The sequence below is a fragment of the Coffea arabica genome, chromosome 2e (genome assembly GCF_036785885.1).
Source record: "Coffea arabica cultivar ET-39 chromosome 2e, Coffea Arabica ET-39 HiFi, whole genome shotgun sequence".
Classification (NCBI taxonomy): Eukaryota; Viridiplantae; Streptophyta; class Magnoliopsida; order Gentianales; family Rubiaceae; genus Coffea; species Coffea arabica.
The window spans coordinates 34,929,557-35,073,735 of record NC_092313.1 but is presented as its reverse complement, the minus strand read 5'-3'; the positions used below and the strand labels follow the sequence as shown (position 1 = coordinate 35,073,735).

At 34.7% G+C, this 144,179-nt stretch overlaps 4 protein-coding genes, 2 long non-coding RNA genes and 3 other non-coding genes across 35 annotated transcripts; 3 read left to right on the top strand and 6 right to left on the bottom strand.

The window, feature by feature from the left end:
• The first annotated feature begins 17,407 nt into the window (after positions 1 to 17,407).
• On the top strand, positions 17,408 to 20,506 carry LOC140037002 (cytochrome P450 87A3-like). The gene is made up of 9 exons (XM_072080459.1): positions 17,408 to 17,632; positions 17,935 to 18,259; positions 18,368 to 18,517; positions 18,700 to 18,957; positions 19,153 to 19,242; positions 19,339 to 19,423; positions 19,667 to 19,773; positions 19,897 to 20,024; positions 20,198 to 20,506. The coding sequence occupies exons 1-9, from the start codon at positions 17,436 to 17,438 to the stop codon at positions 20,289 to 20,291; spliced, it is 1,434 nt and encodes a 477-aa protein (XP_071936560.1). The 5' UTR covers positions 17,408 to 17,435; the 3' UTR covers positions 20,292 to 20,506.
• A 27,504-nt stretch (positions 20,507 to 48,010) lies between these two features.
• On the top strand, positions 48,011 to 48,469 carry LOC140036249 (uncharacterized). The gene has a single exon (XM_072077588.1). The coding sequence runs from the start codon at positions 48,011 to 48,013 to the stop codon at positions 48,467 to 48,469; it is 459 nt and encodes a 152-aa protein (XP_071933689.1).
• Positions 48,470 to 53,235: 4,766 nt separating this feature from the next.
• LOC113729171 (uncharacterized) lies at positions 53,236 to 59,056 on the bottom strand. Of its 22 annotated transcripts, XR_011840780.1 has the most exons (9): positions 58,505 to 59,056; positions 57,853 to 58,401; positions 57,527 to 57,749; positions 57,400 to 57,450; positions 57,201 to 57,234; positions 56,453 to 56,509; positions 55,839 to 55,901; positions 54,808 to 54,871; positions 53,236 to 53,572 (listed from the first exon to the last, which is right to left on the bottom strand). It is a non-coding gene; the product is annotated as an uncharacterized lncRNA (long non-coding RNA). The 22 variants fall into 22 exon arrangements; XR_011840761.1 differs by having other exon boundaries at positions 57,400 to 57,749; XR_011840777.1 differs by having other exon boundaries at positions 57,201 to 57,450.
• Positions 59,057 to 61,948: 2,892 nt separating this feature from the next.
• On the top strand, positions 61,949 to 65,007 carry LOC113732476 (cytochrome P450 87A3-like). The gene is made up of 9 exons (XM_027258253.2): positions 61,949 to 62,222; positions 62,506 to 62,830; positions 62,940 to 63,089; positions 63,272 to 63,520; positions 63,695 to 63,784; positions 63,881 to 63,959; positions 64,218 to 64,324; positions 64,450 to 64,577; positions 64,715 to 65,007. The coding sequence occupies exons 1-9, from the start codon at positions 62,026 to 62,028 to the stop codon at positions 64,806 to 64,808; spliced, it is 1,419 nt and encodes a 472-aa protein (XP_027114054.1). The 5' UTR covers positions 61,949 to 62,025; the 3' UTR covers positions 64,809 to 65,007.
• A 5,405-nt stretch (positions 65,008 to 70,412) lies between these two features.
• Positions 70,413 to 75,679, bottom strand: LOC113732474 (zinc finger BED domain-containing protein RICESLEEPER 1). Of its 4 annotated transcripts, none has more exons than XM_027258250.2 (5): positions 75,312 to 75,679; positions 71,740 to 73,923; positions 71,589 to 71,647; positions 71,435 to 71,468; positions 70,413 to 70,660 (listed from the first exon to the last, which is right to left on the bottom strand). In XM_027258250.2, exon 2 carries the CDS (start codon positions 73,909 to 73,911, stop codon positions 72,577 to 72,579), a length of 1,335 nt encoding a protein of 444 aa, XP_027114051.1. In that variant the 5' UTR covers positions 73,912 to 73,923; positions 75,312 to 75,679; the 3' UTR covers positions 70,413 to 70,660; positions 71,435 to 71,468; positions 71,589 to 71,647; positions 71,740 to 72,576. The 4 variants fall into 4 exon arrangements, with proteins under 4 accessions (XP_027114051.1, XP_027114052.1, XP_027114050.2 ...); XM_027258251.2 differs by having other exon boundaries at positions 71,399 to 71,465; positions 75,312 to 75,665; XM_027258249.2 differs by lacking the exon at positions 75,312 to 75,679 and having other exon boundaries at positions 70,432 to 70,660; positions 71,399 to 71,468; positions 71,740 to 72,350.
• Positions 74,109 to 74,243, bottom strand: LOC113733549 (small nucleolar RNA snoR74). Its single transcript, XR_003459060.1, has one exon. It is a non-coding gene; the product is annotated as a small nucleolar RNA snoR74 (small nucleolar RNA).
• On the bottom strand, positions 74,552 to 74,644 carry LOC113733568 (small nucleolar RNA SNORD24). Its single transcript, XR_003459073.1, has one exon. It is a non-coding gene; the product is annotated as a small nucleolar RNA SNORD24 (small nucleolar RNA).
• LOC113733541 (small nucleolar RNA R12) lies at positions 74,827 to 74,911 on the bottom strand. Its single transcript, XR_003459052.1, has one exon. It is a non-coding gene; the product is annotated as a small nucleolar RNA R12 (small nucleolar RNA).
• Positions 75,680 to 112,936: 37,257 nt separating the features above from the next.
• Positions 112,937 to 114,648, bottom strand: LOC113732473 (uncharacterized). Of its 3 annotated transcripts, none has more exons than XR_003458763.2 (4): positions 114,467 to 114,648; positions 114,208 to 114,306; positions 113,618 to 113,721; positions 112,937 to 113,505 (listed from the first exon to the last, which is right to left on the bottom strand). It is a non-coding gene; the product is annotated as an uncharacterized lncRNA (long non-coding RNA). The 3 variants fall into 3 exon arrangements; XR_011840758.1 differs by having other exon boundaries at positions 112,937 to 113,483; XR_011840759.1 differs by lacking the exon at positions 114,208 to 114,306.
• Positions 114,649 to 144,179: the final 29,531 nt, after the last annotated feature.

The following is a 144,179-nucleotide window of genomic DNA, read 5'->3' as shown; positions in this document are numbered from 1 at the left end:
GACATTATCAAGGATGTGCCTACCCGGGACAAAAGCAGATTGGGCAGGACTAATGCAGTTTGGAATGACTCTTTTTAGCCTGTTTGCTAACACCTTTGCAATAACTCTATAGACAACATTACACAAAGATATAGGTCTATACTGGGACAGGTTAATGGGAGCTTCTACCTTTGGAATCAAGGTCACTATTGTTTCATTCAAAGCTTTTAAAAGATGTCCCCTAGCAAGAAAACTTTGAATAGCCATCACAATATCATTTTTACAAGTATTCCAGTATCTTTGAAAGAACAAAGGGGACATACCATCCGGACCTGGGGCTTTATCCGGGTGCATAGAAAATAAAGCAGCCTTCACTTCCTTTTCATCCACTGGTTTAATCAGTTTTGCATTCATCTCCAATGTGACTGTACAAGGGACACCTTCAGTGACTGCTTCAAAGGCATGCGGTTGAGAGGATGTGTAAACTGCCTTATAAAAATTACATATTTCCTCCTCTATCTCCTGTTCCGTCTCACACCATTTCCCATCTTCCTTTTGCAGACATGAAAGTCTATTCCTTTGCCTCCTAGTTTTTACCCGTGCATGGAAAAAAGCTGTATTTTTATCCCCCTCTCTCAGCCACCTGCACCTTGCCTTTTGTGCCCAGTATGTCTCCTCTTGTTTGTACGCCTGACTCAGCTGCAATTTCAACTCAGCAATCTGCCCATTCTTCTCCTCATAATTTCCTGCCTTTGCTTCCAGGATCATTTTCTTCAACTCCTTTATCTTTTTTCCAAAATTTGTCTTATTTTTCTTATCCCATTGTACTAGACTTCTTTTGCAGTTCTTTATCTTCCTGGTCAGACTGAACATCTTGGAGCCTTGTTGTGGTTCTTCCCATGCTCTATCAATTTCTCCCTGGATTTGGTGATTTTGAGCCCAGCGTTTATCGAAATAGAACCTTCTCCCTTGTTGGCTTTTTTTTGGTATAGTGTCAATCATAAGCAAACTGTGGTCAGAGGCCTCATTTTGAATATGAACACACTTTACTGATTCAAAATGCATAGCCCAGTTCTGATTTGCTAATGCACGATCTAGCCGTTCTCTTATCTCCTTTCCCTCCCAATGAGAGACCCATGTCCAAGGCTTTCCTTCATAACCTATATCCACTAAATCATTTCGATTCACTAACCCCCTAAAATCAGTGAAGCTCCACTCTGGTCTTTGTCTTCCCCCCCATTTCTCCCCATTTGTCAAGATATCATTAAAATCTCCCGCCATGATCCACCTCTCCCCCCACTGATTCATTTTTCCTTCTAACTCCCTCCATTGGCTTCGTCTCTGTCTATCATCCGTACTAGCATATACTCCAATAAAGGCCCATTCACATCTTGCCTCCATATCCATCATGCGAGCAGTGATGTAAAAACTAGAGACCTCCACTTCTATCATTTTAATCCAGTGTTTCCAAAATAAAGCCAGACCTCCAGCCTTCCCTACCGAATCTACAACAGCACTGTCGTCAAAATTCAACCTCTTTTTTACCTTTTCCATAAACTTTTTTTGGTTTTTTGTTTCACTCAAAAATAAAACTCCTGGAGAGTGAAGGTGTATTACCTCCTTAATTGTTGAAGATGTCTATTGTAATTGTTGAAGATGTTATAATAGTTGCAGTTTGAGCTTCGACTAATTGTTTTTCTTCACCAAAATCAAGCCAAGAAACAATACAAGTATAATTATGCAGTAAGTATTGCTCCTTCCATCTTATAAGGTAAAACAATACTTGAAGAATTGCAATTTTTATTAATAGTGGATAGAATTTGAAACTTCATTTGTAGTTTCTGGCTCGTAAAGAATTGTGGGGCCATGATATTTGTTTAATCCTAGGTTTGTTGAAAATCTTAGATATTTGAAAGTTTTACCAAATCTTAGATTGTTGTTGTGGTCTTAATTACTTGATAACTGCTACATACTACAACAACTTATGTTTTTTGAGCTACAATTCATAAGAGAAAATATCTACTCTTTTGTTATTTTCTATCTCATAGACTGGCAGAAAAAAAAAAGTGTTTGTAGAGTAATACTCTCTCAGTTGTACAGACTAATGAGAGTAACAGCATGTGTGGTTAGACTGTTATATCCTGGGAGTGACAAGCCGAAGATTCTACGACACCGAAATTGATTCTTTTGCAGAGGCTTGCATCATTTTAAAGAGAGCGAAATATCCATACCTCAACCCATTACATTTGTGCATTATTATATTATTATTTTGACTATTTTATTATAGTTAATTTTATTATTGTTATTATTATTATTATTATTATTATAACCATTGTTAATTTTTCTATTTGACATTTGTATAATTGTTCCAGCGGAGCAACAATTTTAAAGTGATTCAGAACAAGATGGAGTTCAACTTACAAGTCACTTGACTTGAATAGCCTACCTATGGACGAAAAATGAGAAGATCTCAACTAATGAAACATGTTAACAATAAAAGAATGCTTATGAAGAAAAAGGGAAGTTGTTGAATTCCATTACTAGTATTATAATGACTTTTATAGTTTCTATGAAACTTCTTGTCCTAATACCAAAAGTCTTGCAAGGCTTAATAGGAAAATATGGCACTAGAGAAGTAGATCCGAAAGAGTTCAAATTGCTGAACAATTACAACTTGTTGCTGCACTAGACAAGTTGCTGCCATGCATTTTGAAAGAAATTTTTAAAGGTGCCTTCTTAACAAGTAAAAGTAAACTTCCAATGGGTATGATTAATTGGGTCATTTACTCTAATCGCAATAGATATATACTCCATTGCATGTTATAAAGTTGTGAAAAATAGTGGGGTTTCATAGTAATTTCTATGCTAATATGCAAAGAACTTGATCTTTGAATGTGATGTGTGTTTAGTTGTGTATCATTAATGCACTAAAATAGTGGGGGTTTTTTTCCTTTGCTAAAAATTAATGCAAAGAATCTGATATATTATTGAAGATTCTCAATAATATGGATTTTTATTGTGAATAACGAAAAAAAAGAATGTGTAGAATTTCATGTGGTACCATGTTATTTTTGCAACTTGTGAGTATGAATTTTAAAGTTGCAATTAAGTGCAATGTTAAATGACATTGAGTATAATGGTTTTGGATTTCTAAATTCTTTCTTTGAATTTGTGCAAATGGATATACACTCGAAAGTGTGAATATAATGTGAATACACTTGAAGTAAGTATTTCATATTCTTGCAGGAAGAAGTTCTATGGAAATTCCATTGAGATAGCAAAAATGGTTCCAAGTAGGTCTATGGAATTTACTGCTTGAAGATTGGAATTGGCCCTGTTTGAAGAGTAGAATCGTCAAATTTTCATCTTCCAACTTCTATTCCAATTCCAACACCTTTGTAGATGATCTCAGGTTCTTTGTTCTTTGGACTAGAATATCTGTGTGAGCCCTAATGCAACGCATGAGGATGCCCAGACTTTGGTTAATTTACAACTTTAGCAAATATGTAATCAAGCAATTGGATACTGATATGCAGATAAAATTCTCAATTAAATAACTTTTATTGCTTAAATAAACTTTTTAAAGCTATTATAATTCAATACACCGAATTCCTTTGTATAATGCTTGCGATGTGCAGGATCATATACAAGAATGGTCATACTTAGACTAAACATACTCCTAACAACGGTGAACTTTATTACTCCAACGCCATTGTTTCCGCGACCAGGAACAAGATTAAGCAAGCATGTGCTATGCACTGACCCTTCCCACCGTTCGTATGCTGCAATGGAGTTGATCTCGTCTATAAATCTGTTCAAAGCACCTTCATACCTGCTGTTAATCACCATTAGCACATGAGTAACATTTGAAAATTTTGCAAATGAAGTAAAATTTTGTTTAGAAAATCTCTCATATTCTCGCTGTATCAGACCAGAAAGTTGAAGCTAAGTGAGCCTCAACCAAGTACAGTGCATTGGAAAAGAAGTCAAAATTCTGACTCAGTAAAGATTAACTTATGTATCTTTGTGGAATAAAGATTAATGAATAAGAAGAAAGACTAATATCTTTCAGGTGTAAAACTCAAAAGACACTAAATAATCATAAACTTAAGCACAGTCTTTTAAAATGGCAAAGAAAAATATGTACAACAATCAAAATTTTCTCGTAATAAAAAATGACAAAAGAACTAATAAATTAAACTCCTAGATATAAGGTGAACAAGGTTTTTTCTTCTAAACCCTTGCCTATTGCCCAAAAACTTCAGATTACATGTGAATGTTTACACAATCTCGACAATTGCATTGGGGGGCAAATAGGGAGATTATACGGTTATCTAAAAGTATTGGAACCCATAAAAGTACATCATGTGGACATGGCTCTGAGTTTCTTCGGCTCTGGTACCACAGACCTAGATGTTACGCAAATAAATTACTATAAAAATAAAAATTGCCAATTTGGCAATACTACATAGATGCATCCTAGAACCAAAAAGTAAATGAAGACCGTACGTCAGATAAAGTGAGAAGATAAGGAGAATGATGATGATTTTGGAGCCCAGTTGAATTCACATTGATATATGAACATCCCAACCCAACCAATTTGATCCTCAAAGTGCTCAATACTAGAGCTAGAAGGAGTGCAAGACACGCTGATAAGAGTGAGAATGGCTAGGGAACTTCAAGAGTATGTATCAACTCTTCAAAAGGGGTATGGCAGTTGGGCATTCTGTACCTTTTAGATATACATTTGTAGGGACAAACTGATTTGGCAACATCCCCTGTAGCAAATCATACCCAAAATGAAGTTAGATCTATCATGTCCAATAATGGAGCAGATAATTGAGAAATGGACTTCTAAGAAAATTAGAGCTCATTGCATTACATCACCTCATACACAGATAAAAAAAATGCATGACTGTTAGGGTGAATGTTTATATTTAACTTTTGGTGAAAACCATCACCTATCAAAATCTATATGGCGATTATTAAGAAATAAATTAACAGAAAAATTGCGGAAGCATACCTTGATTTATGTTGACAAACTAGTGCTTGAATCCCTGAAGATATTGGGGAGACCTTCCAGGTCAACACATATTTGCCAATCCTTGAGAGAGTTCTTTAATTTCTCTTTGGTATCTTTCCTGACAATGGGATATCAGGAAAGAGTTATTTTGTCTGCACTAGAAAATACGACAATAAGAATACTTGTGATCTCGTAAATGCACCAAAACTATACCTGCTTTAAACAAATAGAACAGGCAATTTGATGAAAACAGCCCCGACATCCAATAACAATTGCAGGATAACCACTTGACAAAAAAACACTACTCATAGGGCAACTCTCCCTTTTATATTGTTAGATAATTGCAGGATAACCACTTGACCAAAAATACCATTCATAGGGCAACTCTCTCTTTTGTATTATATATATAATTATATTATTTTTTTTTTAAATTTAGAGTACTTTAGTTTTTTAATGTAAGAAACAATCTAATTAATGTTACATGTTTGACTAAAATAATAAAAAAAAAATAGCACACCATATTGCTTTTCAGTTTAGAGTCATTAGGAAAAATGAATGTGTTATAAAAGTTTATAATAATTATATATATTAAATACGAATATGTTAGTAAAATAAGAAATTAATTCTTTTAAAAAGGAAGTAAGTTAACCATCTAACTCACATACAGGGCGGAAATAATTTTATGTTTATAGAATGGAAAAATAACAATAAAGATAAGGGCATAAAAAAATTTGTAATAATTATATACATTTAATTTGGATATATAGACTAATATTTTTTTTTTTATAATTGTGCGTCTTAAATAGTAGAAGGATTATAAACCATTTTTAATTCCAAATCTTGACACGTTAGCCAATTTTCGTTACCTGTGATGACAATGTTGGACTTCAATTTTTTTTTCAGTTCAATTTTTGGGAATCATGCAATTAGAAGTTTCTTGTCAACATGGTAGACAACTACTCCACCCAATGCAATGAGTAATAAATTGCATAGAAAGAGAGGCACACACAGAGCTTTTATTTACCGCCTCACAAAGTAAACCACCAACGGGAAATAACCAAAATAGTCAATTGACAAAAATAGCCTCCACATCCAACAATAATTGCAGCATAATCGCTTGACCAAAAAGTACTATTCATAACCCAACTCTCCCCTTTTATATTGTTAGATATTATCTTTTATAAAGAGAAAATAAGTTCATGGCTTAGCACGCACATATAAATAGAATGAAAACTATAATAATAAAAATAAGGGCACTAAAAATTTTCTAATAAAGAAAATAAATAGAAGATTAAAAGAAAGAATCCGTGTATACTTAATCCAGTTGAAGAAGATAAAAGACCGAAGCAACTCCGTTTAGGAGTTTCAAGTGGGAACAGGTGCGACTTAGGAGGAAAAGTAGGAGCTTTGTGCGGCTCACTTGGAGAAACCAAACACACACCTGAAGGACAAATACAAAAGCCAACAAAGTTGTCCATAATTACCGAATAACTGCTTGACCAAAGATCAATTTCCAGCATAGCCATTGCCATCCAATTCCAAAAGACCAAAACGCCCCTCGAAGTCACAAAAATAACAGCATAACCGCTTGACCAAAATGTCACTATTCATTTGCCAACTCCCGCTTTTATTATATTACTAGTGGGATGGCCTGCACGATGCGCAGGAGAGCTAATATTTCCCGTGTTAAGTTGCACAATTTTTAGTTATTGTGTATTTGTTGTAGTGTAGAGAATTATATGATTAATATAAATTATGTGGTGTGGGTTAAGTGATTATAAAGGTGGGAAAAAGTATAGTTGAAATTACAAAGCGAAGGAAGTGTTGTTACATTTATGGAATTCACTCCACAAGATAGTTACATTGTGACAGCCCCACCTTCCCCTAAGGCGAACCAAAGAGGTTAGCGGACCGCCTGCCCAGCTCTCGCCAGGACTAACGAGCAGTTTAGAGCAATCTAATACGTTCCGGAACTTACAAACGCGCGTAAACAAGTCAAAATCCCAAAATAAAAAAAAATGAAATCGGAGCCGGCCATGAATAGTAACCGACCCGTCAGAACCCAACCAAATATCAAGCAAACATTCACATCTTGACATTTAGCATTTACAATCCAAAGTGGCATACAAAAGTATTCAAAAGTGGATACATGTATGGTTTGCCAAATCAAAAGAGAAACGGACCCAAAAGTACATTTAGGGTTTCAATCAAAGAGCTATACAAAAGATATATCCATCTAGCTCAATTCGGCAACCAACTATCAAATCCAGTCCAAAAGTATTTATTTTTCCTGTAAGGAAAACAAAAGGAATAGGGTGAGTTTACGCCCAGTGAGATAATACCACTCAAGCAGCAAAGTTTACATAAGCATAAAGCTTTTCATTCCAATTCATCAAAAGTAAGCAAAGTCACACATAAAAAGTGGTGATAAAAGGATACGGGCGGCTCTCAAGAGCCCTTTTCCTCGTTTGCATTCTTGATCGAACCTCATTGACTCTCCGTCAATGTTTCAAAGTAACCAACCGTAGACTCCACTTTACTTCCATTCCTTCCACCCAACATACCCCTACCGAGCCCGAACTCCAAACACTTGCAATGTGGTATTACTCGAGTATACCGGAATCGAGAGTCTCTCATACTACAAGATTCCATATAACAGTCCCCAAGGTTCATTAATTGGCACGACCAAGCCCTCGCCGGCTCGATTCAATCAACTACCAATGGGGTTGAGCTCAATGGTAACAATCATGGTCGTTGGATACTCGTCCAAACGATACCAAGTCAAGTACTTTCATTTCATGTAACATTCCAATAACATGATAAACAATGATATAAGGCATATAAGTGAGAGTGATCAAGTACACCCTCACTTAAATCAATATCGAAGGTGCAGTAAACATTCAACACATCCAGTTCAAATATCAAAGCCATAGAGTAACACACAAGTGAGTAGTACACTCACCAAACTTGAAAATGATATTTCATGCACCTCCGTCAAAGGAGCGTCGTGAACCACCGTCACGCCCTAAAATATGCAAACAAGTACAATGAGACTCGATAACGAGTCATAAACCAATGCCAAATATTACCAAAATAGGGTTCCATAAGCATACATAAGTATTAGAGGAAACCAGAAAAATCCGGAAATGGAGTTAAGCGCTAACCCAAAAAAAATAGTTTTTGATATCATTTTGCGGTTTTGGCACCAAAGGCACTACGATTATCGGATGAAGGTTCGGATGAAGGTGCAAGATACACCGTTTCGAAGCTAAGAGATAGGGCTACAATGTTGCAGAAGGTCACTCAGCCCAGTTTCGAGTGTAACCAGGTCAAAAATGCAATATACTACACTAGAACCGCAAAAACAGGTTCACAAATCGCATTCTGGTGCAAACATCATAAATCAGGCTTACCTAAGTCCAAATCCAGTAATTCCAAAGCCATCCGAAAGCTAAGAAACAGGGATACAATTCATCAGAAGACCTCAACAACCAATTCCGAAGTATTCTCAACCAAAATAACCAATTACAGACGCAACTATCAAATTCGGGTAAAACCAGGGCAGCAAGGGTAATTCCATCTTTTCTCAAGGTACACTACTCCGATTGACCTGAAATTTTACAAGCATCTCTACAATATCATTCCCTATAACTTTCATGTTTTAACCCAAAGCCAATTCGGCCTCTAACTATGAGCTACAGTGCCAGACAGAATGAAGAACAATGAAACCCTAACTTTCCAATTTTCTTTTCAAAACAGAAATTGCTTGCAATTAACCACTTTTTCCACCTTCTATCTTCCTTAAATATCATTTCCAATCATCATACATGACCACATAATCATATTCATATGAAAACAGAAAAATCACCAATAATTATAAAACTTCACCAATTCAACCAAAAATCAAGATATAATCCATAAAATTGCATCTTATACCACCACCAATCATGAATTAAACATCGTTAGATGAAGGAGAGGGGTCCTTCACTACTCACCTTAGCAATACAAGAGAGAGAGCAATTAATCACCTTAGCCTTCCAAACAACTCCACTAAACACCTCACAATCACTCACTTAAGGTTTTCTATGGAACAAAAACAAGAATAGATGGTTGAGTTAGTGGATTTGAGCAAGAGGGAATCAAGAAGTTGAAGAGGTTTTCTTTCTTTTTTCCTTGAGGTTGGCCGGCCACAAGAGCTTGGAAATGAAGCAAATTTTGGTAAGTTTTTAGTTTATTTAGTCAAATGGTAAAACATGGAATAGTAGTCAAAAGGTCAACCCAATAGCCAAGTGACACTTGTCACTTTATTTAATGCATCTCTATCTTTTTGTTTCCTCTCACACCAATCCAAATAGCAACCTCTAATTATCTCTTAACACCCGGTAAATTAAATCCAGTATCCAAAACTTAACCTAACTGGCCGAATTTTTCCGAACTTTTCGTCCTAGTGGGTCCCACGTCCGGTATACGCTCTTAATTTCTTAAAAACTATGCGATACTAGAAAAATCATTTAAAAACTATATCTGCTCCTTAAAAGTATCTAGAAATTTTTCTAATCACGAAAATGCAGAAAACAAGCCATTGAATTTAATAAAACCTAGAAAATGGAAAAAAAAATACGGATTCTCACATACATGCATAGTTGGACTGATAGTTACATGAAAGTAGAACAAAAAGATGGTTACAAAGTGCAGGAAGTGCAGTTACATGGATGGAAGTCAGTCCATAAGATATTACATGCATAGTTGGGTTGATAGTTACATGATAGTGGAACAAAAGTGCATCCGGAATTGATGTCATTAGAGTAGCAATGTTAAATAATTGCGTTGAGTTTGTGAACAATGTTATTCAGTGGATTTCATTGGACTATGTTTATTAGAGTAACAATGTTAAATAACTGCGTTGAGTTTGTGAACATTTTAATTGTATTTAGATTATATTGGATACACTTGAAAAAGTTCATCGTCAAATATCTGAAGTGCATATTTGTTCAATCCTAAGTGAGTAAATACGATAGTATAATCTACTTTAATTAAATGAAAATTTGTCAACTTTTTCCATCCATTTGTTAAATAATTTTCCTCAACTTTTATGTCCCAAGTCTTTTGTTGACAATAGAGCACAATTATGCTATCTTTATTTGGTAGAATATGGAAGGCATCATCTGGATGTAATTCCTGTCATAAAAAGATGTGAAATTTTTGTAAGAATATTGATACACTGATATGCTAAATATTTTGTGTAATATGAAAATTACCAAGTAGTCTATATCATATGGTTGTATTGTCACATAGAATTGAAACTTTGTTAGTAGTCCTTCTATTGGGCAGAATGTTCCTGCAGTTTTTTTGGATAACAATTAGGTTGATAAATTGTGTTTAATTAGAGAGTAATAATTTTGTACCATACCGTATTCGTTTGGCCATAGTCTTGGGCTGGTAAAATGTTCCATTCATAGAAAGTTGAGCAACGATTTGGAGCAAATATCTGCACTCGAAAGGCCATTACACCTACGTGAAAGAATTGGATCATGAAATTTTCTTGTATTTGGTGATCGCATAGAAATTCTTTCCAGCTAGAATTTGCGGGACTTTCATGTAATCTAATAAACCAAAATTTGTTTCCATTTTTTAGTATTGCTGTTCTTCGCATATGGCATCCTATATGCGGCAAAAATTTGGCTGGTATGACCTGAAAATTAGTAGCAAAAGTAAGAAAAAATTAAAGTGGATTTTGATTTGCAATATATTTTGTTGAAAATATTGATCTTACCATATGCTCTGTTTCTTCTCTACTAAAGTACATCAAAAAGTTTTTGATTGGTGATGTTGTATGGTAGGCAAAAATAAGTGAATAATATTTAGTGATTTAGTTGTTGATAGAATTTATATAGATGGGGTTTATAATAGTGGCAATTTGTGTATCTGACTCGTCGCTTATTTGCACAAAGAATTTTGGATACCGTTGCAGTAAAAATCTAGTTGGATATACTGACAAAAAATGTTGAGCTCAGCACTTGAGTAATTTGCCGGATATCTTACTGCCATTTTCATTGGTACAACATGTAGCAGTAGTAAAAGATGCATATAAAAGATCCAAAAGACCAAAGCGCCCCTCAAAATCACAAAAATCACGGCATAACCGCTTGACCAAAAAGCTACTGTTCATTCTCCAACTCTCTCTTTTATATATTTAGATATTATATATTCTATATAGATTAAGCAGACTTTCTAGAGACGTCCTTGCAATCATTTTCAACAAATTTAGAAATGTTTAATATAAAAGTCTTCTTTCGTCAGCTTTCCTAAACAGATGCCTAAGACTAGTCGTTGGAAAGGTGTGACAAACCTGCCAATCCCTTCCTGCCATGTTGCTGTCTTCCTTCAAATCATATAATACAAATGTGAACATCACGTAGTGGTGCTGCGTGTACCTTTGGCAGTTTACTCCAAAGTTGCTTTGATAAGATTTACGAATGCACGGGCCTACTTTTTTATTTTCCTTATCTTTATAAAAGCAATCATAATTAATAGATAGCTGTGTTTGAATATAAAATTATTTGAAATATTATTTGATTTGCGTTATGAATACGTTTTTTAATTATTTTTTTATATTTTAAATTATTTATATATTTATATATATACTTCATTCATCTCAATTATTTAGTCATATTCGGAGAATCCAATATTTTAAAAATAGTAGTTTAATTGTGATGTTTATAGACAAATTAAAATTTTAAATCTATATCAATATATATTGCAGAGTGGGTTTTTAGGAGAGACCCTTTCAATCGTTTCCAAATTTTTCATTCTTTTTTATAGATTTTTGTATTTATTTTAATATATAAAAAGTAGTGGGTTATAACCAACCCTATCACCAGACAAATTTAAAATTTAAAACTTTCCCACTATCTATTTCATAAACCGTTTATAGTTTGTTATTTATACTTTAAATCCTTTTTACTCCTTAATTAAAGACAAATGCTCATTTGTATGCTATTTTAATACAATTTTATATTTTTATAATTAAGAAATATTTATCACTAAACTAATCCTATAACCATCCCTACAAATGAGCTTTACAAATTACAATCATGTTTCAAAAAAATCATAAATGTGCAACTAAATGTAACGTTATAACCAACTCTATCACCAGTCAAATTTAAAATTTAAAACTTTCCCACTATCTACTTCACAAATGTGCAACTAAATGCAAAGTTGAGGGGGTAAAGTGCAACTAAATGTAAAGTTAAGGGGCTTACTATATTAAACCCTAAAAAAAATCGCAAGAACGGAACCATTGATTTTTTTCCCTTTAGGATGGCTGGACATCCATGTGCAGTGACCAAAAAATTTTCCCTCTCTTAATGAACGTAAGATGGCCAATTTATTTATTTTTTCAAAATGAACAGGGTTGTTTCAGATCCTAAAAAAAAAAAAGAAACAAACCCAAGTTCCTCCATTGTTATGATTTTTTCACAATTATTCTAAGAAATTTGTTGAATTGAGTTTTTTAGGGCAAAGAATGAGATGTGTGACCAGTCCTTTTTTTTTTAATTTGCATGACCAGCCTATTGTTGACAAAAGTTTAAATTTTTTAAAAAGTATACAAAAATTAGGGGAGATAATATTAGGAGTTTATAGTAAATTTACCATACTTCTGGTGTGGTTTTTGCCTGTCCAATACCATGAAAGAATATAATAAGCCATTATCAATTATTAAACGCTAAGTAGAATTCGGAAGCATACAATATGATCAAGAAACAGCAGAACCAATTAGGACTAGATTTTGATTCAAAAAAATTAGGACTAGATGCCACTGGCACGTTGCCGTAACTTGCAATGCTCCACATTTCCCCCACGTTTCCCACTCCAGTTAAGAGTTCTCTAATTTAAAAAATGTTTATCTTTTAACTAATCCTATAACCGCTTCTAAAAATCCTATAATCATGCTCACGTTTTCTCTACATTTCCCCCACTTTTCCACTCCAATTAAGAGTCCTCCAATTTAAGAATTCCACTCCAATTAAAAGTTCTCCAAAACATAGTATCCTCATTCAACTTTCTTGCGTGCTCACTCCAATTAGGAGATCTTTCTTGCGTTTTCCCCAAGAACTTATTACCTCCTTCAACTTTTTTATGGTATTCATCTTAGCCTTTAACCTAATACCACTATGGAACATGCCCGCCTACAAACGTTTCAACGTCAGCTAAATTTTAAACTCGCAAGATAACAAAGGAGAAAACATTTGTTTAGAAAACGAAACGTACATGTTTTATAGGCTATGCAAAAATTGTGGACAACTATGTGAAGGTCATTGTTCAAAAACAGTATGTATGCATTGTAATGACGTGGTCGACACTGTTGTTAGGTAATTAATTTCGTGTATCTTTAATTTCAACATATTTTTTGTATTGTATATAACATTTTATTTGTGAAACAGATATAATGTTAACATACAAATCAGAGATTCCAGTGGTAACATGTATCTTAATCTACAAGACAGACATGCACGATTCGTATTTGGTTGTGATGATTCTTATCTCAGAGAATTACAAAGGAAGGTAGAATTTTTTTATATATATTTATTTTTTATAATGCTATTTATATGCTATGTAAAAAAATACGTTAATTTTGAATTTCGTGCGTACTTAATTCTCAAGAAAATGGTGATAGATTGTTCAACCAACGAATCAATTCATGCAAAGATCGTGCATTTTCATTTGTAGTACGCACTCCACAAAATTCAACAGAATTAATTAAATCACCAATTTTGGCTTTCGTACTAAAAGTTGATTTGTGTGAAGAGTGTTCGCATCTTCATGCAAGATTATCAAATCGAATGCATAATATTTGTAAGTATTTCATTTTAACAACATTCAATTACATTCATTTTTATTCATATATCATTCATTTTCTAATATAAATTTCTATTATTTTTTCAGGATCCATCTTCTGAAAAAAGGCAGTTCTTGAATAATACACATTCTATCATATTTCAAACTATTGTTAGATAGATGTTATATTTTAATTATATTGGCACAATTTTTTAACTTTTTTTTATTCACCCTTTTATTTTCATTTTTTTCAATAATGTCAGCACCATGCATAGCACGAGTATTCATACTAGTTTGAATAGTAACATGTATGTGATTAAAGAGAAAACTTATATTAAAAAGAAAGATTAAAATATGATAAATATTTGGAAATATTTTAAAATGATTGAACGGAAGGAGTATAAATTATATTACAAAAGCGATGCCATATTATATCATATGATTGATTGTCTTAATCACGAAACGATACTTAAAAGAAATGTTGTTTTCGTAATTTGTGAGCCTTGATTAGAACAACTAAAGCGGCAAAATTTTAGTGCGGTAAATTATGACTATCCCCAGCGTCGTGTCCATGAAAATCAAATTATGAGGTGTGGCCCAAGAGAATTTTTTTATTCTTTTATTTGTTGATATCAACTTGCCGGAATCCCGTACACGAGATTGCTTTGGAATTTGTGGGGAAAGAGAGAAGAAAAAACAATAATGTCAGTTTCGGGAGCAGCACATGCGTTGAAGCTACGTGTCGTGCTAAAATGGCACCAGATTCACGTTCCTCCGATGGGAAGGCCCATACCATTCTTACCATATACAATTCAATGATAAAGAGGGTCAGGCCATAGAAAAATCCGCTCCGTCCCATTGATATCGCCATACTTTCTTTGTTGGATTGTTGCAAATTATTTGTGATTTATATAAATTAGATGATATATTTCTATTTAATTTCTCCATTTACTCATTTACTCCTGAGACACTCCTAAAAGTTCAATGCATGAATCTTTTTATGAGTTCACGTACTGGGAGTGTTTGGATACCAAAATTATTTCAAATAATATTTTACTTGCATCACAAACACATTTCCAAATTATCTTTTTATATTTTCAACTACTTTTTATCTCACATACATCACATCACAAAAAGTGTTACAGTAATTATTCTAAATAATACACTATCCAAAATTTTAGGTGAACTTTATTACTCCAACGCCATTGTTTCCGGGACCAGGAACAAGATTAAGCAAGCATGTGCTATGCACTGACCCTTCCCACCGTTCGTATGCTGCAATGGAGTTGATCTCGTCTATAAATCTGTTCAAAGCACCTTCATACCTGCTGTTAATCACCATTAGCACATGAGTAACATTTGAAAATTTTGCAAATGAAGTAAAATTTTGTTTAGAAAATCTCTCATACTCTAGATGCATCAGACCAGAAAGTTGAAGCTAAGTGAGGCTCAACCAAGTACAGTTCATTGGAAAAGAAGTCAAAATTCTGACTCAGTTCATAGGTGCTAAAAGCACTTTAAATTGTTGTTTTTGTGGCTAAATTTACCAATTTTATATTCAAATTTACTACTTTACCTTCTTACTTTTCAAGTTTCTGAGACTTGAAAACTTCAATGACCACCAGGGCATTAAAAAGTATTATAGCATTAAAATATATGACAATATACAGGGTAGAGATTTGTAATAATAGAAATCTTATTTGAATAAATAAATATTTTACTTTGACTCTATAGATGCACACGCCCCCCCTACTTTTAAACTGAACACACTTTGAGATTTGCTTCTAGAATGCAACAGCAAAAGGATAATTTTGTTTATTTTTCATTCTTGTGACACGTAATGTGAAGAACGTCTCATGCAAAATTGTTTTATTCCATTCTTGTATGTTTAGGTACCTTGAAAAAATTATTTTATTCGTGCATGTACCTTGACACGTATTTCAACCGCTTGTTCCTAACTTTAATGTCAATTCAACTTTTTGTTACTACCACAAGTCAATAAGAAACAACAACAGGAAGAGTCAGCGACGGAAGAATTTTAAGAATAGTATTTATTATACACAAAAAAATACTTTTCAGAGGAAGAAAATATCTAGCTGCAGGTCTCCTCTGCAACTCTGTAGTCAAACTCCTCTTTCACTCCGACAACGACGTCGGGGCACGGCTGTTTGTTTAAAATCCAATAGGCATTACCCCCCGATTCTGACATTCAACTAATTAAATATTTTTTGTCAAAATAAAAAAAATAAATTATTAAAAAGATATATATAAATTATTAAAATCCAACCGGCATTATCCTCCCCTGAGATTTCTGACAATTTTACTGAGTTCTCCTGAACTTTAAAAAATTACACATATCTTCCTTTTCATTTAAAATGGCAATTTTATCCTTAAATATTTTAATAAAATTCTTTTATTTGGTATGCTTATACTTAGAATGAGTTTTAAAATTATTTTTTCATTCTTTCTATAGAACTACCACTATTGCATCTAGGTTTCAATTATAACCAAATGTCGAACTAATGATTTTTTTTGACAAGTTAATTTTATTTGTAATCCAATGTTTTTACTGATCTTTGTTTTCTATTTTTTTAGTATTAAAATTAACAATAAATCAAAAAGAAATGGCCCAAAAGCACTACTAAATTATGATAATCCCACTACTCCAAAAAATTTATAGATTCTAAATGAATTATTTCAACATTTTCTTTTCTATCTTATAAATCTAAATTCATAATAAAATACTATAAAAAATATCATATTATAGTAGTAAAATTATTATTATAGTCGTTTATCAAATAGCAGATATAGACATGAAAAATTTGGCATTTTTCCTTATAATTATACTAAATAATCTTATAATTATATAGAAAAATAAATTAAGACTCATTCCACAAGGACATTTTGGGTATTCATTTAAAAAATTGTCCAAATTAATATTATTTTAAGATTTTGTTACTAAAACTATCAAATCAAAGGAGGTAAGTGTAATTTTTTAAGCCTTATAAGAGCTCAGTGAATTTGTCAGAAACCTCAGAGCAGGTTTTCGAAATTATCCCAAAGAACAATTTGGCAAACTCGAAAATTGGGTTAATTCCACATACCTCCCGCATGGTTTCCAATAATTGCACAAAACTTCCCTTAAGTTTTAGAAATTACAACTACAAGTGTCGAACAAAAAGTTGTAGATAAGATTTATTTATCAAGGTAATGACTCAATTAGGCTACAAGTGAGGATGCAATGTCAAGTTCCGGACGAGCTTTGAGGGTCGCTAAGGCACTCTGTATCCTCAGTGAGATTTAAAATCGTTATTACCAAAAATAGTGGCAGAGCTTTCCTAATATCACAATCTTTCTTCGTCGCAAGTGGCTTGAATCTGTAGCCGGCGGTGTACAAGATAGACTTTTTCTTGGGCCTCTCTAGCCGTCGTGACCAAGCGCTATTGGTCTTTACATTGACTGTCCACCGGAGCCCATTTTGCCTTTTGCCTATTTAAGCAGCTCCAACTTCCAAGATTCCTTCATAGCAAACAACATCAATTGTAGCTCCTCTCTTCTCATTTTTCCCCTACATTTCCATCACTAACCAAGGACCATGTTGTTTGCTTGTGCTATTATTGCTCTCATTATTGTGCTTTTCAGCCACTGGGTATATCGGTGGAGAAACCCCAAGTGTAACGGGGTATTACCACCAGGTTCGATGGGATTACCAATTATAGGAGAAACAATTGAGTACTTCACCCCTTATGCATCCGATGATATTCCACCTTTCGTACAAAAAAGAGCGGCTAGGTATGTCTAACCTTTTTTTTTTTTTTTTGCCTCCTATTTCTCTTCGCACCCTTCTCATTTCCTACTATCCGATACAGAATTTGAATCTTAAACTAGACTGTGGATAAAAGTCTAACACCCTCTCCTAATCATTAGGCCAACCTCAATACTCCAGTGGTTATCTAACCACTTCTTAACCAGCTAACACACACACACATATATATATATTTTAATAATATGACAGCAGTAATAGTTAAGAATATTTTATCTTAACTAGCTTTTCATTGTTTCCTTTTTTTTTTTTTCTCTTTGGGAAATTTCAGGTACGGGCCAATTTTTCGCACGAGTATAGTTGGGCAGCCAATCGTTGTATCAACTGATGCTGACGTCAACTACCGCGTCTTCCAGCAAGAAGGTAATGCTTTCCAAATTTGGTATACTGAGAGTCTCTTCCAGATAATTGGGAAACAAAGTGTCGTTGCCCATCATGGAGGCTTCCACAAGTACCTCAAGAGCTTAACGTTCAAGTTTGTTAGCCCCGAAGCCTTAAGAGAGAAGCTAATATATGAAATGGATGAGAGCACTCAAGAATCTCTAAGATCTTGGAGTAAACTTGGAAAATTAGATGGTAAAGATGGAACTGCAGAGGTAAATTCATTAGCATCCTACTATTTGATTATATTAATCAGGACGAATTCGGACTATACGTACAGAGCATTGCTGAAAAGTAGTAATTAACAATCTCATTTTCTCCAGCTGGTATTTAAATATGCTGCCAAGAAGATGCTTGGCTATGAAGAAAGCAAGGATCAGCAAAAATTGAGAGACAGTTATAAGGCATTCATGGATGGCTTGATCTCATTTCCTCTCAACATCCCTGGAACACCATTCCATGCTTGCTTACAAGTAATCAATTGTTGTTGTTGTTCGTCATTTGGAATTCTTTTTATATTCAAAGATCGATGTTCATTATACCTCAAAAAAAAGATATTCATTATAAATATATGACTAAGTAAAATATATATGCTTTCATATATGCTGTATCAGATTGAACGAACGATATGATTTTTATGATTTTCATTTTCCAGGGACGTAAGAAAGCAATGAAGGTCATCCACGACATCTTTGAGAAGAAGCGCTCAGGCATTAATGGCGCTACGAATGACTATGACTTTGCGGACCATTTACTCGAGGAAATAAAGAAAGAAGACACTTTTTTGAATGAAGAAATTGCGAGGGACCTGGTATTTTTGTTTCTATTTGCTGCCCATGAAACGACTTCAACAGCTTTGACTGTGGCCTTGAGGTATCTAGATGGCCATCCACGTGCTATGGCTGAACTAAAGGTCCGTGACTTTCCGAAGCAATTTCTCCCGTTGTCATCTGTATTTACCCTTTAATTCTCCAATTCTTGTGCAAGTTCAATACTTAAATGATTAATATTCTATATATACTGACAGTATACATTGTTATGATTGGATGTTTACACTAACAAAATATGTAAGATTACTTCATACTTAAACAGTCAATCGTTTTTGTAGAGAGAGCATGAAAATATTCTTAAAATCCGAGAAACAGAAGGTTCTGCTGTTTCATGGAAAGAGTACAAGTCTATGACTTTCACGCACATGGTACATTTCAATTAACTAGACATTTCATTGTATCTATCATTTGAATCATATAGTGAGCTAGGCCATTTACATCTTAAGTTTTGTTGTCTACTGTAGGTTATAAATGAAACAGTTAGGCTTAGGCTTGCAAATATTGCCCCTGGGATTTTGCGCAAAGTTGTCAAGGAAGTTGAAGTAAAAGGTATACTTCAATCTGTCACTTGGCATCTTCTTGAAAATCATTTGTCACACTTTCTTTATTTGGACCGATGATGCCTTTCTCCTGCAGGAAAAAGAAAAAAGAAAAAATCTCTTTAGTAACTACATGGGTTGGGCATTTTTTCATGGGAGTAAATATACAGAAAATAAATTATATGTTTCCTTTGTTCTTCTTTTCCTCCATTATAACTTACAGTTCCGACTAATAAGTGCGAATGATTTGCAGGTTATACAATTCCTGCTGGCTGGACGATAATGGTTTGTCCACCATCTGTTCATTTGGATCCTAATCTATATGAAAACCCCCTTGAATTTAATCCATGGCGATGGGAGGTAATTTGATCATCGACAAATTTGAGTAATTTACGCACGAGAAAGATAAACTTACAGAACAAAAGTTAAACAAAATCATGTAAAAATAATTCAGGTTTTTTCTGCTGTTTTTCCAATCAAAAGGGCAAAGAATTACATGCGGGATCAAAAAGTTTCATGGCATTTGCTGGTGGTACGAGGCTTTGTGTTGGTGCTGACTATGCAAAGGTGCAGATGTCAATTTTTCTGCATTACTTGGTCACAAAATACACGTAAGGATTTCCAAATCACAATTCCCACCATCTTCGCTTAAATGCATATAGAAGAAGCTAATTCCTATATAGTATAAATTGATGTCCACTTAACTTCTTCGGTTTTTTAATATGCATGATTGCAAGAAGAAAGTGATAACTGATCAAAAAACTTGTCTAATTTGAATTTTCAGCTGGAGAGTTACCAACGGAGCAGAGAGAATCCGGACACCTACTGGTATTCGTTTCCCCAAGGGATTGAATATTGAGATTTCAGAGAACAAATAGATTTTAAGCCGGGCATGCACGAATAAAGCTTGTACTTTCAGAAGTGTATTTATGATGCAGTAATTTACTGTCATATTGTAATTTTACCTTCCAGCTGAGTTTCACTACATTGTAAAATTGCAAGTGTCCTAATAAACAACATTTTAAGTGGTGTCTTTCTTGACACTACTGTAATTGTTGAAGATGTTATAATAGTTGCAGTTTGAGCTTCACAACTTGCATTTTGGACTCCTCTGAATGAGTGTAAGAGTCTTTTATAGGAATAGCATCTGTGAAAGTATAGAAGTGAAGTTAAGTTTAAGTAATCGATTAGAAGTTGAACATATGTGCTTTACAGCTGAAAATAAAATATGGTTAATTCATAACTCGCTTGTGGCTAAAAGATCTCCCATAGTTTATGGAAATAATTTCATGTTTTTATGGAAGTAACACAAAATTTTCTAGATTATGTACATAAGGTGTTGGAATATTTTAATAAAATTGTTAAATTCTCAATTAGATGTGTAAGTTATAAGGAGAATAAATTGGTGAATATTTTTGAAATTTATTGGTGTTTGAATGATTTTTAACTAAAGATTTATTATATAAAATTATGGCTTTTCAATTACAATAAATTTTGTAACCTACAATTCAAATTAGAATGTGTCTTGAATAGCCAATAATTTTCAGCATCTACTTAGCAAATTATTAGTTTAGGTTATGTTTGACTAATTTTTCTTGATCTATAAATATGCGTTGTTGAGATAGAAAAAGATGCTACAACAACTTATTGTATTATAAGAGAAAATATGTTTTTTGAGCTACAACAATTATGTTTTTTGAGCTACAATTCATAAGAGAAAATATCTACTCTTTTGTTATTTTCTATCTCATAGATTGGCAAAAAGAAACAAGTGTTTGTAGAGTTATACTCTCTCAGTTGTACAGACTATTGAGAGTAACAGCATGTGTGGTTAGACTGTTGTATCCTGGGAGTGACAAGCAGAAGATTCTACGACACCGAAATTGATTCTTTTGCAGAGGCTTGAATCATCTTAAAGAAAGCGAAATATCCATACCTCAACCCATTACATTTGTGCATTATTATATTATTATTTTGACTATTGTATTATAGTTAATTTTATTATTGTTATTATTATTATTATTATTATAACCATTGTTAATTTTTCTATTTGACATTTGTATAATTGTTCTAGCGGAGCAACAGTTTTAAAGTGATTCAGAACAAGATGGAGTTCAACTTACAAGTCACTTGACTTGAGTAGCCTACCTATGGACGAAAAATGAGAAGATCTCAACTAATGAAACATGTTAACAATAAAAGAATGCTTATGAAGAAAAAGGGAAGTTGTTGAATTCCATAATGTGAGAACCCGTAATTTTCATTTTCTAGGTTTTAGAATTTTCATGGCTTGTTTTCTGCATTTTCGTGCTTAGAAAATTTTCTAGGTCATTTTAAGGAGCAGATATAAGTTTTAGATGCTTTTTCTAGTATCGAATAGGTTTTGAGAAAGTAAGAGCGTATACCGGACGTGGGACCCACTAGTGCGAAAAGTTCGGAAAAATTCGGCCAACTAGGTTAAGTTTTGAATACTGGAATTAATTTATCGGGTGTTAAGAGATAAGTAGAGGTTGCAATTTGGATTGATATGAGAGAGAAAAGTTAGGTAAATATTAATAAAAGGTGACAAGTGTCACCATGTGATTGGGCTTACCTTAAGACTTTCTTACCATTGACTTAAATAACCAAAAATGACCCAAAAATCTTCAAGAAGAGCCGGCCCTCTCAAGCTTTCTTTCTCTCTCTCTTACTCCAAGCATAAGGAAGAAAACACTTCAATCTTGTTCCAAATCATCACAACCAACCATCCAACCTTGATTTTGCTCCATAAAACACCTTCAAGTAGTGTTTGTGAGTTGTTGTGTGAAGTTATTTGGCAAGTTAAGGTGGTCCATAGCTCTCTCTCTCTTGTTTTAAAGGTAAGTTGTGAAGAACCACCCCCCCTCCTTTAATTGATGCTTAAATCATGCTTAGTGGTAGTAAGAGATGCAATATTATTGATTAATTCTTGATTTGTGGTTGAAATGATGGAATTTTATTATTTTTGGGGATTTTTCTGTTTTAATATAAGCATGATTGTGTGGCTATCTATGATGATTGGAAATGGTCTATAATGACTTAAGGAGGTGGGAAAAGTGATTAATTGCAACCAATTTCTGTTTGGAAGAAAATTGAAAAAACTAGGGTTCTTAAGGGAGCATTCTGTCCGAATTTTTAGGTCCTAGATAGAGGCCGAATTGGCCTTATCTCAAAACATGAAAGTTGTAGGGAATGACATTTTAGAGGTGCCTACAAAATTTCAGGTCAATCGGAGTTGTGTAGAATGAGATAAGTCGAAATTACTATTGCTGTTCTGGTTTTACCCGAAATTGAGAACTGCGCCTGTAATTAGTTGTTTTGGCTGGAATTGCTTCCGAATTGGTTGTTGAGGCCTTCTGATTAAATTTATCCCTGTTTCTTAGATTTCAGCTGGTTTTGGAATTTCTGGATTTGGACTTAGAGAGCCTGAGTTATGATGTTTCCGCAAGAATGCGTTTTGGTGAATCTGTTTTACGTTGTTGATGTAGTATCTTGCATTTTTGACCTGTTTGCACTCAAAACTGGGTGAGTGACCTTCTGTGATGTTGTAGCCCTGTCTTTTAGCTTCGAGATGGTGGGTCTTGCACCCTCATCCGATAAACGTAGTGAAATTTGTGCCATTACCGTAAAATGAGGACAAAAACTGTTTTTTTTTCAGGGCCAAAGCTAGTTACATTTCCGAAAATTCTGGTTTCCTTTAATGTTTGTAAATGTTTATGGAACCCTATTGGGGTCATGTTTGGCCTTGGTTTATGACTCGTTATCGAGTCTCATTGTATTTGTTTGCATGTTTTTAGGGCGTGACGGTGGTGCACAACGTTCTTTTGACGGAAGTGCATGAAACCACATTTGCTAGCGTGGTGAGTGTACTACTCACTTGGGGAAAATAAGTATCCACTGCCCCATATCGATGAGCTATTTGATCAGTTGCAAGGAGCGGTGGTCTTCTCGAAACTGGACCTCCGCCAAGGGTACTACCAGTTACTAATCAGGAAGGAGGATATTCCGAAGACTGCCTTCAACTCGAGATATGGGCATTACGAGTTCGCAGTGATGCCCTTTGGACTAACCAATGCTCCTGCCGCCTTCATGGACCTAATGCATAGGGTTTTTAAGCCCTACCTGGATCGCTTTGTAGTGGTCTTCATCGATGACATCCTGGTCTATTCCAAGACCCGTGAAGAGCATGAGCAACACTTGAAAACTGTCTTGCAAACCCTGAGAGACCATCAACTGTACGCCAAGTTCAGCAAGTGCGAATTTTAGCTGGAGAAAATTGCTTTTCTGGGGCACGTAATTTCTCAAGAGGGTATTTCAGTCGACCCGGCGAAAGTAGAGGCTGTGACTAATTGGAAGAGGTCAGAAACTCCCACAGAGGTCCGCAGCTTTCTAGGACTGGCTGGATATTACCGGCGTTTTATCAAGGACTTCTCCAAACTAGTCGGTCCTCTAACCGATCTGACGAAGAAACATGGTCGATTCATATGGAACGCCCGAAGTGAGACAAGTTTTCAAGAATTAAAGAAAAGATTGACCATGGCTCCAGTTCTAGTCTTACCCAATGGGGTGGACGGATATGCTGTGTACACTGATGCATCACGAGAAGGCCTGGGTTGTGTATTAATGTAAAACCGAAATGTGATCTCTTTTGCCTCAAGGAAGTTAAAACCTCACGAGCAGAACTACCCGACCCACGATCTGGAGCTAGCTGCCGTTGTTTTCGCTCTTAAAAAGTGGAGACACTACCTATATGGGGTAACTTTCGAAGTTTTCTCCGACTACAAAAGCTTGAGGTATCTTTTTTCACAGAAAGAACTGAACATGAGACAGCGACGGTGGATGGAATTTCTGGAGGATTACGACTGTACCATCAACTACCATCCGGGAAAAGCAAATGTGGTGGCCGATGCCCTGAGTCGCAAAGCTCAGGTCGCGAGTCTAATGATCAAAGAGTGGGAATTGTTAGACTCCGTGTGTGAATGGAAACCCTGCCCTGGGAGCCATAAGGTGCTTTTTGGCAATATTAAAGTGACTTCCACTCTTTTGGAGAGAATTAAAGAAGCTCAAAAGGAGGATCAGATGGTACTAAAGTGGGGAGAGAAAGTAGAAAAAGGGGAAACCACTGATTTCACTTTTGGTCCTGAGGGTATTTTAAAATACCGAAATCGAATAGTGGTGCCGAAGGATGAATCGTTGAAAACGGAGATTCTGGAGGAAGCCCATCGATCTAAGTATACAATCCATCCGGGTAGTAGCAAGATGTATCAAGACCTGAAAGGAACCTATTGGTGGGACAATATGAAGAAGGAAATTGCTCTGTACGTGCAAAAATGTCTCATTTGCCAACAAGTGAAAGCAGAGCATCAAAAACCATCGGGCTTATTACAACCCCTTGAGATACCTGAATGGAAGTGGGAGAACATCACCATGGACTTCGTTTCAGGATTGCCACGAACGCAGCGAGGACACGATGCCGTTTGGGTGATCGTCGACCGGTTAACCAAATCGGCTCATTTCTTACCGGTGAACATGAAGTATTCCATGGACAAGTTGGCCCAACTGTACATGGACGAGATTGTAAGGCTACATGGCGTTCCAGTCAGTATCGTCTCCGATCGAGATCCACGGTTCGTATCTCGGTTTTGGCAAAAGTTCCAGGAGACTCTAGGGACGAAACTCAACTTGAGCACGACCTATCACCCTCAGACGGATGGACAATCCGAACGAACCATTCAAACTCTCGAGAACATGCTACGAACTTGCATCCTGGATTTTGGGGGCAACTGGGGTCAACACATGACCTTGGTAGAGTTTGCATACAACAATAGCTACCACTCGTCGATTCAAATGGCTCCATATGAAGCACTATATGGACGAAAATGCCGATCACCAATTTACTGGGATGAAGTTGGCGAGAGAAAAGCATTAGATCCAACCACGATTCCATGGATGGAAGAAGCTCGAGATAAAGTCAAGTTGATACGGCAACGACTTCAAACAGTTCAAAGCCGACAAAAGAGCTACGCCGACAACCGGAGAAAAGACTTGGAATTCGAAGTGGGAGACCATGTTTTCCTCAAGGTTACACCGTTACGGAGTGTCACAGCGGGCAAAGGAAAGAAGCTCCAACCGAGGTTCGTTGGACCTTACAAGATTCTCCAAAGAATAGGAGCGGTAACGTATCGATTAGAGCTGCCGTCCAGTCTCTCTCGAATTCACGACGTTTTCCACGTCTCGATGCTCAAGAAGTACTATCCTGACCCCTCCCATGTTTTACAACCAGAGGAGATCGACGTAGACGAATCGCTTGCTTACGAAGAAAAACCTGTCCAAGTGCTTGATCGGAAAGTCAAAGAGCTAAGAAACAAGCAGATTCCATTGGTGAAGATACTGTGGAGAAACCATGGGGTAGAGGAAGCTACCTGGGAAGTGGAAGAAGAAATGCGGACGAAATACCCTAACCTTTTCGTGAGTTAAGGTGAGAAATTTCGTCACTCAAAACTGGGTTGAGTGACCTTCTGTGATGTTGTAACCCTGTCTTTTAGCTTCGAGATGGTGGGTCTTACACCCTCATCTGATAAACGTAGTGAAATTTGTGCCATTACCGCAAAATGAGGACAAAAACTGTTTTTTTTTCAGGGCCAAAGCTAGTTACATTTCCGAAAATTCTGGTTTCCTTTAATGTTTGTATATGTTTATGGAACCCTATTGGGGTCATGTTTGGCCTTGGTTTATGACTCGTTATCGAGTCTCATTGTATTTGTTTGCATGTTTTTAGGGCGTGACGGTGGTGCACAACGTTCTTTTGACGGAAGTGCATGAAACCACATTTGCTAGCGTGGTGAGTGTACTACTCACTTGGGGGTTAATATATGGCTTTGCTACTTGAACTTGGTGCTTTGAATGTTAATTGCTTGAAGTGAAAGTGTACTTTATCACTCTCACTTATTGTTTCGCATGTTATTGGAAAGTTATTGGAATGTTATATGAAATGTTATATGAAATGAAATACATGGCTTGGTGTCGTTTGGACGAGTCTCCAACGACTACAAATGTTATCAATGAACTCAACCCCATTGGTAATTGATTGAATCGAGCCGGCGAGGGCTTGGTCGTGCCAATTAATGTGCCTTGGGGCAATGTTATATGGAATCTTGTAGTATGATAGACTCTTGATTCCGGTTTACTCGAGTAATACCACAATGCATGTGTTTGGATTGCGGGCCCGGTTGGGGAATGTTAGGTGGAATGGAATGGAGGTAAAAGTGGAGTCTACGGTTGGTTATTGTTGAAAATTGACGGAGAGTCAATGGCGTTTGATCAAGAAATGCAAACGAGAAAAAGGGCTCCTGAGAGCCACCCGTATCCTTTTATCCTCATTATTGATGTGTGGCTTTGTTTATCTTTGGTAAATTGGACTGTTAAGCTTGATGCATCTGTGAACTTGGTTGCTTGAGTTGTATTCTCACTGGGCAATTAGCTCACCCCGTTCCTTTTGTTTTCCTTACAGGAATATGACTTTTTTTGGAATATATCTTGATAGATGGTTGCCGAATGAACAAGATGAATGTCTCTTTTGTATTGTACATGAAATGGGACCCTAAATGTATCATTAGGGCCGTTTTCACTTTTGATTTGGCAAACCACATGTGTAGTGACTTTTGTATCACTTTTAAATGCCATTTTGGCTTGTAAATGCTTAATGTTATATTGTATATGTATTTCGATGTTTGGTTGGGTTCGGACGGGTCGGTTACTATTCATGGCCGACTCCGAATTTCATTTTTTTTTATTTTGGGTTATTTTGCCCTTTTGCCTTGTTTACGCGCGTTATAAGTTCCGGAACGAAATAGATCGCTCTATACTGCACCGTTAGTCCTGGCGAGAGCTGGGCAGGCAATCCGCTAACCTCTTTGGTTCGCCTTAGGGGAAGGTGGGGCTGTCACACATAACTAGTATTATAATGACTTTTATAGTTTCTATGAAACTTCTTGTCCTAATACCAAAAGTCTTGGAAGGCTTAATAGCAAAATATGGCACTAGAGAAGTAGATCCGAAAGAGTTCAAATTGCTGAACAATTACAACTTGTTGCTGCACTAGACAAGTTGCTACCATGCACTTTGAAAGAAATTTTTAAAGGTGCCTTCTTAACAAGTAAAAGTAAACTTCCAATGGGTATGATTAATTGGATCATTTACTCTAATCGCAATAGATATATACTCCATTGCATGTTATAAAGTTGTCACAAATAGTGGGGTTTCATAGTAATTTCTATGCTAATATGCAAAGAACTTGATCTTTGAATGTGATGTGTGTTTAGTTGTGTATCATTAATGCACTAAAATAGTGGGGGTTTTTTTCCTTTGCTAAAAATTAATGCAAAGAATCTGATATATTATTGAAGATTCTCAATAATATGGATTTTTATTGTGAATAACGAAAAAAAAGAATGTGTAGAATTTCATGTGGCACCATGTTATTTTTGCAACTTGTGAGCATGAATTTTAAAGTTGCAGTTAAGTGCAATGTTAAATGATATTGAGTATAATGGTTTTGGATTTCTTAATTCTTTCTTTGAATTTGTGCAAATGGATATACACTCGAAAGTGTGAATATAATGTGAATACACTTGAAGTAAGTATTTCATATTCTTGCAGAAAGAAGTTCTATGGAAATTCCATTGAGATAGCAAAAATGGTTCCAAGTAGGTCTATGGAATTTACTGCTTGAAGGTTGGAATTGGCCCCGTTTGAAGAGTAGAATCGTCAAATTCAGTCTGTCAATATTCCATCAGAGTGAAGCTATCACTTTGCATGGTGCAGTTAATGAAGCCAACATGGATCTAGTAAGGAAAAAAAACCTCAGAAGTTTTTCACAAACCAAGAGGAGATGTTATAATAATTTGCTGCAGCTCAATGACTCAACTAAACAGCAAAGGGAGACACCAGAGCTAATAACTGAAATGTTGGATCAATTTCATGAAGTCTTTGAATATCCCAAATAGTTACCGACTTCTAAAGAGCTGGATCACCGAATTCCTCTTAAACTTGGATCACAACATTTTAAGATGAAGAAACCCTATAGATATCCTCATTCACATAAGGATGAAATTGAGAAGCAAGTAGCTGAAATGTTGCAGGCAGAACTTATTAAACATAGTTGTAGCCCATATGCTTCACCAGTGCTACTGGTAAAGAAGAAAGACAATATTTGGCACTTTTGTGTGGACTATAGACACTTAAATGACATAACTTTCAAGGACAGATATCCAATTCCCAACATTGATAAATTGTTGGGTGAGTTGCATAGAGCAAAGTGCTTCACCAAAATTGATCTGAGATTAAGATGTCATCAGATCAGAGTCAAAGTAGTGGATACTTACAAAACTACTTTTCAAACACACCAAGGACCCTGTGAATTTCTTGTCATACCCTTTGGCCTAACAAATGCTTCTGCTACTTTCCAAGCTCTTATGAACCAGGTATTTGGCTCTTTTCGGAGGAAATTTGTATTTGTATTTTTCTATGATATCTTGGTGTATAGGCCTACACTACCAGGTCATGTTGAACATCTAAGACAAGTATTGATTGTTCTTAAAGAAAACAGCTTGTTTGCTAAATTTTCTAAGTACTCTTTTGCACAAAGGAGAGTGGAATATTTAGGGCATGGAATTTCTAATCAAGGGGTCACTATGGACAGCAGTAAAGTGGAATGCATAATGACATGGCGAACACCAAAAACTGCTAAAAAACTAAGGAAATTTTTGGGATTAACAAGATATCATCGGTGTTTTATCAAAGGATCTGGCACTATATATAAATCACTGACTTCCTTATTGCAGAAGGATACATTTACTTAGGGTACAGAGTCACGAGAATCATTTGATTTGCTCAAGTTGGCAATCAATCAATCTCTAGTATTGAGATTACCAGATTTTAATATTCCTTTCATAGTAGAAACAGATGCTTCGGGAATTGGGATGGGGGCAGTGTTATTGCAAGAAGGCCATCCAATAGCATTCATTGGTAGAGCAGTTTCCACCTAATTCTTGGGTCTGTTTGTGTATGAAAAAGAATTGATGGCATTAGTTCTAGAAATCACTAAGTGAAGACACTATTTGGTTGGTAGTCATTTTATTATCAGGACTGATCACCAGCCCTTGAAATATTTGTTGGAACAAAGGTTGACTACTATTGCCCAATATAAGTGGTTGACTAAGCTACTAGGTTTATATTATGAAATCTAGTATAAAAAAGGGTGCAGAAAACATTATAGCAGATGTGCTATCCGGGAGAGAATCTGGCATGATAGTTGGGAAGGAACATGCTCAATCTCTTATGGCTTCGACCGCTATGAAACCATTATGGATAGAGGAAATGCATGCTAGTAATGAGGGTGATGAACAAAGCCAAGAATTGCTAAGATAACTAGCATTAATATCGTCACATCAGGATGATTAGTATCAACTAGTGCAAGGCCTACTTAAATGCAAAAACAGACTATATGTTAGGAGTGGCAATAATGTGAGACAGAGGTTGATGAAGGCATTATATGAGTCTTCTATTGGAGGTCACTCAGGACAGAGGGCATGTCTGCAAAGGATTAAAGGATTGTTTTACTGGCCTTAAATGAAATAAGATATCATTCAGTTTATACAACACTGTGATGCTTGTCAAAGAAATAAGGTTGAGCATCTTCCACATCCAGGATTATTGCAGCCCCTTCCCAATCCTACTCAGGCTTTGTCTCTCATCATTATGAATTTTGTGGAAGGGTTTCATATTTCTCAAGGGTTTGACATGGTATTAGTAGTAGTTGATAGATTGACCAAATTTGGCCATTTCATTCCATTAACCCATCCATTCTCAGCTCTGCAGGTGGCTTACTTGTTTCTAGAGAATATTTGCAAACTACATGGGCTTCCAGAGTCTATTATTACTAACAGATAAAGTTTTCACTAGTAAGTTTTGACAAGAGATGTTTAGACTAGTGGGAATTGAATTGCATTATAGTTCATCCTACCATACACAAATGGATAGACACAGTGAAAGACTAAATCAATGCTCAGAGTCATTTTTAAGGTGCATGATAAGAGATATGCCTAATCAGTAAGTGGCATAATTTAGCAAAATGGTGGTACAATTCCTCTTATCACACAAGCTTGAAATTGTCACCTTTTGAAGCATTATATGGTTATGAGCCTTCACCTCTGCCTCTGGGACCTCACTTTGACACATTCACTCCTGTTACCAATTCATTTGTATAAGACAGAGTATTCATGTTGCAAACCATTAAGGAACATCTAACTAAGGCTCAAAATAGGATGAAGGTCTTTGCTAACAAAAATTGGACTGAAAGACAATTTGAGGTGGGTGATTGGGGCATTCCTCAAACTCAAATTGTATACACAAAATCATAATTTCCACCAACAAAGTTATTAATACCACCACAATCTTGTTCTGTTTAGTTTATACTAACAACTACATCAGTTTTAGTACAACCACAATCTTCAACTAAATTGTCTACTCCATAATTGTTCTTAACAAACTCAACTATTTGATTTTCTTCTTCAAATAATTCATCAACTCTCACACAATTAAAAATTTCTAACTCATCAGGATCTTTGGTCACATCAGTAATTTCACTAATGATTCACTTTATTTCTCGATCACATGTGAAATTTCTGTTCGAACCAAAAATTTTTCATCTTCAAGTGCACCCTGATTAGAATTTGCCAAAACTATTCAAGCCTCCCTTGCCATCTTTACATGTATGACTTTTTTGAATACATGCAAGTAGACTTCGGTATTGAAACAATTCTTTGCGATCCAACTTTATATTTCTCTCCAATTCTTGAGAAAACCCCATTTGGACAATATCTCAAAACTCTAATAGCTTGAGAAAATGTCTTCATCATCATACTCCAAGTTTCAAATTCATTTTTACCATTGAAGTTAAAAACAATACAATATTATAAATAATACAAATCCATATTTCAAATTTTTTAATCTCTACTCAGTTAGGACCAATTTAGTGTCTTAATTTTCAACAACAAATCTTCTATTTTTGTGTCCTAATTTCGTAAACAAGTCCCAAGATCAAAATCCAAAGCTTTGATGCCACTTGTTGACACAAGAAATTACACCAACGAAAGCAATTTTAGCATATATAAAAATATGCAGAAAAAGAAGGAAAATAAACATGCAAACAAATACTCAATGATTTTATTATCTCAAAACTCAACAATTACAATATTAAGTCATAACCTCTCACTTATGACAACTCACTAAGTACAATTCTTAGGGACTTTTCCACTTATCCAACAACTCAACAAGCTCTCAAGGTTTTTTGCAACTCATTTTTCAAAACTCGACTCAATTCTTTAAGAAACAGTGTACTAGACTAATACATGTATATATGGAGTAGTCTGTTTCCTAATAGCTAAAACAATCTCAAAACTAAATACATAATCCAGTAGATGCTTGGACTAAGACTTGGATTGGTTGAGCGGTTTTGGAATCGCCAGAGCACTACGGGAAACTAAGAGCTAATAAACATTAGAAGGAAAATATGAAAAAATTTTGACTAGTACTATACTTGCTAATTGGAAACCTATAATGGATAAGGAATCTACCAAATTAACTTTAATCACAGACTTGGACATAAACTAAAAGCCAACCGTATACTAATTGGACTTGACAAGCGTGGGGTGTACATACAATCGTACGTTCAATCTACAATCAAGTTTTATATTTATAAAATTTTAAATATTTCACACGTGATTTTTCGCAAGTATATGAGTCAAAATTGAGTATAGGGTATTAAGACTCGAATCTGCAAGGAAAAATAGATAATTACTGTACTACTAAAACTCTTTTATTATTTAGATGATTAACAAATTGAAAGAAATAAAACTACGCTAAAATCCACAAGAAAATAACAAATGAAAGCTCTTTAGGTTATGATATCCCTAACTATTCATACAAGTATAAATTTCGGATCATTGGGCACTACTACCTCAGCTAACCATGCCATAATATCCTAATGCATATAAAACCTACTCTCGTAGTGAATCAACTATACGTATAACTATTCCATACCTACTCTCATGATTATGAAACTATTTATAAATTCATGAAGTTCTATGAAATTACATGGAACAAAAAATCACCAAAACTACAAAAATGCACTTCTACTCTTGTGAGTGTACTCGCTAGGTTTATTACTTTTATAAATTAGTGTTAAATTTCAATTCTCATTGCAAATATAACTCCTCAAAATTATCACAATTAAAGGCTAATGTTATGACCCAAGGAGGAGTTGACCATCTAAGCAAATAGGGTGATGATCAATAAGTTGTTATACTACTTGTCAACTCAAAAATTAGTTAAGAGTGAGTTAGTTAGAAACACTTAAAATACGAGTTAATTAGATTCTAACTGGATCAATTGATTGTATAAATAAAGGATGACCTATGTAGTGAAGGGAAGAATTGAGTTGTGAAAAGTCTCCCTCTTCCTAAATAATACGATTCTCTCCTCTTTCCTCTGCATTTTCTGATTCTATTCTCTGAAACTCCTCTTTCTTTTCTATATTCTCTCCTTTCTCCCTATTTTCTGGAACCAAATCATTAAAATTGGTATCACAGCTTCCAATCCTCGGATGGAAGCTTTTGGGACCCAGCAATTGCAAGATCTTTCTTCATCTCTATTTCTTTCTTCCTTTCCCCTCTCTCTGTTCTATCTCTGGTCCTTACTGATTCTTTCTTCTCTCTCCTATTCAATTCTTCCTCCTAATCCTCCTAATTCTTTCTCCGATTCCTTCTGTGAAATTCTTCAACTGACACCATTAATCCACCAATATTATTGAATTGATTTCTAGATTATGGACTTGTCAAATTTTATCAATGGATGATAACATCATCTGTCAACTCTTGGAAGATCAAATCTAGAAGGGTTATCTGAATATGGATGAATTGGAGGTACAAATTGAATTACAAGCTCAAAGATTCCAAGATCAGTTGGATGTAGAAGGAAATAAAGGCTATCACGAATTGGATGTGTCAATGTACAAATGCAAATGTACTTTCAACGTTATGCTTTGGATACTCAGTCATAAACAGGGGTTCACACTAGAAGAGCATCAAAGGATTATTGGAAGAATGGGATAGCCTCCTTCATCCAATCAAGATAGGAAAATAGTTGAAGAATCTAATAGGCATTGAAGGGGCTTTCGAGAATCAAAATCTTAAAGAATCGGAGGAATCAAATTCCAAGGAGCTCTATCTTTCAACATCTACCCCAATCAAGAAGTGGACTGATGTACATTCGGCAACGGTAGAAACAGAAAAGTTTGAAGTCCTTTATGGTGAAATGGAAGAACATTTGGAAGGTGACTATGGTTTTGCAATTAAAGAACACCACCTATTTGGTAAAAGTTCAAAGCTTTCTTCTTCAGCCATTTTAGTTCAAGGGGAGTTGGAACGTTCAACGTTGAGCAATGAAAGAGAATTAGAATTCAAAAACCAACTTCTTGAAACTGAGATCAATAATTTCAATCAGAGGTTGATTGAGGAACAAGTTGGTGTGATTTCTTTCCAACAATTTTCCATAACTGACTTGGTTATGTCTTCTAAGGGAAATTCTAGAAAAGCTAGAAAATGTGATGAACCATATCTAGCTTGTCAAGTAACTGATAGTCAGATTTTGGTAAATGATGAAATGTCTGTATAAGAGAATGGTGACTATGGTGGGCTCCAAGCCTTGGAGATGGTTCATGGGAAAATAAATGGGACAATGTTCTGTGATGATTTGTTTAGTCAAGTCTTCTCTGAATTAAAACATGGAAGAAATTTTATGCCACAAGTGTTTAACTTTGATTCTTTGATGGCATGTAATGATATGGTTGTACTCGAAGAACAGTTTATTCAAGTTACCCCCAAGAAAGCCAGAGATGCAAAGAAGTCTTGGTCCATAATAGTATCTGGTTTTGAAGGTGGCACTAATGTTGAAGAAGACAGCAAGTTCCCACACAAAATTTTATCAAGCAACGTTCTCCAAGCTGTGATTTGGGAGATGGATACAGTAATTCTTCATAAGCCTTTAGGGAAATCTGGAAGAAAAAATAGTTCTGATGACGTATTTGCTACAAGTTTCATTCTTGAATTAATTGATTCCAGTGCAAGATATGGTTGTGAAAAGGAACTCCAAGAGCAATTTCTTGACTCCAAGAACGTGAACTATGGGGTTAAATTTGGTGAAGGTTAGGGTGAAAGATTTAGTCACCATGGGTTGTAGAAGGAGGTACAAGAGATCAAGGGCCTTCAAGAAAATCATTCAAGTGGAGATAAAGGAATTGACATCCACCAAAAGTTAGTATATGCATTTGTTTCATGGCTAGACAAGAACATGGTAGGTGGTTTCTTGATGGTATAGGATACACCCATTAAAAAGCTGATTTCGAAAAGTTTGAGAGGAAGATTGGGTGAACAAAATTTGTAGGATGATTTGAGTTGTCACATATTTGTGTTCAGGGTGAAAAATAGCAACTTACAAGTCATTCAAGTGCTGATTGCACTGCATAATTCTGCCTTAGAGTTGCCAAGTATTTGACTAAACAGTTGCATGGTGACATGGGTGAAGTTTATGGGCTGAAAATGATCTGGACAGTTAATACTATTCCAATTGGAAAATTCCAGCACTATAAAACTTGCAAATCATATTTTCCGTGGGACCCTGGCAGTATTAAAGTAACACAGAGAGTGAACATTGATATCATTATACATCAAGTATCACCACAGATTGCAATTGCAGTAATAGTTGCACCTGAATTTCAAGCTGGAAGTTTTCTTTATAGCCACTATTGGGTTGTAGCAGCTATTCTTTCTACAGCCATGGTTAACCATACATCTAAAAGAACAATTAAACATTGGTATTAAGTAAGGATGAAGCGTTGCACATGCTGCTTCAGCTCTCCCAAGTTTCTCTATTTTTAAATGGATGTTGCAAGGAGCAAAGTGCTGTTAGCTAGGATGGAATTGCTGAAGCTCAATCCTATGGACTAGGATTGTTTGAGGGGGGAGTATTGTTATGACCCAAGGAGGAGCTAACCATCTGAGCAAATAGGGTGATGATCAAGAAGTTGTTATACTACTTGCCAACTCAAAAGTTAGTTAAGAGTGAGTTAGTTAGAGACACTTAAAATACGAGTTAATCAGATTCTAGCTGGATCAATTGATTGTATACATAAAGGATGAACTATATAGTGAAGGGAAGAATTGAGTTGTGAAAAGTCTCCCTCTTCCTGAATAATACGATTCTCTTCTCTTTCCTCTGCATTTTCTGATTCTGCTCTCTCAAACTCCTCTTTCTTTTCTATATTCTCTCCTTTCTCCCTATTTTCTGGAACCAGATCAGTACAGCCAATTAATCATAATTATAATAACGAAAGTGCTAAATAACTCAATCAATATAATAGCATCAATTAGCCAAGTAATCAACACATAGTACTCATAGATAGTTCAACCAAAATATAAGGCATGTAATTTTAGAAACACATATTGAAGATAAAATCTAAACTTGTATGATAACTAAACTTGGAATCAATACAAAAGATAAACAATTGGAAAGATAGAGTAACACTTGTCACATGAGCTCTCTCCTTGGCTTCTTTATCCTTCAACTTCATCTTTATCTAGCTAATACACAAGAAACCATAAACTAACCTAAACTATCCTACACTACCTTAATTAAGAAAATGTAGGAACTATATCTTTGTGGTGTATTTTTCACACTCTCCAAGCTCTTCTTGATTCTTGCTCAAAATGGTGTATTTGTAGAGAAAAAGGACTCCAAAAGATCACTCTAGAGCTTCCTTTTCAGCAGAAAAATTATCCCTTGATGTACCATGAAAAGGTCAGAAATAACTGAGCAATTCGAGCAAGTTAAACCATCATTTCTGACCACAATCCAGCCTAGAATTCAGCTAGGGATTGGTTTCTGTTCATGGGTTGGATTGCTCCCTTATTTTTCCTCGAAAAATTTGCATGCTGCCATGAATCCGTCCCACAATCTAGCCTTATATCCGGCCATATATTTATATCAAAATATCTTTATGATGAAAGAAAAATTAGCTCTTATGGAACCATAAAAGTTATAGTTCTTTGAGTTATATTTCCAATGGCTTAAGAATCGGGTCATTTGGAGATCTGGGTGCTGAGTTATGCTCAAAAAAGTGAAAATTGGTCAGTAGAGCATTGCACAAGTGCTACAGTAATTTGGACTTTTGACTATGAAAACGTGAGAACTAGATTTTGATGTCTTCATAAGAATTGTAGTCCTTTCTCTTATCTTTAAAATAATTCAAGAATCATCTCAATACAAGCTTTCTAGCTCAAGTTATAGTCAAAGTACCGAAATGTGTCATTGCTGCCAATGCTTTTCATCTTGTTTCTTGATTGCATTTCACCTTTTGATCCTTTCATGTCACATGATGTCTACTTCAAATCATCAACAATCATCCAAATATCTTTTCATGTCATTCTAATTGATAATTGAATTATTAAAACCTAAGAAAACATGAAATTTTCACACTTAAGTTCATTGAAATGCAAGTTTTCTCACTTAACCACAAAATGCAAAATTCTACTAGAATCGTTGCTATTTAGTTCCTATAATGATTAAAACACACTAAAAACTAAGTAATAAAACACACTTAAAAGATGTAAAATATATACACTTATCAAGGCCAATATTAAACTAAAAGAACTTGGTTTAATTTCCTTCAATTATTGAGTCACTATCTCTATTTTCACGTTTCAAGACACTAATCCATACAACAATTTCTGTGATCTGTGGCATTATAATTTGCGTTTCGCAGAATTTTGTACAAGTTGACCTCTAGTTTAAATTAGTAGGATTTTGATATAAACCAAGTGCAGTTAGATGTAGATCAGGCGTAGTTAGGTGTATGTTGATTTGTTATTGTTTGTAATAAATCAAAAATAGTTTGGTATAAGTTGATTATTATCATTTAGTGTAAGTTGAGGATAAATTGTTAATTTACATTAACTTATGCGAAATGGAACTTGTGAGCCCTGTTTCCCAAATTTCGCTCCTTTTTCACATCTCTTTGCCACCATTCACTTTCATATTTTCTTTGTGCTGGGGTCGTATCTCTGCCGAACAAAGGGACTAAATAATCCTATAGCTCTTGTTATAATTGATAACCGGATAAAGAACAGGGAAGAAGCTACCCTTGGTATTCTTAGAGGAAATCTTAAATACCAAAAACTAATTTTTAGCCGAAGTTTTGTCCGTCAAAAATCAGATTTAAGGTATGGAAGCGTGTTGGACCCTTTTCTTTTGTTAATATGAATTGTTAGTTCATTATTATTAGTCAATTCTTCAATATCATCATCCACTTATTTCCTAAGATGATGGACATTTAATGAAGTAAAATGATGGACATCCACTAATCCTGTATCAAAGAAGTAAAATAATGGACATTTAACAAGAAATGAACCAAGTAATCCCAACAACATTCCCAACTACTAGGCCATTTTTATATGGGATCATGCTACAGGGATGATAGGTCACCTCACGAAATACTAAAATAATGATAGTTATAGCAGTTGTCTAACTTACCCACATTTAGCAACAATTTTGGTTCTTTAGCATCTTTTCTGATTTCGTTAAAATAATGATTATAAATTATGTTTAAGTTTTTAAACTAAAACGGTAAGTTTGTGCATTAAACTAGTAACTTAAATCATTCATCAAATTTACCATTTTATGTGCGAAACTTACCATTTTTTTAAACAAAAACTTATTATTACTTGAATTAGATTTACTAATTATAATTGCTGTAACTTTCTTAAGTAAAATGGTAAGTTTGTGAAATAGTATAGTAAGTTTGAACAATTCACCAAATTTACTATTTTATTAATAAGACTTACTATTTTTTGACAAAAACTTACAATCATTTGACATAAACTTGCAACAAAGTTTGTTAATAAAGTAGTAAGTTTGAACAATTCGCCAAATTTACCATTTTATTAATAGAAGTTACCATTTTTGACAAAAACTTATTATAATTTGAATTAAACTTACTGATCCCAACTATGATAAGTTTCTCGAGTAAAATGGTTAGTTTGTGCAATAGAGCAGCAACTTTGAACACTTTGCCAAATTTATCATTTTATTAGTAAAAGTTACCATCTTTCGACAAAAATTTACTATAATTTGAATTAAACTTGCCGATCCCAACTATGGTAAGTTTCTTGAGTAAAATGATAAGTTTGTCCAATAAAGTAGTAAGTTTGTTCCATTCACCAAATTTGCCATTTTATTAGTGAAACATACCTTTTTTGGACCAAACTTACAATTATTTGAATTAAATTTACTGATTCTAACTTTCGATAACTTTGTACAGTAAAATAGTAACTTTGGATCATCCAAAATTTATCATTTTGTGTGGAAATAAAATAAACTTTATCTGTTTTATTACTAAAACTTATCATTTATCTACATATACTTACTGCTGGTGATAAATGCACACACGATGTGTATGAAATAAAAAAATCATAACATTTATTGTGAATGAATTTCATATAATAATTTTTATTGTTAAAGTAAATTCTAATTTTTAAATTGTTTTCACAAAATGATTGTTATATTGGTAGTTATTGCTTAGAAGTGGTTATGTTGAAAAAATATGCTTAAATAATTAAATTGATGCTCATAGGTAGTGTTCTCAACAATATATATCTGGGTAGTTAAATTTTTTGTAAGGGCAAAAATGAAAGTACACAAAGTGGTAACAAAATATTTATACCAAACCCTTTCCGTCCTCTCCCTTTATATACAGTATAAATGATTGATTATAAGTAAACTTAATATTATGTCCATGAATTTTTAAAAAAATGTGGAAAATTTTGTTCAAAGTCACAAAAAAAAAAAAAGACCGATCATCATAAATAGCACTTGTAGTTGTATGAAAGATTAATCTCTATCATAGTATTCAGGACTACATAAAAATTAAAAAAAAATCGTTAATAAAATATTTCTCCTTGTTAGCGCCTCATTTACAGAGAAAACATATCCTATCAATAAAAACTCATAACTATTTCAACTAATTTAGTGTCATTATTCTAAACAACCACGTTGATGCATTTGCTAGAGAAACTCATCTAGCAATTGTTTGCACCTAATATTCCATAAACTTCACTGTTATTAAATTCGTCTCAATGCTTATTGTCGTAGAACATTATTTTTATATTTTCTTATTTTAGTAGAACTTAGTGCTTTAAAAGATGAACCTTATCATCGCTGTAACAAAAATTGATTGATTCTCATTTTCAACTAGAGGGATCTAAATCTAGATCTTATTACTTGGAAACCGACTGTGCAATCAAGTTCCTTTATCTTTAGCAAATCAAAATTTGCCATTTAGAATTCATCAAATTGATTCATCGCATTTTTTAACAGCTAAGTTGGCAGTTTTTTTCCAATTTCATTCTTGGCCATGGAAAAACGAGCAAGAATACATCAAATTGCTCGTTTTCGCCATTTGATTGAATAGATTAGATCGTTAACAAATAGGCTATATATTTGAAATTTCTTATTTTGGCCATTTGATTAAATATATTAGGATAATGACAGATTGATTATAAATTTTGAATAATCTAAAACCAAATGGACTAAAAAGAATAAGGAACACCCTCATACTTGAGATATTTTCCAGATAAGTTAGGAACACACCAAAAAAAAAAAGAAGAGAAAAAAAAACTTACAATCCAATGCATCATTGCATCATTGTAAAGAAATTCTAAACAAATATTGCAATCTGGTATCCCCAATAAAAATTGAGTATTGTATTTGTGTACTTTATCAATTAAGCTAGCGCTACTAAGATTCATCTGTAAATATCTATCCCAAAAAATGACATAAACTACGACAAAAGAAAGAAATTTTGTCAAGGAAACTAAGTGGTCAATGGCTTTTCAGCAGCAATGAAACAAGGAAATCCAAGTAAGCATCAACCTTGAGTCAAGAAGATCTTCAGGAGCCGATACACCAATGCATGTTTAGCATCCTTCTCTAACTGTGCCACAGCAGGCTTACATAGTAGTCACACTAGCAAGAACACGCATAAAAGAATCATTATCCATATAGGAAGAGTGAAATATTATCAAAAACATAATAACATAAGCAACTTCCAGATGCACCAGTACCAGTCTTTGAAAACAAGATGTCACAAAGTAAATTAGGTCCCTGGTTTCATAAAATACATACAGCTTTTCACCACCTACAAGATCGACATATAGCTATATTCCAAGAAGACATACCATCTCACAAGTTCGTCTATCTATCAACTATTCAAATAAATATGGAAGCAGAAGTACAACTACTACAATCCAAGAACAAAATCTAACTTGATTGATGAGTTGTAGGTTTCTTCACATTCTAAGGTACAAATGACTCCACAACGTTATGACACATCACACAAATAAGTTCCAATATACCATACTGATAATGAAGTACAAAAGCATACATGTCACACTTTAGCTCAAAATTATAGCAAAGAAAAAATTAATGTAACATTTGGAGATGAATAATCATGCTCCATAAAGTCAGATTCAACCAAGCCTTGAGGCTCCTCACAACCGTTTTATATGCAATTCAAAGAGACAGACAAGCGATACTTGAAACATGCCAGGTGCCTTCAGAAAATCAACTATAGCACGGACTGCTTCTTCCTTTGCTTCATTCATAGCACATGCATCTTCATCGCAAAATGTTGCGAGATATCTAGTGAGAAACTTGAAACAATCTATTGCAGAGCTGGAAATCCACAAATGGACAAATAAGGCAAAGTAACGACATACTTTGAACAAAAGATGTCATAGCAATTAGAATAAGTACAAAAGATTAATTGACAACCTAAAACATCTTGATCTTCTACAGAGGAGTACATAGAAAAACTCATCCATTAGTTTGAACAAAAGATGTCATAGCAATTAGAATAAGTACAAAAGATTAATTCACAACCTAAAACATCTTGATCTTCTACATAGGAGTACATAGAAAAACTCATCCATTAGTAAGGATAATGAGCCCCCAGGGCTAGAACTGGTGGTAGTAGCCTAGTTTAGGTGAGTACCACCGCAAAGGTTCGAATCTTAGGTGCAACGATCGGTGACGTTGGGCAGTCTCTCCCGACCCGCAGAGGAATAGTTGGGTCATACGGTAATCAGTCCATGGACATCAAATACCTCTGTGTTGAAAAAAAAAAAATTGTAAGGATAATTGAAAAGAAAAACAAAACAAAAAGACATATGCACCATGTCACGTAAACACATGAAACAAGCTTATACAGCAGTCATGTGAGTAATAGATCAGAAGGGTCTTACGATTAAAGCTAGAGCGACTTGTTAGAGCTCATGATACCTCAAAAGAAAAGTGCCAAAGATGCTTAACAGACACAAGTGTCTTGCAAGGAAAGGTTCGCAAAAGTGACCAAAAAAAGCAAACAATAGAATAGAAAAAAGAAATGAAATTACACTGCTAGGTATAAACTTATAACACTATCTATGACTAAACGCATAATACATCTGAAAACATACAATTCCTTCACATCAGCTTTAAGCAAGACAGAGTATAGGAGGAAGGAAATCAAAAAAGGGCAAAGAAAGATGATACTGGACTTAGTTGGCTAATTTACGGCTTGAAGGTTGGAATTGGCCCTGTTTGAATAGTAGAATCGTCAAATTCTCCTCTGCCAACTTCTCATCCAATTCCAGCACCTTTGTAGATGATCTCAGATTCTTTGTTCTTTGGACTAGAATACTTGTGTGAGCCCTAATGCAACGCATGAGCAAGCCCAGACATTGGTTAATTTACAACTTTAGCAAATATGTAATCAAGCAATTGGCTACTGATATGCAGATAAAATTCTTAATTAAACAACTTTTATTACTTAAATAAACTTTTTAAAGCTATTTTAATTCAATACACCGAATTAATAGGCCATATCAACATAAGAAAATACTCTATTGAACTAAATACACCAAATTCATACTAGCATCATTGTCTTGCAGGGCATAAAAGAAGTATTAGGCTGCAAATTCTTGAGCCACAAAATTTTGATCAGATTTCCACAGGGCCAAAGAGTTTCACTCTCAGCAACAAAGTCAAACCTTCATTCCTTTGTATAATGCTCGCGATCTGCTGGATCTTATACAAGAATGGTCATACTCAAACTAAACATACTTCTGACAATGGTGAACTTTATTACTCCAACGCCCTTGTTTCCGGGACCAGGAACAAGATTAAGCAAGCATGTGCTATGCACTGACCCTTCCCACCGTTCATATGCTGCAACGGAGTTGATCTCGTCTATAAACCTGTTCAAAGCACCTTCATACCTGCTGTTAATCACCATTAGCACATGGGTAACCTTGAAAATTTTGCAAATGAAGTAAAATTTGGTTTAGAAAATCTCTCATATTCTCGCTGCATCAGACCAGAAGTTGAAGCTAAGTGAGCCTCAGCCAAGTACAGTTCATTGGAAAAGAAGTCAAAATTCTGACTCAGTGAAATGGATCAAAGATTAACTTATGTATCTTTGTGGAATAAAAATTAATGAATAAGAAGAAAGACTAATATCTTTCAGGTGTAAAACTCATAAGATACTAAATAATCATAAACCTAAGCAGAGTCTTTTAAAATGGCAAAGAAAAATATGTACAGCAATTAAAATTGTCTCGTAATCAAAGATGACAAAAGAACTAATAAATTAAACTCCTACATATAAGGTTCCAAGGTGAACAAGTTTTTTTCTTCTAAACCCTTGCCTACTGCCCAAAAACTTCAAATTACATGTGAATGTTTACACAATCTCAACAATTGCGTTGGGAGGCAAATAGGGAAGATTATACGACTATCTAAAAGTATTGGGACCCATAAAAATATCATGTGGACATGGCTCTGAGTTTCTTCGGCTCTGGTGCCACAGACCTAGATGTTACTGTTATGGCCTGGATTCAATGCAGCTATTAAACAAACTACCAGAAAGAGTCAGCAGGGAAGGTAGCAAGGGAAATGGGGGCACATGGGGAAATCACGTGGACAAGCATGGTCCTAACAAAATGAAGAATTGGGTGGGAAAGTTGGTTAGCTGCTAGTAATCTGTTACTTGAGTTAGAAGCTAAGATTTGTATAAGAACTCCATCTGCAATTGGAGGAATTATCAGATTGATTGTTACAAAATTCTTCTCTCAATAATGTCTCAGATTCCCTCCTTGTCTTTTCTCTTTTCTCCCTCTGAGTTCTTCCTCATTTCTTCCTCTTTTTCCCTTCTTCTACCTTACCTCTACTGATATAGTTCAGATTCCTCGATTTCAATCTACAACAGTGGTATCAGAGCTTGCGGTCCTTGGATTGCAAGTTCACTCCACAGTCCAGCATAGCAGAAGGTACTCGCATGAAAAGCTTTGAGGAGCAGCTCAAGAAACAAGATGCCAGAATTCAAGCGATCCTCGACTCCATGGTAGCAGACAAGCAAGTCATGGAGGAAAAGCTGGAAGTTAATCAAAGGGAGATGCGGTCCTTACTGGAAGCCAATAGCGCAGAGCTAAAAATTTTTGTAAGTAATCAGATCAGCTCGATTTTGAGAAGTTTGCAAGGTGACAAGGGAATACTGGGAAATCCTAACGGCTCTGCAGAAAGGACTCCTAACAATCGAAATGCTGGAATTCCGAATACTAGATATGGTGAATTTGGCAGTTCCTCCAGAGGAGAGGGACAACACTGGCCCATGGGGGTCCCTAGGTTAGATTTTCCTAGATTTGATGGCCACAATCCCAAGGAGTGGGTCAGGAAGTGTGAGAAATTCTTCCAACTTTTTCGCACTCCTGAGGATCATCAGATGGATCTTGTGGAACTGCACTTGGAAGGGAAGGCAGATCTCTGGTATCAGAATTTCAAAAAAGATAAAGGAATAGTCCAATGGAAGGATTTTGGATCAGAAGTGTGTAGGAGATTCAGCACTATGGGCGAGGCTGATGCAGTGGAAGAGTTCAGCAAACTCAATCAGACCTCCTCTATTTTGGCTTATCAGGAGAAGTTTGAGGAATTGAGGTCTATTGTAATGATCCAGATGCCAGAACTGACTGAATCCTACTACATTGCTAGTTTCCTAAGTGGATTGAAGGGGAAAATTAAATCTGCCGTGAAGATGCACAGGCCAGACAGTCTACAATCTGTCTTTGAGATGGCCAGATGGCAGGAACACCACTTAGAGCTGGTCCACAAGTCCAGTAGGCCTATACTTAAGAACACCTTGCACTCAACCTCATTTGGTCTTAACAAAGGGGGGAATGGAGCTCAGGATTCGGGAGTAAGACAAGCTGGAACATCACTAACAGATCTCAGCAGGAAGTCCAATTCACAGCAGGTTTTCAAGAAAATCTCCCCCACTGAATTCCAGTACAGGAAGGATCACAACCTATGTTTCAGGTGTGGGAAAAGATTTAGTCCAGGACATAATTGTAAAAGTAAGGGGATCCACATGATGATAGTAGGAGAGGAGGAAAAAGGCGAGGAAAATCACACAGCAGAAGAGGAGGAAGTTATTGAATACATGGGGGTCCAGCAGGAACATGATGTGATGCTAACCTTGCATGCAATGTCAGGGGAATTATCCTCAAGCATCATCAAAATGCAAGGGGAGTATAAGAACCATCACTTGACAATCCTGTTAGATGGGGGAAGTACTAATTGCTTTATCAAAAGGACTGTGGCTCAGCAATACCCAGAAACTGTACAGAACCACAGGCCCTTCAAGGTCACGATAGCTGATGGCAAGGAGTTGACATGTGACCAGTGGATTCCAGGGATGCAGTGGAACATGCAGGGCCACAGATTTGCACATGATGTATTTGTATTGGACCTGGAGCCTTATGATCTGATCCTTGGAGTCGATTGGATGAAGTCTTACAGTCCCATTACTTTTGATATCAAGAAGTTGAACCTGTCTTTTGAAAAAGGAGGGGAGCAAGTGGTGCTAAAAGGAGACTCCAACAATGCAAACGTGAGGATGCAGCAGGGTCCCTCAGCTCACAAGTGTGTCAGAAATAAGATCAGGAAGGCATTGCAGCAATCCTGTATGGTGAAGATTCACAACTCACAGGTAATTTCTGAACCAGATTCTCTTACTGAGTTGTTGGCCAAGTATGATGATGTCTTTGCTGAACCAAACACCCTCCTCCCAAACAGATGCCATGATCACCAAATCCCTCTTAAACCAGGTGCCCAACCTTTCAAAATTCCTCCCTACAGATACCCCCATATACAAAAAAATGAGATTGATAGGCAAGTGAAAGATATGTTGAACTCTGGCCTTATACAAGTTAGCCATAGTCCCTTTGCATCACCTGCTCTTTTAGTGAAAAAGAAAGATGGGAGCTGGAGGCTTTGTATTGACTATAGGCAACTGAACAACCTCACTGTTAAAGACAAAGTTCCAATCCCTATTATAGATGATTTATTGGATGAGTTATAGGGAGCCAGAATCTTTTCTAAAATTGATCTAAGATCTGGCTATCACCAAATCAGAATGAGACCTGATGACATCCCTAAAACTGCTTTCAGGACTCATTCTGGTCTATATGAGTACCTAGTAATGCCATTTGGCCTAACAAACGCCCCAACTACTTTTCAAGCCCTCATGAACTTAGTCTTTGAGCCTTATATCAGAAAATTTGTCCTTGTATTTTTTGATGATATTTTAATCTATAGTCCAGACTACAAGACTCACCTTCACCACTTATCCATAGTTTTGAACACTCTGAGAAAACACTCCCTATATGCAAAGATGTCAAAATGCTCTTTTGGTCAAAACCAAGTAGAGTATCTGGGACATATAATTACTAGTGAAGGGGTGAAAACTGATCCATCCAAGGTGGAAGCAATGTTGTCCTGGCCAACTCCCACCTGTGTAAAGGCTCTTAGAGGATTCTTGGGCTTAACAGGTTACTATAGGAGGTTTGTTAAGGAGTATGGGGAGATTGCTAAGCCTCTTACTGAATTGCTAAAAAAGGATCAATTTGCATGGAGTACTGCTGCAGAATTTGCATTTCAACAATTGAAGCTGGCAATGAGTGCAGCACCAGTGTTGGCATTACCTGACTTCTCAAAGCCATTCCTGTTGGAAACTGATGCTAGTCAGATAGCCATTGGTGCTGTTCTAATGCAACAAGGGAGGCCAATAGCCTACTACAGTCAAGTACTGGGACAGAATAATCAGGCTAGATCTACCTATGAGAAGGAACTTCTATCACTCATCACTGCAGTTCACAAATGGAAACATTACTTGATGGGACACCATTTCATTATAAAGACTGACCATGAGAGCCTCAAATACTTGTTGGATCAGAAAATTAACACTTCTCTTCAACAAAAATGGCTGGTTAAACTTATGGGGATGGACTATGAGATTCAATACAAAAAAGGAAAGGATAATGTGGTTGCTGATGTTTTATCAAGGAGGGGTGAGTTGGAGAATACAGCAGAAACGTCTGTGCATACTATCACTACCATCAAGCCTCTGTGGTTGACAATGGTAGCTGAGAGCTACAATGGTGATGAGATGGCCAAAGAAGTTCTGTTGAAGTTGGCTATGGGAGCTGATGCATTACCAGATTACTCTTATAACCAAGGGATTCTAAGATTCAAGGGAAGGGTGTGGGTAGGAGCTGATTCTGGATTAAGGCAAAGGCTGATCTCCTGTTTTCACGATTCTTGTCTTGGGGGACACTCTGGGAATCATGCTACTTATCAGAGGATTAGGAGTTATCTATACTGGCCTGGAATGAAGAAGGAAATAGAGCAATATGTACAGAGCTGTGAAGTCTGCAAGAGGAGTAAAAATGAGAATTGCCCCTATCCAGGTTTGCTGCAGCCACTGGCCATACCTAACCAAGCGTGGCAACAAATTTCTATGGATTTCATTGAGGGATTACCCAAGTCCTTTGGCTGTAATGTGATCTATGTGGTGGTGGACAGATTTACTAAGTATGCCCATTTTATTCCAATGACCTCTCACTACACTGCTAAAAGTGTAGCAGAGGCATTCTTTGATCAGATTTTTAGGTTGCATGGCCTACCAACACACATTGTCTCTGATAGAGACAAGGCATTTACTAGTTTGTTCTGGCAAGAACTCTTCAAAATGCTAGGCACAGAACTAAATCTTTCATCTGCATATCACCCTCAGTCTGATGGGCAGACCGAGAGGGTGAATAGGTGTGTGGAAAACTACTTGAGAAGTATATGTATGTATCAACCAGGGAAATGGAGGAAATGGCTCCCGGCAGCAGAGTGGTGGTACAACACTAACCATCATAATAGTTTGCAAATGTCTCCCTTTCAGGCCTTGTATGGTTACAAGCCTGTTCAGATGAACCTGAGGCCTGATAGCACACTAGTAGCTGTTGTGGAAGATTAGGCACAAGAACGAGTGGACTGGAACTCCTTGCTCAAGGAGAACCTGTTGAAGGCTCAGAACAGGATGAAATAAATGGCGGATAAAGGGAGGAGTGACAGGGAATTTGAAGTAGGGGAATGGGCTTACTTGAAGCTTCAGCCTTACAGACAAACTTCTGTAGCTGTAAGAAGAAATATAAAACTGGCAGCTAAATACTATGGGCCTTATCAGGTAGAACAAAAGATAGGGACTGTAGCTTATAGGTTGAAGTTACCAGCAGGATCAGCCATACATCCTGTTTTCCATGTCTCCTTACTCAAAAAGTCACCTAAGGGGGCTCAAATCAGCACTACCTTGCCCACCCTGAATGATGATGGTGAGTTTGGTGTTGTTCCCTCAGCAGTGCTGGACCAGAGGACAATTTTTAGGAAGGGACAAGAGGTCGAACAGGTGCTGGTGCAGTGGGAAAACATGGGAACCGAGGAAGCTACCTGGGAAGATTGGTCTTTCGTTCATGCTCAATTTCCTACTTTCCAAATTAATCAATCCTAGAGACTAGGATTGTTTTAAGAGGGAGGCATTGTTATGGCCTGGATTCAATGCAGCTATTAAACAAACTACCAGAAAGAGTCAGCAGGGAAGGTAGCAAGGGAAATGGGGGCACATGGGGAAATCACGTGGACAAGCATGGTCCTAACAGAATGAAGAATTGGGCGGGAAAGTTGGTTAGCTGCTAGTAATCTGTTACTTGAGTTAGAAGCTAAGATTTGTATAAGAACTCCATCTGCAATTGGAGGAATTATCAGATTGATTGTTACAAAATCCTTCTCTCAATAATATCTCAGATTCCCTCCTTGTCTTTTCTCTTTTCTCCCTCTGAGTTCTTCCTCATTTCTTCCTCTTTTTCCCTTCTTCTACCTTACCTCTACTGATATAGTTCAGATTCCTCGATTTCAATCTACAACAATTACGCAAATGAATTACTGTAAAAATAAAAATTGCCAATTTGGCAATACTACATAGATGCATCCTAGAACCAAAAAGTTAATGAAGACCGTACGTCAGATAAAGTGAGAAGATAAGGAGAATGATGATGATTTTGGAGCTCAGTTGAATTCACATTGATATATGAACATCCCAACCCAATCAATTTGATCCTCAAAGTGCTCAATACTAGAGCTAGAAGGAGTGCAAGACACGCTAATAAGAGTGAGAATGGCCAGGGAACTTCAAGAGTATGTATCAACTCTTCAAAAGGGGTATAGCAGTTGGGCATTCTGTACCTTTTGGATATACATTTGTAGGGACAAACTGATTTGGTAACATCCCCTGTAGCAAATCATACCCAAAATGAAGTTAGATCTATCATGTCCAATAATGGAGCAGATAATTGAGAAATGGACTTCTAAGAAAATTAGAGCTCATTGCATTACATCACCTCATACATAGATAAAAAATGCATGACTAGGAAGGCGCTCAAGGGAACAAGGTGCGCAGAGATTTTCATCAGATCCTTTAACATCACTGTATGTACCAATAGCACATACCTAAGAATCATTGCATTACCAAATGAAAATAAATTCCTCTAAATTAAAATTGCATTTTCATACTCTCAGCAGCAAGTAGTTAAACGTGGATCAAATAGAAGCAAAAACAAAAAATTTAGGTTGATACCGGAAGAAAACTGCATATAGTATGGCATCCAAATCTGAAGAGGAACTATTTATGAGATGATGGATTCATTCCAGTCAACCTACTCTTTTAATAATAAAAAATTTATCAGTAATTTAAACCCTAGATGAAATTGAAAAATGGAAACCCATTAAAAATAATAAGAAAGCCACAAAATGAAGGCGGAAAAAGGAAAACAAAGAAGACTGTAACTTTAGGATCAGTACCGATGATAATCATGGAGACAGCGAGAGTGTCGATGTGCCATCACACTTGCGCTGCCTGTGGTTGTAGCGTGAATCATAATAGTGCCCCGGAGAAAATCAAAGCTGATCAAAATCAAAGCTGCTGCCCTCGTGATTTTCAAAAGAGCCGTCGAAACCTGAACAAACATGAAATTGTGATGAAGCTAAAAGGTTAGATTGGAACTGAAGAAACGAACTAAGGAGGAGAAATGAAGAAGTCGTGATGTCAGAAGCTGAAAGCGTGAAGTTTTGTATAAGTGAGTCATCGAAGACGTGCCCACAAACCACGCCTTTGCTGGGTTTCATCTGCTTCTAACCGAAACTGAGGACCATTGCAACTTGTAGCTATGAAAGGACACGTGTTTAGAGCTCATTGGTTTAGTTGAAAGTTTGTTAGCATAGATAGTGATATAAGCAGGCATGTCTGCTGTATAGAGTAGCTTTTGTCATTATTTTCCAGATTTGATTGTAAGAGATTTGGGCCACCAATCTCGTTTCCCTCCTCCCAAGTTTTCCTTCAATTTCTTTCCCCTTCCTCACTGAATTCGTATTCTCTGTTCTTGTAACCTGATATTGAAGTTCATTAATGAAAGTTGAGTTCATCTTTTAATCTCCAAATTCACTATTCCATTGATTGTTTGTTGAGATTAATCCATATTTTGAGTTTGCAACATTCTCATATTGCTGCAACTCTGGTTCTGTACCATAACAGGAAGGGAGAAAAAAGAAATCAAGGTAAAGTACTACAAATTCAACTAAAATTGGTTGAACTTTCTAAGTCATGGAATCCCTAAATGGGCAAAAGGAATCCCTCTGAGTGATGGGGCTTTGAAGGCAAATTGAAAATTAAGCAAGATCATCAATTTAGGTGAGCAGTGTTGAGGAGATGGCCGCAGGCTGCAGCAGCCGTGGAGGATTTTCTTTTGTTTTTTCTTTGGGATAATTTGAGAAACCTCTCCTGAGCTTTCTGATAATTTCACTAGCCTCCCCTAAAATTTGTAAAATTACACAAACCTCCCTTGAGGTTAAAGTTTTGATAACAAAATTAGTCCAATTAGAAAAAGTAACATTAAAAAGTACTTTAAGTAGAGAGATGAAATTTTTGTTCCATAAATTAAAAGTTAAAAACAATCAATATACATATTTCACCGCTCAAAAAGTTCACATTTAATAAATTAGACAAAACAAATAAGTAACAAAACTACACTAATGATCACAAACGAAAGAAGGTAGTTTTGAATCTTATGATTATTAGTGTAGTTTTGTTGCTTATTTGTATTGTCTAATTTATTAAATGTGAACTTTTAAGTGGTGAAATGTGTGTATTAATTGTTTCTAACTTTTAATTATTTTTATTTTTATTTTACTAATACAACTTATATACATGCATAAGGGGTATTTACATAATAAAAGTTTCATCTCTCTCCTTCAAGTACTTTTTTAATAGTACTTTTTCTAATTGAACTAATTTTGTTAACAAAACCTTAACCTCAGGGGAGGTTTGTGTAATTTTGCAAACTTCAAGGGAGTCTAGTGAAATTGTTAAAAACCTCGGGGACGTTTTGAAATTATCCATTTTTCTTTTGGAATAAGAGGAGATGGTTTAAGATGGTACCCGACACTTTTTTTTGGTAGTAAAATTAGTGAAAGAAATGGTAATTCCTTCAGAAAAAAAGAATTGGTAACTTTCATTTTTTTTTTGTAGTAAAATTACGATTTTTGCAATCAAGAGGTAATTTCGTTAGATATTTAGGTGCCATTTGGAGTTGTGTACTTTTGGTAAAAGAGCACTTTTATGTGATAAAAGTACTTTTAAAGTGTTATTTTTCTGGCTAAATTTACCAATTTTATATTCAAATTTGCAAGTTTACCTTCTTATCTTACTTTTCAAGTTTTGAGACTTGAAAACTTGAATGACCACCAAATTTTCTAGTGTTTTATTATTAATATAATATTCACAAATAATTTGGCTCTTCTCTAATAAATTATCTTTCCATTTCCTATAATGCACATGTGAATGAATCACATGTGTCTTTATTTATTAAAAGGGGACAAGATCATTTCAAGTTTGACTAATTTTAAGATTTGTTAATAAATAAAAACGCATGTCATGCATCTAGATGTGTATTATGAGAAATGAAAATAGAATTTAGTAGGGATGAGCCAAATCCTTATCCTTTATAGTGATCAAACTAGGAAAATGCACATGCATTGTACGTGTATAGTGTGTAATTTATCATAAATCGCTTTCCCATTAGGTAAATCACTTAATGATTGATTTAATTTCTTCTCTTTTCTGTAGTTGTCTCCTATCTTAGTCGATCTTGGATCTGTTCATGTCCTTTTTTAGGTCTATTTATAGTATAATTTAGGAGTAGATAAAATGAGTTATTTTTAAAGCAATAAAAACCCATTGCATTTGATGAGGATGTGGCAAGGTGATGAACTGACAAACAGTTTACTATCCACACGAAAGATGGGACTTCTTTCCACCTTATTTGTTTCCACATCTTATTTTTCCTTCTTTCATTTAGTTGATATTGACAATTACTCAATAATGCATATTCAAATACTCAAAAAATCTAATAAAGTTGAAGATAACATGCACACAATGGGCTTGTTTAGATATGGATTATTTGTAAAAAATTTTAGTTGCATTATAAATATGTTTTTAATCACATTTTTATCTCTTGAGCAACCTTTTTTCTTACATATATTACATCACAAAAAGTATTATAGCATTAAAATATATGACAATATACAGGGCACAGATTTGTAATAATAGAAATCTTATTTGAATAAATAAATATTTTACTTTGACTCTATAGATGCACACCCCCCTACTTTTAAACTGAACACACTTTGAGATTTGCTTCTAGCATGCGACAGCAAAAGGATAATTTTGTTTATTTTTCATTCCTGTGACACGTAATGTGAACAACGTCTCATGCGAAATTGTTTTATTCTATTCTTGTATGTTTAGGTACCTTGACAAAATTATTTTATTCGTGCATGTAAGTCTATTCTTTGTTGCGAATATTTTCTCACCAATTTTTGTGGCTTCACCTGTCTATTTCTTAGATTTTCCTCAACCACTTGATCAGCATATGCTTTATGAAAACTCTTTTGGACTGATTATTTATTTAATACCACAAATGATCATCCATTTCAAGAAACTAGGAGAGGATCACCGCACTATGTGCGGTGTGAAGTTACAAGTTCAATATGCCCAGTGGGATTTTACAAGGCTAATATGCCCAGAGCCCTCATTGGCTGTATTTTTCCAATCAAAAATTATTTTTTATCATTTTCTGTATGTGGTAGATAATGAAGCATTTTGTCGACATTTCAATTAAGAAAAGAAATAATACTAATAAAGTTGAAGAGCATAATAACACATAATTGAGGTAAACTCTCCAATTGTACGATGTATCTCATTACCTGTGAAAAGGTACAATTTAAGATATAAGATACATTCATCCAAAAGTACGGACTACTGTATCTAGAATTGCCTCTCTTCTTTTCTTATCTAGCGTAGCCAATTCTAGTGGAACTATGTATTAGTGGTGAAGAACCCAAAAAAAAAAATCATCTATACTATAACAAGTGGCTGTTGAAGTAACTAATGAATTTTGCTAAAGATATTGGAAAGGAGAAAACAAAGCATCAAGCATTCATGACAAAACTCCATGAGCTTCCATTTGCTTCCAAGTTCCAGCTATCTAAATATCAATCAGATCTGCCAAGAATGAATTATATTAGAATTTAATAACATTTTGTATAAATAGTAGAATGACAATCTTGTTAAATCACAGGTAACGTACCCGCAGTTTTTGCCAAACTTCATTGCAAAATTTTAAGGAAATACTAAAGCATGAAATATAAAACAAAGTCGTCAAGAACATATTCCCTACTCCTAAGTTTGAGCCACCATTATATTTGAATAATGCCTCTCGCCATTCAACTTTTTCTCAAACATTAATGTTGGATATATAAATAAAGAATAGAAAGCTAATAAACAACAGATGCATTCTGAGCCACCATCATATTTGGATAAATACCTCTTGCCAGCCAATTTTTTCTCAAACATGAATTCTAGGTAAATAAATAAAGAACAGAAAGCCAAAAACAACATATGCATTTTAGCCTATAAATCATGTAGATATATTTCATTCATGCCACATTTTCACCTAGACAACATGAATGAACATAGGACATCAATTTAAACTAAAAGAAAATTTTCTCTTCTTTCTTAAAAAGCTCCAAAAGATTCAAGCAAAAGCTACAAAGAAATTTTAATATATTAGTTTGGTATTTGTTAGAGTTTATTTTTTAAATCCTGAAAAGCAATTTTATTCTCTTTTGTAATTCTGAGATTTTAATTTTCTTTTTTACATAAAGGTGTTGAAAATTCTAGTTGTCTAATTGAGAAAAGGTGGAGAAGCTAAGGGGTAATCACCACCATTTTGATCAGAAATTTAGGGCGGCACTATTTAAACTTACAACTGGGATGCAGCACATGAACATTCTTTTTCTATATACAAAGATCTTATCTTAGAGGTTCTTTTAGCCATTTCAATTACATCATTCCGAGGATAGGACAGCGAGTAACAAAAGCTACAATCAGTCAATGTACATCATTTTCTTAGAAATTACTACGTCTAAAGAGTAATTCAAAAATGACACCATCAAAGTAGAGAAAAAATTTATAATGATTTCATCAGTAATCATAACTTTCAATGAAATAGGGTGAAAGCAAATGCTATTAAACCTCGACTTGCAACCTCTTATTGATGAATTTACTAAAATCGGTAAAATACTAAAGAAATTGACTCTAAATCTAAAGGAAACATGGTACCTTCACAAAATTTCATACTCCAAGAATGGTAATTTAAATATTGTAATGCGGTCAATGACCACTCCAAGCATAAATGCATAATTTAATACTTCTAAAAAAAATGGTACTTTACTTACCACTTCCTAGCCTGTACCAAAAATCTAATATTTGGTACTTCTCCTTCGGCAAATATTTTACTACCTACAAGCATCAAAACCATTTACATTAGTCGTATTAAGCAAAAACTGCCCCTAGGCAGAAAGCAATTGGTTGGTTTGTACAACAAAGATTCATAAGATAGATATTGATAAGTCCTATCAAGAAAAATACTAAATTAAATTAGATTAACTTTTTCTCAGGGGATAAAACAAAGAACCTAAATAAAGGTGCACTTTGAAAAAAGAATTTCTCCAATCCTTTGTACTTTGTTGCATATCTTAATATCTTGTAATAAACATTTGGAACATATTAGAGCATAACAGATAATTATAATTAATATATTAGACCATCAAATCTAGCATAGGGTATGTGAAAACACAATATGAAGCAAAACAATAGCAACAAAGCCTGAGGATCAGCAGGAACTGAAGAATTTGTTATGCCAAACCATAAATGGCATTAAGCACTAAACATATGAATGCATTTCCAAAGTTTCACATCCAGTTCATATCAATGCAGTAGGGCAACCCCTAGTCCCTAATGTGACTTTTAGAAGTTACCAAAAAAAAAGTAATTGGCAATGTCAGAAGACAACAATGATCTAAAACTCAAAATAACAAATAGTTAAACTAAAAAAAAAAAACTTTTAAAACTAATTTTATTGCATGCCAGGTGAATCTGTGTGGGCCACTACATGCTGTCTACAAAAGGAAATATACAATCACATTGAAATAGGTAATATGAAGTCATTCATTGGTCATTTTCTCAAGCATGGAACTATATCCGTAATCACAAAAGATTGAAATAGGTAAGACGAATTAAATTGAAATAGGTCAGTGAAGTAAAGATAAGATTGTAATTCACTTTTTAATGGAAGCAAAAGTAAGAAATTATCCAGCTAATTAGTGCAAAATAACAAGGGGCAAAACTATAGCTATGCAGTAACTTGATCCATTTTCTAGTTAATGATATGATTTAAAGTCTTTAATCAATTTGTTAATTTACTCACTGCTTCAAGCCACTGCCCAGCATCTGATAGAGATTTCCTATCCTTGGGCAAACCTTTGACTGCCTACAAACACAAAAATCAATTAAAATTGCTATTATAACCAAAAAAATTGCAGAAAGAACTTCGATCATTTATCAACTTGAGATTCACTATATAAACTGTCAACAAATTTTACTAAGAGACTTATAATTTTTTGTACTATAAGAACAATTATTAACAAATAGTCATTAAAATACGTATCATCACAAGATGCCTTTGGTAACTCGAAACTTTGGCCAATGATCAATTTCACAAATGAGTTCATGATTGTTCAAGAAGACATGCAAATTGTATATAATTAGCATAAGATATGCAAACATGCACTACAATAGACATGCATGCATGCACTATTATTCTAGCTTAATCAAGCAAATTGATTAAGAAACCAAAATTAAAGAAAACGCCAACTGAAAAAACCAGAAAAGGGAAAAGAAAAACAAATCCAGATTTTTTTATCAAAAAAAAAAACCATCAAATTCCGCATATGATGAATTCCAACCAGCTAAACCTCTCTTTCTTTTGGATAGTTCTGTCTAAACAGTATGCAAAACATAAAGGAGGACTGAGATTGGAACCTGAACTATTAAAATCTCTAAAAACATCAACTGCAAATGCAAACTGCAGATTCGAACCTGAAATATAATGCAAATGCATGTTAAATAAAAATACTAAAGCAAATCATATGATTTTTTTCCTAGACAAAATCTTCTTGTTTGAAGCAAATCTTGTCCACATTAGGCCTGTGCTACCATATGCTGTGCTATAGGCACAATAAAAATCTCCTCTATATATGAATAAAGCAAATGACATCCCAAAAAAAGGTAGAACTAAATCTTGGTGAATACATCGACATAAATAAGTGTTTTTTACACCCTGCAATCTTCAAGGCAATAAAAAAACACTGATTCCTAAAGCTAAAATGTTTACCCAAGCAACAGTAATATGTCGAGCTATAAAGACACTAAGCCAAGTTAAATAATGACACTCTAGGAAAAAAAAAAACACAAGTCAAATAATGATCTAAACATTTTAATGATATTGCAAAAAAAAAAAATCAAATACTTAAAATTCATCCCAACTTCCCTAGATTCATAAACTCTGTATGTGTAGAACAAACTAACAAAAAAAGAAACTGAACTCCCGTTTAAAAGTACCAACAACCAGAGATCTTTAAAAAAAGACATCTCTGAAAAAATTACAACAATGATAGATAATTTTTGGATGGTAAAAAAAAAATTTATTGAAGAAAAAAGAAAGATCAAGGAGGGGAGATATTCAAAATAAAAAGAAAAAATAGCAGTAAGAGAAAATAGAGCGAAATACCTGAGCAAGAAGATGAAACCGCTACCATGCGAACCTGCAAATCCAAACAATAGAAGAAAAGACGGTAGCAACAAAATAGATGGTAAATAGATACTTTCATAAAAGGATAAAAAATAAAAATCTATACAGAGAAAGATTGTAAAAATAAAAATAAAAATGAAAGTTGAGGTAATTAAGAGAGAAAACCAAAGAGAAATACCCTTTAACTTGTAAGAAGAAGACCAACATGTGACCTCTATTTTGTCTTGCACTGTTATTTAATATTCAATTAAAGAAGAAAGAGAAGAAGTGAAAAACAGAGAAAGAGGAAGGAAGGGAGAAAGAACCTGAGAAGAAAGGAAGAAAGCGACGGAGCAAAAGCAAGAAACACAATGAGTGGCGCAAGCGAAGACTCTCAAGAACCCTATCTATCCAAGAAGGAGGTGAAATCTCAATTTTGTCCTCAACTCAATTCGCTCAATTAATTGGAGACGACCACCAATTGACCAATGACGAAGCGCCACGTCAGCAATTGAAACTCAATTGCAAACTTCCCCATTCCCCAATAGACTAGATATGTTAAAAATTTATTGAAGAAAAAAGAAAGATCAAGGAGGGGAGATATTCAAAATAAAAAGAAAAAATAGCAGTAAGAGAAAATAGAGCGAAATACCTGAGCAAGAAGATGAAACCGCTACCATGCGAACCTGCAAATCCAAACAATAGAAGAAAAGACGGTAGCAACAAAATAGATGGTAAATAGATACTTTCATAAAAGGATAAAAAATAAAAATCTATACAGAGAAAGATTGTAAAAATAAAAATAAAAATGAAAGTTGAGGTAATTAAGAGAGAAAACCAAAGAGAAATACCCTTTAACTTGTAAGAAGAAGACCAACATGTGACCTCTATTTTGTCTTGCACTGTTATTTAATATTCAATTAAAGAAGAAAGAGAAGAAGTGAAAAACAGAGAAAGAGGAAGGAAGGGAGAAAGAACCTGAGAAGAAAGGAAGAAAGCGACGGAGCAAAAGCAAGAAACACAATGAGTGGCGCAAGCGAAGACTCTCAAGAACCCTATCTATCCAAGAAGGAGGTGAAATCTCAATTTTGTCCTCAACTCAATTCGCTCAATTAATTGGAGACGACCACCAATTGACCAATGACGAAGCGCCACGTCAGCAATTGAAACTCAATTGCAAACTTCCCCATTCCCCAATAGACTAGATATGTTAAAAATTTATTGAAGAAAAAAGAAAGATCAAGGAGGGGAGATATTCAAAATAAAAAGAAAAAATAGCAGTAAGAGAAAATAGAGCGAAATACCTGAGCAAGAAGATGAAACCGCTACCATGCGAACCTGCAAATCCAAACAATAGAAGAAAAGACGGTAGCAACAAAATAGATGGTAAATAGATACTTTCATAAAAGGATAAAAAATAAAAATCTATACAGAGAAAGATTGTAAAAATAAAAATAAAAATGAAAGTTGAGGTAATTAAGAGAGAAAACCAAAGAGAAATACCCTTTAACTTGTAAGAAGAAGACCAACATGTGACCTCTATTTTGTCTTGCACTGTTATTTAATATTCAATTAAAGAAGAAAGAGAAGAAGTGAAAAACAGAGAAAGAGGAAGGAAGGGAGAAAGAACCTGAGAAGAAAGGAAGAAAGCGACGGAGCAAAAGCAAGAAACACAATGAGTGGCGCAAGCGAAGACTCTCAAGAACCCTATCTATCCAAGAAGGAGGTGAAATCTCAATTTTGTCCTCAACTCAATTCGCTCAATTAATTGGAGACGACCACCAATTGACCAATGACGAAGCGCCACGTCAGCAATTGAAACTCAATTGCAAACTTCCCCATTCCCCAATAGACTAGATATGTTAATGAAGCACTATCATCCAGGCATGGTGATATGTTTCTTTTCGTCATTCTTTCTCGCTTGACTTTTCTTGAATTTTTCCTTGTAGTTTTAGTTTCAAATTTTTGCTTCAAAGGAAAAAATATGAGCAACAATTAAGAACATATTACAATAATCAAAAGATCTAACTAACGGTCTATTTGATAACATAAAAAAGTGCTGAATCTGAATTTTTTCAGACATTCAGATGTTTTGAGTGTTTGATAAATGAAAATCTATTTGCTGAACTTGTTAACTAGTGTTGAAGTTGTGTGTATTTTTTTCAGCACAAGAATCCTAACTGAATGCTTAATTCTAATAAGAATTAATAGAATTACTTCAATTTCCTTATCTTATCTTCCAAATCTACCCTTGTTTGTTAATTATGTTTAAAATTCTTATCTAATTAAACAATCTAATATTCTCTATCTAATGATTTTCTATTTCATTTTTTTTCTTTTGAATGATTTTCACATCTTCTCCTTACTCCTCATATAATATATTTCATCTTTTATATTAATTTGATTTTAAAATATATATTATCATTTTCATACCTAACATTTTTAGCTAATTAAATCATAGGTTCTATTTCTTTTTTGGATGAAAAATATAATGGCAAATTTGTCAAATTTAACTTATCAAGCATTCAGTTATAAATGTTTATCAAACAGTATAAATAGGTTTAACATAAAAATTCAGACATTTATATATTTCTTTTCAGTGCTTAAAATTCAGCAAATTAATTATTTCAGTATTTAGATTTCAGAATTCAAACTTCAGAATTCAGATTCAGTTTTATCAAACGGAACCTAAGTGAACTGAAAAGCGGCAAATTGTAATGACTAAATTACCCAAAAATTGATAAACAAATTAAAAAAGACTTTTGTTAGTAAAGAAGAGAGAGAAAGGCCAAATCAGAAGTCCATTCTTTCACTATTTCAACCGGGAGCGTCAAATTTGGCTTCCAAAAAGCATAGACGTATTCCCTTTGACTAAAATGAATAAGATATTCAGGTTCCTGATTCTCTCTCTCTCTCTCTCGCTTTTTTTTTCTGCTAATCTTCTCGAACTATGACAATATAATTTGATAAGCTTTGAGGGTCGCTAAGACATATCTATAACACGTAATTATTACCAAAAATAGTGGCAGAGAGCTAATCCACATTCAAATATATCCTCACTTGCAGCTTAATTGATTAATTACTTTGTAATTAAACCTCTGCAACTTTTTGTTCCTAAATTTAATGTCAATTCAACTTTTTGTTGCTACTAGAAGTCAATAAGAAACAACAACATGAGTCAGCGACAGAAGAATTTTAAGAATTATTTATTATACACAAAAAAATACTTTTCAGTGGACGAAAATATCTAGTTGCAGGTCTCCTCTGCAAGACTGTAGTCAAACTGCTCTTTCACTCCGACAACGACGTCGCGGTACGGCTGTTTGTTTATAATTCAACAGGCATTACCCTCCGATGACATTCAACGAATTAAATATTTTTTGTCAAAATAAAAAAAAAATATAAATTATTAAAATCCAACAGGCATTATCCTCCCACAATTTCACTGAGTTCCCCCTGAACTTTAAAAAATTACATATACCTCCCTTTTCATTTAAAATAACAATTTTATCCTTAAATGTTTTAATAAAATTCTTTTATTTGGTATGCTTGCACTTAGAATGAGTTTTAAAATTATCTTTTCATTCTTTCTATAGAACTACCACTATTGCATCTAGGTTTCTATTATAACCAAATGTCGAACTAATGATTTCTTTGACGAGTTAATTTTATATGTAATCCAATGTTTTTGCTGATCTTTGTTTTCTATCTTTTAGTATTAAAATTAACAATAAATAAAAAAGAAATGGCCCAAAAACACTACTAAATTATGATAATCCCATTAGTCCAAAAATTTATAAATTCTAAATAAATTATTTTAACACTTTCTTTTTTATCTTATAAATCTAAATTCATAATAAAATACTGTAAAAGATATCATATCATAGTTATAAAATTATTATTATAGTCGTTTATCAAACAGTAGATATAGACATGAAAAATTTGGCATCTTTTCCTTATAATTATACTAAATAATCTTATAATTGTATATGAAAATAAATTAAGACTCATTTCACAAGGGCATTTTTGGGTATTCATTTAAAAAATTGTCCAAATTAATATTATTTTAAGATTTCGTTACTAAAACTATCAAATTAAAAAAGGTAAGTGTAATTTTTCAAACCTTAGGAGAGTTCAGTGAAATTGTTAGAAACGTCAGAAGAGGTTTTCGAAATTATCCCAAAGAACAATTTGGCAAACTAAAAAATTGGGTTAATTCCACATACCTCCCGTAAGGTTGTAGAACAAAAAGTTGTAGACAAGATTTATTTATGAAGGTAATTACTCAATCAGGCTACAAGTGAGGATACAATGTCAAGTTCCGGACGAGCTTTGAGGGTCGTTAAGACACTGTATCCTCACCTGTAACGACTTTTATGGAGCTTGATATATGTATGTAACATGTTGCCAAAAGTCACCGCAGTGAGATTTAAAAATCGTTATTACCAAAAATAGTGGCAGAGCTTTCCTAATATCGCAAGGTATCTTCCTCGCACGTGGCTTCAATCTGTAGCCGGCGTTGTACAAGATAGACTTTTTCGTGGGCCTCTGTAGCCGCCGTGACCAAGCGCTATTGGTCTTTACATTGACCATGCACTGCAGCCCATTTTTCCTTTTGACTCTTTATAAATTACAGGTGAAAATATTTATTGTTGCAATAACATAAAAGAAAAGGTAATATGTCTATCGCGTCCTTGTCAGAGCTTGTGCTCTCCATCTATTTAAGCAGCTCCAACTTCCAAGATTCCTTCATAGCAAACAACATCAATTGTAGCTACTCTCTTCTCATTTTTCCCCTACATTTCCATTACACTAACCAGGGACCATGTTGTTTGCTTGTGCTATTATTGCTCTCATTGTTGTGCTTTTCAGCCACTGGGTATACAGGTGGAGAAACCCCAAGTGTAACGGGGTATTACCGCCAGGCTCGATGGGATTACCAATTATAGGAGAAACAATTGAGTACTTCACCCCTTATGCATCGGATGATGTTCCACCATTCGTACAAAGAAGAGCGGCTAGGTATGTCTAACCCTTTTTTTTTCCGTCTCCTATTTTTCTTCTTACCCTTCTCATTTCTAACTATTCGATACAAAATTCGAATCTTAAATTAGATTGCGGAGAAAACTCTAATACCTTCTCCTAATCATCAGGCCATCCTCAATACTCCATTGGTTATCTAACCACTTTTTAACCAGCTATCACATATATATATTTTAATAATATGACAGCAGTAATAGTTAAGAATATTTTATCTTAACTAGCTTTTCTTTGTTTCCTTTTTTCCCTCTTTGGGAAATTTCAGGTACGGACCAATTTTTCGCACGAGTATAGTTGGGCAGCCAGTCGTTGTATCAACTGATGCTGACTTCAACTTCCGCGTCTTCCAGCAAGAAGGTAATGCTTTCCAAATTTGGTATACTGAGAGTCTCTTCCAGATAATTGGGAAACAAAGTGTACTTGCCCATCATGGAGGCTTCCACAAGTACCTCAAGAGCTTAACGTTCAAGCTTGTTAGCCCCGAAGCCTTAAGAGAGAAGCTAATATATGAAATGGATGCCAGCACTCAAGAATCTCTAAGTTCTTGGAGTAAACTTGGAAAATTAGATGCTAAAGATGGAACATCAGAGGTAAATTAATCAGCATGCTACTATTTGATTATATTAATCAGGATGAATTCGGACTGTACGTACAGAGCATTGCATGAAAAGTAGTAATGAACAATCTCATTTTCTCCAGTTGGTATTTAAATATGCTGCCAAGAAGATGCTTGGCTATGAAGAAAGCAAGGATCAGCAAAAATTGAGAGACAGTTATAAGGCATTCATGGATGGCTTGATCTCATTTCCTCTCAACATCCCTGGAACACCGTTCCATGCTTGCTTACAAGTAATCAATTGTTATTGTTGTTGTTCGTCATTTGGAATTCTTTTTATATTGAAAGATCGATGTTCACTATACCAACAAGAAAAAAAAAACATATTCATTATCAATATATGACTACGTAAAATATATATGCTTTCATAAATGCCGTATCAGATTGAACGAACTATATGGTTTTCATTTTCCAGGGACGTAAGAAAGCAATGAAGGTCATCAAGGACATCTTTGAGAGGAAGCGCTCGGGCAATGACACTTCGAAAGACTTTGTGGACCATTTACTTGAGCAAATAAAGAAAGAAGACACTTTTTTGAACGAAGAAATTGCGAGGGACCTGGTATTTTTGTTTCTATTTGCTGCCCATGAAACGACTTCAACAGCTTTGACTGTGGCCTTGAGGTATCTAGATGGCCATCCACGTGTTATGGCTGAACTAAAGGTCCGTGACTTTCCGAAACAATTTCTCCCGTTGTCATCTGTATTTACCCTTTAATTCTCCAATTCTTCTGCAAGTTCAATATTTAAATGATTAATATTCTATATATACCGATAGTGTGCATTGTTTTAAATATGAAAGATTACTTCATATTTAAATAGTCATTCGTTTTTGTAGAGAGAGCATGAAAATATTCTTAAAATGCGAGAAACGGAAGGTTCTGCTGTTTCTTGGAAAGAGTACAAGTCTATGACTTTCACACACATGGTACGCTCCAATTAACCAGACATTTCATTGTATCTATCATTTGAATCATATAGTGAGCTAGACCATTTACATCTTAAGTTTTGTTGTCTACTGTAGGTTATAAATGAAACACTTAGGCTTGCAAATATTACTCCTGGGATTTTGCGCAAAGTTGTCAAGGAAGTTGAAGTAAAAGGTACGCTTCAATATGTCATTTGGCATCTTCTTGAAAATCATTTGTCACACTTTCTTTATTTTGGACCAGTGATACCTTTCTCCTGCACAAAAAAGGAAAAAAAAAAAAGAAGAAAGAAAAACTCTCTTTAATAACTACTTGGGTTGGGCATTTTTTCATGGGAGTAAAAATATAGAAAATAAATGATTTGTTTCCTTGGTTCCTCTTTTCCACCATTATAACTTCCAGTTTTGACTAATAAGTGCGAATGATTTGCAGGGTATACAATTCCTGCTGGCTGGACGGTAATGGTTTGTCCATCATGTGTTCATTTGGATCCTAATGTATATGCAAACCCCCATGAATTTAACCCATGGCGATGGGAGGTAATTTGATCATCGACATATTTGAGCAATATATGCACACAAGAAAGATAAACTTACAAAACAAAAGTTAAACAAAATCAAGTAAAAATGATTTAGGGTTTTTCTGCTGTTTTTTCAATCAAAAGGGCAAAGAATTACACATGGGATCAAAAAATTTCATGGCATTTGCTGGTGGTACGAGGCTTTGCGTTGGTGCTGACTATGCAAAGGTGCAGATGTCAATTTTTCTGCATTACTTGGTCACAAAATACACGTAAGGATTTCCAAATCACAATTCCCACCATCTTCGCTTAAATACATATAGAAGAAGCTAATTCCTATATATTATAAATTGATGTCCACTTAACTTCTTCGATTTTTCAAGAAAGACTGTCTAATTTGAATTTTCAGCTGGAGAGTTACCAACGGAGCAGAGAGAATCCGGACACCTACTGGTATTCGTTACCCCAAGGGATTGCACATGGAGATTTCAGAGAACAAATAGATTTTAAGCTGGGCGCGTACGAATAAAGCCTGTACTTTCAGAAGCGTATTTATGATGCAGTAATTTACCGTCATATTGTAATTTACCTTACTTTGCAATATTGTAAGTGCCTAATAAACAACATTTTACGTGGTGTCTTTCTTGACACTATTGTAATTGTTGAAGATGTTATAATAGTTGCAGTTTGAGCTTCGACTAATTGTTTTTCTTCACCAAAATCGATGCAATGATCTTATTTATGAGGACAAATCAAGCCAAGAAACAATACATGTATATGTATGCAGTAAATATTGCTCCTTACATCTTATAAAGTTTGTCGCAGTTCAAGAATTACAATTTTTATTAATAGTGGATAGAATTTGAAACTTGATGTGTAGTTTCTAACTCATAAAGAATTGTGGGGCTATGATATTTGTTCAATCCTAGGTTTTGTGGAAAATCTTAGATATTTGAAAGTTTTACCAAATCTTAGATTGTTGTGATTTTAATTACTTGATAACTGTTACATACTACAAAAAAGTAGTTGTTTTACTTTCTTGATAATAGTACGTGGACTCAAAAAAAAAAAAACATGCATTGAACTTTTACGGAGTGCCTGAGGAGTAAATGACTAAATGAAGAAATTAAATAGAAATATATCAACTAATTTATATAAATGACAAATAATTTAGAACCATCCAACAAAGAAAGTATGCAATATCAATGGGATGGAGGGGATTTTGGCTTGACCCTCTTTATCATGGAATTGTATGGTATTGGCCTTCCCACTGTAGGAACGTCAATCTGGTGCCATTCAACCACGACACGTAGCTTAATTCTGGAGTTTTTTTTAGATTTTTTTAAAATTAGAATAAATTAGATTATACAAATATCATTATCGTAAAAAAAATTGATGCACAACGGGTGCAGGTGAAATTACTGATGCATCTATTTTTTTAACAGAAAAACATGATTGAGCTCAAAATCACCAAAATCTAACTATTTTTTTGCCTGTATTAACAACATGCTTTCAAGTCTCCATCAAAGAACTTTCAAGCTGTACAGAAGTAATTGACATAAAAAAATAAAAGAATAAACATAAACTCTTGGGCCACACCTCATAATTTGGTGGACACGAAGTGGGGGATGGTCATAATTTACCACACTACAATTGGCCCCTTTAGTAGATCTAATCCAGGATGACAAATTACGAAAACAACTTGCATTTTGGACTCCTCCGAATGAGTGTGAGAGTCTTTTATAGGAATGGCATATGTGAAAGTATAGAAGTGAAATTAAGTTTAGGTAATCGATTAGAAATGGAACATATGTGTAAGCCCGTAGGGGTTCATTGGGGCGGGAGCGGGGAGGGGGGGAATTTTTTCGCCCCGTTTCTAGGGTATACTCCCCCGACCCAACCCCACCCCGCCACCTGTTTGAAAAAAAAAATATATATATATATATATATATATATATATATGTACATAATTATATATATATAATGATATTATCAATTATACTACTAATTATACATGTCTATTAATACAAATTATTAATTATTTATACTAAATTTATTAATACATTTATGTTAAATTCCTAACTATACTTAATACAATAACACTTTTTTTTCTAAAAAAAAATACAATAATAATTTAGTGATTGTATTTGTATCAAAAGTGAAAACTTGATTATTTTAGTTATATTTGTTTTATCATATTAGATTGTATTCAAATAACCTTTGTTTAATTATTTTTATGAGTTTCAATTGTGAAGTTACAATGAATAATAATTTGGTGATATGTTGATATTTTAGTACTTGATTATTTGCTCAAATTTAATTATAATAAAATTTTTTTAACCCCATGGGTGCCCCGGCAGGAGAAGCGGGGCAGGGCGGGGGACGGGGTGGGGCGGGGGGAATTAAAATGCAACGGGGCGGGGGTTGGGGGAGGTGTCCCCTACTCTTGTGACACGTAATGTGAGGAACGTCTCATGCAAAATTGTTTTATTCTATTCTTGTATGTTTAGGTACCTTGACAAAATTATTTTATTCGTGCATGTAAGTCTATTCTTTGTTGCGAATATTTTCTCACCAATTTTTGTGGCTTCACCTGTCTATTTCTTAGATTTTCCTCGACCACTTGATCAGCATATACTTTATGAAAACTCTTTTGGGCTGATTATTTATTTAATACCACAAATGATCATCCATTTCAAGAAATGAAGCACTATCATCTAGGCATGGAGATATGTTTCTTTTCGTCATTCTTTCTCGCTTGACTTTTCCTGAATTTTTCCTTGTAGTTTTAGTTTCAAATTTTTGCTTCAAAGGAAAAAATATGAGCAACAATTAAGAACATATTACAATAATCAAAAGATCTAACTAAGGGTCTGTTTGATAATATAAAAAAGTGCTGAATCTGAATTTTTTCAGACATTCAGATGTTTTGAGTGTTTGATAAATGAAAATCCATTTGCTGAACTTGTTAAGTAGTGTTGAACTTGTGTGTATTTTTTTCAGCATAAGAATCCTAACTGAATGCTTAATTCTAATAAGAATTAATAGAATTACTTCAATTTCCTTATCTTATCTTCCAAATCTACCCTTGTTTGTTAATTATGTTTAAAATTCTTATCTAATTAAACAATCTAATATTCTCTATCTAATGATTTTCTATTTCTTTTTTTTCCCTTTTGAATGATTTTCACATCTTCTCCATACTCCTCATATAATATATTTCATCTTTTATATTAATTTGATTTTAAAATATATATTATCATTTTCATACCTAACATTTTTAGCTAATTAAATCATAGGTTCTATTTCTTTTTTGGATGAAAAAATATAAGGGCAAATTTGTCAAATTTAACTTATCAAGCATTCAGTTATAAATGTTTATCAAACAGTATAAATAGGTTTAACATTAAAATTCAGACATTCATATATTTCTTTTCAGTGCTTAAAATTCAGCAAATTAATTGTTTCAGTATTCAGATTTCAGAATTCAAACATTAGAATTCAGATTCAGTTTTATCAAACGGAACTTAAGTGAACTAAAAAGCGGCAAATTGTAATGACTAAATTACCCAAAAATTGATAAACAAATTAAAAAAGACTTTTGTTAGTAAAGAAGAGAGAGAAAGGCCAAATCAGAAGTCCATTCTTTCACTATTTCAACCGGGAGCGTCAAATTTGGCTTCCAAAAAGCATAGACGTATTCCCTTTGACTAAAATGAATAAGATATTCAGGTTCCTGATTCTCTCTCTCTCTCTCTCGCTTTTTTTTTCTGCTAATCTTCTCGAACTATGACAATATAATTTGATAAGCTTTGAGGGTCGCTAAGACATATCTATAACACGTAATTATTACCAAAAATAGTGGCAGAGAGCTAATCCACATTCAAATATATCCTCACTTGCAGCTTAATTGATTAATTACTTTGTAATTAAACCTCTGCAACTTTTTGTTCCTAACTTTAATGTCAATTCAACTTTTTGTTACTACTACAAGTCTACAAGTCAATAAGAAACAACAACATGAGTCAGCGACAGAAGAATTTTAAGAATTATTTATTATACACAAAAAAATACTTTTCAGAGGAAGAAAATATCTAGTTGCAGGTCTCCTCTGCAAGACTAGTCAAACTGCTCTTTCACTCCGACAACGACGTCGCGGCACGGCTGTTTGTCTATAATTCAACAGGCATTGCCCTCCGATGACATTCAACGAATTAAAGAAAGCAATGAAGGTCATCCACGACATCTTTGAGAAGAAGCGCTCAGGCAATGATGGAGCTACGAATGACTATGACTTTGCGGACCATTTACTTGAGCAAATAAAGAAAGAAGACACTTTTTTGAATGAGGAAATTGCGAGGGACCTGGTATTTTTGTTTCTATTTGCTGCCCATGAAACGACTTCAACTGCTTTGACTGTGGCCTTGAGGTATCTAGATGGCCATCCACGTGTTATGGCTGAACTAAAGGTCCATGACTTTCCGAAACAATTTCTCCCGTTGTTATCTGTATTTACTCTTTAATTCTCCAATTCTTGTGCAAGTTGAATACTTAAATGATTAATATTTTATATTTACTGACGGTATACATTGTTATGATTAGATGTTTACACTAACAAAATATGAAATATTACTTCATATTTAAATAGTCATTCATTTTTGTAGAGAGAACATGAAAATATTCTTAAAATGCGAGAAACAGAAGGTTCTAGTATTTCATGGAAGGAGTACAAGTCTATGACTTTCACACACGTGGTACGTTCCAATTAACCAGACATTTCATTGTATCTATCATTTGAATCATATAGTGAGCTAGACCATTTACATCTTAAGTTTTGTTGTCTACTGTAGGTTATAAATGAAACAGTTAGGCTTGCAAATATTGCCCCTGGGATTTTGCGCAAAGTTGTCAAGGAAGTTGAAGTAAAAGGTATACTTCAATCTGTCACTTGGCATCTTCTTGAAAATCATTTGTCACACTTTCTTTATTTGGACCGGTGATGCCTTTCTCCTGCAGGAAAAAGAAAAAAGAAAAACTCTCTTTAGTAACTACTTGGAAAATATAGAAAATAAATGATTTGTTTCCTTTGTTCTTCTTTTCCTCCATTATAACTTCCAGTTTTGACTAATAAGTGCGAATGATTTGCAGGGTATACAATTCCTGCTGGCTGGACGGTAATGGTTTGTCCATCATCTGTTCATTTGGATCCTAATGTATATGAAAACCCACATGAATTTGACCCATGGCGATGGGAGGTAATTCGATCATCGACAGATTTGTGTAATATATGCACACAAGAAAGATAAACTTACAAAACAAAAGTTAAACAAAATCAAGTAAAAATGATTCAGGGTTTTTCTGCTGTTTTTTCAATCAAAAGGGCAAAGAATTACACGCGGGATCAAAAAATTTCATGGCATTTGCTGGTGGTACGAGGCTTTGCGTTGGTGCTGACTATGCAAAGGTGCAGATGTCAATTTTTCTGCATTACTTGGTCACAAAATACACGTAAGGATTTCCAAGTCACAATTCTCACCGTCTTCACTTAAATACAGATAGAAGAAGCTAATTCCTATATAGTATAAATTAATGTCCACTTAACTTCTTCGGTTTTTTAATATGCATGATTGCAAGAAGAAAGTGATAACTGATAAAAAAGCTTGTCTAATTTGAATTTTCAGCTGGAGAGTAGAGCTGCAAACGAACCGAGTCGAGTTGAGTTTTGGACTTATCGAGCCGAGCTCGGCTTAAAAATGGGTGAGTTCGAGTTCGAGCTCGAGCTCAACGAGCCTATAAGATTTGAGCTCGAGCTCGACTCGACTAAAAAAAGCTAAGCTCGAGCTCGACTCGTTAAGGCTCGCGAGTTGATGCTCGATTTTTGGCTCGCGAGCAGCTTGATTTGTGAGCTTGAATTTTTGACTCGTTAACGGCTCGTTTGCTCGAATTTTGGGAATTAATGTAACAAAAAAATTCATTTTATCAACTAATTCCTAACCAAATTATGAGCATAATCATAGCTTACAATTCATGCCTATAATTGACCATAATTTTTCACATTATCATAATCAAAAAAGGCCTACAAATTTTTCACTAAATACAATCATAAATTTAGAAATACATGCCATATAAGTCTAGAATTTAAATGCCCAACACTTCATACAAGTTCAACATTCTCGGTCACAAAATTTAATATCAGATAATAAGTAAATAACAACCAAAAGCAGACCAAGAACTTCTTACTACAGAAACTTATTGAATTACAAATTACAAACTAAGCACAGTCATTGAAGTCATTGAAGTCACGAACTTCTTCTCTTCTTAGAAATGTCAGAGGATTCATAGTCCCAGCTCCAACCTGCTCAATACGTCCAAAAATAAATAAGTGCCAATCAAGGAGCTATACAAAAACATCACTAGCATTCATTGGTTGCTCTTTCAGACCTGTACTCACTGAACATATAACTAAACTAATCAAAGGGACTGAATCTAGTACCTAGTTGAATGAGGAAAATCTACTCTGTAAGTTAACTAGACAACTTAAAGCAAGTATTTTACTCAAAGAGGGGAGGAAAACCTGAGCATCAAAATTGTAAACAATCCACAGCAACTGGACAACTGTCTTATAATTTAGAGGAGAAATTCATTCACATTCGAGTGCAAACTAGTCAGTCATATCAGCAGCTTATATTGATCATCCTAATTTTGTAGAAGCCACAGTTAAAATTTGGACAGGCCACCAAGACTAACAAGCGCAATTCTCGAAAAAATTCATTTTGTTTAAGCAAATCTCCATTGAAAAAAATTGACCATCTGCGACATGAATTAGATCAGACTAAGAATCCAAACGAGCACCATGCACACTCAATACTAACACCATTTCTATCCTAACAAGGATATAAACAGCAATAACTTGACCAATCCACAGCACCTGATAACCAAATGCACATTCAGCAATAACTTAGCCAAAACACGCCTTTTTGCTGAGAAAATTTTCTTTTACTTCTAATTGCATGCTTCTGCAAATACTCAACTAAGCCAGACACGTATAGAACTCAAAAGAAAATTTGACAAGTAGCACAAACTGGAAGCTTACAATCTTGGTACTGAAAATGTAGGTGGAAAAACGCACCTACAGCCAATAATGCACCAATAAGCTGCAGCTGCTGCACAGCCAAGAAATCAGGCAAATAACTTCCATTTTAGTTGCAATGAAACCAGCCACCAAATAAATCATATACACATATAAAGAAACCAGCAGCCAAAAAACTGAGAATATAGATTACCTAAAACATGAAAAAGTTCAAGGAATAGGCAATGAAATCTCTTGTGCTGACTTCATTTTCTGCATAGTAAACAAAAATAATAAAGACCAAGATTAAGCCAACTATAAAACATATTGTAATAGATGAAAAACGTAATTTGTAACATAATTACCTTATCCCTTTTTTTCACCCCGTGTAGCCTACGACACCAATCCCCAACATACATCAACATCTCTACAGTTTCTGGAGCTAAAGAAGCACGGTAGGAGTCAAGCACTCTAGTTCCAGCACTAAATGTCGCTTCCGAAGCTACGGTGCTAATAGGAATGGCTAAAATATCTGCAGCTATCTTAGGCAAAATCTTGTATTTTGTTGTGCTTTTCCACCATTTCAAAGCATCTAAGTTGACAATATCCAGGCTCGACTTCTCCGTAGCACTGAGAAGGCCATCTTCAAAGTAGATACCTAGCTCATTTTTCTCTGGTTGAACGGGTTCCACAGTAGCAATGTGAGATAGAAATTCACACATTCCAGTAACATGTGTCATTGTAGAGGATGAACTATTGCTACTCTTGCTACCTGGTTCATTTGTCACTACTTGAGAGCTTCCTCCAGAATCTTTTGAACTTGAAACATGCATCTCCACATACTCGGCATATAAATCATACAAAGCTTGCCGGACTTTATTTATATTCGTTTGCACTTAATGTGAAGGATATATCAGTGGAAAGAAGTAGTTGATAACTCGCATCTTGAGCCTAGGATCCAAGATGGCTGCTATGGACATCATTAGGTCACACTCACCCCAATACTTGTCAAATTTCATCTTCATCTTCCAAACCATTGCTTGAATAAAGCTGTCTTCATCATTTGCTTTGCGATCTAGAAGCGTTTTTATCCGACAAACTTCATTTAAATATAAATTAGCTGTCGGATAATCACTCCCAGATATTATATGAGTCGCATTTCAAAAAACTCCTAAAATACTGCACACCTTTTTTACCTTTTCCTAATCTTCTGTGGAAGGACAGAAAGTATAGCTTGGCTCTCTGTCTTTGAATCTCGAAAACACCTCATTGAACATGAGAGCACAAGCTAGCATCTCATAGGTCGAATTCCACCTTGTTTTGCAGTCATAAATCAACACTCTTTCAGGCAATCGTAGCTGGTGTACAATTTCACCAAAGATCAATCGTCTCCCTTCAGTTTTGTTTACAAACTCTACACTTGCCCTTATGTCATGACTTATTTCTTCAATTTCACTAAGGCCATCTTGAACCATCAGGTTAAGTATGTGAGCACAACATCTCACATGGAATAACTTTCCTTTGGCCAACAAGCACTTGTTTCTCGAGAAGGTGTCCTTCAAACATCGTAGTGCGGTGTCATTATTTGACACGTTATCAACTGACACTGTATAAATTTTGCTTTCAATGCCCCAATCCAACATGCATTTGTAAATAGCATCTGCAATGCCAATGCCCGGACGTGGAGGGGGAACATGCACAAAGTTGAGAACCCGTTTTTGTAATCTCCACTGGCTGTCAATCCAATGTCCAGTTATAACCATGTATTCAATTTTTTGGTTCTTGGACTTCCAAAGGTCTGTGGTCAAGCTGATTTTCTTGACTTTACTTAACAAATGCTTCAATTTCTGCTTTTCTCTCTCATACACAGAAAGACAATCTTTCTTGTTGGTAGTCCGACTGATTTTTTGCCATTCAGGCATCCCCTTTTTCATCATTAAGTTGAAGCCATCTTCCTTCACAATTGAAAAGGGATGCTCATGCATAAGCACCCACTCAGCTGCGCTTTGTCTCATGGCAGCCATGTCAAACTTGCCAGTATGAAGGAGGGAATGAGCATTTGAGCTAGAATCAGTGGCTGGAAAATTGAGTTTTTGTTGGTGTGCCTCTATTATTTTGAGCTTCTCCAATCGTTTTGGACAATTTTTCCGATGCCTTAATAAACTTGAAGTTGTACCGATCTTCGTCTTTTTGAATCTAGACTGGCAATGCTTACACTCTGAGTAAATTTTCTTCTGAGGCCCAACTTCCACATCTTCGAAATCATCCCATGCTTCAGATTTTCTGGCTCTCTTTTTCTTATTAAAAGCGTCTAAAGTATCACCTTCAATAGCATCTTGGTTTGATCTTTGAACAGGTGCTTGTGTATCACCTTCTAATTGCTCCTCTTCGCTTCCTAATTCTTCATCGCCAAGAGAGTATTCCAACTCTTTCTCGTTGTCATTTCCACCCTCTGTATCAATGATATTCATAGGACTAGTGGAATTTGCACCAGTCCTACCTAGCTGTGAAGACACATCTTCGGCAAACTTATCCATATTATGATCCAACTATGAACAAAGGAAAATAACAAAACATGTTTAGACAGCCATCTTTTACTCTCAAACATTCAATGCTATAAAACACATAGAATTAACAAAAAAAATAGCACTTAACCAGCCCCAAAAAAATAGCACTTAACTGCAAAAAAAAAAGCGCTCTAGTTCCAGCACTTAACATTGATCAACAATGCTAACATTTTAGCACAATAATAACATTTCAGATACATTGTGAGCTCAAGAGGTTCACCCAATAACAATGCCAAGTTTTATTTCCCTGAAGTTTACTAGAGACACATTCACGGTAAACGGCAGCAAGCCCCTGCTTTTTCATCAGGTTATACTACCGACGAGTCCAATGAAAAACCCCAGAAAAACCTACAGGACCAATAAATAACTAAAAAAAATACATACAGAGCAGTTTACAAACAGGGGTTTATATGTGAGATACAAACCTACAGCTGGTTATGTTAGTATACATATGTTGTGAGATACAAAATAATGATCTGAAGAAGTATACGTAGGTTTCCCTGGTAAAGATTTTGTATCTTCATTGCATATGGAATTTTACCCATTCAAGGATACTTGAGAGCTAATTGAGGTGCAGAAGTTTCGCAAAACAAATTTTAAAAGAGCAGCAGGCCTCAAAGATCTTGGTGGATAGAAAATCATCAGGTGGGTAGATAAATTACCCATCAAGAGTAGCAAATATCTATTTCTCACATCACAGGCCCTTCTCTTTCAATTTTTGAAAAATTGCCGAAACATTCCACTCAGATGCATCATGTCATCTGTTCAGTGCTAATACGGATTTCAAAACGAGAAAGTTAAAAAAATGCTGCTTAACATGCATAAAAACCATTAATTATGTAGATTGGCTGGGCAGGAGATGAGCAACAGGTGATGCTGGTGCTGTGGGGTCAGAAGTAGTTGGTGGTTTTTTATCATTCTTACGGAGAATGATAAATGGGAATCCGTTTGATTTTTTCATCACTCCCATGATCACCAGTTCACCACCACTACCCCAACTGGGCTAAAATCTTTGCCACAGCAAGACATAGTAGCAAATCAATTTAAGTAGGAAAAGATAGTTTTTACATGTTATTTTCCAAAACTATATATCAAAAGATAAGAAAATCAGTAGATAAAAAATTATAAAAAAAATTGTATCCTTGTCACCAAAAAATCCTAAAAGCATAGGAGGAATGATTCGGAGCTAAAGGTAGACAACACACGCAGGTGTGCAAAAAAAAGAAAAAAGCAATAATTTGAGCTCAAAAATGTTATTTCAGCATCTACTCCAGCTAAAATACCAGTTAAATTAACTAGAGGGAAGCAACAAACTTCAGACAAGAGAAAGGAAGACGAAGGGAAAGGAACGCCGAACGGCCCGAACCAACCTTAAATTGGAAATCAAATTGAGGGCTTTAAGATGCGCCATGGAGGAAGAAAGATGGTTAGCAGTCCTTAAGACGCACTGTGGAGGAAGCCAAGCCTCTGTCCGAATACAGCTGAGCCAACGACGAAGGCGAGTTGCAGTCGAATTGCTTCGAGAGGAAGAAGGTTTCTCTCGAATGAAGTCGAATTGCAGTCGAATGAGGCCTGAAGGGTAGCAGTGGCGGTGCCGCGGTGGTGGCTGTGGTCAGCGTGGTGCACTCGTGGGTGGTGGCGGCGATGGCTAGGGCTTGAGAAGATGTGAAGGAAAGAAGGAAAGACCAAACAGAGATGCGGTAGAGGAGAAGTAATAAGAAATGGAATTGGGGAAAGTAATTTTTGCTATGAGCGAGCCTCCGTCTGATACTCAAAGTCGAATTCCATCCCAATTCCCATGTTATAACTTAGTAATTAACTATATAAATAAGGGTATTTTTGTAATTTCACAAAACTCGTCGAGCGGCTCGACGAGGTAACGAGCCTAATAGAGGATGGCTCGAGTTCGACTCGATTTATAAACGAGCCGCTCGAGCTCGAATTTGACCGAACTCGACTCGAGCTTTGACTTGAGCCGCTCGCGAGCGGCTCGAATCGTTTGCAGCCCTACTGGAGAGTTACCAACGGAGCAGAGAGAATTCGGACACCTACTGGTATTTGTTTCCCCAGGGGATTGAATATTGAGATTTCAGAGAACAAATAGATTTTAAGCCGGGCATGCACGAATAAAGCTTGTACTTTCGGAAGCGTATTTATGATGCAGTAATTTACTGTCATATTGTAATTTTACCTTCCAGCTGAGTTTCACTACATTGTAATATTGTAAGTGTCCTAATAAACAACATTTTAAGTGGTGTCTTTCTTGACACTATTGTAATTGTTGAAGATGTTATAATAGTTGCGGTTTGAGCTTTGACTAATTGTTTTTCTTCACCAAAATCAATACAATGATCTTATTTATGAGGACAAATCAAGCCAAGAAACAATACATGTATATGTATGCAGTAAGTATTGCTCCTTCCATCTTATAAAGTTTGCCGCACTTGAAGAATTGCAATTTTTATTAATAGTGGATAGAATTTGAATCTTCATTTGTAGTTTCTAGCTCATAAAGAATTGTGGGGCCTTGATATTTGTTTAATCCTAGGTTTTGTTGAAAATCTTAGATATTTGAAAGTTTTACCAAATCTTAGATTGTTGTTGTGGTCTTAATTACTTGATAACTGCTACATACTACAACAGTTGTTGTTTTACTTTCTTGATAATAGTATGTGGACTCAAAAAAAAAAAATACATGCTTTGAACTTTTACGGACTGTCTAAGGAGTAGATGACTAAATGGAGAAATTAAATCGAAATGTATCAACTAATTTATATAAATGACAAATAATTTGGAACAATCCAACAAAGAAAATATGGCAATATCAATGGGATGGAGGGGGAATTTTTGTGGCCTGACCCTATTTATCATGGAATTGTATACGGTAAGAATGGTATCGGCCTTCCCACCGTAGGAATGTCAATCTGGTGCCATTTAAGCACAACACGTAGCTTAATTCTGGCAGGCACCAGACAACTAACAAAGCGCATCAGTTAAGACCATGCACGTGTTGCTCCCAAAACTCTAACGTGGTTTTTCTTCTCACTTCCCCACAGCCACAAACACCAAAGCAAACTCCGGCAAGTTCATGCACAGAAGGTGCGCCTTTGCCTCAGCAGTTAACAAAAAAAAACTAAATCCATCTTTTACTTGTTGGTGGAGATACTGGCCCTTAATATATAATCTCTTTAGATTTCTCTTTCCTCTAAATTAGGATAAATTAAATTATAAAAATATTATTGCCGTAAAAAAAATTGATGTACAACGGGTGCGGGTGAAATTACTGATGCATCTATGTTTTAAAAAACATGAATGACCTCAAAATCACCAAAATCTAACTATTTTTTGCCTGTATTAAGAACATGCTTCCAAGTCTCCATCAAAGAACTTTCAAGCTCTACAGAAGTAATTGACATAAAAAAAATAAAAGAATAAAAATAAACTCTTGGGCCACACCTCATAATTTGGTGGACACGAAGTGGGGGATGGTCATAATTTACCACACTACAATTGGCCCCTTTAATAGATCTAATCCAGGATGACAAATTACAAAAACAACTTGCATTTTGGACTTCTCTGAATGAGTGTAAGAGTCTTTTATAGGAATAGCATCTGTGAAAGTATAGAAGTGAAGTTAAGTTTAAGTAATCGATTAGAAGTTGAACATATGTGCTTTACAGCTGAAAATAAAATATGGTTAATTCATAACTTGCTTGTGGCTAAAAGATCTCCCATAGTTTATGGAAATAATTTCATGTTTTTATGGAACTAACCCAAAATTTTCTAGATTATTTATATAAGGTGTTAAAATATTTTAATAAAATTGTTAAATTCTCAATTAGATGTGTAAGTTATAAGGAGAATAAATTGGTGAATATTTTTGAAATTTATTGGTGTTTGAATGATTTTTGACTAAAGATTTATTATATAAAATTATGGCTTTTCAATTACAATAAATTTTGTAACCTACAATTCAAATTAGAATGTGTCTTGAATAGCCAATAATTTTCAGCATCTACTTAGCATATTATTAGTTTAGGTTATGTTTGGCTAATTTTTCTTGATCTATAAATATGCGTTGTTGAGATAGAAAGAGATGCTATAATAACTTATGTTTTTTGAGCCACAATTCATGAGAGAAAATATCTACTCTTTTGTTATTTTCTATCTCATAGACTGGCAAAAAAAAAAAGTGTTTGTAGAGTAATACTCTCTCAGTTGTACAGACTAATGAGAGTAACAGTAAGTGTCGTTAGACTGTTGTATCCTGGGAGTGACAAGCCGAAGATTCTACGACACCGAAATTGATTCTTTTGCAGAGATTTGAATCATCTTAAAGAAAGCGAAATATCCTTACCTCAACCTATTACATTTGTGCATTATTATATTATTATTTTGACTATTTTATTATAGTTAATTTTATTATTGTTATAATAATTATTATTATTATTATAACCATAGTTAATTTTTCTATTTGACATTTGTCTAATTGTTCTAGCAGAGCAACAATTTTAAAGTGATTCAGAACAAGATGGAGTTCAACTTACAAGTCACTTGACTTGAGTAGCCTACCTATGGACGAAAAATGAGAAGATCTCAACTAATGAAACATGTTAACAATAAAAGAATGCTTATGAAGAAAAATTTAAGAAAAAGGGAAGTTGTTGAATTCCATTACTAGTATTATAATGACTTTTATAGTTTCTATGAAACTTCTTGTCCTACTACCAAAAGTCTTGGAAGGCTTAATAGGAAAATATGGCACTAGAGAAGTAGATCCGAAAGAGTTCAAATTGCTGAACAATTACAACTTGTTGCTGCACTAGACAAGTTGCTACCATGCATTTTGAAAGAAATTTTTAAAGGTGCCTTCTTAACAAGTAAAAGTAAACTTCCAGTGGGTATGATTAATTGGGTCATTTACTCTAATCGCAATAGATATATACTCCATTGCATGTTATAAAGTTGTGACAAATAGTGGGGTTTCATAGTAATTTCTATGCTAATATGCAAAGAACTTGATCTTTGAATGTGATGTGTGTTTAGTTGTGTATCATTAATGCACTAAAATAGTGGGGGTTTTTTTTCTTTTGCTAAAAATTAATGCAAAGAATCTGATATATTATTGAAGATTCTCAATAATATGGATTTTTATTGTGAATAACGAAAAAAAAGAATGTGTAGAATTTCATGTGGTACCATGTTATTTTTGCAACTTGTGAGTATGAATTTTAAAGTTGCAATTAAGTGCAATGTTAAATGACATTGAGTATAATGGTTTTGGATTTCTTAATTCTTTCTTTGAATTTGTGCAAATGGATATACACTCGAAAGTGTGAATATAATGTCAATACACTTGAAGTAAGTATTTCATATTCTTGCAGAAAGTAGTTCTATGGAAATTCCATTGAGATAGCAAAAATGGTTCCAAGTAGGTCTATGGAATTTACTGCTTGAAGGTTGGAATTGGCCCCATTTGAAGAGTAGAATCGTCAAATTTTCATCTTCCAACTTCTATTCCAATTCCAACACCTTTGTAGATGATCTCAGGTTCTTTGTTCTTTGGACTAGAATATCTGTGTGAGCCCTAATGCAACGCATGAGAATGCCCAACTCTGGTTAATTTACAACTTTAGCAAATATGTAATCAAGCAATTGGATACTGATATGCAGATAAAATTCTCAATTAAATAACTTTTATTGCTTAAATAAACTTTTTAAAGCTATTATAATTCAATACACCGAATTCATAGGCCATATCTACTCTATTGAACTAAATACCCCAAATTCATACTAGCATCATCGTCTTGCAGTGCATAAAAGAAACATTAGGCTGCAAATTCCTGAGCCACAAAATTTTGATCAGATTTCCATAGGGCCAAAGAGTTTCACTCTAAGTAACAAAGTCAAACCTTTATTCCTTTGTATAATGCTTGTGATGTGCAGGATCAGATACAAGAATGGTCATACTCAGACTAAACATACTCCTAACAATGGTGAACTTTATTACTCCAACGCCATTGTTTCTGGGACCAGGAACAAGATTAAGCAAGCATGTGCTATGCACTGACCCTTCCTACCATTCGTATGCTGCAATGGAGTTGATCTCGTCTATAAATCTGTTCAAAGCACCTTCATACCTGCTGTTAATCACCATTAGCACATGAGTAACATTTGAAAATTTTGCAAATGAAGTAAAATTTTGTTTAGAAAATCTCTCATATTCTCGCTGTATCAAACCAGAAAGTTGAAGCTAAGTGAGCCTCAACCAAGTACAGTTCATTGGAAAAGAAGTCAAAATTCTGACTCAGTAAAGATTAACTTATGTATCTTTGTGGATTAAAGATTAATGAATAAGAAGAAAGACTAATATCTTTCAGGTGTAAAACTCAAAAGACACTAAATAATCATAAACTTAAGCACAGTCTTTTAAAATGGCAAAGAAAAATATGTACAACAATCAAAATTTTCTCGTAATAAAAAATGACAAAAGAACTAATAAATTAAACTCCTAGACATAAGGTTCCAAGGTGAACAAGGTTTTTTCTTCTAAACCCTTGCCTATTGCCCAAAAACTTCAGATTACATGTGAATGTTTACACAATCTCGACAATTGCATTGGGAGGCCAATAGGGAGATTATACGGTTATCTAAAAGTATTGGAACCCATAAAAGTACATCATGTGGACATGGCTCTGAGTTTCTTCGGCTCTGGTACCACAGACCTAGATGTTACGCAAATAAATTACTATAAAAATAAAAATTGCCAATTTGGCAATACCACATAGATGCATCCTAGAACCAAAAAGTTAATGAAGACTGTACGTCAGATAAAGTGAGAAGATAAGGAGAATGATGATGATTTTGGAGCTCAGTTGAATTCACATTGATATATGAACATCCCAACCCAACCAATTTGATCCTCAAAGTGCTCAATACTAGAGCTAGAAGGAGTGCAAGACACGCTGATAAGAGTGAGAATGGCCAGGGAACTTCAAGAGTATGTATCAACTCTTCAAAAGGGGTATGGCAGTTGGGCATTCTGTACCTATTAGATATACATTTGTAGGGACAAACAGATTTGGTAACATCCTCTGTAGCAAATCATACCCAAAATGAAGTTAGATCTATCATGTCCAATAATGGAGCAAATAATTGAGAAATGGACTTCTAAGAAAATTAGAGCTCATTGCATTACATCACCTCATACACAGATAAAAAAAATGCATGACTGTTAGGGTGGATGTTTATATTTAACTTTTGGTGAAAACCATCACCTATCAAAATCTAGATGGCGATTATTAAGAAATAAATTAACAGAAAAATTGTGAAAGCATACCTTGATTCATGTTGACAAATTAGTGCTTGAATCCCAAAAGATTTTGGGGTGACTTTCCAGGTCAACACATATTTTCCAATCATTGAGAGAGTCCTTTAATTTCTCTTTGGTATCTTTCCTGACAATGGGATATCAGGAAAGAGTTATTTTGTTTGCACTAGAAAATACGACAATAAGAATACTTATGATCTGGGGACCATAACCCTATTTATAGATAACATTCCTGTTACCTTTTGGATTCCTATTTCAGACTATCATAGAAATAGAAAATACTCTTAAATCTCTATACATTAAAGACCCACATCCTGTTAGATATATTAAGCTCAAATCATATTTGATCACTTTAATTGGACTTAGTCTTATTTGACAATTGCATCACATAATTATTCACATATAGGTCCAATGTTGGATTAAGGATCCAATAATCTCCCATTTGGACTATATGTGTAACCTTATAATTATGTTTTGCAATAAACTGCATGAGCTCAACTTTACTGTTATTACTAAAATGTATCTATAGCCAATTCGGTCCATCAATTACACCAACATAGGATCAAAGCGGCCTTTGCTACAATTTTCGTAACTCGACCCATTAATGGTCACATATATTGATGCAATTGAATGATATGAATCATAATGTGGATGTGTAGTATAAAAATTTCATGTCATATAATCGTAATATGACTATTTCCAATGGTCCATCTTAAATTTTCATGAGATCAATTCATACCAAAATCAGAATGTAAATGAATTCAAACTTTATTTATGCATAAAATATCCTTAAAACAATAATAACCAAAAATATAATATCGCAAGAGCATTTCAAAATAACAAACTCCTACTAAAACTGTACATCATTTAATAACATGATACCCATATGAATAGTATACTCATGAAACATTTTGGGTGATAATCCCTTAATTAGCGGATCCGTAACCATGGAGTTTGTCCCGATATGCTCTATTGATTTCTGTCCACTCTGTACTCTTTCTTTAACAGTCAGGAACTTTATATCTATATATTTAGATTTTGTCGAACTCCTGTTATTATTGGAATATAGGACTGCTGAGTCATTATCACAAAATAATTTGAGTGGTCTTTCAATACTGATAGGGTACATTTAGTTGGTATATTTGCTTATATTTTCCTTTTTATTTATACTAGATATCACCTTATTTGACTGTTTTCCCACAATTGGTATTTTTGTATTAATTTCAAAAATTGGAGCGAAAAAGGCTTAATTGGAGGATTCCTAACGATTTGCACATAGGACGCCGAAGTTCAAGGTTCAAAACTAGAAATTGGCAATTTCCTAACGTCGGACACCTTCCCAATCCAAGTCAAATTCCAAAAATTGACGACTGCTAAAGTTTCCTATTCCTTGGCAATCCACGTTAGTCTCAAGCAATTGGAGAGCTTTTAGGAAACTAAATTGAAATAGGACTTTTTAGGAATTTGATGGGTAGCAGGAGACCAATCAATTAAGAAGTTAGCCAAGTAGAATTCAGTAGAGAGGATCTTTGGCTTGAGATCGAAAACATAGTGTTCGTGTTCTTTTTCCTTTTGGCTGATTTTTGGAGAAGGTTTGAATAGATTGAAAGCTTTGAACAGATTTTTTTGGCATGGCTTGTTCTCCATTAATGGAGAACTAATTTCATATTGCTAGTTAAGGAACACCAAGGATTTGGTTCAGCTATCATTGTAAGATCTAATTGATTTTATTATCTCCTCTATTCTTTGGTATTTGTACGTTTTCTGCTTTATAGAGTATGATTAGTGTGTGTGATTCAATAGGTGCGCAATATTTAATTATACACACAATCTATTTGCTAACTGGAATAGTTGAATCCGTAATTGTTTGACTATTATAATCCTGGTAGCAACTAGTATAATTAGGTTTGTGTCGGGAAAACGTACAATCTAATTTAAATAAACTCTCGTAGCATGTTTATTGATTAGAACAGGGTTTCTCTAGTTTCTAATGCAATTGAGGAATTAAATCCTATGGTAGTACCTAGGATTATTTCTAAATTAGGGTAATAGTCAATGGTCGTATCTTAGTCATCGAACAGTAAGGAGAAATTGACTGTTAGATCGTATCAGCAGTTAAAAACTTGTTTGTTAAAGAATATTGGAATTATAACTGCATCAATGATCTGTTACATGAACCATCTCTGAAGTGTAATCTTGGCTAGAGTTTTATCCATTAATTGTCTTCCTATGCCTTAGTAAACTTGAAGTCGTACTAGTTTTCATCTTCTTGAATTTTGCATGGTAATGAATACACGCCGACATAAGAGTTTTTTGAGGGCCAATTTCAACATCTTTGAAGTCATCCCATGCTAATGATTTTTTAATCCTTTTTTTTTTCCAAAAAACGTCCAAGCCATCATCTGTAGCAGCCTCTTGATTGGTTGTTCAAGTGGTTGTATATGTATCACCTTCTAATGGCTTCATCTTCACTCCCTAATTCTTCATCTTCAAGAGAGAATTCCAACTTTTTGTCAACGTTAACAGCAATACCTTTGTCAGTGATATTCACCGGACTAGTAGAATCACCAACTGATCTAATAATTGGTGAAGACTGCTCTTGATTGGACGTATCCATCTTATATTCTTAATTTCTTTTAGCTATACCAAAAGCAAAAAACAAAAAAAGGACATGAGCAGCATTCTTTTAGTCCCGAAATTAGTCTATGTATATTATTAGGCAGAAACCTCTAAAATGTTCATAACTTCAATAGATGATATAGAACTACAGATGTAGGGCACTAGGTGAGAAGGAAACAACAAAAACACTTACAAGTTCTAATTGTAATATAGAACTTGCAAACTTTCAATTTCAGATAACAGATTTTTTAGTTCTCAAGGAAAAAAATTGTTGAATCCACATGAAACAATAACCAAATACTTAACTATTAATTTCATACTAGTCCATGCTTTTAAAAAAGCAATACTCACCATAGTTATAAAGAATGAAAAGAATTAACAATACTTGGAAAAGCTTATCCCAACATCAGAATTCGTGGAGAAATAACAATAAAAGTGTCCATCAAATTATGCTCAAATCCATATGCTAAGTATTACACAATAGCTTGTTGCCCTTGTTGGATGCCTAAATTTTAACCAATAATACTCTAGGAAAGACAGCTATTGGGCTAGCCAATCCAAGTCTATCATTTTCTTTCCCACTTTAAAAGAGTGATATTCACACGAAAATGTGGCATGTGAGTTAGGACAACTTGATTATATACTATAAATACCAGTTCTAATCTTAATAAGTGTTAAGTGCTTGAATAAACTTAGCTACTACTAGTAATAGATAAACTAATGATAAAAAATACTACCTATCCCTAATTAAAATTAATATCTAGTTATAATACTTAGCTTCTAAAGCCAAGGTCCTTGGAGCCATTTGTCTGAGACATTTCAGGCAAGTCAGAATTCAGATGCATCTGCACGGAGCCCATCAATCATCATAGTAAAGCAAAACTACACGAGTTAAAGGCCTCTCTGACTACCAATTGCATGAGAGTTTCTTGTTATGTTCTTATGCAAGATGGTGTTAAATGCCACAATTATTACTGTAGATGCTTATTCAAAGACCTAGACATCATCAATTGCTTTAGAAATTATCAATTACATCATATGCTTAAGTAGATAAAGTACTTGTATTAGATGCATCTATGTTGTACGCTATGGAAGATAAACAAACAAAAAAATTTTCAGCTAGCATAAAATTGAATAGTTTCACGTAGACAAAAATATTGAGCATGAGACAAGAACTTATGAATATGATAGACAACAACTTCATAACTAGGGAAGACATATATACAAAATTCATATATTTGCATTCAGATAATGATGGAGATCTAAAAGAGAAGATTACAGTAAATAATGGCTAAAGGTGAAGTATGAAGAAGAACAATATACAACAATAAATTAACGACAACCAAATCTAGTTTCTTCTTAGGATTGTTTTACCCTGCAAAGGGTAGTTTTTTAACTGGAAAGAAATAGAAAGAAAACAAAGAAAAAATGAGAGCTATGAGTTTTTTTCCTTTTTGTCTGAGAATAATAAGCTACAGAAAACTTGTTCATGAAAAAAAAGAATTTTCGCTAGAAAAAGCTTTGAAAGGAGAGAGCTGGGGAAGAAAGAAAAAAGAAAAGGAAAAAAAAGAAGCTAAGTACATACCTGCAAAATCTAGGGAGAAAATTGATTTTCTCTTTAGGAGAAGATCTAAGCCTAGCTATGGCTGCAGAAAGTGTTATGTTGTTGTGGAGTAACTGCAACTTTTCAATGTAAGATAGGGTTGAGTGAGTGTGAAGACTTTGTTTGGGTTTTGACCATTAGCTGAAATGATCTCGGGCCAGTGACTCAGGCTTCTCAAGCTCAGTAGCAGTCAAGTGTCGGCAGTGGACTGATCTGAGGATGTTAGACATAGTAGGGAGTGGTGGAGGTGGGCTTAGTGGGTTGCACCGAAAAAAGAGCTTGGAGATGGAGCTAGCAGAGATAGCGGTGGCGGAAGTGGGAATTGGGAGTTTGAGAGTTGGGACAGTCGGCAGAGAAAGAAGTTCAAAACTTCGATTGGATGGAGGAAGTGAGGAATTCAGAATTAGATAACCTAATAGAGAAAGTGAGAAATAGAAGAAGTTGTAAATTTTAATTGATGTAAGTGTATTTTACTTGAGTCTATCGAGCAGCTCATCGAGCTATCGAGCCTAAGAAATAAAGGCTCGTGCTCGACTCCTTTGTTTTAAAGAACGGCTTGAGCTCGGCTCGAGCTTGTGTTGACCGAGCTCGAGCCAAGCTTTAACCCAAACTGCTCGTGAGTTGCTCGAGTCATCAGCAGGCCTAGTACACATAGCCCCTAGTTTCCAAAATTAAAAAAAAATTAACATTTTAAAAAATTTCAAAATTAATAAAATAAAAGATGTTTGATGCCTCATTTTTTTTCAAACGTAAACAACATATCATATATCACCCATAACAAATTTAGATAGTTTGCTTACAAGTTTGGAGCAACTGCTTCTAATCTTCTCTAGCTAATCTAGTTAACCAGAGAGGGAAGGATACCTTCCAGTAAATATCCTTTACTAGGTTCAAGGCAAATCTTGCCAAGCTATGACTAACAACATTTCCTTCCCTTCAAATGAAAGAAAAGCAATACTTGCTGAATTTTTGTTTTAACAGCTTGATATCTTCAACCAACATTCGGATAGGGTGTTAATTGTTAGTAATTTTATTGTTAATTTCCCCTTTGTCCTTGCCAAATATTGTTTTAATTAGTAATATTTACTTATATTTGGTATCTGGACTTAATTTCAGGGAATGGAACAGAAAACTACAAAAAATGAGACTTTTTGGAGATAATTGAGATTTCAAACAATCGGGCCCACATGGTGCTACAAAGAGATTGCATTTCCTTTGCTGATTAGGAGATTGGAGTCCTACAAGTAAAATAGGAAACAAAACAAGAAGGAAAGCCTCGGTTGGTGCAGGAAGCTTTGGGAGGACTTTTGCTCTCAATTGTGTGGGGACCACGGAGAAAAGAAAGGCATTAGTCATTGGACTTAAAAGGAAACAAACGTACAGAGGATTGGTTTTGTTCCTTATCCGGCGGGACCACGGAGAGAAGTGAAGCAATTTGTTTTAGATTAGGAGACAATTCTTTTCCTTTGGCCGCGGCTTTATCTTTGGGGAATTGGGAGTTTTCCGTTGTTCTTACTTTATCGTTTTCTTCTTATCTCAATTTTGGTGACAAGGGCCGCAAGGACTTCGGCAATTTTGCATGGGATTTCCTCCATGAAGATGAACTAATTCATTTTTTCTAGTCGAAGGTCAACTTGAGAACTCGGTTTCGAACATCTGTGAGATCTAATTATTTTACTTATTTCTTTTATTTATTGGTATTTGTACGTTTCCTGATTTAATTGCTTATGATTGTTTTGTTATTTGAATGTCAAGGGCCCGATGTTCGAATTAACCTAATAATCTACTGTCATATTAATTGATTGAATCCGTAATTGTTTAATTGATTAATACCAGTGGCGCCTAGCGTGATTGGTTTCATGTTAGGGAAACGTATGATCTAACTCAAACAAACCCTCGTAGCGTGTTTGTTGGTTAGGGTTGGGTTTTTCTAGATCTTAATGCAATTGGGAAATTAAATCCTACGATCGTACCTAGGGTTATTTCTTGATTAGAGAAATAGTTAACGGTCGTACCTCAACTATCGAGAAATTAAGGAAAGGCAGGTTGTTCATCGCGTGTATGACAACTATAACCAATCTATTAATGAGTAATTGAATTATCTTTGCATCGATGATCAGTTGAATGGACCGTGTCTGAAAAGTTGCACCTTTGGCTAGAGTCATATTGGTTATTGATTAATTTCTATTTATTTCTATTAGTTGTTTTATTAGTTAGTTAATTAGTTATTTTATATTCTCCAAAAAACCCCCCATACTTTGGACTTTAAAAGAAATGAATTATCCCCAATCTCTGTGGATTCGACCCTGCTCACTGTATATACAAAATTTGTATTTTTCTTGAGTAGGTAATTATTATTGCACAGGCTCGACACCCTGTCAATTTTTGGCGCCGCTGCCGGGGACTGGTGCCAGATTAATTTGTTTCTTTTTGAGTTCATCTTTTTCTTATTTTTTTATTTATTTTTCTCTTATTTTTTTATATAGTTTATGGCTTCTAACACTCCGTATTTTGGTGATAGACTGGATTTTGTTTCCAGGGAAGGCAATGAGGCTTATTTTTTTGCTAAGTTTGTGTATTCAGAGGCACTAAACTCTATTAGAGAAAAAATGGCTGCTGCAACCTGTAAAATTTGTTATGCCAGGGATCATTCAACCGGTATGTGCCCCGAATATCAAGATAATCTGAGTGTCTCAATCAATAATTATGGAGATTTTTCACCCTGGTCTCAAATGTGGTATAACCCTAATCCAAACGGGTATGATCAAGGATGGTGGGATAACTCCAGTTATAATTATACAACAGGGCCAATGAATTTTCAGCAGTATGAGTCTCAAGAATCATCATCTATGTCGGGTATGTCTCTTGAAGAAATAGTTGAATCAATAGTTACTAATACATATCAATTCCAACAGGAGACAGAAATGAGAAATGGGATGATGAAGGATGCAATGAGTAATCTGGCAGATCAAATATGTCTATTGACATCCAAAATAAATCGATTGGCTTCTCAAATTGAAGAATTGCCCTCGAAAATCATTGTTGATTTTGAAGAAAATGAGAGTGCAATTTGCTTGACTAGTGATGAGGAGATGCAAGAGTGTCAAAATGAGAGATCTACAGATGCAGTTGAAAAAGAAGCCGAAAAGGAAGAAATGGAACCCCAACCGCAACCCATTCAAGTGAAAGAATCCAGTGAAGAATCATCAAATGTGGTGACACCACCTCCATTCCCTAACCCGCATTTTCCTAACTCTTACTCTATGATTTCTGCTAATGAGATTGATTTTGTTATACCGGAAGTTTTTGAGTCTCATGGCAGAAATAAGTTAAGAGTAGCTATGGTCAAATATCTTGAACCGTTGAGTGCTCTTGATGGAGGAGTGGATGAAGAATTGAGATCACTGCTTGATTATTTGGCGCCATCTACTAGTCCAAGGAAAACCGTAACTCGTGTGCTCAAGGATTACTCTATTTACGAGGGTTATCAGGACTATATAAAGGATGAAGCATTGAAACGAGCCACAAGATTTTATCCTCCCTGAGCAAAGATGACAATGTCTAGCCAAAGACATTAAAAAAAGGCGCTTTTTGGGAGACAACCCAAATATTGATTTTATTGTTTTTCGTTGTTAAATTCTTTAATTATGTCGTTTCTTATTTAGGTTGTGGTCGGTCTTAATGTTTTCCTCCACTGTGGTCAGGACAGCAATTTTGGCGTGCCCACGCGGTGTTTGTGACTCCTGAGGTTAGTGGGTGTCTTGGCAGGAAATGCAATCTTGGCGGGCCTACACCATGTTAATGACTCCTGAGGTCAGTGGACGTTTTATAATCTTGGCGTACCAACGCTGTGTTTAACGACCCAAAACCCCCAAAAAAAAAATTAAAAATTTCACATTGAGAAAATTCAAAAAGAAAAAAAAAAAAGAAAAAAACCATTTTTTTCTTTTTCTTCAAAAATTCTAATTTTGAAAATTTAAATCCAGAAAAAAATTGGAAAAAACATTGGAAAAAAAAAAACCCCCAAAACCAATTTATTTTCTTTTCTTTTTCTTTTTTTTTTCTTTCTTTCTTTCTTTTCTTTCTTTCCTTTCCTTTTCTTCTTCTTCTCCGCTGTTCCCCTGTTTTCCACTTTTTCTTCTCTTTTTTCGTTCGTCTGCCGCCGCAAGCCCACACCGCCACTTTTCCTTCATTTTTCGTTCATTGGTAATGTTATCTCTGAAGTTAAGGTGTAATAGTACTTCAGTCGTTAAAAAGTTTGGCATGTCCAGATGACGAATTGTGTTTTGGTTTTAAGTTATGTGGATTTTTAGTCGGTTTGCTTGCGTGAGTCCTGGCGAGAGTTAGGCAGGCGACCCGCCAACCCTCTGGTTCGCCTTAGGGAGAAGTGGGGCTGTCACAGGTGGTATCAGAGCTCTTATCGAGCTCGTACCGGGAGAGGATTCTCGGACTGTGGGATTGGCTTGTTAAGTGTGGAACAAAAGTCTATAGTTGGGGATATTAGATATGTATGTTGGGTAGGAATCTCAGATATAGGTAAGTTACTCTTGGGACTGGCCAGCCTGAGGTGTGAATTATCCTATTGTCAGATTCTTGTACCCGAATACCAGATATTTCATTCAATGGTGTATTTGCAAATTGGGAAGAATTCAGTATGTTGCATTATGATGTGACTAGAAAGCATGATTAAATTTGGGAAAGTGAATCGAAAGGACCAAGCCTAGCTTTTGAAAGTTAAAGGTGAAGAGTCAATAGTGAGATTTTGAAGATTAGTGCCAATTCTGTATTTAAGATGAATAATTTTACTAGTCATCCAGTGGTAAATGGAATATATGCCATCTTTTACCTAAAATATTGGTTTAGACATAGAAATTGAGTGAAATCGTAGTTTAAGTAAGAACTATGCAGTTGTGAATAGCTCTAAACCTTGAGGAGAGTTTTCAAAATTGAGGTGAGTTCTCGATGGCATTTGGCTCCTTAAATTTTGTTGGAGGATTATTTGGAGCTATTATATGAAATGTTTGAGATCGTTGGGAATACTCAAGAGCCATTGATGTACATATGTAATGATCATACTCTTTGATTGGATATTAGACGTAGTAGATCTATAATTTACGATGGAATGCAGAACTTTAATTGAAAAGATAGTTGATGTAGCCCTCTCGCTCAGTTGCAAACTAGACTATTGAGCACGACCTTTTATACCTTTTGTTTATGATAGTTGGGGTGATGCTTGTGTTTTGGCCTGTATATTTTGTTAAGCATGATATTGGTTCCCTTTTGAAGTATTGGAATGCTATAAATTCTGTACTTGATTATGTTGGTTTGTTAACTTGTTTGGTAGTACACACGCAAAGTTTTATTTTCATTATCGACTCATGCAATGACATGCTCTTATTTTGGTTGATTGTTCTTCCTTTTGTATGATCTTGTTCATAAAAAAAAAATAATACAGACAATTTTAGTTTGAAATAAAAGTGTCCTTTTAAACCTTACAGCCTTAAATTTGAAAATATTGATCCGAATTGAACTTGAAAAGAGACACGAGAAAAAGTTAGGATTAACTCGTCAAAGGATATTAATGGTTCGAAACCGTTAGAAGAGTTATACAGATAATAGAAAGAAAGATTGATAGATAGTCTTGTATAAACTAATGGGATCCTAGTACTCGATCTAAGTCGAAACTGAACGAGGAGATGAGATCTACTGGTATTATGATGAATTGACCTAGTTGAGTAACTAGTAAGGTTCTCCCTTGTGAACCTAAGAATTACTTTACATATATCTTGTGATTGGCCCTATAGGCATGTTTTAAACTTTTACGAATATTTGAACTTTTCTTATATCTAAGAATGAATATTGGTCGTGAATTGGAGAGTAAATAGTTAAGTTTTATGTGGCATAAAAGCTAATTCTCAGATTAGGTGCGAAGAGTAGAGGCGTTGGACCAAAGTTTAAGTAAATACGAACCTGCATGTCTGCTTATAGTTTTTTTAAAAGCATTTTTATTCTCAAAAGTGATTTGTGGGGTTAAATGATTTTTCTTGATCAAACGTCCCAAATAACAAATGTTAAACTTCTTACCAAAAGTCGAATGCATTTAAAAAGACTTGTTTGACTTCTTATTAAAGTGTACTTGAGTTTGATATATGCTTTGATTGACTTTGTTCTGTGGTGTAATTAAATTGATCATAAATTTGCTTTGTATTAATGATATATATGGAGTGAAATTAACTGCAATTGTATGCATGCATAATTGGTTATTACATATTGTAAATCAACTCGTTGTGAGAAATATAGAGCTTAGGGAGCGATAATGTCAGGTTTATAATGCTATATTAGGTGAAGATTGTTTAATTGAGTATAACGCGCAGATAAATTGTAAATCCAAGTAGTTGGATTTTTATATACTTTGGGAAGTAGTCGAGACGACACATAAATTACGGAGGGAAAACACTAAGACCAAATTCCTTTGGGTAAGGTTTTGTGGTAAACATGAATGATTAGACGAAGTGATGTGGAAATGGAAGGTAAAATATGGAAAGGACAAACATTTAGAGAATCTAGAACCGAGTGGAAGTAAGGCAAGCAAATGCTAAACAAGCTTGGGCGGTGCTTGAGAGAAACCAAAGGAAAATTCCAAGCCAATGGTCTGTTAAATACAAGCGGTTACCGAAAGGAAAAGCAGAAAACTATCTGCTAAAGTTTGGGCGGTGGTTGAGAACAAAATAAAACTTTAGTTCGTCTCTTTACCAGGCCAACACCGAGAGAAACAGAGAGAGAGAGCCTAGTGAGCTTCGTCATCAACTAACCAAGGATTGGAGGGAACAAAGTCGGAAAGGAAACTGATTTCATCTGCGATTCCTAACACTTAAGGCAAGAGGTAAGTTTCGTGAATAACACTTATATACTGAGTGCAGCTGAGTATATGTTTAAGCTGCAAGTTGAGTTTTAGCAGAGGAAAGTGAGCTTCAACTGAGGGAAATTTCTGGTTTGAAGCTCAAATGATCCTTGACTGAAGCTGTGAGAACTGAATGATGATCAACTGAAATTGCAGGTTGTTATCAATGGGAAAAAAATGGAAGAATATTATAGGAAATGCATGGAAATGTTTATTTCTGATATTATGTAAAGTTTAGCCGTGGAAACTTGTGAAAGTTGGAACCTTGTGAAAGAGATATGGAAGCCGAGTCACGACGACAGAGCCATAAACCGAGACAACTCCAAGAGCAAGAGGAACAACGGGGATCTGCGGTCAACCAGAACCAGGGACAAGGAACCCATATAGGTGACTCAGTAGCCACTGCTTTGAACCGGATGACTGACCTTTTAGAGTTTATAGCACCCAACAGGACCAAGTGGGACTGTAATCCACGTAGAAAACGGAATGTAGGGGAGGACAAGCCCTAGAAACATATTAAGAGTTCATCTACCCAAGTTTTTCGGGGCTTTGATCCGAAAGCAGCTGAAAATTAGTAGGAAAATATGATAACATTTTGAAGCCTTGAGATACTCGGAAGAAAGATTTGGAGTTTGAAGTAGGAGACAAAGTTTTCCTAAGGATTAAACCCGTGAAGGGCGGAGTAGGGTCCAAAAAGGGTAAAAAGTTAAAGCCGTGGTATATTGGACCTTTTGAAATCTTGAGACGAATCGGAAAGGTGGCGTATCAACTGCAATTGCCTTTGAGCATGGCCAAGATTCACAATGTATTTAATGTCTCTATGCTTAGGAAATATCACCCTGATCCAAGCCATGTGTTGCAATTGGAAGGAATTGAAGTGGATGAATCATTAACTTATGAGGAAGGACCAGTTAAGATTTTGGAAAGAGAAGTGAGGGAATTGAGAAATAAGAAAATTCCTTTGATAAAGATTCTATGGAGAAATCATGGTTTAGAGGAGGCAACTTGGGAATTAGAAGAGGAAATGCAGAGAAAGTACCCCGATCTATTTCTATAGAAGGTGAGAATTTTAAGGACAAAATTCATTTTAAGGAGGGGAGGATGTGAGAACCTTGAAATCATAAATATACATATATACATACATGTACGTGTTGCATGTGCATTTTAGATTTTTAATAAATTTTATTATTATTTGATCTTAAATAAGTGTGTAAAAATAATTTGTTTTAGGTCAAATAATCCAATTGTACAAAATAATAGATCTATTTGAATTTTTTTTTGGCCAAGTTAAGTTAATAATTCTTGACGTTGAGTGTGTCATTATTTTTATTTTAATTCTTTGATTGCAATAACTAATTTTAAGTATTAATAACATTAAGTGTTAACGGGAACTAGAATTAAGGCAAATCGTTTTAAAGCCAAAACTTTTTATATTTATACGTAGGACGTTGTATTTCGATAATTGAGTTTTGCAAGGTGAGTATGCTAGTAGGCTATCGAATTTCATTTGAGGAAAAATCTCGGGGTTAGTATACAAATGAGGGACCTAAGTGGAAGGTCGAACAAGTTGCTAAAAGACCAAAATAGCCTTCCCTCCATTTCAAATCAACCATGCAGCCATGGAGTTTCCTAGAACCATCTCCAATTTCAAACAATTTCAGCATGCCGGCTCCGTGATCCATTTCAGCAATTCCGCCATTATAAAACCGACTCAGCTCCACTACAACAACTACCATTCACTCCAATATCCTCATTTCATTTGTTTCTCTGCTATCAGCCGTGAGTGACCAGCCTTTGGAATTAACGACCGAGAGAGAGAGTTGAGCTTTTCATCCTTTTCCTTCTTGTCCGTAAGCTAGAAAGAGAGGAGAGAGACTAGCCGTCCATTTTCCTTCCATCAGTGAGCTGGTGATGAGATTGAGAGCTATATTGTCCCCATCCTAGTCGCAAGCTAGAGCAAGGGAGAGGAAGTGCTAGCGGGCTGCAATTCTGGATAGCCGAGAGGAAGAAATTTTGCAGCTGCCTGTCGTGTGAGCTAAGCCTTAAACTAAGGTAATTTCTGGAATTAAACTAGTTGATTATGGGTTGATGAAGTTGTTTATAAGCATGCATGTAGGGTTGTGCGGTTGGATGACAAAATTGAGTTGCAAGAAATCTGGTTGTGAAGGAATTGGAATTGCCGGGAGCTTGAGCTGGAAATTTCAGCTTTAACCTGTTACTTTGTGATGATCTGAGCTTAGTTGTGTGTTTAGTTAATTAATAGCTAGATGATTACGTTTTGCATGAGGTTAATCAACCTTGTTTAAGCAAGAAAAGTGAAGGAATATAGAATCTGTTTACATGCATGTTAACCGAGAGAGAGTTTGGATGAATTTCTGGTAAGATGGTGATTTTGATGACATTCGAACTTGGTTTTGGATCTAATATGATAGATAACTTGTTATTTGGTGTTGCATGTGAACTTTATGGCCAGAAATTCGGTTGTATGGCTGGAATTTTTTTTATTGGAAGTTGCTGGACTGCTAAACCAATTTTCCAGCTTAGCCGATGGAGTTGTTTTGGGAATTGTATGGGTATTTTAGTATGAATTTTGCTGGAAAGTGTTTGATTCTCACTTGGTTGCGTGTTTAGCTAACTAAATACTGGATGATTAAGCCCTGCATGAGATTTATTAGCAGTGTGTAAACCAGAAATTTGAAGGAAAAAAAAATCTGGATGCATGCATGACAACCGAGTAGGTTGGATGATTTTTTTTTTATGATGTCCGCACTTGGATTGGATCAAAACTGATTGATAGTTAATTATTTTGATCATGCATGAAGCTGAGATGAGTCGTGTTTAATAAAAAAAAGGAGGAAGAAAAGAAAGCTGAATTGCAGCCGAAAGAAGAGGTTGAGCATTTAATTAGTTTTCCTTTGAATTTTAGCTAAGATTTTCATATGGAATGTTTAAAATTTACTTGTAGCTTGCTAATCACCTTTTGCATGTTGAATTAAGTAAAAATTGAAGAAAATTTTGAATTTTAGAATTATTTGGGAGTCAAGTTGGCTGTGGTTTTTCTTCTTGTTTTGGGTTGAACATTTAACTAGTTTCTCTCGAATTTTTAGCTAAGACTCTCGTATTGGATGTTAAGAGTAGTTTGTGGCTGGTTAATCTTCTTTTGCATGTTAAGTGTTTAGTGTTTAAAGCAAGCTAAGGATAGAAACCTTGTTGAAAATTTTGAAGTATCTTTGCTGGAATTTGTACATGGTTGCTAGCCGTACTAATTGAAACTTTTAGTGAGATTATTTTCTGGATTTGCGTATTATTTGTTTTAGTTTAAGTTGAGCAGACTATAAGCTATATGTTTAGTGTATCTAGCAAGTAAAAGATGGAGATTTAATAGACATCTTGAATTGACATTTGCTAGAATTTTTCTTGACTATCAAAGCAAGAAAGGAAAATATGAACTTCTAGAGTTATTTGAATGTGAGCTAGCCGTGACTTATCTTCTATACTTGAGTTAAATTTCTGTTGGCTGTGGCAAGGGATGTTTGTTTGATACCAAGAGCTAATGATTGATGAAGCTCTTGGCCATTTGAGTAGTTTTTGGCAAGAATTTAATTTTGGTAAATTTGTTTTAGTGATTGGCTAAAATGTAATTGGAAGGTCCGTGGTTTGTGATTGGGAATTGTTTTGATACCTCGGACTTCCTTTGTTAAATTTTGTTTGGATCTGAATCTGTTGAGACCTAGGGCTAATGATTGATGAAGCCCTAGTGAAATTTATATTTGAATTGTGTTTTAGCTGTATTGGCAACTTGGAATACAATGTGCAAATGAATTGGAATCGTGAAGTCCATTTTAATTTTTTGAATGCAAATACTCTTAAATCAAGCCTTGTGGAAATATTTTACCTTAATAGCAAGCTATATATATATAGTATAGTACGTTAATATTAAAATTTAAATATCAGGACTTTTAAAACCTTGCCGACTAGTTAATGCTTTTCTTTACTTAAACTAGTTTTATTACCTTTAAGGAATAATTGTATTAACTTCCAAACTTTAAAGTTTTTTCATAAAAATTACCCTTGACCAGTTGTTTTAGAGGAAATTTGGAAAAACACTAGATTTGAATAATTTCAAATAAAAGACATAGAAAACTTGTTCGGCAAGAAAACTTGTTTAAACTAATTTGGTTCTAGTTTGCTTCTAGAAAGGAAATATCTTTAAAAGAAACCTCACGAAACATTTTGTTTCTTTTCCAGCTTTAATCTTAAGAGGGAGTTATTGATTTATTTCGAGGAATTAAACTAGTTTTATACAAGATAATCTTCTATATATAAACCAAATGTGTGTTTAGTAAAACTTATAGTTTTAAAACTTGGATTTCTAGGGTTTAACGAGGACGTGGACTATGATTCCCAGCTTGACTTTTGACCTTCACGTTTGGTGAGTGTCCGTGCTTGTTTTATGACTAATGTGTTAAAGTGCTTTCTTGACTTGTTATATGATAATTGGAAAGTGTTTTTCCTGAATCATCGAAGTGGCAGTGTGTACTTTATCGCACTAGCCTTTCGAGTGGTGACTTGCTTGAAATGTTTTCTCGAATATCTTGCAATTATTGACTGGAGCGTGGACTTGTCAACTAATCTACTAGGCAGGGAAAGGTACCACACCTTAAGGGTGAGAGGGCCTCTTATCCTGACCTGGTAACCTCTTGTTGGACACAACGTCGTTGGGTGAATCCCTCGACCAGTCTATACTAACCTCTTGTTGGACGCAACGTCGTTGGGTGAATCCCTCGACCAGTCCCTAAGGTATACTCGAGTATTACCACTCTCTTGTTCGGCGTTCGGGCCCGGTAGGGGGAGCAAGCTGGTTGGAGCGTGTTAAGGAAAAAAAATAATGAATCTACATGGACTTTAGATAGTGAGAGTTGACAGAGGGTCAACTACGGTTAATTTTGATCAAGTGCGGGGAAAATGGCTCCTGAGAGCCCCTGTATCCTACCCTGTGCTGTTATACGCTTTCCTATTTGTGAATTTAAGTTTAGAACTATTATTTGCTATTTGTTTATATGATTGCATGTTTTGGACACCACTGAGCTTTGGCTCACCACACGATATTTGTTTTCCTTAACAGGTTTCGGCATTCGGATGTTTTGAAGTCTGCTTTTAGCTGTTGTAAATGTTGTTTCGAATCGTTTTTGTATCTTTTGTTTTGGGTTGTCACTTGAAGCTGGAAAAGTGCAAACCCTAAGTTTTGGCTTGTATGAATTTATTTGAGTTTTATGAGTTTACTGTGTGGTTTGTAATGTATATTTGTAGTTTTGGGTTGAACTAGTCGGAGATGTGTTTAAGAGTGAATGATTGGATGTTCATTGGTAATGTTATCTCTGAAGTTAAGGTGTAATAGTACTTCAGTCGTTAAAAAGTTTGGCATGTCCAGATGACGAATTGTGTTTTGGTTTTAAGTTACGTGGATTTTTAGTTGGTTTACTTGCGTGAGTCCTGGCGAGAGCTAGGCAGGCGACCCGCCAACCCTCTGGTTCGCCTTAGGGAGAAGTGGGGCCGTCACAATTTTGGGTGCTAGTATTTCCAGTTTTCGGTTTTTGGGTTCTAGAGGTTTTTTCTTTGTTTTATTTTGATATTTATCTCCCTTTTTCGCTTATTTTCTTTTCTTTTTCCGAGTGGTCAGTTCTTATTTGAATACGAAGTTTTGATGTTGGATTGTTGTCTCTAATTCTGCTATTGCCAAGTTTTATTAATAAAAGGGTATTAAGTTGATGTGGTCGAGTTCAGGAACATCTCTCTGGTGAATATCAGTAATTGCTTGACTTTTCTAATTTTTGGTTAACTTTTCTAGGCATAGAGAATGATTGTTGGCATTTTTCATGTGAATTGGTCCAATTATTAATTTTAGTTCTCCATATCTGGAAATTTGAGACTGGCTGCTGTTATTTTTGTGTTATTTTTAGTTATTGTGTTGTATGGTTGTAAATAAGAGTTGACTGTACTCCGCTAGTGGTTACTACTGAGTAACCGGGGATCTTCACCTAAAGTGTCGATTTTCGCCTCAAAAGGTAGTAGTTGCTATGAGTGCGTGATCCTATAGCGATTGGAGCTGAGTAACCGGGCTCCTCCATCTGTCAAATGTTGGAGTTCGCGTCAAAAGGCTCTAAGGGCTATAGACTAAGTCTTTTGTTATTCAAAAAAAAAAAGAAAAAAACAAAACAAAACAAAAAGAAAAATAAAATAAAATAAAGATTGTGTTAGTATGTGAATAAGTCAGCTTGCCGGTTTGTGATTTTAATGTCGAGATTTTGGTTAATAGTTGGACCATTTGCTGGTAAATGTAAGCAACCATTCCTTTTTCTTAGATTAGTTTGCTTTAAATTGGAGGAGTTGGTGGTTGGGAAGCTAACCGGGGCGGTTTTTCTTGGATCTTGACCTGTGATGCTTGATATTTGTTTTTCGTGGGTATCTTGGCAATATGGTAGTTGGAGCAATAGTCATTGTCGAATTTGTTCAATTGCTGTTCCCATGCTTGAGCGCAAGCATGATTTAGGTGTGGGGGGAATTGATAGGGTGTTAATTATTAGTAATTTTATTGTTAATTTCCCCTTTGTCCTTGCCAAATATTGTTTTAATTAGTAATATTTACTTATATTTGGTATCTGGACTTAATTTCAGGGAATGGAACAGAAAACTACAAAAAATGAGACTTTTTGGAGATAATTGAGATTTCAAACAACCGGGCCCACATGGTGCTACAAAGAGATTGCATTTCCTTTGCTGATTAGGAGATTGGAGTCCTACAAGTAAAATAGGAAACAAAACAAGAAGGAAAGCCTCGGTTGGTGCAGGAAGCTTTGGGAGGACTTTTGCTCTCAATTGTGCGGGGACCACGGAGAAAAGAAAGGCATTAGTCATTGGACTTAAAAGGAAACAAACGTACAGAGGATTGGTTTTGTTCCTTATCCGGTGGGACCACGGAGAGAAGTGAAGCAATTTGTTTTAGATTAGGAGACAATTCTTTTCCTTTGGCCGCGGCTTTATCTTTGGGGAATTGGGAGTTTTTCCGTTGTTCTTACTTTATCGTTTTCTTCTTATCTCAATTTTGGTGACAAGGGCCGCAAGGACTTCGGCAATTTTGCATGGGATTTCCTCCATGAAGATGAACTAATTCATTTTTTCTAGTCGAAGGTCAACTTGAGGACTCGGTTTCGAACATCTGTGAGATCTAATTATTTTATTTATTTCTTTTATTTATTGGTATTTGTACGTTTCCTGATTTAATTGCTTATGATTGTTTTGTTATTTGAATGTCAAGGGCCCGATGTTCGAATTAACCTAATAATCTACTGTCATATTAATTGATTGAATCCGTAATTGTTTAATTGATTAATACCAGTGGCGACTAGCGTGATTGGTTTCATGTTAGGGAAACGTATGATCTAACTCAAACAAACCCTCGTAGCGTGTTTGTTGGTTAGGGTTGGGTTTGGGCTTTTCTAGATCTTAATGCAATTGGGGAATTAAATCCTACGGTCGTACCTAGGGTTATTTCTTGATTAGAGAAATAGTTAACGGTCGTACCTTAACTATCGAGAAATTAAGGAAAGGCTGGTTGTTCATCGCGTGTATGATAACTATAACCAATCTATTAATGAGTAATTGAATTATCTTTGCATCGATGATCAGTTGAATGGACCGTGTTTGAAAAGTTGCACCTTTTGCTAGAGTCATATTGGTTATTGATTAATTTCTATTTATTTCTATTAGTTGTTTTATTAGTTAGTTAATTAGTTATTTTATATTCTCCAAAAAACCCCCCATACTTTGGATTTTACAATAAACGAATTATCCCCAATCCCTGTAGATTCGACCCTGCTCACTGCTATATACAAAATTTGTATTTTTCTTGAGTAGGTAATTATTATTGCACAGGCTCGACACCCTATCACATTCCAACCTTAGCATCCCTTGTTCCGTCTTCCAAAATCTTGTTTACTGCTATTTTGTGGTCAGATTGTACTTCCATATTCATCCAACCTCATGCATAGCTATAGTTAAGGCATTCCTGATTGCATAGGACTCCTTCACCATAGGATTATTGCAACTTTCTTAATTCCAGCCCAAGCTCTAATGATATCACCATTTTCCTTTCTAGCTACTATTCCTCAGCTGGCTTTTCCTTTCTATATATCTGTTGCTACATCCGTGTTAAGCATCAACACTTCCTCTTTTGATGGTTTCCATCTGTTTAGATTTGTTAGGTGTATTTCTTCTTCAACCCTTTAATTTTCTGGTTGGCCAGCTCATATTCTTGCCACTCTTGCACTACTTTGTTAAACACCGTCCCTGGACATTTTTTTTCCCTATTAAATGGAGCTTCATTCCTTGCTTTCCAAATCTGCCATATAATATTTATGGTTAGCACAATGTGCTATTTTCCATCCTTTCTCTGCTGAGCTTCCATCAGGCTATTACGCCATAACCAAAAATTATGCGTGAAGTTCTCAATTCCATCCCATTGATCTGGTGCAACTTTCCATATCATTTCTGCTTGTTGACAGAAGAATAACATATGCTCCAGTGTTTTAGTTCCCTCTCCACAACAGAAGCAATTTTTTTCCCCATTCCCAATTATCTTCTTTATGGCTCCATTTACTACAATATCGTGTGCATACATTTCCATATAAAATGTTTAGCTTATGCTTCATATTTAGACTCCAAATGGACCTCCATACCTTGGTATTCTGCTCATTTCTACTATCACTCTTTGCCTGTCTCCTATTCATTACATGCCTATTGCTCTTCTCTTTTTGTTGTTCCTTTGCCAATGTATATCCTATCTTTATAGTGTACTTCCCAGATGATAAAAATGGCCGCACCAATCTATCCTTATTGTTGCAAATGCTAATAAGGATGTGCATGATACTTTTGTAGTCCTCCTCATTAAAAATGGACCTAATGAGCTCCATATTCCACTCCCCATCCTGAATAAGATCACTTACTCTTTGTATAGGATAATCAAGAGGCTTAACTGTAGTAACCATTCCCTTTCCTCTATCAATGATCCACCTATCTTTCCATACATCAATTGTATGCCCATCCCCAACTCTCTTCCTTGCCCCCCTTCTAGTAACTCTCTTGCACTGAGAAAACTCTTCCATATCCAGGAATCACTTTCATTAATTTTCCTTTTCTAGATTGACTCCCCCCTATCGTACCTTCCCTTTAGTATCCTACTTATCATCTGGCTTGGCCTAGTTAAAATCCTCTATAACTGCCTTGCTAGCATTGTAGTATTAAACTCCATTAAATCCCTAAAGCCCAATCCCCGTTTTCCTTTGACATTTGTAAGTCTCTCGCAACCTAACCAATGAATTTTCCTTTCTTTTTTCTTCTCCCCCCACCAAAACTTAGCCATTTCCTTACATATATTAACACATATTCCATTTGGTAGTCTAACACAATCTATTGCATGTGTAGGCATTGCCAGTATGACAAATTTTAGCATTACTTTCTTTCTAGCTAGACTTAACTGCTTCTCCTTCCACCCCTTCAACCTATTCATCACTTTCTCCTTTATATAGCTAAACGACTGCTTTTTTGACCTTCCTATTACTACTGGTAAACCCAAGTACCTGCTCAGTTGGACTTGCTGCATTTCTTCTAGCACTTCCAGCACCTTTCCTTTTTTATCCTCTCTCATATTTTTCCAAAAAACACAGATGATTTATCAGTATTGATCACTTGGCCAGATGCCTTTGAGTAGGTCTTCAAAATCTGCAACATCTGTAATGCTTCCTCCTTTGTTGCTTTGCAGAGAATTAGAATATTATCTGTAAAAATCAAATGAGAGACAGTCGAGCATTCCTTTGCTATTTTCAATCCAGAAATTTTTTGACATTGCGTAGCATGCTTAAGTAGGCTAGATAAACCTTCAGTGACTATCACAAACAGGTAAAGGGATAGTAGATCCCCTTGTCTGAGTCCCTTCTCAAGTCTTACATACCCTATTTTGTCCCATTAATATTAAAGGAATAGCTAACAAAGGACACACATTTCATTACCCACCGAATCCACATAGGACAAAATCCCATTCTTTAAATTATTTTTGCCAAAAAAATCTATTCAACTCTTTCATAAGCTTTGGACATGTCCAACTTAAGAGCCATATGCATAATTTTCCCTGTTCTTTTAGTATTCAGGTGATGAAACAACTCATAAGCAATTACCACATTATCTTGAATCTGCCTACCAGGTATGAAAGTTGATTGATTCAGACTAATACAGTGCTGAAGTAAAGGCTTGACTCTATTGACCAAGACTTTTGCAATGATTCTCTAAACTACATTACACAGACTTATAAGCTTAAATTGTGACACCAACACTGGAAACTCAGTCTTTGGAGTTAAAGTAATAATGGTTCATTTATAGATGTCAGAAAGTTATCAGCATAGAAGAAGCTAAATATTGCAATAGTTAGAGCATGTTTAATAATATTATAGAATCTTTGGAAGAAAATTGGTGTCATACCATCAAGTCCAGGTGTCTTGTTAGGATACAAAGAGAAAATTGCCTTTCTGATCTCCCATTTTGTCACAGGTCTAGTTAATCTCAAGTTCATCTGACTGGTAATAGTCTGAGGAATTCCTTCAAGGATTACATCAAATTGGCTTGGCTATGAGGATTCAAACAGATTGCCAAAATAGTTTGTTACTTCCTCCTCCATTTCAAACTCAACACTACACCAATTTCCATCCTGCTTCTAGAGTATAGAGATCTTATTTGTTCTTCTTCTATCCTCAACCACTGCATGAAACTAGCTTGTATTTTTATCACCTTCCTTAAACCACTTTACCATAGCTTTCTGTCCCCAGTACACTTCCTCCTTTTTGTAAGCATTTGCAAGTTGTCTCTGCAAGATACTGGTGTCCTCTTTCCTATTGGGTCCCACTACCTTCCTGGTATCTTGAATTTTCTGCTTTAATTCTGCAAAGTCCTTCTTAGCATTTCCTTTAAGCTTTTTATTCCATCTAATGAGTTCAAAGCTATATTCTTTGATTTTGTTTTGAAGTCTGAAAAATCTGGATCCCTTTTGCTTTTTCCCCTATGCTTTTTTAATAACTCCCTAACTTCGTTATATTCAAGTCATTTTCTATCAAAATAGAATCTCTTTTTCCAATTTCTTCTTTTTGGTTCAGTTTCTAACAACAGCATACAGTGATTTGATGGTTCAATATGGATGTGAGTGCATTCTGCTCTGTCATAAGCCTCCTTCCATCCATTATCTGTCAATATCCTGTCCTGTCATTCTTTTACCTCATCACCTTTATTCCACTTTTTACGCTAGGTCCATGGTTTCCCATCAAATCCCAAATTTGAAAGTTGATTTTTTCTGATAAAGTTTTGGAACATCTAAAACTAGACTCAGGCCTCTTATTACCTCTCCAATTCTCAGCATTTGATAGAATACCATTCATATCTCCTACTAAAATCCAGTTATCCCCCCAAATACCTTTCCTTTGGCTAATAATGTCTCGCTATTTTTCTCTAACCAGGTCACCTGAGCTGGCATATGCCTATGATCCACCACTTGAAATTTTTTTTTTGGTCATCTATCTGTAATTCAATAGTAAAATCAGTATAGCACTTTGTCCACCTTAATATCATTTCTCCACATAACAACTAAGCCTCCTGTCTTCCCTCTTGGGTCCACCACAAACAATTTATCAAACTTAAGTTTCATCTTAACCTTGTTCATAGCACATTTTTTATTTTTAGTTTCAAATAAAAAAAATTAAATTTGGGGAGTGGAGTTTAACTATCTCCTCTAATTGGGGAATTATCAAAGGGCCTCCCACACCTCTACAATTCCACACCAGTACATTTATTGACAACTTGGAGCCTTTTTAGGTAGGACTCCACCACCTTCAGATTACTCTCATGTTCTTCCTAATAAACACTCCCTTTGATCCTCTTAGTTTGACTATCTACTTCCATTCCCTCACTATTGACACCATCCTCAACTACCACTTTTCATTTTACTATCTCCTTTGCCCCAATAATTCTCGCAGTACAATCTGCTAAAGGCTTCATGTTCCCTACTTCTTTCACTAGTATTTTCCATCCTATATTCCCTTTGTATTTTCCTTTCTTATTCTCTTTCCCAATTCCATCCTGTCCACCCTCTTTAGCTTCCAACAGGCTTCCTGCTTTTTCCTTCGCACCTGCCTTTCCATTCTGTGATCATTAATTCCATCTATCCACATATTGTCCTCCTGCCCTACTTCCCCTATCTCTTCCTCAACTCCCTCAATACCCTTTCTCACAACATCCCTCATTTCCTTTTGCTTCCCCTCATTGCCCTTTTGAGATTTCCCAGTGTCCTCTTCCCTTTTCTCCCAAAAATCATTTTTACCCATTACAACATAATTTTCCTCTCTCATTTGCTCCTCCCTAATGATCTGACCACTATTTCCTTTAACTCTAGCCCCATCATCCTCATTGTCCTCTTTGTTTCTACCTTCATTCTCTTCTTTTTCCCCCTCATTCTCTTTCCAAGTTATCATCGATCAGTTTATGTCCCCATTTTCATTTTGTGTATCGCTTGCTATTTCATTTGGATCATCCTCATGCTGTCTAGATCTACCCTGTTTCTTAGTAGGACTTTTAGGATTGCTAGCCTTTAATGAAGTTCCAAATTGAGGTTCCTTTCCCATATGGGTTCCTTTCTCTTTACAGTTTCTCTAAGTATGCCTCATAATGCCATAGTTAAAGCAGAAATTAGGATACCTTTCAGACTTAAATTCCACTCATTTAATTATACTGTTCATTTTAACCAGAGTTCCCCTCAGCATTGGTTGATTCGGGTCAACTTCAGTTAAGATTTTCAATGTTTTCCCTTTTTACTCCCACTATTTGGTGCAATAACTTCCTTCACAGACAGAAATACACCTCTAATTTTTCTTCCCGTGTCTTTTGTAATCCAATGTAAGGGAGATTCCAGATTTGTACCCATATCCAAGTTTTGTTGAAAGCATTTTGATCGATTTCCAGCCCCTCCTTCCATGAAAGTATTACTAACGGCAAATTATCATAAACCAATGGTCTACTATTTAACGCTCTATCTTTATCCTGCATATTAGCAAACACAAACTAGAACATATTTACCCCATTTTCCATCACCTTTAAGTTTTTCACAAATATGCATTTTACTTGTAAAGATTCACATACCTGCAATTAGGCGAGCGGCTCGAGTCGAGCTCGAGTTGGCTAAATTGAATTCGAGCTCGAACTCGAGTTTAAAATATTAAACTCTCGTGAGTTCGAGTATATATATATATTTTTTTATTTTTTATTTTAATAGTAAAATTACATATATATATCCCTAATATTTTATTATTTATTAAGAAAAATTAATTATTTATTTTTTTATTAGAATAATTTCCAAAAACTCGAGCTAACGAGCTGCTCACGAGTCGGAAATTCGAGCTACATTATGAGCTAACAATTCGATCAGCTCGCGAGCCAGAAATCAAGCTACAGCTCGCGAGCCTCATCGACTCGAGTTCGATCCTGACTTTTCCTTAGTCGAGTTGAGCTCGAACTCAATTTTCTTGGTTCATCGAGCTCGAGCTCAAATTTGAGCCTACCTGTTATTAAGTCGAGTTCTATCGATAAGTCCAAAACTCGACTCGACTCAGCTCATTTGCAGCCCTACCTGCAATGTTCACCGTTTTTCCTCCTACAACTTTTCCAATAGTGCTTCTCTTACACTCTTCTAGACAGTACGAGACATCTTCTCTTTCCACCTAGATCCCTGCTACTTCCTTTTCTGACAAAGCAAGCTTCCTCATAATTTTCTCTAGCTTATCTGCCATTTTATTTAATCCTTATCAGTTTTCTATAGATCTTACCTATCGGATAGCCCCTGTTAACTACCTGTAAATCAGAGACAGATCAGAAAAATAGTAGATCTTTAACACGCACACAACCCACACTACCGCATCTACACTATCGCTACTGAAAGCAACTACTGAAATAGAAACTAAAGACACGGAATACAGGCTTGGTGGTCTACTGGCTAAGATCTCAGCTGAAAGTCGTCAACAATGATAGAGGCCGAAAGACACAAAAGAGATTTGGGTTAGACTTTGAGCTGAATGCACTGCAAAAAAGGATGAGAAATCGAAAGAAAAAGACAAACTATGAAGAGGCTGATGAAAGTATCAGCCTGGTTCAACAAGCTTCCTTTCCTTCAACAGATCCATGATATTGCTAGTGAAAGCTCAAGAGTGTTAAGACATGATTTGAAATCGAAGGCTAAATTTATGTGCTTCTGCCTTAAATTTAGAGTATGGATATGTTGCCAAGAACGAAGGTACGGAAACTTTGGAGTTTGAAATATTTGAAAACACCCACATGGGGGAAATTCGCTCCCAAGCTAGAGAGAGAAAATGCTCTCAAGATGAGAGATAATCCTATGTTGGGGGGGAGGGGTGCCTCAGGTTAGTGGTGCCAATTTTTGCCGATTTTAGTCCCCCCCCTAGATGAAGAAAAGACCCATCACTTCTCTTATTTTGTCGATTTTTTTAACAATACTCTAAGAAATATTATCCTATTAGAGTATTAGGGATGCAGAGAATACTTGGAATATTATCCTATTAGATTACTGTTTCTAATTCATTTGCAAATACTTGCTTCATGAAAAATTTCATGTTAGCCTTAGAGCAACCATCAGTATTCAACTTTAAAATACCACCACCTCGCCTGAGCCACTTAACCAATTTCAAGCTGCTATTAACAGACATTCCAAAAACTTCATCATAGAAATCAAACCCAAAACCCACCAAGCATTAGCAGAATGAAAGTGCAAATTATATAATTCCCTCAAGTAAGAAAACACCAAGGAACAAATCGCCTGAGGAGATAAACACTTCCCTTCAAACACTGCCAAGTTCTAGAATTTCGATAGATGCCCGCATATCAACAAAGGAAGAAGATGAGGAATAAATTCCAGAAACTTATGCCACCTAGGACCATACCACAAGCCACCAGTATAAGCGCGAACGGAGGGACCTAAATTAACCACTCCACACACTGAACCAAAAAAATTCCAAACCCATGAAGCAGTTTCACCCGAGCAAAACACATAATCCAACGACTCTATATCAGGGTTTACACTGCAAAAACACCTACAAGGAAGGTGAAAAACCAATTTGCAAAGAGCGGAATCTAACGGCAACCGATCTCTCAACATCCGGAGCGCAAAGAAAGAAATTTTAAAAGGCAATCTAGCATGCCAAATCCGCCTATACATGGATGAATGACTAGAATGTAATTGCACTATTGAAAAAGCGGGCTTAAAGAAATCAAACCTGATTGGTCTGGCAACCAATTCATCTTATCTTGCAAGTCCAAAGCTGATGGAGCTGAACAAGTAATTTCCTAAACAAAATCCGGAGGAAGCCATTGATTCAGCAATTCAAGATTCCAAGCTCCATTATTGCAAAAGTCCCAAATACAATGATCAGAAACACTATCCAAACAACCAGCCAGCGCTCCCGTCCCCAACCAATTATCAAACCCGAAACTAGAATTTCCCGAGCGAACAATCCAACCAATGTGGAACTCAGCCAGCTCTCTTACTTGCAACATTCTCTTCCATGCATATGAACTTCGAGGAACTAAATCTACCATATATATATTAAGGCTTCATTATTCATCATTAAGGCTTTGCGAGAACTAGTTACAACTCATTTTGCAGCAATTTACGCAAAAAAAAAAAAAAAAATAGCAGTGGCCGTTTTAGAAATTGAATTGGTTAACTGTCGCATTGTGACAAGACCTGTTCATTGTCTGTTCTTCTGTCAAAGAAGATATTTGGGTCTGCCTGCTTTCTCACTTCATACACATTTCCACTCAAAGTACAAAACTACAGCTTCTAGTTATTTTGGATTTTATTAGAGTGAAAAAGCATATCGAGCTCCAGCACCGTATTGTAGTTAACAAACGCTATCAACATTTGTTCTTGTGGTCCTTTCGATTGTTCGTACAATTAAATTGGAGGTTACACGGTTCATGAAACGACAGATCTACTCAATGTTAAAGATTTTCTTCTAGACAAGCTGTTGAAACGGGTTTTATAGCTGCAGAAAATGCACAATTAATGCTTCCCTATTTACATTTGACAGGAAGCTACCTCAAAATTTTCCAATTGAAAGCTTCTAGTGTGCAAAGTGAGGGATTTTCTTCCCACCGACCGAAGGCAGAAAGACTATAATCAAAGAAAACACAGCTTGGGACCATTGTCAAAGGCCTTTGAATCCAACTGAGTAAGGCAACGGCCAGCTGTGGCATAGGGCTGGGGTAAATTATGTAGTAAAAAATGTGGGATATTTTAAAGGATTGAACGGCAAATATGGATATATATTCGACAGGGATCGGTAAATTAACCATCATGATCATCGATGTAAATGCACAAAAGGGAAAAAAGCCAAATAACTAGTACACAAAAAGACAGAAATTCCAAGCAAAGTGGAAAAGACAGAACACATGCACGGAAGAAAACGGCGGTGGAACATGAATGGATATGACAAAGGAGATGGTGTGAACGGAAGTTTAGTTCCCACGATGCATGCCTTTTTAGAACATGAATCCGATGACAATAATTTTCCAAATTCTAATACTGCCGGTGAAAACTACCCAAGTAACTATAATTTTCGTAGGTGAGGAAAAATTAAATCCTTTTAATAGTAGGGTGCAAAAGGAATTTAAAAGGTGAAAATTGTGTATTAACAACCCATAGTGATGCCCCCAATTATTAGATAGATGGTATAAAAAAGATGACTCTAAATTAAATTGATAGCATATACACTAACCATGTCGATGCATGTCACATGTGCAAAACTTGAAATTTAAATTATTTGTCATACTTATAGACCTACTAGGATATACAATACAAATGGAGGAAAAGATTAATTTATACAAGGAAAACCCCTATTTTATAAAATGTGACAATTTTTTGGTTTAACAAATTTTATAGGATTCTCATTCCACAAGGTTTGTTTTTTTGGTTTTTTCCTATTTTCCTTGCTACTACTCTATATATATTAGAGGGCAGGTTTTTGATAAGGAGCCTTCACAAGCATCAGAAATCTAAATCTCTTTTTACTGCAATTTTAGATTTATTTTAATTTAATAATCCTTATTGCTTCTCTTTATGCCTTTTTCACTTTCCAATTTACGTGACCGACAAACCCACAAAATCAAAATTTCAAAATTTTAACGGGCAAATTCCACTTTATCCCCTGTGGTTTAACGTTTTTTTTATATAATCCTTCTATGGTTTCAAAAGCTATACATAACCCCCTTATGATTTAGATTAAAGCGTCAAAGTGACTGGAATGACCATTCGTAACGGAGTCACCTAAAATGTCAAAAATACCCTTATGTAAAGTTAAAAATTATTTATTAACCAAAGGGGATTATGTGTATATTTTGAAAATCATAAGGGGGTTATATGGTAAAATATTAAACTATAAGGGGGTTATTTAGTAAAATATAAAAATCATACGGGGTTAATGTGTCATATATTTATAAGGATAATTTCGACATTTTTAGAAGTTTCGTTATGAGTGACTATTTTCGTCACTTTGACACTTTAATCCAAACAATGAGGGGGTTATGTATAGCTTTTAAAACTATATGGGGGTTATGTAAAAAAATGCTAAACCGCAGGGGGATAAAATATAATTTGCCCAAATTTTAACTTACAGATGACCCACTAACTCACAAAATCAAAACTCCAAAATTTTAACAAATAGATAATCATCACCCTACAAAATCACATTTGCAAATCCCATAACATATTTTATTCTCATAATCATTCAAAAGATTGACAATCACTAACCCAATTTCATTTGTGATCTACACCAATCAAATACTGTGAGAAACAAAAAAAAAAAAAAAGAACAAGAATATGCATCATACTCTCATTATGGATGAATCTCACCTGCGAACATTTCAATGGCGTCTCAATTCCAAATTTGCAAGATTGCAAAGAAGAAACCAACTAATCACAAAACGAAACCCACACCGAAGTGATCCCATTGAAATATTTCAAAAGCTTCAACAAGTTTACTTCCAAGAAAAAACATGTCTTTCTGTACAGTTTTTTATAGTACGAATTTCATAAAATTCAACTGCTTCAATCAAACCATCAAAATTGGCTTTCGTACTAAAGATTGATTTGTGTGAAAAATATTCATACTTTCATACAAGATTATCAAATCAAATGCATAATGTTTGTAAATATTTAATTTTGATATCAAATAAAATATGCGATTATGTTCATTTCTATTCATATAGCATTCATTTTCTAATATAAATTTCTATTATTATTTTATGATCCATCTTCCGCAAAAATACAGTTCTTAAATAATGTGCGCATTTTATTATTCTTTGAATTATTGCTAGACAAATCTTAAATTTTAATTATATTGATACAATTTTTTTTTTACTTTTTTTACCTTCATTCTTTTTTTATTTCTTTTAATAACGTTAGTACCATGCGTAGCACGAGTATTCACACTAGTTTTGTTTGTATTTTTTTCCTTGTTTCCTCCATTTTTTGGGTTACTCTATATTTTCATTTAGCCAATCCTATTCATTTGTAATTTCACTTTCGCGAATCACTGGATTGACCTCCGATTGGCCGACTTTCCGTTACCAATGTCCATGCGAACCAAAAACATGATATTGGGTTAACTTTCTTTCTGACCTTTACTTCCAAAGAGAACCAATATTTTAACATAACATCGTGTTTATATCGTGAATCTTTTATTAACAAGCAAATTTTTCATCGGCTAAATACTACAAACTCGTCAATTGTTCGTACTCCACTATTTAATTATTCATATGATGATTCATACTGCTCCTCCACTATGTTATCATAGAATTCTTCTTTGTCTAGTAGACGAATCTATATGTGTACATCTGAAAGTTGTTATTTCAATCAAATGTTTTCTCTTTCCTACTTGACATTGCCGGTTGGACAGAATTAAAGGGTTATGGGTTATTTAGGTTTTACTGATTATGGGTTATTTAGGTTAAAATAATATTTGCAAAGTGACTTGATGATAAGTCACCACAGCATTATCCTTTAGTATTTGGCTCTTCTCTAATAAATTATCTTTTCATTTCCTGTAATGCACCTGTGGATGAAAACTAAAAAAGACAGGACCATTTCAAGTTTAACTAATTTTAAGTCTTGTTAATAAATAAAGACACATGTCATACATTTAAATATGTATTATAAGAAATGAAGAGAGAATTTAGTGGAGATGAACCAAATCCTTATCCTTTATAGTGATCAAACTAGGAAAATGCACATGCATTGCACGTGTATAGTGAGTAATTTATCATAAATTGCTTTTCCAATTAGGTAAATCACTTAATGATTGATTTAATTTCTTCTCTTTTCTTTAGTTATCTCCTATCTTAGTCGATCTTGGATTTATTCATGTCCTTTTTTAGGTCTATTTATAGTATAGTTTAGGAGTAGATAAAATGAGTTATTTTTAAAGCAATAAAAACCCATTGCATTTGATGAGGATGTGGCAAGGTGATGAACTGACAAACAGTTTACTATCCACACGAAAGATAGGACTTCTTTCCACCTTATTTGTTTCCACATCTTATTTTTCCTTCTTTCATTTAGTTGATATTGACAATTACTCAATAATGCATATTCAAATACTCAAAAAATCTAATAAAGTGGAAGGTAACATCACTACAACAAAAATGACCTTTAACGGCATTTAAAGGTATCAGTATAGATAATTTAACCTGACACTTTACCTTTCCTCACACCTTGGACGAGTGTCGTCCCTTCCAATGTGGGGATAGGCTCGTAGCATTCAAACGTGTCAGGAAAACTATGCTGTTATAGCATCCAATCTGCCAACAAAAATCTCTTTTCTTGATAATCGAAAGTGTCAGGATAGCTATAGTATAACATTAGAATATCGAATTCTATGTTGACACTTTTAACTGCCTGGAGTTTTTTTTTCTTTTTTTTTTTTGATATAGAAGCAACCTGCAGGTAGTGCTCCCTGCTATACATTCCGTCAATCAGAAACCCAAAGGACTTGTAAAATTATCCCAAAGAATAGAATGCATATAGTAATCTAAAAACAAATGTCAATACTCAAATATAATTTGTTGAACTAAAAGTCAGTAACAAGTACTAACATAGCAAATCCCTAACAAGTACAAACTTAGTTTCTAAATTTCAAAATCATAACCAAGATTACAACATTGAATAAATACAACTTTATTAAGAATGTTGTAACTGATTTGCACCTTTGCTTCTTCACTTTTTCAATAAGCCCAAAGTTTTATCCATTGCTCTTCCCGAACCCTTACATTCTTTTGAAACCGACCACATACAAAACAGAGGACTCAAGACCAATATATCTTCGGCTATGTTTGCAGCTTTAGCATCAAATTAGTAATTGTAAATTAATGGCTTTGGTTAATCATATTTGCTAGCTTCAGCTTCTGCAGGATCCTTGCTGCCTTGACTTGCTTCTGATGTTGCCCAGCTTTCTACAATCTCCCTAGGTCAGTTGCTTGCAATTACCCCATATCCTAACTTGTTCTTAATTGGACAGATTGTTGCAGCAGAGTTCATCTTTTGATGCAAACGTCAATATGTTCCATTTCCACTACGCTCAAACTCCTCATGTTATATTCTCACTGTTCCTGAGTGGCTTTTATGTGCAACCTTGTCCATTTCTAATCTAGATTCACTAAACTATGCTTTGTTCTATCCTTCCAGATTAGTCATCGTAAATTGCAAGTAAGCTGAATGTGCTCCTTCCCAGCAATTAAAAAAAATGCCTTCAAGCTTTTGCAAATTACAGAAGGCAAATATACCTTCATCCAATTGAAAAAAAAAAAAGCTCCAAATCCTCATAGTGAACTGTTTCTCACTCGCATCTACCACTCCAGCATATTTTGGGGATGCCTTGCTCTAGCGTATCACCTACATATGAGGTCTCTCAAACATGTAGTAATAGAGCTTGACCCTGCTAGTAAATGGGAAAATGACTTTTAAAGTCATGCAGAGCCAATAATTCGAGTCAGTAGTATGTTTACACACTGTGTGCACATGTGACTTTCGTATAGAAAGTAATAAAAAATTTTCTAGTATTTACCACACCTATGATAGTAGGACCCACCCAATATAGATTGCACCCATGCCTTCTTCACAATTACAGTTCCCAGAAGATGGCAAAGTTCCTGTGTTGAGTAGGACTTCTCTGGCTGCATAGAAATTCACAGATTTAAGCATCATCAGTGACAACCTAAAAAGCCATGGCTAGTCAGCAATTTGCCGGCACTATGTTCATTTTCAATGGACTATAACATGTGTAATATGTAAAGGAAACCTGTGTATATATATGTCAACAAAAATCTCACAAGATAACCTGGATATTAAGTAGTAAGCCAACCAAGTACAGTGTCCATTTGCTATGTTGCCACATTTTATCGAACAGGTTATGGGCAATAAGTGCATAACAAAAATAGTCACATGAATCAAGTAGACAATCGAGAGGAACAAAGCTGAACAACAAGTGCACTCAAATCATAAACTATTACTATATCCATTTCAATCTCAAACAGATGGGACTAATCTCAAATGTAATCAATTTAGGGCAAACTTTGAAACTTAGCCCTCATAATTCAACACAATAGAGTACACAGCTTCAAGAATACCTAATAATGTCAAGAAAAAAGCTTAAACATTACCTCATATGCAAAATAGTGATTGGCTGCCATGTACACGAACGTATAAGTAAGGGGGTTGTACACGAGTGCAAGTACAGAAGCATTTTTTCCTCTCATCTACTGCAATTTGCAATTGGCAATTGGATTGTGTTTTGTTTGGCTCGAAATAAATGGTAGCAGTAATGGGAAAGCTTGAAGAATGGACAGCTTCTCTACGGTGACATTTAGCAAAAACATTATCTAATTGCTCCAAAAAAAAATTTACCATGCAATTACATACCTTCAATGGGAAAGCAAGGAAAGTTTGTTTGCAGGGAGATTCAGCAGAAAAAACTCCAAGTGTTTTGGCTAGAGATAATTTGCCGAGGATAATTTGTTGAGGAGAGAGTGTTTCTTGTGAGAGAGATGAGATGAAGCAAAATTTGACAAAGTCTTTTGGCCGAGAATTTGAAAGTTTTGAATATTTCATGGCAAATGAATCTTCCGCCAAAACAAGCCGATGTCGTTTAGTGTCTTTCTTCTTTTTTTTTTTAAATTTGGGTGTATCTCACATTTTCTCAAGTGTCATGATAGGTAGTCTAAAGGCACATTATTATTTTATATCAGATAAAATAAAATAAAAATAGAGTATATATTATTGAGTTGATAACAAATGTCATGATAGAATTGCTATAATGACACAAACCATCAAGTGTCCTTATAGGCATGTCAAGAAAGGTCATTTTTGTTGTAGTGCATGCACACTATGGGCTTGTTTAGATATGGATTATTTGTAAAAAAATTTAGTTACATTATAAATATGTTTTTAATCACATTTTTATCTCTTGAACTACCTTTTTTCTTACATATATTACATCAGAAAAAGTATTATTGTAAGAACCCGAGTAAATTTCGAGTAAGCTTTGTACGTATTATTTTTATTTTGCTATTAGAAATAATAATTGGTCTATTAAATGTCTTAATTTAAATTTTACAACAAAATCAAGAATTTATAAATACTTTGTAGTAGTGTAAAAATGTACATAACAAAAGTTAGGGGTTCATGCAAGAGATTATAAAGATTTCAGGCCTTGGAAAGCAATTAAACTACAATTTAAAAGACCAAACTAACCCTTCAATTCAGCAAATTCACCATGCGACCATTAGCTATCAGATTATTTGAAGCAAGAGTGAGTGGAGAGCTTCGGTATTAGCAATCACCGACAGATGAAGCTTTGTGTGATCAGTCACTTAGTTATTATCGACTGAGAGGAACAAAAGAAGAGAAGTGAGAGCGACTGAAACTTCTTTCTCATCTTCATTTTCGAAGCTGTGCGAAAGAGTGAGAGTGAAGGAGCAATTATGGTGCCTTCCAGCCACAACCAAGTGAGTGATAAGAGGAGGAAGTCCGGAGTGATCACCGAGAGAAGGAATGAGAACCGACAGCAGGCTTCACCATTTCTTCATCCTTTTATCATCCTAAACCGAGAGCTAAGTGAGTGAAAGAGGAGAAACCAGCTTGCAACTTCAGATATCAGCAGCAACTGTGAGGAAAATAGTTGGAGCAAGAGCTAGAGGAACCAAAACAGAGGAAGTTGGAGTAATTTGCCATTATCGAATTTAAGGGGAAAAAAGGTAAAGAAATTCTGTAATCACCTTTTATTTACTAGATATCAGTGAGTAGATTGAATGCATGTTAGTTTAGCAAGGGAATAACAAGTTTTAACCGAAGGAAAAATCTGTTAAAGAGGAAAAACTTGGAACAGGATTGAAGTGCAGGAACCGGGAGTTATTATCTAATGTTGCAGCCTGTGATTACTGTAAAACTGGAAACTAATGGTAGATTTTGCATGTAATACGTTGGTCTCTGTTGTTTGAGAGGTTTAGTTGAAGAAAACTTGGGGAAAAGTTGGATTTTGGATGGAAACCAAGGGAAGTTTTCTGCTGCAAAATTTTCCAGCTTACCCGAGAAAGAAATGACAGATTCTTAACTGTCTTCATGATTTTTGGTCTTGATTATCTATGTTAAACTGTAACATATGATGTATAAGAGCTTGGTCTGAACATGCATGAAAGATTTGAGCATGAACTGAAGAGATTATTAGAGAGAAAAATTGTTTTAAGATTGCTGCTATAATTCTGGGAAAAAAATGCCGAGGGAGGAAAACTGAGAGATGAACCAGTGTTGTTCTGATTTACCTTGGTTGCCATTTTGTTTGTTTGCTGAGAGTACTCTGTAGTTTAGTTGTTATTTTAGCTCGTGATTTGGAAGTAAACTGAATGGATTAGGGGAAAAGCTTTGAACCATGTAGTTCATTATTTCACAGCCGAGAGAGAGGAAAAAAATAGACTGATGAGTTTTCTTTTCCTCTAAGTGAGCTGCACCATCTTTTGTGTTCTGTACAAGGCTCATTTGTAGTTTAATAAACATGGTTAACATGTCTAGTTGGAATAAAAACTTGGAAGAAGGAACTTGAGTGAAACGGCAAACATTGGACCGATATATACATAGCTAAGGGATTGCTTAAAAGCTGTGGTAGTTAAGACTGATTTGTGTGCATAGTTTGCACAAAACATTGGTTACAATTAAATGTTTCTTATCCTAATACATGTTAGATTAAATGTAAGTTAAGTAGTTGATGATTTAATCAAGTGAAAAATGAAGTTATTAGATGAAAACTTGAAGTTTTGTTGCTGAATTTACGTAGATAGGTTGTATGGCAATGAGTTAAAACTTATTTGATATTTTAGAAACTCTAAAGTAATTTGTTATGGCCGTATTCATGAAATGACTTCTAATCGCTTAAAATTGGCTTTCTTAGTAATTCAAAGACTATAAATTGTGAGAGATGAAGGTTGTGAACTAAGTTAATTTACAAATAACTTAAAGTTTAGTTAGTTTAAAAAGGGAGTGGAGTATCTATAAGCCATAATTAATATTGGATTGAGAAAGTATATTGGATTGAATGAATATACACGTTAAACTTGAAGATAGGTATGTTTCATGGTTTGAAAATGATAAATTTAATAAGTTTCAAAAATAAAATGATAAATGAATGTTAAGAATGTTAAATTTATATATTAAGGTCAAACTTGATTTTAATAGTTTAAATAATAAAGTAAGAATGATAAAGTGATCACTTACGAATTATAAATTTACCATTGAAATTATTAATTTGCTCAGGAAGTAGCTGTGAGCCAGGAAACAAACCCAAGACTCGAGAATAATTTACTTGGATAATTGGTGAGTGTTTTTCGAATTTATGTGTTAAACTGCTTATGTGTACCTAAGTGAAATTACGTGACAAATGTGCTTATTATGAATTATTACAAAATGATTCAGTGTAAAGTATATCTCAATTGTCCCTCGCCTTCTAAGTCGAGGGTGTACTTTATCGCACTCGGTTTAGTTGAGCTTGAAGGTCGATAATTGACTGAATGTTACTGTAAGTGTGCATGAATGTAAGCCATATGTGTGCCCCGCCGCATCGGCTGAACTGGGCCCCAAAACCCTCTGTTCAACGGACTATTCGAGCCAGCAAAGGGCTTGGTCGGGTAGGACGGTAGCTTTGGATAAATATTTCGGTATACTCGAGTATTACCACGAGGTTGGGAGATCATTGCACTGATTATTGAATGTAGGGGATTGTTTATTGTTTTGGAGGACATAAGGAGGTGAATTGGGAGAAAGTACAGTGATATTGAAATGAATGTGCAGTGCTATTGAAATGAATGTATAATGACAATGAAATGAGCGTCACTTGACACTGAAATGAATGCTCAATGACATTGAAGTGGCTCTAATGCGAGCACTGTGATAGCCCACGGCGAACCAGAGGGTTCGACGGACCGCCTGCCCAACTCTTGTCAGGACTACAGAGTCATAACACTCGTAAACCCTATGAAACGCGCAATAGAACCCCAAGAAACCAACAATCAGACATTACTAAGCCGGAAACATGATTACCAAACTATACGGTGAAATGGAACTTCAACTAAATGCTTCAACGAAAGTGAAAATGAAGAACGAAAACGAAAATGAACAGTCGCGGCCACGTCACAATCCGGCCGGATTCAAGGCAGTAGCAAAACCAAATTTTTCCACCATCCCCTGCCAATCCGGCCGATAACTGGCCGGATATACGGCCGGATTCCCTAAAAGATTTTCCCGCCAGAAATTTTTCTTTCCTCTTTCAAATGCCGCGCTTGCCCGATCGTCCAACGATCACAAGTAAAGTTCACCAAAGCCGTAAAACGTACCATCTCATACAAATACACTCAATATACATGGTTAAACACCTATATACATACATTAAACAAATAAAAATGTGATATTTAAGTAATATACAACTAGGGTTAACAATTAGGGTTTCTATTACAAAGGAGCTTAACAAAAGAACATTTACACTAGCTCGACCCTTTCTTCTAAAATCATGGTTTTAAAGTTTGCCCTTGTAAGGAAAACAAAGATAACGAGAAGGGGACGAGCTTACGCTCAATGAGGTGCCCAAAACACAAGCAATCATGAACCATGGAGATTTACTTTCAATCACTCAAATAGACACGGCAAATAAAGAAATAAATAAACATCTTAAATGGAAAGGATACAGGTGGCTCTTAGGAGCCAAAATCCCATTGCAGTACTTGATCCAAACTCGTTGACCCTCCATCAACGTTTAATGAAACAAACATGTCCGTAGACCCCTCTTAGAACGCCAAATCCCGTTCACCAAACATACCCTTTGTCGGGCCCGAAAACCAAACAGGAACAAGAATGGGTAATACTCGAGTATACCGGAATCCAGAGTCTCCAATATCCAAAAATTCCCCAGGAACAGTTCCCATGGTTTGTCAATTTCCTCAACCAAGTCCTTGCTGGCTCGATTCAATTAACTCCCCATGAAGTTTTGAGCTCAAAGTTAATAAGAAGGTCGTTGGATACACCTCCAAACGACATCAGATCAAGCATAGTAACAATTTCCAGTTTATACAGTAAACAGTCACCCAGGCAAGAGAATGAGTAACAGATTCAAGTAACAGGTACAAGCACATACAATGGCTCGACAAATAAGCAAGAGAGACGAGTGTGATGAAGTACACCCTCGTCTCATCCAGAATTAAGCAGGTGTTACAGTCATTCAAGTCACATATTGCAGATACAGGTAAAACAGTTAAGCAATAAGTCATGCGAGTGGTACACTCACCAGTTCAAGCAAGGATAACTTCAAAAGTTTTCTCCCAAGAAATGCCCTTGACCGACGACACGTCCTTATAACCACAAGAAAGATGGTAGCTTAGGCTTCTTCCTCCCAAATTTACTCTACAACCACCTTGGAAACTACTTTAGCTACCACTTTTATGGAGTGATTTGCAAAAATTATGGTTGGAACTCAAGATTTGAGCAAGAAATTGAAGTGGAAATGAACTCTCTCCCCTGGTTTTTCTCCTCACCAAATTCGGCCAATGCTCACGAAAATGAGAAGGAATTTTGGTCAAAATTAGGTTTTAGTAAAGGCAAGAAAGGTTGGTCAAGTCCAACTTCGAATAGGGCCGCGACACGTGGCGCCTTTAAGGTTTTGTTCTAATCTTCTTGTCTTCCAAGGCTAATCTATCTAGTTAACCTCTAATTATCTCCTAACACCTTGTAAAATATAATATTCCTTTATGCAAAACTTCACTTAATCGTTAAAATTTCATCGTACTAACCACACTAGCGGGTCCCACGTCCTTAATACACTTCTAAGTTAACTCGAACTAACTTATACTAGAAAAATGTTTTAAAAACTATGTTCACTTATAAAATGTCTAGAAAATTAAGGTAGTAAAATAAAATAAAGAAAATGCATGAAGAGAAATAGAATAAAATGATATAAAATAAGGAAATTTTACAGATCCTTACAAGCACCGTATCCTTTTAAAAAGTGATTGTTTAGTGAAGTGTTTCCTCAATTGCTTAATGAGAATGATTATACCGTGAAATGTGTACTACTTGCTTAATTGTACTGATTTAAGTGCTTATTGATTGTTGCTTGCATGGAAACCTCACGGGCGAAAGCTCACCCTTTTAGTTTTGTTTTCCTTACGGGAGTTGGAGATTGAAGAGTGATTGGATTGAACTAGAAAGTTATTTTGGAAAGATCCGTTACTCTGTGTATATAGTGTAGTCATGGTTTCTTTTGAATTTTGAGGCGGTTGAATCTTTTGTTTGAGTTGGTGTGATATTAAGAATGGATATTTAGAAAAGGTATTTTGTTTCTTTTATTGGACAAATTTATGTTTCAAACTGATTGGAGATATATTTAAGAGTGAATGTTTAGTTGTCCAATGGTAATGTTATCTCTGAAGTTAATGTAAGTGAGTGAGCCCTGGCGAGAGCCAGGCAGGCGATTCACTAACTTTTAGGTTATGCCCTAAAAGAAAGTGGGATCATCACAATTATAGCATTAAAATAAAATATATGACAATATACAGGGTAGAGATTTGTAATAATAGAAATCTTGTTTGAGTTAATAAATATTTTACTTTGACTCTATAGATATACATCCCCCTACTTTTAAACTGTACACACTTTGAGATTTGCTTCTAGTTTGCAACAACAAAGGATAATTTTGTTTATTTTTCATTCTTGTGACACGTAATGTGAAGAACGTCTCGTGCAAAATTGTTTTATTCTATTCTTGTATGTTTAGGTACGTTGACAAAGTTATTTTATTCATGCATGTAAGTCTATTCTTTGTTGCGAATATTTTCTCACCAATTTTTGTGGCTTCACTTGTCTATTTCTTAGATTTTCCTCAACCACTTGATCAGCATATACTTTATGAAAACTCTTTTGGACTGATTATTTATTTAATACCACAAATGATCATCCATTTCAAGAAATGAAGCACTATCATCCAGGCATGGTGATATGTTTCTTTTCGTCATTCTTTCTCGCTTGACTTTTCCTGAGAGTAGAAATTCGTGTTTTCTATTTTTCCTAGTAGTTTTAGTTTCAAATTTTTGCTTCAAAGAAAAAAAAATATGAGCAACAATTAAGAACATACTACATTAATCAAAAGATCTAACTAAGTGAACTAAAAAACAGCAAACTATAATGACTAAATTACCCAAAAATTGATAAACAAATTTAAAAAAAAAAAGACTTTTGTCAGTAAAGAAGAGAGAGAGAGGCCAAATCTCAAGTCCATTCTTTCACCATTTCAACCAAGAGTGTCAAATTTGGCTTCCAAAAAGCATAGACGTACTCCCTTTGACTAAAATGAATAAGATATTCAGGTGCCTGATTTTCCGCTAATCTACTCGAACTATGGCAATATAATTTGATAAGCCTAAACAAAGTTATAAACGTCACAGGTAACAACTTTTGTGGAGCTTGATATTTGTGTAACATGTTGCGAAAAGTCACCGCAGTGAGATTTAAAATCATTATTACCGCTGAGGTTTCCTGGTATCACAATGTTTCTACCCCGCACGTGGCTTGAATCTGTAGCCGGCGTTGTGCAGGATAGACTTTTTTTTGGGCCACTGTAGCCGCCGTGACCAAGCGCTATTGGTCTTCACATTGACGTTCCACCGGAGCCCATTTTTCCTTTCGGCTCTTTAGAAATTACAGGTGAAATTTGTGTCATCAGGTAATATGTCTATTAAATCACTGGGCTGGGTTCAGTTGTGTCACCTGCAACAAAAAATATCCAAAAGTTGTGTCAAAACACTCTCTTGATCTAGTATTGTCTGTGTGCCTGGTAGTCCCAAACACAATCTCTTTAGGCTTCCCCTCCCCTATAGTTTAGGATAGATAGATTATACAATAGTTATCATTTCCGGAAAACAAAAGATAATATGTCTATTAACCACTAAGCCAATGAGTTAAGAGCTCAATGGTTACCAAAATGGGATTAAAATCATTTTTTGAGTTGTAAATCAGGTTTGAATCCTATTTGCAGTAAAAAAAATTAAAAAGAGATCGATATCGATATAACACCCTTTTAAACTAATAGATTCTTATACTTATTAACCCATTATACATAATCTCTTTAGGCTCCTTCCCATCGCGGGAACGTCAATCTGGTGCCAGTTTAGCACGACACGTAGCTTCAACGCATGTGCTGCTCCCAAAACTCTGACATTATTGTTTTTTCTTCTTTCTTTGGACGAGGGGCCTGGACGGTTGTCAGAGACAACCGTCCCAGGCAGTTCACGGCTTGGATGAAGCCTCAAAAATTTGTGCGGCTCAGATCACGTCTTGTAACTCGATTTTCACGCCGTGTGGGACCCACAAAAATGGTGTTTTATTTTACTCGCTGTTGTTCAATTGTTACACCTTGTACAGATGATGTTACACCATGTACAAATGGTGTTACACCTTCCGGAGCGGTTGTTCTGACAACCGCTCCAGCCCCGCGTCCTCTTTCCCCACAAATTCCAAAGCAATCTCGTGTACGGGATTCCGGCAAGTTGATATAAACAAATAAAAGAATAAAAAAATTCTCTTGGGCCACACCTCATAATCTGATTTTGACGGACACGACGCTGGGGATAGTTATAATTTACCGCACTAAAATTTTGCCGCTTTAGTTGTTCTAATCAAGGCTGACAAATTACGAAAACAACATTTCTTTTAAGTATCGTTTCGTGATTAAGACAATCAATCATATATATGATATAATATGGCATCGCTTTTGTAATATAATTTATACTCCTTCCGTTCAATCATTTTAAAATATTTCCAAAAATTTATCATATTTTGATCTTTCTTTTTAATATAAGTTTTCTTTCTAATAACGTATATGTTACTATTCAAACTAGTGTGAATACCCGTACTATGCACGGTGCTGACATTATTGAAAAAATGAATATAAAAGGGTGAATAAAAAAAGGTTAAAAAATTGTGCCAATACAATTAAAATATAATATCTGTCTAACAATAATTTGAAATATGATAGAATGTGTATCATTCAAGTACTGCCTTTTTTTAGAAGATGGATTCTGAAAAAATAATAAAAATTTATATTAGAAAATGAATAATATATGAATAAAAATGAATGTAATTGAATGTTGTTAAAATGAAATACTTACAAATATTATGCATTCGATTTGATAATCTTGCATGAAGATGCGAACACTCTTCACACCAATCAACTTTTAGTACGAAAGCGAAAATTGGTGATTTAATTAATTCTGTTGAATTTTGTGGAGTGCGTACTACAAATGAAAATGCACGATTTTTGCATGAATTGATTCGTTGGTTGAACAATCTATCACCATTTTCCTGAGAATTAAGTACGTACGAAATTCAAAATTAATGTATTTTTTTACATAGTATATAAATAACATTATAAAAATAAATATATATATCAAGAAATTCTACCTTCCTTTGTAATTCTCTAAGATAAGAAACATCACAACCAAAAACGAATCGTACATGTCTGTCTTGTAGATTAAGATACATGTTACCACTGAAATCTCTGATTTGTATGTTAACATTATATCTGTTTCAAAAACAAAATGTTATATACAATATAGAAAAATATGTTGAAATTAAAGATACATGAAATTAATTACCTAACAACAGTGTCGACCACGTCATTACAATGCATACACACTGTTTTTGAAAATAACCTTCACATAGTTGTCCACAATTTTTGCATAGCCCATAAAACATGTACGTTTCGCTTTCTAAACAAATGTCTTCTCCTTTGTTATCTTGCGAGTTTAAAATTTAGCTGGCGTTGAAATGTTTGTAGGCGGGCATGTTCCATAGTGATATTAGATTAAAGGCTAAGATGGATACCATAAAAAAGTTGAAGGAGGTAATAAGTTCTTGGGGAAAATGCAAGAAAGATCTCCTAATTGGAGTGAGCACGCAAGAAAGTTGAATGAGGATACTATGTTTTGGAGAACTTTTAATTGGAGTGGAATTCTTAAATTGGAGGACTCTTAATTGGAGTAAAAAAGTGGGGGAAATGTTGAGAAAACGTGAGCATGATTATAGGATTTTTAGGAGCAGTTATAGGATTAGTTAAGAGATAAACATTTCTTAAATTGGAGAACTCTTAACTGGAGTGGGAAACATGGGGGAAATGTGGAGCATTGCAAGTTACGGCAACGTGCCAGTGGCATCTAGTCCTAATTTTTTTTGGATCAAAATTTAGTCCTAATTGGTTCTGCTGTTTCTTGATCATGTTGTATGCTTCCGAATTCTATTTAGCGTTTAATAATTGATAATAGCTTATTCTCTTATTTCATGGTATTGGACAGGCAAAAACCACACTAGAAGTATGGTAAATTTACTACAAACTCCTAATATTATCTCCCCTAATTTTTGTATACTTTTTAAAAAATTTAAACTTTTGTCAACAATAGGCTGGTCACGCAAATTAAAAAAAAAAAAGGACTGGTCACACGTCACATTCTTTGCCCTAAAAAACTCAATTCAACAAATTTCTTAGAATAATGGTGAAAAAATCATAATAATGGAGGAACCTGGGTTTGTTTCTTTTTTTTTTTAGGATCTGAAACAACCATGTTCATTTTGAAAATATAAATAAATTGGCCATCTTACGTTCATTAAGAGAGGGAAAATTTTTTGGTCACTGCACATGGATGTCCAGCCATCCTAAAGGGAAAAAAAATCAATGGTTCCGTTCTTGCGATTTTTTTTAGGGTTTAATATGGTAAGCCCCTTAACTTTACATTTAGTTGCACTTTATCCCCTCAACTTTACAATTAGTTGCACATTTGTGAAGTAGATAGTGGAAAAGTTTTAAATTTTAAATTTGACTGGTGATAGAGTTGGTTATAACGTTACATTTAGTTGCACTTTACCCCCTCAACTTTACATTTAGTTGCACATTTGTGATTTTTTTGAAACATGATTGTAATTTGCAAAGCTCATTTGTAGGGGTGGTTATAGGATTAGTTTAGTGATAAATATTTCTTAATTATAAAAATGTAAAATTGTATTAAAATAACATACAAATGAGCACTTGTCTTTAATTAAGGAGTAAAAAGGATTTAAAGTATAAATAGCAAACTATAAACGATTTATGAAGCAGATAGTGGGAAAGTTTTAAATTTTAAATTTGTCTGGTGATAAGGTTGGCTATAACCCACTACCTTTTATATATTAAAATAAATACAAAAATCTAGAAAAAAGAATGGAAAGTTTGGAAGTCATTGAAAGGGTTTCTCCTAAAAACCCATTCTGCAATACATATAGATATAGATTTAAATTTTAAATTTTTCTGATAAAATTAAAAAGAATAGTACAAACATCACAATTAAACTACTATTTTTAAAATATTGGATTCTCCGAACATGATTAAATAATTGAGATGAATGAAGTATATATATATAAATATATAAATAATTAAAAATATAAAAAAATAATTAAAAAACGTATTCATACCGCAAGTCAAATAATATTTCAAAATAATTTTATATTCAAACACAGCTATCTATTAATTATGACTGCTTTTATAAAGATAAGGAAAATAAAAAAGTAGGCCCGTGCATTCGTAAATCTTATCAAAGCAACTTTGGAGTAAACTGCCAAAGGTACACGCAGCACCACCACGTGATGTTCACATTTTTTTTTTTTTTTTTTTTTTTTGAAAAAGACGTGATGTTCACATTTGTATTATATGATTTGAAGGAAGACAGCAACATGGCAGGAAGGGATTGGCAGGTTTGTCACACCTTTCCAACGACTAGCCTTAGGCATCTGTTTCGGATATAAAAGTCTTCTTTTGTCAGCTTTCCTAATGGAAGACAGCAACATGGCAGGAAGGGATTGGCAGGTTTGTCACACCCTTCCAACGACTAGTCTTAGGCATCTGTTCAGGAAAGCTGATGAAAGAAGACTTTTATATCCCAAACAGATGCCTAAGACTAGTCGTTGGAAGGGTGTGACAAACCTGCCAATCCCTTCCTGCCATGTTGCTGTCTTCCGTTAGGAAAGCTGACGAAAGAAGACTTTTATATTAAACATTTCTAAATTTGTTGAAAATGATTGCAAGGACTTCTCTAGAAAGTCTGCTTAATCTAGAGATATATATATATATATATCTAACTATATAAAAGCGGGAGTTGGAGAATGAACAGTGCCATTTTGGTCGAGCGGTTATCACGTAATTTTCAGCAACTTTGATGGCTTTTGTATTTGTTGGTTTTATCGGCTTTTCGGCAACTCCATTTGCATCAGTCTTTGGCAGTTCCTTATGTCATTAGAATTAGCCTTAGTAGTCCTTCATTTTTTGCTAATGCCATTTCCGGTTTCTGCCTTACTCAGGAGACCGAAAGACGCATGTTATAGTTGTGTGGTCTCTTTGTAATTTATTTGTTCTTTGTTCCTCTTTGTTTGCATCATTTTTGCCTATTGTGATCCGCAGAGACAGGCCATCTTAGCTATTCTTGAGTATTAGTTTAGCCTTAGGTTTGTCTTATTTTTCAGTTATGCCATTCCTTTTTTCCTTCGTTCAAGCTGCATGCTATAGTTGCTTGATTGTTTGGTAATTTTGTTGTCTTCTGACCCTATTTTTTGTTGACTCATTGTTCACTTTTGTGGATGCCTCACTTTTTGTTTCTACATGTTTATTTGAAGCCCGCCTATTCTTCGTTGGAAAATTACCATTTTGACTTTGAGTAATCTATTATTTTGTGCTCCGCGTGAATGGTCCAACGGTAGCACCTCTCAATGGTGACCGTAAGGTCCCGAGTTCGAGTCTCTACTTTGCTGAATTCCTCTGCGCACTTATCGTGCTAGGGTCGGGTTGGGGCGCCGGGCTCGGGTCGCAGGGGATTAGTCGGGCCCCATAAGGATTGACCCGGAATTCCCACATTTTCCTTCCTCTTAATCATGATGCTTGTTAAATTTTTCCCATTTTTACTTTTATTCATGCTTATTTATATTCTTTTATTTTACTAAATATTGGATGCCTTTTGTATTCTTTGTTGCCTACATTCTTTACATCTAACTATACAATCAATATATTTATGTGATTTAATGTTTTTATATACCTTTTTATTTATGCTCTTTAAGTTGGAATGTTGAATTTAGTGATATTTTTTACTTTTAAACAAAATTTAAAAGTTAGTCTTGTATTTTTAGTAGAAAGTTAATTTTGTGGTTAATTATTTGCTTTTGAAGTATTCTGTAAATACACAATTATTGAGGAAACAATTAATAAATTATTGTTGGCTTAACATGAAATAAAATTGTTAAGTGTTCTGTAAAGACACAATTATTGAGGAAATAATTAATAAATTATTATTGGCATTAGTGACTTTAAAAAATGAATTTTATTACTGTGACATGAAATAAAATTGTTTGCAAAAAAAATGAATGCATATATTGCAAAAAAATGAAATAAAATAGTGTTCTGTAAAATTGTTAAATGCAATGGTTGTTTAGCATGTTCAGGAGTAGCTTTTGACTGCACGATTCCTAAAAATTGAACAGCAGAAAAAGAAAAAAAAGAGAGAGAGAGAGAAGTCCAACATTATTATCACAAATAACCAAAATCGGTTAAGGTGTCAAGGGTTTGGACTAAAAATGGTTTCTAATCCTACTACTTTTTAAAACATACAAATATAAAGATATATTAGTCTATATATCCATATTTACTCTATATAATTATTACAAATTTTTATTGCCTTTGTTTTTATTCTTATTCTTTTCATTCTATAAAAAAGAATAATTAGTTTGTTATTTACTAATAGCTTGGATATCTAATAACAATTGCAGGATAACCGCTCGACAAAAAAACACTGTTTATAGGACAACTCTCACTTTTATATTGTTAAATAGATATCCATATTTAATGTATATATATAATTATTATAAAATTTTTAACATATTCATTTTTCCTAATGGCTCAAAATTGCTCTAAATTGAAAAGCAATGTTGTATGCTATTTTTTTATTATTCTTTTAGTCAAACATGCAACATTAATTAAATTGTTTCTTACATTAAAAAAATTAAAGTACTGTAAATTTCAAAAACAATGTATAATACATGGATCTTAATGTGGATTAATGATCTAATATTAGTGAGCAGCATTTTACAAAAATATGAAAGAAAAATAATTGTTATGATTATATTGATTAAATGTTTTAATTTGTGCAAAAAAAAAAGGAAATAGACCCATATTTATGAAACTTAGTGAGTAATAGAGATATACATAAATATAGATGGGTATCTTTATAATTACCTCACCCAAACCACATAATTTATACAAATCATACCACACAAAATGTCGACACTACATTGTCTCAATTATAGTACTTTATTAACCATTATATTTCAAAATATCCTCCATACTTCACAAACTATTAACACTATATTCACCCAACCAAGTTAACGCACTATTATTTTATAATTCAAGTCAGACTTATAATAATTATATAACTCTCTGCAGTATAAGAAATATATAACGGCTAAAAATTAAGCAACTTAACACAGGAAATATTAGCACTCCTGCGCAACGCGCAGGCCGTCTCACTAGTATAAAATAAAAGCGGGAGTTGGCAAATGAATAGTGCCATTTTGGTCAAGCGGTTATGCCGTTATTTTTGTGATTTTGAGGGGCGTTTTGGTCTTTTGGAATTGGATGGCAACGACTCTGCTGGAAATTGATCTTTGGTCAAGTAGTTATTCGATAATTATGGACAACTTTGTTGGCTTTTGTATTTGTCCTTCAGGTGTGTGTTTGGTTTCTCCAAGTGAGCCGCACAAAGCTCCTACTTTTCCTTCTAAGTTACACCTATTCCTACTTGAAACTCCTAAGCGGAGTTGTTTCGGTCTTTTATCTTCTTCAACTAGATTAAGCATACATGGATTCTTTCTTTTAATCTTTTCTTTATTAGAAAATTTTTAGTGCCCTTATTTTTATTATTATAGTTTTCATTCTATTTATATGTGTGTGCTAAGCCATTTTTAGTGCCCTTATTTTTATTATTATAGTTTTCATTCTATTTATATGTGTGTGCTAATTTATGAGCTTATTTTCTCTTTATAAAAGATAATATCTAATAATATAAAAGGGGAGAGTTGGGTTATGAATAGTGCTTTTTGGTCAAGCGATTATGCTGCAATTATTGTTGGATGTGGAGGCTATTTTTGTCAGTTGGCTATTTTGGTTATTTCTCGTTGGTGGTTTACTTTGTGAGGCGGTAAATAAAAGCTCTGTGTGTGCCTCTCTTTCTATGCAATTTATTACTCATTGCATTGGGTGGAGTAGTTGTCTACCATGTTGACAAGAAACTTCTAATTGCATGATTCCCAAAAATTGAACCGAAAAAAAATAGAAGTCCAACATTGTCATCACAGGTAACGAAAATTGGCTAACGTGTCAAGATTTGGAATTAAAATGGTTTATAATCCTTCTACTATTTAAGACGCACAATTATAAAAAAAAATATTAGTCTATATATCCATATTAAATGTATATAATTATTACAAATTTTTCGGTGCCCTTATCTTTATTGTTATTTTTCCATTCTATAAACACAAAATTATTTCCGCCCTGTATGTGAGTTAGATTGTTAACTTACTTCCTTTTTAAAAGAATTAATTTCTTATTTTACTAACATATTTGTATTTAATATATATAATTATTATAAATTTTTTTAACACATTCATTTTTCCTAATGACTTTAAACTAAAAAGCAATATGGTGTGCTATTTTTTTCATTATTTTAGTCAAACGTGTAACATTAATTAGATTGTTTCTTACATTAAAAAACTAAAAAACTCTAAATTTCAAAAAAAAATATAATTTAATTATATATATAACACAAAAGGGAGAGTTGCCCTATGAATGGTATTTTTGGTCAAGTGATTATCCTGCAATTATCTAACAATATAAAAGGGAGAGTTGCCCTATGAGTAGTGTTTTTTTTGTCAAATGGTTATCCTGTAATTGTTATTGGATGTCGGGGCTGTTTTCATCAAATTGCCTGTTCTGTTTGTTTAAAGCAGGTATAGTTTTGGTGCATTTACGGGACATATTGATCGAATTGGTAATTGGTGGTGTAAAAAGTGAAACTTTTGAAAGTTGGTTTTTTGTGGTTAATTATTAGCTTTTAAAGTGTCCTGTAAATGCAAAATTACCTAGGAAAGAATTGATAAATTATTGCTAGCTTTAATGACTTTAAAAATGGCCTTTATTACTGTAACATGAAATAAAATTGTTAAATGTTCTGTAAATGCACAATTATTGAGGAAACAATTAATAAATTATTGTTGGCTTGACATGAAATAAAATTGTTAAGTGTTTTGTAAATGCACAATTATTGAGGAAACAATTAATAAACCATTGTTGGCTTTAGTAACTTTAAAAAATGGGTTTTATTACTGTGACATGTAGTGATTAATTTTAACAATGCCAAGTTCTATGGTTTAAGTGCTTAATTGACTTGCCAAGTCCCCTCTTTTTTGTGTCAACAATGATTAATACTTTTTTGAGAATGATTCACTTTATAATTTTTTAATTATCTTAATTCAAATGCAAAATAACCTTATACAATTTTTTAATTTACGCTTATGCATTCTATATAAGCGCCCTCTTGTATTCTATATATTATTGTTCTCATGTATTCTATATATTTCATAATTATCAACCTTTAATAAAAACGATAATTCTCTAATGATCTGCATGAATTAGATAATAACATAGATATATACTAATAAACCCACACAATAAAAAATAGTTAACACAGGAAATATTAGCCCACCTGAGCAACGCGCAGACCGTCTCACTAGTTTAATGTAATGATTATCTTTCATCAACGATTGCAAGGATTTTTCTACAAATTCTACTTAATTTAATGTAATGATTATCTTTCATACCGACAAAACAAAGAAAGATCCATGTGCAGAAATCTATTACGGGACCCATAACGTCAACATGTCAACGGTTACGAAGAGCCCAATCTTTTGTTTAATTTAATGTGTAATGATTAATTAATTCAATTTAGTTCTAGATATGTGATGATAATCTTTCGTATTGATGAAAAAATGATTTTGGAGAAAATTCTATTGCGAGACCCACAACTACGACGCGCAAACGATTATAAAGCGCCCAATCCTTTGTTTAATTTAAGGTAATGTAATCTATATATATATATAATTATTAGGATTCAAGCGCGGAATAAATAACTATTGAGATATCAAGTCGACAACAATTTAATGAGAAACAAGCCACAAACATGAAAGATAAACGACACACAATATTTAACATGATTCGACTCTACCATTGAGCCAACGTCCACGGAGAGAAATCAGTTCTTTATTATGAGAAGAAAACTCTATACAAAAATACATCTTGAACCCAAATCCAACTCTTGTATACCATCTCTTATCTCCCAAGAATTCTTTCTCACCCTATATATAAGGCTACATGTCGCCTCTTATATACCCTTGTGTGTCTCTTGTGTAGTATGTCAACCCATCTATTTATAGGGAACATTATTTGGCCAAAAATCCAAATAATAATAGGAAACCAATTCTAATTCTTAGACTTATATAGAATAGGAAATAACTTCTAATTCTAAACAAAATAGAATATTCCTTGGCTTCTACTTCAAGTAACTAAAACTAATTAGAAAACTAGTTACTTTCACACAAAACAAGAATCCTACCTAAAAAAAATTAAGCCAATTTCCTAAAAAATCTCCACCTTGGTGAAAATTTCTTTTAATAACCATTTGTCTTCAACTACCAAATAATATGGTACCAAACTACACACTCGAATCAATACAGTCCTGATACCAAATTGATTCAATTGGCAAATGAACATGTGTAGTTGCCCCGAGTCTAACCTTCTGTTGACTTGCGAGAAGGTGCCCCAATTCACCATTTTCCTTTGCAGGATTTCTTCTCACCACCACTTGCAATCATGAATTCCCTTCTGTGAGCTCTAACCCTAACCATTGAGGTAACCAAGTGGTAAAATTAACATACTTCTTCCCATCCTCAGAACTATCTCGCCACGTGTGGTTTCCAAAACTCCATCTAAAACGAAAAACTTGTAACTGTCAGAGTCTTCTGGCGCATGGAAATTATATCTCCTTATTTCTTTGGGACACGTGCCATACTACCCCAAAAACATAACCGAAATCTAAAAGCCACCGGGATGAAGTATTAACTGTTGGAGATGTGAAAAAGTCTCCAACGATTCACGTCCAAAATCAACATTGGACTCCATCTTTTTCTTGACCCTTGAATCACCTGCCTAAATTCACCGTCAAGTATCTTCATACTTTTCGACTTCCTATCATTCACTATCAATGCTTTTTGCTAAACCATTGAAATAAGGATACCACTCATTCAATTGTTCAATTAATAACAGCTACCAATTCACTTGATCTCAATAGTTAACTAGGATCCAACCACGAATTTTGCTCATTGCCCAGTCTCGCAATCTGAAACTCTGATACCACTTGTTAGGATCCAAACGCAGAATACACAACTATTGAGATATCAAGTCGACAATAATTTAATGGCGAACAAGCCACAAGCATGAAAGATAAACGACACACAATATTTAACGTGGTTCGACTCCACCATTGAGCATATGTTCACGGAGAGAAATTCGTTCTTTATTATGAGAGGAAAACCCTATACAAGAATACATCTTGAACCCAAATCTAACCCTTGTATACCATCTCTCATCTCCCAAGAACCTTCTCTCACCTCATATATAAGGCTACATGTCGCCTCTTATATGCCCTTGTGTATCTCTTGTGTAGTATGCTAACCCATCTATTTATAGAGAACATTATTTGGCCAAAAACTCAAATAACAATAGGAAACCAATTCTAATTCCTAGACTTATACAAAATAAGAAATAACTTCTAATCCTAAACAAAATAGAATATTCCTTGGCTACTACTTCAAGTAACTAAAACCAATTAGAAAACTAGTTACTTTCACACAAAACAGGAATCCTACCTAAAAGAAATTAAACCAATTTTCTAACAATTATTTTAATTAGAATTATTTCTCACTCTTATGTTACATGCCTAATTGAAAAAAATTAATGAGTTGTGGGTCATTTGAGTTTTATACATATTAAATTCTAATTGGATTATATTATATATTTAAAAATTATCTCTAATTTTAAAATAACTTTAAAAAATAACTAATTTTATCTAAAGATATTGTTTTAAAAACAACCAACCTTATCTTGATGATTTTACTTTCTATCAAATTATTACATTTAGAGCTATAATAAAACCTCAAATCACAATTATTGAAATTTTACATATCTCAAATTATTTTTTAATCAAAATTATTGAAATCTTACGTATCCCAAATTACTTCCTTTTACAACCGTACTGTTGATTAGTATTCAAATTGTTCCTCATTTATTCCCATAATTTTGAATTAACTTACTGTAAAAAAAGAATTAACTATTACATCGATAGATTTACCAATATTATTGAAAACTAAATATTTATTGATCGAGAAATATGAACTGCGAGATTTTTCTACTTAATCAAATATGAATATATAGTTCTAGATTTATGGTCATTATAAAAATTTATATTGTCTAAAAGGATATTGGTTAAACAAAGAATATCTACCAAATTTTTGATATGGGGTACATGATTTAATATTTAATATCCTATTATAGTGAAAATATGTAAACACAATTTTAAAAATTAGTAAACAATTGAAAATTTAGAATACATTAATGTTTTAAAGTTAATATAGATGAACATATAAGATTGTTGTTAATTTTTGTATTTATATTATTTATATTTATATAAATTTGCAATAAATAAAAAAAATTATGCTAAGATACGGGCACAATTCTAATGATCAATTTAATTTCATTTAGTTTTAGAAACTCTATTTAATTTAATGTAATGATTATCCTTCGTGCCGATAAAAAATGATGTTGGGGAAGAATCTATTGCGAGATCCACAACCACGACACGCAAACGGTTGTGAAGAGCCCAATCCTTTGTTTAATTTAATGTAACGTAATGATTAATTTAATTGAATTTAGTTCTAGAAAATCTGTTTAATTTAATATATTTACCGACAAAAAAAAGATTTTGGAGAAAAGTTTGTTGCGGGACCCACAACTAGACACGCAAACGGTCGCGAAGAGCCCAACCCTTCAGCGGATGCCACGCGCTATTAGGACAGCTCCTACCATTTGTCGATCCTTTGTCGCTGACGTGGTTTTCAGATTAGTCACGCTTATCCGTTCTTTGGCCGAGGAGATGAAACTTGAAAGTAGACGCAGTCGAGGCCAGTGAATGTCCAATTTGACAAAAAGAAAGAAAGAATGTCTGTTATAGAATTATGACTAATTTGATATAGGATTTGAGTTATTTATGATATGAATAGTATGTTAAGAAAAATAAAAATAAAAAATTAAAGAGTTCGAGAGAAAAAAAAAAAGAAAGGAATTATTCTTCTGAAATTTCAATTTTCTATTACTTTGATACAAAAGGATTTACCCTTATTTACAAGGGAATTCAAAGTACATCAAAAACATTTTCAAGACGGCAAAATCATCTTTTATTGATAGTCATATCAATTTTATCAAAAGTCGTGATAATTTTATCAAAAGTCTATCATCTCTGTCACCTCAAAGGTTATCACTATTTAGAAGATGAGATAAAAAATGTGAAAAACTTATCACTATTTAGAAGATGAGATAAATGTGATATACATCCCTAATTTTTAATTATTTGGTAGCAACGTCCAATTTGACAACTACATCTAACTAAAGGAGTAAAGCACCCATACCTGACTAAATTTTTGGTCGTTTGTTGGAAAAAAAAAAAAAAAAGACTAAATTTTTGGCATATCCCATAGAATTTTGACCACCAGTCAAAACAAACCATTGATTGAACGCGAACCAACTATTCGTTGGATGATAGCGCAGAAATTTAACTCAAGACCGGACGGAATCATGTGACCATTTTGTCCGGAAGAGATGATTTTGGATGAATATAAAATTTGACTAAACACATGGAAAATTTTAATAAGTCATGTATGTCTATATCTATGTTTATATTTATTGTAGAGAGGGCTTTTAGGATGGTTAAATTAGAATGTTTGTAACTCCTCATTCCTTTTTTTATATATAGAATTTTGAATTTTTTAAATTGTTATATATATTTTCATTTTTTTGAATTTAAAAATAAGAAGTGGCCCACTTAATCACTTATATAGGAATTTGATTTGAAATCTATTAATGTGAAGGTAAATAAAAAAGAAAAATCACCAACCCTACTAAAAGTAAAAAAGTAAATAATAATATTTTACCCTTCAACTTATTAATTCTAATTGAAAGAGAAAATTATATAGAAAATAAAAAAAATAATATTCATTGGTCATGGACTTAAAATATCAATAATGGTACCATTTGTGAATCCTAAATTATGAAATCACTGAATAAAAAACAAAATACTACTAGCCTAAAAATACAAATTATGGATTTAAAGGGTTTGGGAGAATGGTGAAGGAAAAATAATAGGAAATTGGGTGGCAATGATAGAAAACTAGAGGCTAACTATAGGCGAGAGAAAGACAATAACAAAGAGTTAAAGAGTGATGGGAAAAATTTGGACGGAGAGAGGAGAGACAAGAAAAATCTAGAAGAAATGATGGGGTTGTGGGAGTATGACAGGAAAGATGGCACTGTAATAAAAGGTCTGAAAGTCATAAAAAACAATAGATAGTCAGTTAGCAGGTAAAAGAGAATGGAAAGGGTGATAGTGTTCAATAATTTTGAAAATTTTAAAAACACGTTTTATAAAGATAATTTTAAATCTATATTAAAGTTTATGAAAAACATTATTCTATAAGCACTCAACAATTTTAGGATTACAAGATGGGAGAAATAATTTTCTAAAATTGAGGAAAATGAATTATTTATAATTTATATTTTTAATGTTAAAAATTTTGATATACAAGTATAATATGATATATTGATAAATAAGTTTACAATTACTCTATCATGTAAATCGTTAAAATTAAATTATTTTATTCAAATTGTTATCATATATTGATAAAACAATAGGTTAACAAAATTTGGTTTCCACTTATTTAAGATATTAAAATTAAGAAAGTCCATTTTGTATTTACGAAATAAACTTGTTCTAAACATGTTAAGCATATACTTCTTTGAAATTTTCCCCTTTTGCATATACTTTATCCTATACTATAATATCTAAGTATTGTTTTGAATTGAAATATAAATCAGTGCATTTCATGGATCAGAATGCTAGTGAATAGTGTATTAAAATGGCTAAATGAAGAATTTAATCAAGGGTTTGTCGACAGTTGAAAGATTAATGATTTCACACCCTCAAGATAAGGAATTAGGGCTATTGTAAAATAGGGGGCTGCATGCAGTACATGCGGCCCTTAGTTTCCAAAATTTTTCTAAAAGATAACATTTCTAAAAAAGTTCAAAAAAAATAATAATAATAAAGAAAGGTGTTTAGTAGCTGCAATAAAGAAAGATGTTTAGTAGCTGCATGTAAGCGGTGCCGATTTTTGTTGATTTTGCCAAAATCGGCACCCCTAAATGAAGAAAAAATCCACCACCTCCCATATTTTTCCGATTTTCTTTTAAAATATTTTTAACAATATTTTGAGAAATATTATCCTATTCGAATATTGGGGATGCAGAGAGTATTTAGAATGTTATCCGATTAGAATTACTATATCTCTAATTTATTGGCAAGTACTCGCTTCATGAAAAATTTTATGTTAGACATGACCAACTACTTGGTACGTAGGACAGATTAATAAAAGCTTCATTTGGACATACAAAGTTCCAACTCACATTTCAAATTTCACAGTCAGGTGTATATGGTAAAATAAAAAACCAATCAAGCAAATACAAAGCTTAACATTTTCCCCTATTTAAAAAGATAAATAGGAAGCTAGATAATTATTTATAAATTCAAGGAAAGAATACGAGCAACAATTCATCATCAAGGTGGTGAAGCATACGAACTTCAGTCCACATGATTGATCACGGAGGAGTAGCCACGTTACCTTGAGGAAGGCAATACATTTCTACAAAGATTGCAACTAAAATAACCAAAAATTTTCGAAAACTTTTCTTAGACTTTGCACCCCCTAGATGTTTTTAAATTGTATCTTTGCACCTAAACAGTTTTGGCTTAATTTATCGAATGTTCTCTTCACCGTTTTGCCTTCTTATGCAGATGGAACCATAGAACTTTTATACTATGCGGTAAAAAGAAACAAAGAGTAAATGGCATTATTCTGTATCCAAACATACAAAATTGTGTTCAATTGTTCCGAAACTCACGATTCCCGTGAAAATTGCTTCTCTGACTTTAGCATTGCAAAGAACTAGTGGACGAACCAAGGGTATTCTTAGATGAATAAAAGTTAGTATTGTACGTCAGGATAACCAAATATAGTGTGAAGACCCGAATTTTTACTTATTTTAATCTTATTCTAATGGCTTAATTAATTATTTATTCACCCGTTTTCTCCGAATAATTTATTCCAATCTCTTTAGACCCAATTACATGGAACTATGGCTTACATGTATTTTTAAAATGACTTGTTACAAAAATTTATTGTGAGAGCTCGTTTAATGAAAATAGTGAATGCGCGTGTGGAGGTAATAATTGATTCGAGGGTACAGTGAGCTTGGAGATTGAAAACTTATACATTAATCTTAAAATAGGTATTTTTATATTTAAGTACTCAAGTATTAGTTAGTTATACCACCGTTATAAGAATATTTTAGAAATTTCGCCGTATTGCGCGCAAATCGAAAGTTCACGTATATCGAGCCGGAGAGGTTAATTGGAGATTTAAGAAATTATTCAAGACTATTAAGAGTGAATAATTATAATGTTTAAGAAAGTGAATTGGAGGTTTAGTGCACAAGTAAAACAAAACCGAATGGAATCGAACACGAAACGCGCAAGAACGCGCACTATTCTTAGTTGACTTTTGAAGTAAATTTGGGCCACAAACACTTAAGCTTCTCAAGGAAGCTTCACCATCAGCAAAACACTCCCCCTCTCTCTTTACTCTTGCTGGCCGAAACACCATAGGAGGAAGAGGACCAAAGCTCTTCATCATCTTGCTTCATCTCTTGCTCATTTCACTTCAAATTCCTACCACACCTTGCAAATAACTTGGAGATCATCTTGGGCTAGGAGAAAAGCTTCTTTCTCACGGTTTTCTTGAGCTTCTTGTGGCCGAAAATTTCTAGTTTAAGATCATCTAGGAGGTAATGATCATCTAACCCTTAAATCTTAGCTTTAGGAAGTTAAATTGCACTTGGAAACTTATAGTTTCATGTGGGTACCTCTATATTGTTGGAAATCTTGTGAGTGGGCTCTATAAAATCCTACAATGGACTTAATGAACTGATATGATGATGTTGGGTGTTGTTTATGTTGATTTAGTGATTAAACTAGTGATTATAAGTTGAAAAGTGGAAAGAAAACTCAAAGGAAGTGAAATGGAAGAAAGGCCGGTTCTGCCTTGTCTTTGCCGTGCCCCTTGGTGCAATTTTTTGTGGTTAAATTGACTTGGTTTTGATGTAGATATGTTGTATAGGTTGTGTGGAAATTTTCCACCAAAAATCACTTGATTTGGTTGGCCAAAAGTTAAATTTTCGAATTGGTTTCAAAGCTGGAAAACGTGTCCCGAGCTGCTCTGGCAGCGAATTTCAAATGACTATAACTCTTTGCTCCGATGTTGAAATCAAGAGCTGTTTGTGGCATTAGAAACTAGATACTTCCATTTTTCCAAGGGTACAAAATACATCCCCTGATTCTACTTGAGTGAACTGTACCGGCCTTTCAAAATCACCTGCCCTCTTTCTCTGCTGTGTTAGAGAGTCTGTTAAGTGCTGCGAATTATTGCTTGAATATGAGCTAGTTATGGATAGAATTTTAAAATGATTCTTCTATGAAATTGTAGCCTTATGAATGTAGTTTCCAATGCTACCAACCACATTCAATTCCAAGTTGAATTGAGTGAGTTGTGGCCAAATTGCGAAACTGTCTCAGTGATGGAAAACCCTCTTTTTGGCTAGTTGAATGCCTTAATTTGAATTGAGACTTATTATTTCGAAATTCTTGGTGTTAATCACCTACCAAATATATTTTGGATGTTTCATACACTTTGTCTTCATAAATGAACCAGATTTAAGTCGATTCCATTGGGCCAAAAGTTAGAAAAGGAAAACTAAAGTACAAGGCAGATTTGCCTTGGAAATTCTTGGAAATTTAGTGGCTTTGTTAACTGACCTTCTGTGCGAATTTTTGCATGAAATTCGACAGAGGAATAGACCTTATATGGTAGTGTAATCATACCAAATTTGGTGCCATTCCGAGTCCATTTCGATGCCCAACCAAAGTCTCAAAGTCAGTGAGGAAATTTCAACAAATTTGAGCTGCTATATCTTGGTGCTCAAAACTCCGATTCTTGTTCCGCTTATTGTGTTTTAAACTTTGATTATAACTCTAATTGAGTTTCAAATTTTAGAAACTAGTTCACATTCCATGAATTTTTCCAAATTTCCAAAGTTGGCCAAAAACCAACCTCGAAACTGTCTTGGTATTCCAAAATAGCAACTTGAAGCCGAGATTTGAATGTCTTCCATTTGGAATCATGGAAAAATGCCTTCCAGGAACTTTTAATACTTTGGAAGTAGTTTCCAAGGTGTGAAGTTTTTCAATTTCAGGCTTACAGAAAGTGAGATACGATTTTTCAAAGATTGCATGTCAAATCTGAAATTTCCAAACTTAAAGGAAATTAAGTTTTTAGAACTCTCTATTTTTCTTCGACACCACTTGACCGTTTTACACTTGATTTCAAAGATGAAAATCAGATTTTTTTGTATTACTAAAATCCCTCTTTTGAGTCTCAATTTACGAGTAATTAAGACTCATTTTCGTGATATCTTCTTAGGTTGTACACTAGTATAATCTTCTTCGATAATTAGGAGTTTTAAGCGATAGTGTGTAATAGTTTATTATTAATTGCTCAGGCACTCAAGAGGACCTTCGAGAGGATCCCACGGTGGACACTTGAACCCTCGAGTGGACATTGCTCACTTGTTTCTTTTTTTGATTGGTGAGTGTCAAGTGTATGTGAATGTGTTACGTGCTTAATCGTTATTAGTGATTGAATATTTTGAAAATGCTGAGTCGAGTGTGTACTTTACTGTACTCGTTCTCATTTAAGTGAAGTGTACTTGAATTACTTGACATGAAATACTTAAAGTGAATATTTACGTGAAGTGGACTTGAACTACTTGAAGGGAATTGCTTGAAGTGACTTGTTAAGTGAAGTGTTTCAGTGATTAATTATGATATGACTGCATAAGTCGATTGGAGTGATGTCTCATCGACCATTGAGCGATAGTAAGTACCATACCGATTCGGGTGGGAGGTACCTCTCGTGTCGTTTCAGAACCATAAACTATTCTAAATCGATTGGAGCGATGTCTCATCGTACCATACCGATTCGGGTGGAAGGTACCTCTTGTATCATCTCGGAACCATAAATCATTTTAAGTCGATTGGAGCGATGTCTCATCGACCACTGAGCAATAGTAAGTACCACACCGATTTGGGTGGGAGGTACCTCTTGTGTCGTCTCAGAAACATAAATGGAGTAAGTGAAGTGCTATGAATTTAATTACCTATTCGGGTGACGAAGTGTCGTTACGAGGAGGTATTAGATTGAACTTTGGTAAAACAAGTGGAAATGAGCTCCTCAGAGCTCTTGTATCCTAGTCAAGTGTGTTTTATTATAAATTGTGAATTACTTGGATGTTATAGTTTTCATTATTGTGTAAGTGCTATTGTTATTGAACTACGTGTTTTGCATGTTTTCTTGGCCTCACGAGCATTCGCTCACCCCCATTAGATCTGTTTTCCTTAACAGGAGTTGGAATGGAAAGAAATATGAAGAAGCCGACTCGATGGACTTTTGATTGGGGTGTTTGAATGTAATTGTTAGACAACTTTAAGAGGTTGTATTTTGAAAAAATGATGTACTTTTGAGAACTGCGTTGTGAAACTTGAAAGTTTATTTAAGGAAAGTGACTTTGCTTACTTCGACTGTTATTTCTTGGTTGTTTATCTTAAGTTTGACTTGAAATTATATCGAATTCTGGCGAGAGTTGAGCAGGCGTTCCGTAGATACCCTTAGGTTCGCCCTTGGGAGAAGTGGGGGCGTCACAGTTGGTATTAGAGTTTAGGTTTCAGATCTTTATAGATTGTCCTAGGTTTAAAAATTTATGATGCCGGACTGTGGGATTTGATTATATATTGCGTGTAATGTGATCTTGGTGCTTGAGGTTGTAGCACCATTTTGCTCACAAAATACTATAAGACTTTACTCTTTAAATTAGGCTGGAGGTGAGTCAAGATTAGAAAATTTAAATAGCCATTTGGTGAGTTTAAGAGTTAGGAACCTTGCTTCCCCCATTATTTTGCCGAATTTTCCGAAAGAAAAGTTGAACCATTTGAACAATTTTGGGCTCCGCTTTGAACTTGAAAATGAGACATCTTTTGCATTCCATTTGGTTTGACTTATTACCATAACTTGTATAAGAACTTTCACCTTGAATCTAGTGAGGAGGCTAAAAATTTCAAAAGTAGTTTAGGCTTTTGGATGGAATTTGGGGTTTATAATTATTTGAATGATGTAACTTAGTATCCGGGATTCTTCTAGTTTTGTCCCTAACTAAACTTATAGTTTTTTTTTATCCTGCCTAATATAGTAGGGGTGGTGCTCGCCGTGAGACCTTTTGTATTTTGCCTATATGCACTCCTATATTTGTGGCACTTAATTGCCTATGACCTGTATTTGATATTAGTAACCCGTTGTGTGTACATTGACATATGACATGACTTCTAACTTATGCAAATAGCTATGCTTTAATTTAAAATGTTTTTGCAATGTGTACATGTTTTTCAATTCATTCGCTTATACTTTTCACTTTTATTATGCGTTTAGAATCTTGCTAAATGGATCGGCAAGGACGTGGACGGGGGTTTCGGCAACCCTGCATTCCCGAGAGAGGTGAGGGATCCGCGAGTGGACCAAACCAAAATTCTAGAAACGAAAAGGGTGACCAAGTGGCTACGGCCATTAACTGTATGACCGATATTCTCGAGCGCTTAGTTGAACGCCAGGAACCTGAACCAGTCAACCAACCTAGGAACCAAGAGAGGGATGAGGATAGAGCTCTAGAACGATTCTTGAATTTCGTTCCACCTAAGTTTCATGGAGGCCCTGATCCCGAGGTAACGGAAAAGTGGTTTGAAATGATGGTTGACATTTTTGCTGCTCTAGATTATACCGAGGAAAGGCAAGTAAATTTTGTTGTTTTTCAATTTGACAGGGTAACACGCTCATGGTGGAATATCGTTGGTGCAAAGTGGGAAAGAGAACAAATCCCTTGGATTTGGATAAACTTTGAGAGGGAGTTTATTGTCAAGTTCTTCCCGCCAATTATACAAGAAAAGAGGGAGGATGACTTTATTAAATTGAAACAAGGATTATTAAGTGTAGCCGAATATGAGGAGCGGTTCACCAAACTTTTCAAATTTGCCCCTGAGCTTGTAGTCGCCGAACGGAAAAGGATAAGGCGTTTTATTCAAAGGTTAAATATAGAAATCCAAGAATCCCTAGCAGCATCCCACATTACCACTTTTACGGATGCCTTGGTTAAGGCATAGAGGGTAGAAAATGCTAAGTCTCAATCTAAAGCATTTCATGTTAGAAAGAGGGGTAATCCAAGTGATACCCCTAAACAGTCCGAGAGGTCTACCCAATCCTTTAAAATAGGAAATGGGGCTGGAGGAGTGAAGATGTCTGAAACATCCGGAGAAACTCCATCAAGCAAAACCCCGCCAAAAAGAAATCGGAGTAGACGAGATCAACAAAAAGGAAAATTTCAAACTGGTCAAGCCGTGACTCATCACGTAACTTGTGGATACTGTGGTTAGATTAACCACACTAAGGCCGAATGCTAGAGAAAGTAAGGAAAATGTCTGAACCGCGGTAGTACTGAGCATAAGTTTTCGAATTGCCCTAGAGCTTCTAAGGGAAAAGGAAATTCTCAACAACCTGCTAAATCCACTGCAAATCAGTCGAGTGCCAGAAGGAGTGATTAATGTTGATGATTGTAACAGGAATTCAAGTAGTGGAAACTCTACGCGTCGGGGTGAATCTAACTCTACTCGACAAATAGGGATCGTAGTCTTACCCTAGAATAGACTGGCACTTTTAGAGGTTGTAATCTTTTATATAGGGGATGACATCCTTTTGTTGTATATTGCGACTTAGCACATTTTGATCTTGTTGTTTTCCCTTTTCTTTTGAAACGATTTGATGAACTTAGTATAACTATTATGATCTTTTATGGCATACGAAAATTTACCTTATATTTAATTGATTTTACGGTTTATATGTATATGAGTTCGAAACTTCACTTAACAAACACAGAAAATTTCAGGTTTAACCCTAATATAGTTTCCGAAAGGGCCAAGATTTCTTGTTCAAATCAAGTTCAAATCAAGGGAAAACTACATGTATGATAGGTCCATGTTTCAAGTATAATATGGAGCAAGAACATGTTGATTATAGCCTCTCTGTCTAATCCTGCTTCAACCTTTTCTCCTCTTCTACAAGTGTGAGATGAGCTCATTTAGAGACAAAGTCTCTTTTTGACAGTTACAACTTACCTTAAACTGATTAAATTGTGTAGGAAAAGATATTAAAATCAAATACATTAGTAACTCTTCAGAGAGTATCAATTTAAGTGCATTTAATTTTGAAATAAGATCAGACACTCCATAATGTACTCTCTGATATTACCTTTATCACTATATTTTATTAAAACTAGACGTGTCAAGAGCGTACTAATTTCAATCTTTTCATTCTTGACAAACCTTTTTTTCAATATCCTGGAGGAACTCTTTAGCAGTTACTGTCGTTTCTGACATTGTTTTTCTGAATG

Bases quoted from the DNA above. Each gene is read 5' to 3' on its own strand.
- LOC113732474 (XM_027258250.2), bottom strand. From the start codon at position 73,911: ATGGATAAGTTTGCCGAAGATGTGTCTTCACAGCTAGGTAGGACTGGT.
- LOC140037002 (XM_072080459.1), top strand. From the start codon at position 17,436: ATGTTGTTTGCTTGTGCTATTATTGCTCTCATTATTGTGCTTTTCAGC. The intron at 18,260-18,367 runs GTAAATTCATTA...CATTTTCTCCAG, and splicing joins GTAAAGATGGAACTGCAGAG to CTGGTATTTAAATATGCTGC. The intron at 20,025-20,197 runs GTAAGGATTTCC...TTGAATTTTCAG, and splicing joins TACTTGGTCACAAAATACAC to CTGGAGAGTTACCAACGGAG.
- LOC140036249 (XM_072077588.1), top strand. From the start codon at position 48,011: ATGGCGGATAAAGGGAGGAGTGACAGGGAATTTGAAGTAGGGGAATGG.
- LOC113732476 (XM_027258253.2), top strand. From the start codon at position 62,026: ATGTTGTTTGCTTGTGCTATTATTGCTCTCATTGTTGTGCTTTTCAGC. The intron at 63,521-63,694 runs GTCCGTGACTTT...TCGTTTTTGTAG, and splicing joins GTGTTATGGCTGAACTAAAG to AGAGAGCATGAAAATATTCT. The intron at 64,325-64,449 runs GTAATTTGATCA...TTCAATCAAAAG, and splicing joins TTAACCCATGGCGATGGGAG to GGCAAAGAATTACACATGGG.